The sequence below is a fragment of the Meles meles genome, chromosome 11, assembly GCF_922984935.1.
Source record: "Meles meles chromosome 11, mMelMel3.1 paternal haplotype, whole genome shotgun sequence".
In the NCBI taxonomy this organism is placed as follows: Eukaryota; Metazoa; Chordata; class Mammalia; order Carnivora; family Mustelidae; genus Meles; species Meles meles.
In genome coordinates, this window is record NC_060076.1 from 65,579,485 (window position 1) to 65,689,975 (window position 110,491).

The following is a 110,491-nucleotide window of genomic DNA, read 5'->3' on the forward strand; positions in this document are numbered from 1 at the left end:
GCATGCTCTACTGACTGAGCCAGCCAGGTGGCCCAACTAAGAGTTGAGAACTCTAATTAAAATATATAATTAAGTTAGCTGGGAATAATAAGGGTATAAGGAAACAACTATGTATAAAAGGTAGGTAAGGGGGGCACCTGAGTGGCTCAGTGGGTTAAGCCTCTGTCTTTGGCCCAGGCATGATCTCAGGGTCCTGGGATCAAGTCCCACATCGGGCTCTCTGCTCAGCAGGGAGTCTTCTTCCCCCTCTCTCTGCCTACTTGTGATCTCTCTCTCTCTCTCTAATAAATAAATAAAATCTTTAAAGAAAATTTTAAAAAAAGGTAGGTAAGGAAAGTAAAATGATTTATTATTCTTTAATGAGAAAGAAGAAAAACATAGTACAAAATCTGAAGGGATATTTAAAAAGTTTGTAGAAGGTTTGTGGAAAAGGAACTTTGGAAAAGAATTTTATTTGTGGTCAATTGGCTAAAGTTGGAATTACTTTAAGTTTTTAAAAATGAATGAAATTTAATATCATATGTAAACTGGTACAAAATTAGAATTTAGCTGTTAAAAGAACAAAGTTTTCTTGGACTCTTAGGCTGCTCTTGATAAGATATTGTGAAATGGGGGCACCTGGGTGGCTCAGTGGTTTAAGCCTCTGCCTTTGGCTCAGGTCCTGGGATTGAGCCCCGAATCATCGGGCTCTCTGCTCAGTGGGGAGCCTGCTTCCTCCTCTCTCTCTGCCTGCCTCTCTGCCTACTTGTGATCTCTCTGTCAAATAAATAAATAAAAACCTTTAAAAAAAAAGATATTGTGAAATGTTTTTCCTTATTTTAAAGTAATCTGCCTGGACAGCAATGGGTTTGTGTCTTACCAAAATAATTTTCTGTGTTTATGTTATCCTTATCGTCAGGTCTTTGATGATTTAAGTAAGCCCAATCTTTCCTTAACATCTTCTATTGTCACTCTGGTTAAATGGGTAACTAAGTATTATTCCACAGTGACCTATGATCATATCTAATCAAGGATTTTAAAACCATTTTGATATTTTTTATAGACTTCTCCAAAGTCAAACTCTAAATTTGGTTTTTTTGACCTTGAATAAAGCTTCAGGATTTTCCTGAGAGTCAGTGGGACATATCAAAAACTTTGTTCTCTCTCCTTATGAAAAGACAGATTTAGACCAATTAGGCTTATTTGATATGTTAAAGTATGTGGGAAGCATTGTCAGGTAAGAAATAATACTAAGCCTTCTTTCTGTTGTATTTGTGTTCTGGAAATTGTACAAAATTCCTAGAAATCTGGTATATCCTGATATAATGTTGTCAGTCACATATATACCACATATTAAGATATTACAGAAATATCCAAATTTCCTTGTCTGTTCCATTAAAATGAACTCTCATCAGACCCTTAATCATGATCATTTTTAAGTCTTTTATCATTTACAGACAGTTATGACTGTGATGCTGTTGCAAAAGTGAGACCCATGGAAAGGACCCTAACAAGAACTTCTGATATAGACTCTGCTGCCAAATGCATTAAATTTAAATGTATTAAACCTTGAGTGCATATTTCACAACTGAAGGCTCAACCTGACTTCTGTTCTTAGGCAAACACTGGAGACCCTCCAAATCACATTGACTAAGAAGAGAAATAGCTGACACTGAGGTAGACTGCTTCCACCTAAGACCCTGGGTTAAAATTTAATGATTTACCTAAAACGAAAACTTTTCTTATTCTCTTTTTTCCCTTTACTCTGGCATTGGCCTGGAAAGGTAACCCTATCATTTCTATCAGGCCATTGTAATTGGAAGCAACATTTTGAATGCTGGATTTTTCATCAAAAACTCCAATCAGTCCGTGATGCTAAAGATCCCCTGGTTCTTCCTGTGACCATTTTTTTTTTTTTTTTTGCCTATTTCCAATCTTACCATAAACTACAATCACTTACAGACTTTTATCGCCAGAATATCCAATACCTTGTTTTTACCTTTCTCTGATTATAACTATACTTGCCCAATTTTTTTTTATTTTTTTAGGAAAGAGAGAGAGAGAGAGGAGGGGGAGGGGCAGAAGGAGAGGGAGAGAGAGCATCTTAAGCAGGCCCCATTACCAGCATGGAGCCCAACTTGGGGCTTGATCTCATGATCCTGAGATCATGACCTGAACTGAAATCAAGAGTCAGATGCTTAACTGACTTGAGCCACCCAGGCACCCCTGTTCTTGCCCAATAAGACAGAAATATATTTGTAAATCATAATATATTTGCACCCCCATGTTCTTATGATTATCCAAATCAGATGTGCCCTTAATTGTTGAAACAGCTGATCATCAGCACCCATCCTGGCAATGAATTTAGAACAACTTAAAAAAAAAAAAAGATTTTATTCATTTGAAAGAGAGTGTGTGTGAAAGTGAGAGAGAGAGCACAAGTGGGATGGAGGAGGAGGAGGGGCAGATGGAGAGACAACTCCCAACTCTGGGCTCCATCCAAGGACTCTGAAATCATGACCTGAGCTGAAGGCAGATGCTTAACCAACTGAGTCACCCAGGTGTCCACAGAACAACTTTTTATTTCAAGCTAGGAGATTTACTTCTCAAATTCACTGAAAATGTAATTGGCCCCCTGGCTTGAATGGGCAAATGCAACAATTCCCATGAATGATTCCAATAACAGTCCCACCTTGGTGGAATGGTTTGTGCCCTGACAGGGTTTGTCTTTGTGGTGGTTTTTTTTTTTTTTTTTTTAGATTTTATTTATTTATTTGACAGAGAGAAGATCACAAGTAGGCAGAGAGGCAGGCAGAGAGAGAGGAGGAAGCAGGCTCCCTGCAGAGCAGAGAGCCCGATGTGGGGCTCGATCCCAGGATCCCGAGATCATGACCTGAGCCGAAGGCAGCGGCTTAATCCACTGAGCCACCCAGGCACCCCTTTGTGGTGGTTTTGAGCCTATGAATACTTCTATGGTGGGTGCACAACTGGGGCAATGTGTCTTAGGTTGTCTAATTATTCCTTTAAATGTTCACAAACTAGGACATCTCATTGGTGAGTTCACTTAAATTTACATTGTCAAGTTAGAAAAGACCTACAGGAGGCATTCGCAATTAAAGATTTGCTTATTTTGGCAAGATTTCACTTACTTTACTACTAGGAGTGAGTACAAATGAGGCTATTATCATGGGGAGAGAAGGAGAGGGAGGCAAAAGGAGGACTCTAAGCTGAGTGTAGAGCCCCAAGTGGGATTCAATCTCATGACCCTGAGATCAGGACCTAAGCCAAAATGAAGAGGCAGATGCTTAACCGACTGAGCCAGCCAGGCACCCCTATTTGACTTACTTGATTTTGATTGATTTAGGCAATGGAGACCATGGCTTTGAAGTACAATCCAGATATTGGGAATTATTCTGTTCGTAATAATCAGAATTGTCTCTTTGTGTGCTATATTCTCTCAAAAGTTTTAAATGCATGTTCATGGTTGCAAATCACCATGCAAATAACCTCCCTGAGATTAGATCTTCAGAAAATTAATGGAATAAAGAGAATGACCAACTTAACTAATGTGAACCTGAAGTTGTAATGCGTGAATACCATAGTGATTTGGCAAAAAGACGTCACAACCTATGACTACCACAGAGTGGCAAAAAAGGCCAGAACCTTAGAGTAGTAGCTGCTAGTGGCACCAATGCCTTAAATTTTGGTCACATCTCTCAGGCCGAAAGCCTGATTAAAATGGGGCTATTGTTAAGAAACGAGACCACAGGCCCCAAACGGGTACCAAGCTCCATGTCACCAAACAGACTTAATAATGTAACTTAATTACAATTTCAACCTCTCCTAGGAGGGGAATCTAGAATTACCTGGTCAGCTCCAGTGAGATAACCTTCCTGCGGTCCCCTCAAGGAGGTGACCTTGTTACAAACAATCCAATCCTGGCTAATAACTTCCCCTTCTACCTATAAGTCTTTCATTTTGTATAGCTCTTCAGAATTCCTTTCTGTCTGCTAGATGGGATGCTACCTGAGTCATGAATCACTGAATAAAGCCCATAAGATCTTTAAAATTTACTCAGATGAATCTTTAAAAACAAAATCTCTATCAGAAGAGGTCTACATTTTTAAAAATTGGAAAGCTATAGAAAGTATCCTGAAATGAGTTTTAGTGTTCTTCAGAGTTAACATGCACGGTGGGGTGTTGACTATGCCTGGGGCAGGACAAAGACATCAAGAATGTGACCCACACACTTCGTCTTCCTAGGTGCAGGAAAAGGGAGCCAAACAAGCAGATCTTGCATGACCTCAGCTCTGTTCCTGGAATCACTCTCTGTTCACTTTACACATTCCTGGCATGTCTTTCATTCTCTTGTGGCAGAGAGCAAGTGGAGTTGCCAGGTTACTGTTGATGAGTAGTAGTTTTTAGAAACAGAAAGTCAGTGTCCTGGTTCTGAATAATTTATCTTGCTCGCTGGAGCATGTTAAATAATAACTATTGGTTGGTGATAAGTCTGTAGAATCTCACTCAATCCATAATTTGAGTGTCTATGATGGATATATCACTTTTTCTTTTTACTGTTTTTCAAGTATAAAATGGATGTGCTATATTTCCCTTCGAGTAGTACATGGTATAGTCGTTTGGCATTAAATCATAAAAACAAAATTTATTATTTTATTTTTTTGGCTGTCAATTTTTTTTATTATGTTATGTTAGTTACCATACAGTACATCATTAGTTTTTGATGTAGTGTTCCATGATTATTTGCATATAACACCCAGTGCTCCATGCAATCCGTGCCCTCAATACCCACCACCAGGCTCACCCATTCCCTCAGCCCTCTCCCTTCTAAAACCCTCAGTTTGTTTCCTGGAGTCTATAGTCTCATGGTTCATCTCCCACTCTGATTTCTCCCCCTTCATTTTTCCATACTCCTACTGTCCTCCATGCTATTCTTTGTTCCACAAGTAAGTGATACCATACTATAATTGACTTTGCTTGACTTATTTCACTTAGCATAATCTCTGCTAGTCCCATCCATGTTGATGGAAAAGTTGGGTATTCATCCTTTCTGACAGCTGAGTAATATTCCATTGTGTATATGGACCACATCTTCTTTATCCATTTGTCTGTTGAAGGGCATCTTGGCTCTTTCTACATTTTGGCTATTGTGGACATTGCTGCTATGAACATTGGGTGCATATGGCCTTTCTTTTCACTACATCTGTATCTCTGGGGTAAATAACCAGTAGTGCAATTGCTGGGCCATAGGGTAGCTCTATTTTAAATTTTTTGAGGAACCTCCACAGTTTTCCAAAGTGGCTGCACCAATTTGCATTCCCACCAACAGTGTAAGGGGTTCCCCTTTCTCCACAACTTCTCCAACATTTGTTGTTTCTTGCCTTGTCGAGACCAGTGGGTCAGAATTTGCCATTCTAACTGGCAAAAATGTGGTTTTGACTTGAATTTCTGTGATGACTAATGATGATGAACACTTTTTCATGTGTCTGTTAGCCATTTGTATGTCTTCTTTAGAGAAGTGTCTGCTCATGTCTTATGCTCATTTTTCGACTGGTTATCTGTCTTTTGGGTGTTGGGTTTGAGAAATTCTTTATAGATCTTGGATATCAGCCCATTGTCTGTAGTGTCATTTGCAAAAATTTTCTCCTATTCTTTGGGTTGCCTCTTTGTTTAGTTGACTGTTTCCTTTGCTGTACAGAAGGCTTCTATCTTGATGAAGTCCCAAAAGTTAATTTTCAAAAATTTTGTTTCCCTTGCCTTTGGAGACATGTTTTTAAAGAAGGTTCTGTAGCTGATGTTGAAGAGGATACTGCCCATGTTCTCTTCTAGGATTTTGATGGATTCCTGTCTCACATTGAGGATTTTCATCCATTTAGAGTTTATCTTTGTGTATGGTGTAATAGAATGGCCTGTTTCATTATTCTGTATATAGCTGTCCAATTTTCCCAGCACAATTTATTGAAGAGACTGTCTTTCTTCCATTGGATATTGTTTCCTGCTTTGTCGAAGATTAATTTACCATAGAGCTGAGAGTCCACATCTGGGCTCTCTACTCTGTTCCATTGGTCTATGTGTCTGTTTTTGTGCCAGTACCATGCTGTTTCGGTGATCACAGCTTTGTAACATAGCTTGAAATCAGGCAATGTGATTCCCTCAGGTTTCTTTTTCTTTTTCTTTCTTTCTTTTTTTTTTTTTTAACATTTCCTTGGTGATTCAGGGTCTTTTCTGCTTCCATGCGAATTTTAGGGTTGTTGGCTCCAGCATTTTGAAAAATGCTATTGGTATTTTGATTGGGATGGAGTTGAAGGCTGCTCTGGCAACATCATTTTAATGATAAAACAAAATTTATTAAGTGAATGAGAAAATAACTTTCAGTTTTCTACATCAACTATTAAAATATCAAATTAGATTTGACCGCTAGAGTTGGAAGGTTTTAAATATGAGAAACAGTTCTCAGAAATGTGGGGGTCCCATTTTTCAGTGACTTCTTCCTTTTGTTCAGTAGACTCAAAGTGGTATACTCTACATGGTTTTCAGAGGCCAGAAAACCTGGCCTCTATATTTCAGTTGCATTATGTGACCTCGGACAAACTTCCTCATCTGTAAAATGGGAATAGTAATATCTACATCACAGAATTGCTGAGAGTAGTAGAATGTAAGTAAATCATCCATCCATATTATTATATATGTTTATCAGTAGACATGGGCTATATATTATAGTAGGCCTCCAGGAAATGGTAGCTGTATACAATTTATTGAAAAGATACTTTCACTTGCTTCAAAGTGCAAAAGATACAAAGAGGTACATGTCACTTTTGAAATCTTCTCACTTCTTTTTCTTAGTCACATAATATCCCTTCTTGGAGTCAACTGATGTATCAGTTTCTTATGTATCTTGCCAGAGACATTTGGTATCTCTCCAAGCAAGAATTTATATTCTTTCCCCACCTTTTTTTTTTTATTGCACGAATGAAATTACGCAATTCCATGTTTTCTTTTTTATCATTTGAAATCATCTTAGAAGTTGTTCATATAGGTTAAATATGTTTTTAAACAGTTTGGCTAAATTAATTTAGACATAGCTATGTATTTGTGTCTCTCTCCCACACGCACTACACAGCCATCTATTATATATAGGCATGTTCCAATTTAAATACCAACTGTAACCCTAACTACTGGATATTCATTCATTCATTAATTTATTCGACAAATACTTATTGAAGGCTCACCGTGAGTCAGGGTGGGCCCTGGCAATGCATCAAAGAACAAAACAGACACAGTCACTTCTTTCTCATTCTAGTGAATATGAGGCTGGACATTCCATTTTGCCCCATCCTTTGCTGCATGGTGCTTCTGAGCCCCACCGGCGCTCAGTGGGTCAGACTAACCCAATCTTCTAGCATCCCTCCGGTTGGGGGTGGGATCCCAGAGCGAGAGCGGGCGGGCAGACGGAGGAGTCTGGAATGACTGGAAAACTACCAGGCGCCCGGAGCTCCACGCCCATCCAGACGCGAGAATGAAGGCAGGCTCCGGGATGACGTGAAAACAGCCTCAGAAGAGGGCAGGGGTCCTCGGGGCATCAGTCCCGGGTGTGAGAGCGGAGGCATGCTGCGTTCATGTCCCCTCCGCACTGTGGATAGCACCTGGGGACTCTGGAAACCACTTCTTTATTACGCCATTTACTGAGGGGGAACCGAAGACCGGGAGGGCGAAGGCGAGGGCAAATAAATGCCACCTCAGTCTGGGGTCGGGGGGGAAGCTGCGGGGCGCGGACAGGATCAGGAAGTCAACGGCTGGGCAGATGGAACCGGTTAGGAAACTAGGCACCTTTGGGCGCCTACTAGAGACGCGCAGAAAGCAGGACTGGGTCCCGCATTACCGGTGGCGGGAGCCGGGGGCGGGGCGGGCGGCTGGGGCCCAAGCCCTTTAAACTCCAGGCGCGCGGGAACAGCTGCCCAACAGCCACAGGCGGGCGGGGCTGACGGGCGGGGCCGCCGGGCGCGCGCCCCAGCCGGCCAACGACCTTCTCCCCTTCCCCCACCCACCCGGCCTCGCCCCCTCGCCGACGCCCCTCCAATCAGGGACTCTCTCGCCTCCCGCCCCTGCCTGCACCCCCTACACTGACAACCCGCGCAGAGGGACGGTGGAGGCGGGGCTCCTAGTGGGTGTGTCTGGGCGACTGCCGTTGTCGCGCGCTCCCCCGGAGTTTCGAACGCAGTTGGCCCTCGAGGCAGAAAAAAATATAAGGACGACGACCAATGGCGTGGCAGAAAGGACCCGCGCGCAGGCTCGGCTCCGCCTCCCTCGGCTAGAAAGAAGTCCAGGCCCGGCCATTGGCTCACGCGACCTGTCACTCGCCGCTGCGGCCAGCGGACAGGGGCCTCGCGGTGATTGGTTCCGCCCAGGCGCGAAATGTAACGCGGGAAAAGCCGAAGCAGTGACCCAGGCGGCAGGTTGTTATTTTCGGGGGCTCGGCGCAGCTCGTCCTGCTTTCCTGTCACCGAAAGGCAGGCCGCCCGCAGCTTCCCGCCGCTGCAGTTGCGCTGGGGAGTACAAAGAGCGGAGGGCGGGCCTGACCCAGGGTTGGGGTCTGGCGCTGGCCGCCGAGGGCCGGCCGAGCCGCTCCTTCGCTGGCCGCCGCGCAAGAGGATTCCGGGAAACGTCCGCCAGCCATGAGCCGGCGGGACTGAGCGCCGGCGACTCGGGAGCAGCGCGGCAGAGCGGAGCGAAGGGCCAGACCCGGGCTCGGGGAGTGCGGCTGCCGGAGCTGCTGATCGGGCGATGATCCGGGGCATGGAGGGGCCGATGGCGGACAACCCGCCGCAGCCGCCGCCCGTCATCTTCTGCCACGACTCCCCAAAGCGGGTGCTGGTGTCGGTCATCAGGACGACCCCGATCAAGCCCACGTGCGGCGGCGGGGGGGAGCCGGAGCCGCCGCCGCCGCTCATCCCCACCAGCCCCGGCTTCAGCGACTTCATGGTGTATCCGTGGCGCTGGGGCGAGAACGCGCACAATGTGACGCTCAGCCCCGGGGCCGCGGGGGGCGCCTCCTCGGCCGCCTTGCCCGCCGCCGCCGAGCACCCCGGGCTCCGAGGCCGGGGCGCGCCCCCGCCCGCAGCCTCCGCCGCCGCTTCGGGAGGTGAGGACGAGGAGGAAGCGAGCAGTCCAGACAGCGGCCACCTCAAGGTGAGCGGCGCGGGCGGGCAGGGCGCGGGGCAGCCAGGGCCCGTTAACGGCGCGGCCCGGGAGCCGGCAGCGGACGGGGCGGGTGGGGCGGGGCCGAGTTTAAAACGTGAGGTGGCTCCGGCGGTGGCGGGGGCGGAGGAGGGTGACAGGACGCTTACGTCACTGCCGCGCGCCAAAATCGGGTCCCCGCGGGGGGAGGCGGGGCAGCGGTCACGTGACGCGAGCGGAGGGGAGGCTGGCTGACCGGAGGCCCCTCGGCAGCAGGTGCAGTGAGCTGCTCAGTCTGGGGTCGCGGAGGAGGCAGGTCTTCTGTTGTAGCAACCCTCCGCTGACCGCTGAGTCCTGTCTGGCCGGAGGATTGGAGGGGCTGCGAGCCTTCTGCTGTTCCTCTGGGTGCAGCAAGGGAGGGGTTTGCTCTGATTCGGCTGCATCATCGCAGATACCCTGGCATTACTAAAGATGCCCTGCAGAGATGGCCGAAGGGTTAGGGAAGAAGGGGTTTAGGGGAATCTTCAGCAGAAGTTGGGCATTCTCTGCCGTTCGTTCATCCAGCGTACTGCTTGGCTAGTTGCTGAGAGCACCCAGTGGACTGGGACGCTGTTGTCGTTAACCGGGAATTGCCCGCACTCTCACACTGTTTAGAGCAGGGAAAGATGTGACTACCTGGTTCTGGTTCAAGTCTGTACTTTACGGATCAAGCAACTAAGCCTTACAGGGATTGGTGAAGGGACCTCCCCAAGGTCGTACAGCTAAGTAGTGGGAGAGCTGCGACTATGGTCGAGTGTTTGTGGCTCCTGATCCTGAAGCATGTATTCAAAGTGCTTCTCTGCTGAAATATAGTTATCTCTGTAGCCCGTGAGCTCCTAGAGGGAGGGAATCATTTTCTCTGAAAGACTGTTGAACTTTAATAATGCACACTCTAAATACTGAATAAAAGTGTTTGGTAAATATTTGTGTAATGAATGAATTGTGCAAATATAGGATTAATATTCACGTTCTACTTGTTAAATGGCTGTGTCAGGTAAGTAGTTGACTAAAGATAAATCAGTGGATAAGTGCCTATATTGGTAAATATTGTATCTATAAATTGAAACAAGTTTACCTGCAGTAGCAAAGATCTTGAAACTCCATGTGTTTTGAGCCCTGAGGAAATTGATATACACTTTGTTACTAGTGGCATAATGTTAAAGAACTACAAAGTTATTATTAAACTGTTCTTTGACACCCTTTCAACTCTTTTGAAACAAATTTGAAAGAACAAGCAATGTTCTTTTAGTTCTAACAGAGCTGAGTGATTTTGTGAAATGAACAATCACTGTTGCTGTCACTAGGTAGCAAGATGGCTTAGTAAGATGACAGGGTAGTCTAGATATTTTCCTGTGTTGAGATATTTAGCTTTTAAAAAAATAAGGTTTTATCATTAAGAACCATAAAAGCACACATGCACAAATAATTGTGGAAGATTTTGCATTTACTATTTTACAAATAATAATTAATTTTGGATTATATATAATAGATAAATGAAATTAATAAGTATGTTCTTTTGGCCTAAAAAACTTAATTTCATACACCTTGCATAAAAGTTGCTCACACACTGCATGGGTTTGAATTGTAATTCTTCGTTGTCTGCCTCTTTTCAGAGGTAAAATATACCAGAAATTCAAAAAGTCTGGTTTATATTTCACTTTTTTTCTCCTTACAGTCATATTTCAGAATTACTGGATAAATTGATTTTAACTTGTCCTTTAGTTAATACAAGAAATCCAGCTACATCTCTAAAAATTCATTCATTTAGCTTTCCCATCTTGAAGGGAAAGGTCTGGAATATACCTTTATTTAAGAACGTTAACCAGTTTCATTTGTGATCAGCACACTCTGAAGATAGAGAGTTCCATCCTGCTTTACTTTGTTTTGTTTCTCTAAAGTAGTTGTAGTTCTTTATCTCTACATGCATCATGGGTGAATGGTGCTGTCTGAATCTTTATTTTATGGAAAGATGGGTGACCAGTAACCTGTTTTCACCTAGCCCCTTCTCTCAGTATACAGGTTAGAGGCAATAACAGCTGAGTCTAAGAACAACATTTGTGTTTATTTATTGTCTATTTGTTGCCACTGCTCCCAGGGGAGGTGTTAATATCTGAGACCCTCACAACCAAGTGTGAGCTCTTGCTTGCTCTCTTGTTTGTTCCTGCCCTACACTGCCTCCCCTGCCAGTGGGGAGAACATCTGTCATCCACCAACTTATTTAGGCCCCTCATCAAAAGATTGCTTAGCATGTTGGGGTATAATTATTAGCACTATCTTCTCTTTGTTTGTAGAATTCCAGGAGGGGAGGGAAGGGAGCAAGTTAATTTCTCTCTGCCATAGGTTATTTCCAAGCCTCTGCACCTTGTACCCTCTACTCAGACTATCTACTCAGACTATGTTCAGAAGGTTACTTTTTCACTGTGGGACCTGCGTAGTTTGGCTTCTCTGTGCACAGCCTCAGATACCATTCACTTTTCAGGACTTGACAGCTGCCTATCCCACCAACCCCTTCTGTCCCCTGCAAACTGTACATAGTCTTACAAATAGCAGATTCATACAGATAATTTTGATCAGCACCATGTTAAACATGTTAATATAGTAGCTACCATTTTTTTGCCTGGCATAGCAAACTGCTGGGCTCTGTGTTGAGTGTTTTGAATTCTTTAATTATCTTTTTTACCATATGAACTTGGCGGAGTTAGAGAAGAGAGTCCCCAAGATTAAATTTAGTTAACATCATATGGTAAGTGGCAGAACTGATTGGAACCTTCCAAAGCCCTTGTTCTTAATCCCTATGTGATATTGTTCCTGTATATATCATGCATGAATTGGCTTTAGGAGTTTATTCTTTTTTTTTACTATCAAGCTGATGAAAGCAGACTTAAGAAGTACACACGATTTACACCTATTGTATCTCAACTGAAATGCTTTATAAGGGTACAGAAAATACAGCAGACAAATGAAAATTAAGACTCAGAAAGTGCAGATAGGTCAAGGTGGGGAATAGAACGAGGAAGCAGATATAAAAGTCAAAAGGTATTTGGATCTAAACCTGAATTTGAAAGGGGAAAAGTGATCAATTACATTTTTTTCATTTTCTTGTCAAGGTATATATGCCTTCCTCTGAGACCTATTTTTCTTTTCCTTCTAGGTTGCATTTGTGCATTTTATTTAAATTTTACTTTGCATAAAAATGTGTCAAGGACTTTTAGTTTTTTCCATCATCACATGAATACCCAGTTGGAATATAACTTTTTCTAAAATCTCAGTAAATGTGTATGTTATTCTAAGTGGCTTGAGAAATGACCCAAATTTTATTAAATAACTTTTTAAAGATAGTTACTGACGTTGAAAACTCAAAACATTTATCATGTATTATTTCAGAAAACACTTTGAAAATCACTAATCTACCTTCCAGTGGTACTGAAGTTCTGTCTTAAAAATTAAATTTACCTAAGTATGCCAATATTTTTGGCAATTTAATCATTTTGCTTCTTTATAGTAGCTTATTTCACACGAGTTGCCACATAATAAATAGAATGTGTTGCATTAAAAAAAAAAATTCATGTATTTATTTGTCAGAGAGTGAGAGAGAGAGGGAGAGTGGGCCCAAGCAGGGGGAGCAGCAGGCTGATGCAGGACTCGATCCACGGACTCTGGGATCATGATCTGAGCCGAAGGCGAATGCTTAACCAACTGAGCCACCCAGACGTCCCTGTGTTGCATTTCTTGTTAGCTTTACTTTGTTTTATGAACCATCAAGCAGTCCTGACAAGATTAGTCTATTAGACCATAGGTATACTTGATTGCTGATGAGTTCGTTAACACTCTGTTTATTGTTAAAATGTATGTAGAAACATGGTTTTTTTGCTAAGGCCAAAATGAAAAGGACCTTCTCTAAGTAACACAGCTTATTTTTGTACGTACAGTTAAAAGATGCTCTTTAATATTCATTTGGGGCATCAGATGATACTTGCCTTACTTAATTTTCTCAGCTGAAATGATACACTCAGTGAAGCCTTACCTGTATATGGCTAGGATGTTGTATTATACTGTATTTTCTTTCTTTCTTTTTTTTTTTTAGCTCTCTATTTCTCAATGCAAATACATGATTTGAGCTGGGAAGCAGTCAAATTGTTAACTTTTAAAATACTCAATCCTCCCAGCCCCCCAATTAAACATGCTTGAAAAATTTAACTAGGAACAGAAAACAGTAATGGATAACCTAAAAATTTTGATATTAACCAATCAGTTATTTCAAAGTATAACAGAGGCAACAGTATGTTTTTATGTTTTTAAAAATACTGGAAGGGGTGCCTGGGTAGTTCAGCTGGTTTATCATCAGGCTCTTGGTTTCAGCTCAGGTCATGATCTCACAGTCACGAGATCGAGCCCCAGGTTGGCTCCAAGCTCTGTGAGGAGTCTGCTTAGGATTCTTTCCCTCTTCTCCTCCCTGCTCTTTCTCTCCCCTCTCAAGAAAATAAATAAAATCTTTACAAAAAAATACTGGGAAAAGATCTTTCATAGCACAGGAGTTGTACTACTAAGGTTTTTTAAAAATTAAAGTATAATTCACATACAGTATTATAGTTTCACATGTGCACTATAATGATTCAACAATTATGTACATTTCTCATTGCTCATCAAGATAAGTGCAGTCTTAATCCCTTTTATCTCTTTTCACCCATCCTATCTGCCTCCCCTCTGGCAAGCATGAGTTCGTTCTCTATATTTAAGAATCTGGGTTTTTTTGCCTCTTTTTCTTCTTTGTTATGTTTCATATATTCCACCTATGAGTGAAATCATATGGTATTTGTCTTTCTCTCATTTATTTCATGTAACACTATGCCCTCTGGGTCCATCAATGTTGTTGTAGATGATAAGATTTCATTCTTTTTACTGGCTGAGTAATGTTCCTGTGTGTGTGTGTGTGTGTGTGTGTGTGTGTGTGTGTGTGTACGTGTGTGCATAAACCATCTTTATCCATTCATCTATGGATAGACACTTGAGTTGCTTCCATATCTTGGCTGTTGTAAATAATGCTGCAATACACATGATTGTGTGTATCTTTTTGAATTAGTGTTTTTGTTTTCTTTGGGTAAATATCTTAATAGTGGAATTCTTGGATCAGATAATAATTCTATTTTTAAATTTTTGAGGAACCTCTGTTCTGTTTTCCACAGTAGCTCCACCAGTTTGCGTTCCCACCAGTAGTGTTCCTTTTTTTTTCTTCATCTGTGCCAACACTTGTTATTTCTTGTCTGTTTGATTTTAGCCATTCTGACGAGGGTAAAATGATATCTCGTTGTAGTTTTAATTTGTATTTTCGTGGTGAATAGTAACGTTGAGCGTCTTTTCATTTGTCTGTTGGCCATTTGTATCTCTTTGGAAAAATGTCTGATCAGGTCCTCTGCCCATTTTTAACCAGTTTGTTTTTTTTGGGTGTTGAGTTTAGATAGTAACCACATATTAGATATATCATTTGCCGATATGTGATGTGATGTGATGGCTTTTTAAGGCTTTTACTTATATACATATAATTTCCTCTCACATTTTATTGGCCAAAGGAAGTCATGTGGCCAAGTTGGCCTTATTGGTAACCACACATAGTGAGAGAGGGGCAGTGAATATTTTTATCTGCTGTAGTACCTTTCCACGTTCCTTTTTATTCTTTGGTGGCAAAAAAATAAATAACAAAATTTAGCATCTTAATCATTTTTTGGTGTTAACTATATGCCCATTGTTGTGTAACAGATCTCAGGAACTTACTAATCTTGTAAAACTGAAACTCTGTATCCATTGAATGCCCCTTTTCTTTCTCCCCACAGTCCCTAGCAACCACCATTCTGTTTTCTAAGAGTGATTAATTAGATACCTTATATAAATGGAATCGTATAGAATTTGTGGTGTGTGTGTTTGTAATGACTTCTTTCACTTAGCATGTTTTTAAGGTTCATCAAGTTATAGCGCATTGGCAGGATTCTTTTTTAAACGCCGAATAATTTTCCATTGTTTTGTATATGCTACCTTTTCTTCATCCATCTTCCAATGGACATTTAGATTGCTTCCATCTGTTGACTGCTATGGAGATAGATTTTAATATCCAAGAATTTTTTTAAAATGACTTATCCTATAAGATAACTCATCCATGTTGAGATTGGCCTTTTCTTTCAAAGTGAATATTGATTGAATGGAATTTTTCCTGGAGCTTATTGTTATCCATCAAGGTTTTGGCCTGTTGTTTGTAAGCATTTGGAAGGCTTTAGGTTTTTATATTTCAGGCAGTAAAAGCGTCTTCATTTTGAATGTAGTTGTACATAATCCTTTTATCATTTTTCATATAACTGGTACGTGTAAAATTTAACCTAACCTGGGAAATGAGAAAGATTTTTTTCCAAGTGAATGTTTATTTTATTTTAAGATTTTATTTACTTATTTGTCATACAGAGAACACAAGCAGGAAGAGTGGCAGGCAGAGGCAGAGAGAGAAGCAGGCTTCCTGCTGAACAAGGAGCCTGATGCGGGACTCGATCCCAGGACCCTGGGATCATGACCTGAGCCGAAGGCAGCGGCCCAACTGACTGAGCCACCCAGGTGTTCCGTGAATGTTTATTTTAGATTAGTTATAGATATATGGGAAAGTTAAGATAGTACAGGGTATTCCCATAAATCACATATCCTGTTTTCCCATTGCCAACGTCTTACATTAGCAGAGAATATGTGTTTCAATTAATGATCCAGATTGATACATTGTTATTAACTAATGTCCATAGTATATTCAGATTTCCTTAGTTTTTAAGCAAAATTGAGGTGAAATTCATATAATGTAGAATTAACCACTTTAAGGTGTAATTAAGTGACATTTAGTAATTCACAATATTGTGCAACCACCACCTACATATCATGTTTCAAAACATTTTCATTACCTCAAAAGAAAGCTTTGTACTCATTAAGCAGTTAGTCCCTATTCCCCACCACAGGCAGTCTCTGGAAACCAATCTGTTTTCTGTCTCTATGTACTTAATTATCCTGGATATTTCATTACATGGAATTATACAATATATGGCTTTTTTGGTCTGGCTTCTTTCACTTAGCATATTGTTTTTGAGGTTTAGCTACCCTGTGGCATGTATCATTTCTGTTGAGGAATAATATACCATTGGCTATGTGTATGTATATGACATTGTATCATACTCAATTTTTTTTTCTATAGTGGCTGAACCACTTTACATTCTCACTAGCAGTTTTTGAGGGCTCCAATTCCTCTATCTTTCTGCCAAAAACCACTTTTATTTCCTGTTTCTCTTTTTGAGTATAATCTAGTTGGTGTGAAGTAGTAATCTTAACTGTGCTTTTAAAAAAATTAAAAACCTTTTTTTTTTTTGTCAAGCTTTGTAGAGATATAATTGACCTCATTGATTTTGATTTGTTTTTCCCTAATGATTTTGGGCATCTTTTCATGAACTTGCTGCCCATTTCTATAACTCCTTTGGAGAAATTCCTATTTCAGATCTTTACCCATTTTTAAAAAAGTTTTATTTATTTATTTTGAGGCAGGGAAGGGCTGAGGAAGAAAATCCTAAGCAGCTCCCAGCTGAGTGCGGAGCCCGACATGCGGGTTACTCCCACCACCCTGAGATCAGGACCTGAGCTGAAATCAAGAGTCCAATGGTTAATTGACAGAGGCACCCTGATCTTTACCCGTTTTTAAATTGTTTTTTTTTTTTTGTCTTTTTGTTGTTAAATTTTAAGAGTTCTTTATATATCCTAGGTACTAGACCCTTATAAGATATATAATTTGCAAATATTAATCCCCTGTTCTGTAAGGTTGTCTTCTCACTTTCTGGAGAAAGCCCTTTGATATGCAAATATTTTATAACTTTAAGGCCAGCTTATTTATTCTTTGATGCTTATGTTTTTGATGCCATATTTAAGAATCCATTGCTACATTCAGGCTCATGAACATTAATCCCTGTTTTCTTTGAAGAGTTTTAGAGTTTTAGCACTTACATTGTGGTTCATGATGCCCTTTGACTTAATTATTTTTAAAGATTTATTTATTTTAGAGAGAGAGTGCATGTGAGTGGGGGAAAGGGCAGAGGAAGAGAGACTCTTTAAGCAGGAGCTCAGGACCTGAGCCAAAACCAAGAGCTGACTGTTCAACTGACTGAGCCACCCAGGTGCCCTGAGTTAATTTTTAAAGTTTATTTATTCATTTAATTAAACTCTGTACCAGTGTGGGACTCAAACTCATTATCCCGAGATCAAGAGTTGCATGTTCTTCTGACTGAGCCAGCTGGGCACCCCTTGAGTTAATTTTTTTAATATCATGTGAGGTACGGATACAACTTCATTCTTTTGTATGTAGAAGTGCAGTTATCTCAGAATCATTTGTTGAAGAGACAGTTCTTTACCCATTGAATGTTCCTGGCGCCCTTGTTGAAAATAAGTTTGCCATAGATGAGGGTTTATTTCTTGCCTCTCATTCTCTTTCACTGGTCTATGTGACTTTCCTTCTGCCAGAGCCACACTGTCTTGATTGTTGCTGCTTTGTAGTAAGTTTTGAAATAGGGACATAGGTGTCCTTCTACTTTGCTCTTTTTAAATATTGTTTTGGTTATTTGGAGCCTCTTGTAGTTTTATATGAATTGGAGGATCACTTTCTCCATTTCTGAAAAGGCTTTGGAATTTTAATAGGGATTGCGCTAACTCTGTACATCACTTTGGGTAGGTAGCATTGTTATCATCTATATTAAGCCCTCCGATCCAAGAACTGTATCCCCTAAGTTTTGATATGTTGTGTTTCTGTTTTCATGTGTGTCAAGGTACTTTCTAATTTTCCTTGTGATTTCTTCTTTGACCCACTGGCTATTTAGACTGTGTTTAATTTTTCCTATTAGTGAATTTTCCATTTTTCTTTCAGTTTTTTATTTATAGTTTCATTCCATGTTTGTCCCAGAAGATACTGGATGATTTCAGTCCTTTTAAAATTTATCAGTACTTGTTCTGTGGCATAACAAATGGTCTTTCCTGGGGAACATTCCGTGTGCACTTGAGGAAAAATGCATTTTTTGCTATTTGTGTGTGGAGTGTTCTATATATGTGTTAGGTCTAGTTGGCTTAGGATGTTGTTCACGTCTTCTGTATCTCTGTTGACCTGTCTAGTCATCCTATTTATTATTAAAAGTGAAAGTCTCCAGTTATTTCGAACTCCTTCTCCTTTAGTTTCTATCCATTTTTGCTTCATATTTTGGGGGCTCTGTTGTTAGGTGAGTGAGTGTTCGCAATTGTTATTTTTTATTGTTTATCCATCTTTTCTCTCCCTCTCTCTCTTAAAGTAAGTTCTAGGCCCAAGGTAGGGCTTGAACTCACCACCCTGAGATCTCGAATTGCGTGCTGTACTGAGCCATCTAGGAGCCCCTCCATCCTTTTTCTCTTTGTGTTTTTGGATTTAAAGAAGTTTGTTGTAGGCAGCATATAGTTGGATCATTTTTTAAAAATCAATTGTGCTAACTTCTACCTTTTAATGGGCAAATTTAAGCTATTTACATTTAAGGAGATTACTGTTAAGGAAGAACTTTTGGTATTTTGTTATTTGTTTTCTATATGTCTTATACCTGTTTGGTTTCTCAATTCCTCTCTTACTGCCTTCTTTGTGTTTATTTTATTTTATTCTTTGTAGCATACTATTTTCATTCTTGTTTCCTTTTTTTGATTTTGTAGGTGTGTTTTTTTTTAAGTGATCACCCTGGGAATTTCAATTAATCTTTTAGACTTAAAGCAATCTATTTTGAATTAGTACCACCTCAGCTACAATAGTGTACAAAAACTCTGCTTCTATCCAGCTCTCTCTCTCCCTCTTTGTTATAATTGCAAATTACATCTTCTTATATTATGTTCCCATTAACATGGATTTGTAATTTTTAAAATATGTTTGACATTTGTCTTGTTTTTAAAAGTTTATCTATTTATTTATTTAAGCAATCTCTACCCCAGTGTGGGGCTTGAACTCATGACCCTGAGAATTATGAGCCACACACTCCTCTGACTGAGCTAGTCAGGTGCACCTGGCATTTATTTGTCTTTTAAATTATATAGGAGAAAAAGAGGAGTTATGAGCCAAAAATACCACACTTTTAGTATTTGTGTTTACTTATGTAATTACCCTTACCAGTGTTCTTTATTTCTTTGTATGGCTTTGAGTTTCTCTCTAGTGCCCTTTCGTTTCCGCCTGAAGAACTCCCTTTACATTTATTGTATGGCAGGTCTACTAGCCATGAACACTCTCCACTTATGTTGATCTGATAATGTCTTAATTTCTTTTTCATTTTTGAAGGATAATTTTGTTGGATGTAAGATTATTGGTTGACTTTTTTTTCCTTTCAGTACTTTAAACATGTCATCCTACTGCTTTCTGTAGTTTCTCCTGAGAAATCAGCTGTTAATCTTAGTGAGGACTCCTTGTACCTGATGAATTGCTTCTCCTGTTTTCAAGATTCTCTGCCTTTTGTCTTTTGACATTTTGACCTAATGTGTCTCAGTGGATCTCTTTCTTTGTGTTTGTTCTTGAAGTTCATTGAGCTTCTTGGATGTCAAGACTTAACATCTTACCAAATTTGCGAAGTTTTCATCCGTTATTCCTTCAAATAATTCTTTCTGCCCGTTTTTCTCGTGCCTTCTGGGTCTCCAGTTATGTGTATATTCGTATGCTTGATGCTATGGTCTCAGTGTTTGTGTACCCCAAAATGTGTTTGATAAAATCCCGACTGCCAAAGATGATGATGTTAGGTATTAGAGCATTTGGGAAGTGCTTATGTCATGAGGGTGGAGCCCTCTTGAAGGGGATTAGAACTATTATGAAAAAGGCTCCAGAGAGCTCCAATGTGAACACACAGCTGGAGGGTGCCAGCTACAAGTCAGGAAGAGGGCCCTCACCTGTCCACACCGGTGCCTTGATCCTGGCCTTTCCAGTATCCAGAACTGTGAGAAATACATTTCTGCTGTTATAAGTTCCAGTTACCCAGTCTGTAGTCTTTTGTTTTAGTAGCCCAAATGGACTAAGACACTTGATTTCCTACAGGTGTCTTGGGCTCTTTCCATTTTTTTTCTCTTTCAGCTCCTCAGGCTGGATATTTTCAGTTGACCTGTCTTCAAGTTTGCTAATTCTTCCTGACAGTCAAATCTGCCATTCAGATTCTCTAGTGAATTTTTTCCATTCCATTTGTTATAATTTTTAGCTCCAGGATTTCTGTTTGGTTTCTTTTTATAATTTGTTTCTTTTAAAAAAAAAGTTTTATTTATTTTAGAGAGAGAGCAGGTGAGCAGGGGAAGGGGCAAAGGGAAAGAATCTCAAGCAGACTCCCTGCTAAGTGCAGAACCTGATGTGGGGCTTGATCACAAGATGGTGAGATCATGACCTGAGCCAAAATCAAGAGTTGGATGCTCAACCGATTGAGTCACCAAGGAGCCCCTTTTAATTTGTTTCCTTATTATTATTTTCTGTTTGTTTAAAGTGTTCTCCTGTTTTTCCTTTTCCGTTGTCCATGGTTTTCATGACCTCTTTCAGCATATTTAAGACCATAGTCTTTGTCTAGTAAGACCATTGTCTACTTCCCCATGGTGTGTTCCTATTAATTTCTCCTGTATATGGACCATACTTGTATTTCTTTACATGTTTAGTAACGTTTTGTTGAAAATGGGATGTTTTGACTATTGTAATGTGGTGACTCTGGAAAACAGATTCTTCTCCCTCAAAGTTTGTTTTTGTTGTGTCCTGTGAGTTGTAAATATTTGTTTTGTGAGTTTTCTAAACTATTTTTCTAAACTCTATTCTTTGTTGGGTCTGTTATCTAAATTTCTGTTTCATTAGCTTGTAGTCAGCTTAACATTGCTAGAGATTTTCTTGAATGCTTGGAGCCAAAAATTGAAAGGGAAGAAACTCTTGACTTGCAGAAATGGCTCTGTGTTATAGCTCTCCTTCAGTGCTTAGACTCATTACAACTCTGCCTTAGCCTTCATTTCCTGGTTGTGCCTAGCAGAGAATCAGTCAGAGGTAAAAACTTAGGGTCTTATCAGGTCTTTTCTGAGTATGCTTCCTGCCCTACGTGTGTGGCTTTCTTAATTTTTATCTTTAGGATACCAGGGCAGTTTTCAGTGACCTAATTTCCCAAAGAAACTCTCTCTCCAGCTTTTCCTCCCAGGCTTTTGATGTGTCCTTTTGTCTTAATTGAAATCTTTTGCCCCAGGGGACAGCAAGTTATTATTGACCTTATAAGGTTTTTGTTTTTGTTTTTCTATAGTGCATATTCTTTTTTTTTTTTTTTTAAAGATTTTATTTATTTATTTGACAGGCAGAGATCACAAGCAGGCAGAGGGGCGGGGGGAAACAGTCTCCCTGCTGAGCGGAGAGCCAAATGGAGGGCTCCATCCCAGGACCCTGAGATCATGACCTGAGCTGAAGGCAGAGGCTTTAACCCACTGAGCCACCCAGGCGCCCCAACCTTATAAGGTTTTTGAGCAATGCTTTCTGTTTAACTGCTTTTCTGACCTAAGAGAGTTCTATGTTAGGTAAAGCAAAGACAAAAGACTTTGTGTTGGTTCTTTAAGTAACTGTCAGACACATCAAGACAGACAAACCAAATACTTCTAGAATCAGGTCTGCTTTGCTTTCCCTATAGCCAGGGACTAAGTTCTCATATTGAGAATGAAGGCTCTTTAAGCCCGCTGTGGGCCCCAGGAAGAGGCAAGGGGAAGCAGTAAAAAATGCTGCAAAGTTTTCCTACTGTTTCACGTTGCCTGCTTCTCGATTCAGTGTTGACTGAGTTGCTGTAAATCTCTAACTATTTTCTGGAGTTGTGATAAAGGTGAGTTTGAAGTTTGTTCGATTTTTCAGTGATCTGTGATGGGATGGGGCTTTGGAATTACCTACTCTACCATTTTCACTAATGTCACTCAACAATTTTAAAAATGATTTATTGTGATATTTTACTTTAATGAATAGATCCAGGAAATTACATTAATGTTTATACAAATTGTTAATAGGATGGAATCCGACGTGGCAGACCCAGAGCAGATACTGTCCGGGATCTAATAAATGAAGGAGAGCATTCATCCAGCAGAATCCGTTGTAACATCTGTAATAGGGTGTTTCCACGGGAGAAATCGCTCCAGGCTCACAAAAGGACTCATACAGGTAAGTTGAATAAAAGTAATACTTAAAGCTGATTTGATGTTTGGGCCTATAAATTAGTATTTCAGTTGCCCTGTATTTCCTTATTGTGAAGTTTTTTCAAACAGGCATTGTATAGTCCATTTCTTTTTTGGTAGGAAGAAATGGTTTTCTCAACACTGGTACCATGTGACTTCTAAAGGTATCATGGTAGTTAATCTAGTCATAGGAATGTTACTGCTAAATTTAGTTCTGTCATTCTACCTACCTGAATTTTACTTGATATGCCCTTCAGCTGTCTGTATAATTGTTAAAACTGACTTGTAGGCCAAATACTAAAACACCATGTGTCAAGTGTCTTGCAGAATTTCTAGAATCCTCAGTGTGCCATCAGAATGTTTGGCCTAGCCATCTAATCTAAGGTGAAATATAATTTTTCAGAATTAAATGTGCTGTAGGTAACTATCCCAGGACTATCACATATCTCTCTTTGTGCCGACAAACTGTACTTATATTTTAAATACTGGGTAGGAGTTAGGAAATAACAGAGAGGGCCCTTGTTCTTTCCATAGAGAAAGCTGGCCCCGAGAAGGAAGCTTTTGGTTCTAATAATGGCATTTAATAATTTACAGATGAGGGACACCTGGGTGGCTCAGTGGATTAAGCCGCTGCCTTCGGCTCAGGTCATGATCTCAGGGTCCTGGGATCGAGCCCCGCGTCGGGCTCTCTGCTCCGCAGGGAGCCTGCTTCCTCCTCTCTCTCTGCCTGCCTCTCTGCCTACTTGTGATCTCTCTCTCTGTCAAATAAATAAAATAAAATCTTTAAAAAAAAAAAAATAATTTACAGATGAGTTAATGAGGCACCAAAAAAAGCAATGACCACTGCCTTACAACCTCCCGCACCCTTGGGTCTAGGGTGACAGCTGCCAATGCAGTAGCACATGTGGCTCTTGAGCACTTGAAATTTAGCTAGTCTAATTGAGATGGGCAGCATGTGTAAAATGTGCTTAGTATGAAAAAGAATAAACTTTGATGACTTGGATATTGTTTACATATTGAGATTATAATATTTCAGATATATTGGGTAAATAAAATAAATTATCAGAATTAATTTCACCTGTTCCTTTTTGGTTTTGTAATGTGGTTACTAGAAGTGGTTCACATTATATTTCCATTGGGCAGTACTAGTCTAGAGCTTGGGCTTTTAAGGCTTAGTTGCCTTTTTTTTTTTTTTTTCTCTGTGTTTATGGTCACCACCTGGTTTTGCTTTTTGTTTTTGAAAAGATGCATTTTAATAATATGCTAGAATATAGTTTTCTTAGCCAAATCCCTGAAAAAGGTAAAGTTTTAATTTTGAATCATTTTAAAACCAAGGTGGCCAAGAGGTTTGGACTTTAGGTACCATTCAGTAAAACCATTACTAAATGAAATATCTGGTTTTGAGAATTTGAGAATTTTTCAGATTTTTAAAAAACTAATTAGTCTGAAATATCCCCAAATAACTGGTTCACAGGTCATAAAGTATGTGTTGCCTGTGCAGTTAAGGTTCAGGACCCTGTGGCATAACGACCCCTGAGTCTCAGGCCTGATCTACCACCATCTACCATGTGTCACCCCAGTACTTTCAGGCCTTGGCCTGCTATGCTGTACTTGAGAGAACTGAGCCCAAGATCTGCCTGGTATCGCTAAGCCCCAGTATGTAAACGCTTTGTAAGAGAGTTTTCTCTTACTATTTTAAATAACTCCCTGTATCCTCTGTTTTATTAATTTGTGTTTAATTATCATAATAATTTACTACATTTCTAAATAATGAGAAACTAGGGAGGACTTGTTAGTGTTCTTTGTATCATTTGGGAAGGACCAGTGCATAATTGTTAATCAAAGAAAGATTAAAAGAAGTAAGTTTAATTATGGTTGAACAAGATTTTCAAGCTACTTTCTCAAGCCTAGCACCATGTTCTATGTATGAATTGCGATGAAGTACAAAGTAGTATACGTCTTTGTACAAGAGAGTGCGGGGATACATAAACAACAGTGGATACTAAGTTGGCGAAGGGAAACATAGTTCAGTTATTTGGAGGTGACAGGGAGGTAGGAGGAAAGATACTGAGAGCCTACAGCACTGGGAAGATTTGAATGGGCAGAGAAGATTGGATTTTCAAGTAGATTTGAGATGATGAACAGCCTTATGGAATGAATGAATGTCAGGAGTGAAGTAAAGATAAACTCGGCCCTCTAACCCAGTAGCTATAGTGCAGTTATTAGGGAACCATTGAAAGTTGGCAGATCATTTTCACTTGTTCAAGGGGTACATTAGGGTTTGCAGTGACTTGGGGGTAGTTCATATGACAAAAGCAAGTGTTCCATGGCATCCCCTCCAGAAGTGCCTTGCAAGGAGTAGAGGTCCGCTAGGGTTCCTTCCGGGTGAGAGGGCTAAGCGGGCGTGGGCGACGTAGCAATTTGCATCATGGGGAGAAAAATGACCGGATACCCCGAAGATAACCTCAGGGCTTTCCACGTGGGAACCTAAAATCTCAAGGCCCAAGGACAATCTTTCTGTGCTTCCCCGTGGAAAGATGCTTGGTAGTGTGGAAGTGCTGCTATTAGCATTAACACTTGCAGCTTTGTAGAAGCTGTGACAGGTTTGGTTGTTGTTTGGAGTCATGACCTATACAGAGGTTGATTCTCTGTCTCTTCTTACTTTATTGTCTCAGAAATAATACATGATATTTGTCTACTTAGGTGAGAGACCCTATCTGTGTGACTATCCAGACTGCGGAAAAGCCTTTGTTCAAAGTGGACAGCTTAAAACACATCAGCGTCTTCACACCGGAGAGAAACCTTTTGTTTGTTCAGAAAATGGTATGGTATTGAGTAAGGTTTATGTAATAACTGGTTTTGAGTTAAAAGTGAAATTATCTTGGCCCTTTCTGTCTTCTCGGCCCTGGGAGCAGCTCTCCTGCCACAGCCCCTCATCCCCTGAAAATGTACGCCTGTGCAAATTTCGTCTCCACCCGGTTCTTGGTCAGGAGCACCTCCCAGCTGTTGAGCCGATCACTGTCTGCTGTGGTGCTAAAACCACCTGAGACACTGACAGATGAGGCACCTTATAAGGGCCTCAGCATCTTGGCAGCCCCACGTCTCCTGACCTCACTTATTCCTAGCCGCAGCTTCCAAACCAGCACCATTTCAAGGGACATCAATACAGCAGCCAAGTTCATTGGGGCTGGGGCTGCCACGGTAGGGGTGGCTGGCTCTGGGGCTGGAATTGGGACTGTGTTTGGGAGCCTCATCATTGGTATGCCAGGAATCCCTCTCTGAAGCAACAGCTCTTCTCCTACGCCATTCTGGGCTTTGCCCTCTCGGAGGCCATGGGGCTCTTTTGCCTGATGGTGGCCTTTCTCATCCTCTTCGCCATGTGAAGGAGCCATCTCCACCTCCCATAGGTCTTTCTCCCGTGTCTCATCTGCCCTGTATATTCCTTTTCCTATACCTCCCCAGGCAGCCTGGGAAAAGTGGTTGGCTCAGGGTTTGACAGAGGGAAGACAAATAAATACTGTATTAATAAGAAAAAAAAAAAAAGTGAAATTATCTTTTACTTGAGGTTTTTTTAGGAGGAGAGATTTTGATGTAAATTTTATAAAACATCATAAGCTCTCTTTCTAAATTGTGTTCCATGCTCATTTTCTGGGAAATGATTGATTTGTAAATAAAATACTCTTTTTAGATGAAAATCTTCAAGGCCAGTTAAAAACAGTATATTCAGAGGGCACCTGGCTGGCTCAGTCAACAGAGCATGTGACTCTTGATCTTAGCTTTGGGAGTTTGAGCCCCATGATGGGCAGAGAGATTACTTAAAAAAATAATATTATATTCAGATAGAGGTGGTAGAAAGATCTATAAAAGTAAATATAACCTTTATGGTAGGGTTTTATTTTGGTTTTAAACTTTGTAACTATTAAATTGAAGGAAACACATCATTGTCTAAATTTTCAATTAAAGGGGAGGTTTTACCACCTTAGTACCACTGTTAGTAATTTCTTATCACTTTTCATAAGTGATTTTCTAAATCACATCACAATTTCTTTTTTTTTTTTTTTTAAAGATTTTTATTTATTTATTTGACAGAGAGATAGATAGTACAAGTAGACAGAGTGGCAGGCAGAAGGGGAGGGAGAAGCAGGCTCCTCACAGAGCAGGGAACCGAATGCGGGGCTCAATCCCAGGACCCTGGGATCATGACCTGAGCCGAAGGTGGCTGCTCAACTGACTGAGCCATCCAGGCACCCCTCACATCACAATTTCTTGAGATGTTTTCCTTATGCATGTTTTTACATAGTTATTCCTGAAATTCAGTATAGTTTTGTGCTGTGGTTCTGTGGTTCTCTTGATTGTTGTCGGTTGTTACAAATGTCTACACTCTTCTCCAGAAACCAGTATTGCACTGTATGTTAACTAACTAAAATTTAAATTAAAAGGAAAAAAAACCCAAAACTGGGGTTTACACACTTCCATTTACTTACGCACATACACAATGATGGCCTCAATGTTGGATATTGAGTGTTTTTTTGTTTTTTAAAGATTTTATTTATTTATTTGACAAACAGATCACAAGTAGGCAGGGAAGCAGGCTCCCTGCTGAGCAGAGTCTGATGCGGGGATCGATCCCAGGACCCCGAGATCATGACCTGAGCCGAAGGCAGAGGCTTTAACCCACTGAGCCACCCAGGTGCCCTTGAGTGTTTGTTTTCAAAATTTGTTTATTGCCAACAAAGCTGAGAGGCATGGCTTCCTCAGCTAAAATAAAGCTCAGTACAGCTTTGTTCATCTTATGGGATGTTTCCTTACAGTAGATTCCAAGAATGGAATTCTTAAGTCAGAGGTTTTGACCATTTTTGTTAATAAATCACTTTCTGGTAGGGTTGATGCATTTATGTTGCATCCCCTTAGGGTGGTTTTTCCTTTTGTTTTCCCCTCCTCCAAGTTATAGAATGCTAAATCCCATGGTCTTAATTTGCTTTTCTTGGATACCAGGGAAACTGAACATTTTCCATGTCTGCTGGATGTCCAGATTCTGATTAGTGTTTCCTTCTATGTTTTGAAGGCTGCCTGAGCAGATTCACCCATGCAAACCGCCACTGTCCGAAGCACCCTTATGCCAGGCTGAAACGGGAGGAGCCCACAGATGCTCTCAGTAAGCACCAGGCTGTGGACAACCAGGCTGCCGCCGAGTGGTTGGCCAAGTAAGGTTCTCTCTGCACTCCACTGCAGAATACCACCCAGCACATGGGTTGATGTGGGGAGCTTCAACAATTCTCTCATTTTAAATAAGTTGCTTTTGTACACATTTTATAAAATAATGTGAAATAGTGCTTTATTTCCTTAAATTGCAGAATTGCTAGGAGGGGCACGAGGATCTGGTGTGTGATAGACAACAAATACATGATACTAATTAGTCTGAGTGCCCAGCCCACAATTATTATAAAAATAAGAATTTTCTTCATTTTCTAAGAATGTTTTATGTGTATTGTATTCCACAGTGCAGCCTGTCTTCCTTTTCTTTGTATCACATATGTGCTGATTATTACTGGATACACAGGCTAGAGGATCTTCTAAAGTAAAGTACTACGAAGCGCCCAGCTTAATATTTTTTTGAATGGCAACAAGAGGCCAGTATAAAAAAAAATTTCTCCAAAGGTATTTTGATTTGAGAAGTCGTTTTTTGTGTGTACAAACCAGCATGAGTTGTTTGGGACCCTCCTACTTCTTTGGATTCCTCTGCACTTAGGATAAAGTCTGTAATCCCTCTGCTGTAGCTCTGCCTTCCCCTGGCAACGCACCTGTCCTCAGCTACTTCAGCCTCCTTTGTGTCCGCACCACTCACACTGTGGCTCCCAGGCCTCTGCTCCCTGCTCCCTCTGCTCAGAATGTCGCTTTCCTGTTCATTTAGCCACTCTGCTCTTTCTTCTTTTCTTACTGTGGTCAAACATCGCTTCAGGAAGTTCTTCCCTAACCCGCTCACTAATCACGAGAACAAACAAGGTTAGACCAACTTAATAGACGCTTTTACAACACACTGTGTTTTCTCTTTCAACACCTTCATCACACATTTATTTGTTCAGTGTCTATCCTCCCTGCTGGACCGGAAGCTCCACTTGGGGAAGCATTACCTTTGTCTTATTTACTGCATCACTTCCTCCCTTCTTCCTCCTGCCTGGCCTCTGCTGCCCCGTTAACTCTAATTTTGTCCAAGTCAGAAACCTCCTGGTCATTTTGCCTTTATCCTTCTCCCATCTACTCAGTGACAGACTGATGGATTCTACTCAGTGTAAAGTCTAAACCCTTTATTATGGCATTTGAAGTCCTTGATTACCTGGTCCCTGCCGACCTTGCTAAGCTTCTTTGCCATTCTCTGCTCCTAGTTGTCCTTCAAGTCATACTGAACTGTTTGCATGTCTTTTTTTATGCCTTTGAGTATTGACCACATTTTTCCAGTTTGAGATATCTGGATTTCCTGAAATCTAGTAGTTGTATTAATTTTGTGTGTATGATTTTAAAAACAGTTTTACTGAGGTACAATTGACACATGATAGATTGTATACATTTAAAGTGTACAATTTGATATGTTTTGACATATGTGTACACCTGCAAAACTATCATCACAGTCAAGATAGTGAACATATCTGTCACTTCCAAAAGTTTCCTCATGCCTCTTTGTAATTCATCACTCCTGCTCTTCTCTGCTTTCTTGCTCCCCAGACAACAGTGATCTGCTTTCTGTTACTGTATTCTAGTTTGCATTTTCTAAATTTTTATACATATGGAGTCATACAGTATGTACTTCTGTTGTCTGGCTTCTTTTACTCAATGTAATTATTTTGGAATTCATCCACGTTGTGGACTCTATCAGTAGTTTATTTTTTTTTTTCAGTTTAATTCTTTCTTGAAGTATAGTTGGCACTCTAGTTTCAGGTTACATTAGTTTCAAGTGTACAACATAGTGATTCGACAAGGCTATGCATTATCTTTGCTCTCCTCAAGTGTACTACCATCTGTCACTCTACAACTTGAGGTTCATTCCTTCTTACTGTTGAGTAGTAATCCATTGTGTGAATACACCTCAACTTATTTATTCATTCACCTGTTGCTGGGCATTTGGGTTGTTTTTGTCTATTACAAATAAAGCTATGTAAATATACAGGTCTTCGTATGGGAAATTTTTATATGGAGTGCTACTGTTCTTTAAATATACCTTTCTTCAGTTACTTCAAGGTGGAACATTTTTCTAGGGAATTATCAGTCGGCTATGTAACAGAAAAATGGTGATGTCTCTTAAATTTTTGAATTAGTTCTATGTGTTACAGATACTAATCTATCATATTCTGTGGGTTTCAAGTTTCTCATATTTATCTCTGTCAGAAGTCACTATCCCTCTGTGAATAGGATAAATAGGTTTCTAATGATTAGTCTACTTTTTTTTTAAAGTTTCTTTCTTTTTTGAGGTGTAAGTGACAAATAACATTTCTTCTACTATTGTGTATTTTACTGTAGTCCACTTCACATATGATCTTAAAGGGAGCTATCCTTTATTGGCAAAAACCCGTGACTAGGGAATGGAGTAGAAGACCCAGAACTGCCCATTTTTGATTTTTGGAAATCTGAGCAAGTCCCTCAGTTTCTGGACCCTGAACTTTTCCCTTTATAATGGGAAATACATGTAGTACGTGGGAAATTCCTTTATAGCCTTATAAACTAGAAACACAGAAATGATAAACACAGAAAATAATACTGTGGTAAAGAATCTGTTTTCAAAAGAAAAATAAACATTTGGAAAGGTCGTGTAGACATACAGCTAATGTGCACGCGTTTCATATAGGTATTGGGAAACGAGAGAACAGCGTGCCCCCACCCTGAAAGGAAAGCTCGTTCAGAAGGCCGATCAGGAGCAGCAGGACCCTCTGGAGTACCTTCAATCTGATGAGGAGGACGACGAGAAGCGTGGTGCCCAGCGCCGGCTGCAGGAGCAGCGGGAGCGCCTGCACGGTGCCCTTGCTCTCATAGAGCTTGCCAACCTGACTGGAGCGCCACTCCGCCAGTAGCCTGAACACTGACTCTTCCACTGTACAAAAGTACTGCCCAGCGTACTTAAAAAGTAGATCCTTGGGCATAAGCTAAGCACCTTATTTGCTTATCATAGGCTGCTATTCTGTAGAAATTTATGAAGAATGTCATCGCCCCATAATATGGGGTGAGAGAGAATTGCACTTTTTTTATATGGTAATGGATTTGTTGTAAAGTTTAAAATATTTTGTAAATATGGGACTTCTAGTACAGGGTAGAAAAGGACATATTGTGGGAAGCTAGATTTTGCAAGTTTAATGCATTCATTGGAAGCAGTTCTCACAGGAAGCACTTTCTGAGTAAGACACTTGTATGAAAAAACAGAATGGTACATGTAGCCAAAGAACGTTGAAATAGATTATTTATAAGATCATTTTTAACGATGTATTTTAGTATGTTTAACAATACTGTAAACACTGAAGCAAGCCAGAAAGTATAAGATATGTGTAAGATATGTATTTTTCAATTGCAAAATAGTGTGCCTAATGAGAAGTGGAAAACTGACTATTTTGGAAGACGTTCTAAGTTATGGACTTTGGAAGAAAAGAGATTTTTGAGGATCTTGGTAAGATGCACAGTAGTTAAGAATTTTCAGAATTGGAGTCCTATCAGTCTTATTCTATCTTTCTGAGGCTTTACAATTCACTATGATATTTAGGTTTGAAAAGCACTTGGCATCCCTATTATGTTAACTTGGGAACTTTTGCACATTGCATATTTCTCATTTGCTGAAATTGAGTGATTAATCTTGCAAAGTCTAGATAACTTGGTAATTTTTTTTTTTTAATATTATGGGCCCTGTAATGAGATTTGGCACTTGGATTTTATTAATAAAAGGGACATCTACAGGGTGGTTCTGTAGTGAACTGTTTTAGAACTTTTGTTAGCAAACACTAAATTTTAATTGTACTGCTTGTTTAGAATTATTAGCAAATGGAAGCCTCCTATTTATATTTTCAGTGCATAAAGCCACCTTCTTGCTTTACTTCAGAATAACATGCCAAGCTATTTTGTGTTCACTAAATTTAGTTATCAGTTAAACACTGCAGAAAATAGTAGCTACTCAAATAAGTAGGTTTCTGGAATAGTTTCAACTGCAAGTGTGTTAACTTGTGTGGTGGTTTTAAGCCATTTTTCCAAATGGATGAAGTTTTTAAATACCACTTTATGTACTGAAGCATAAACAGAAAAATTAAGACCTGAGCAGTTCACCTCCTTTATGTATAGGCATAAACCTCCATCATTTAAACTTTTGTTTAAGCAGAAACTGAATGACATGCATAGCATGGTAATTTGATAGATTGCTTAATTGGAGTAAACCTCAGAGTAATAGAGGGAAATATGGGCTCTCTAGCGCCTTTTTTTTTTCTTTTTTGAAGTAGTAGCCTATGGATATAGTTTAAAATTACCTAAAATGTAGGCTTCTTTATCCAAAAATTCCAGTGTGTTGCAGTACACAGGTAGTTTAAAATACGTAGCCATGGGGAAGGGGTGGTATGTAAATGTCTTAGAAGGAAGCAAAAGTGTGAAAGATGATAGTAACAAATAATGTGTATGAATGAGGACATACTTTAAAAATGTAATTCCTCTGTACAGTAAATTACAAATCTTGAGGGATTTTTTTTTTGTAATAAGAGAATTTATATTTGTAATGGTCTCAGAATTTTGTTTGTAATCTGGTATATAGAATTTTAACTTGGAGCACTTACAAGCACAGTAAGAGAGACTGTAGCATCAGAATTTTCATGGGTTAGGTTTCAACATTTTCTCTAGAATTTTTTCTCTCAAATATAACTTAAATGAACTATGAAAAGCAAAACATCAGTCTTGGGAAATTTAAAATTTGATGAACTTACCTAAGAAGAAAGGGCAGTAAAACTGTATTAAAAAATACAAATACTTCCCAATTCATGAATAATAAAATTTAAGGCCTTCAAAAGTAAAGGGTTTTGTTTGTTTGTTTTTCTGGTCAGCTTTTGTCAACTATAATAGTTATATTCACAAACATTTTTTACTTGTATAATTGGAAGTTTAAGAAATTATAACTACTTACTATAGAAATATTTAAAATGTTCTTTTTGATATAAGCTATATACTTGGACAAAATACATTGGCATCTAAAATTTGAGGTGTGTTAAGACTGCTTTTTGTTTTAAAAATGGTTTATATTCAAATTTTTGAAGTGTTTTATGCTTCATATGGCTCAATTGTAGTTTGGCAGAGATAACAGCATAAGAATAAACATGCTGTAATTTTAAAAGATGCTTTGAATAAAAATTTATTTTAATTTACAGTTTAAAGTACATTTTCATTCTTGAACCCTTTATACTTTGTCTTTCTATCAACAGTATGATGACCGTAATATAAAAAAGTTTAAAAAGTAGAAATGTCATCTACAATCCTGTATCCTCCCGTATTGTTATTTGGTGTATTTTTTTTTTTTTAAAGATTTTATTTATTTATTTGACAGAGAGAAATCACAAGTAGACAGAGAGGCAGGCAGAGAGAGAGAGAGGGAAGCAGGCTCGCTGCTGAGCAGAGAGCCCGATGCGGGACTCGATCCCAGGACCCTGAGATCATGACCTGAGCCGAAGGCAGCGGCTTAACCCACTGAGCCACCCAGGCGCCCCTTATTTGGTGTATTTTATATTTCATTTCCAGTCTCCTTTTAGGCATCTGCTTAGCATAGTGAAATCATAGTATGAATTGCTTTTTCCTACTTTAAAATTATAGCCTTTTAGAGTGTACATATTAATTTAACTTCCTCATTTGGTTCATTTTTACAGTGTTAAAAATACACTGGTAGGGATAAGTATTGCCAGTTCCATTCTAGGCCTTACGGTAAGGGTGATCAGGGTCTGGGATTTTATTTCACTTATATTTGGGATGTGCTGAATGTGGTCACCTCCCTGAGAAGCCACTCGGGGGCCTGTTTACTTTCTAAAGAGTCAAGCAAGTTGATTTAATTTTGTCTTAAGTTATCTTTAGTCATATACTTGGAATAGGCAAGGTTCAGCCTGTCTAGGCTTTAAGCAAAAGAATTTCATACGCAACTCTTCAGTGTGAGTTGTGATTTAAACAGAGTTAGGATGAGATTTTGACAGTCACTTCAGATCCTGGAAGTATGTATGTTGTAGAAGCAAATTAAATGGAAATATGATTAAGGCTGTTACTAGAAGTGAGTTTACTGTTTTGCAGCCAAAACTTATTTGGAGACTCACTGGAAACTAAATTGATCTTTTTAAAGGAAATTATCCAAAATGATGTTAAGTTCAGAGATTTTATTTCAGCTGGAATATGATTTTATTTTCTATTTGATTTCATCCATTTATTTATTTTTAAGGAGGCCCCATGCTTGGCAGGGCTTGAACTCAAGACTGAGATCAAGACCTGAGCTGAGATTAAGAATCACCTGCTGAGCCAACGGAGACACCCAGGCGCCCCGTTTTTTTTTGTTGTTGTTGTTGTTGTTGTTTGTTTGTTTTAAGATTTTATTTATGTATTTGACAGATAGAGATCACAAGTAGGCAGAGAGGCAAGCAGAGAGAGAGAGGAGGAAGCAGGCTCCCTGTCGAGCAGATAGCCGGATGTGGCGCTCCATCCCAGGACTCTGGGTTCATGACCCTACCTGAAGGCAGAGGCTTTAACCCACTGAACCACCCAGGCCTCCCTCAGGTGCCCCGTTTTATATTTTAAAATGGTCTCAAAGTGTGTTTGCTTTTTTTATCTTGGGTAATGTGGACTCTTACTTCCTGCCTTTCTTAGAGCTAGTTATTTGTTACAAGTTGTTTTAGTTCTTGTAAGTGCTGAAAATGTTCATGGTTGTTCAGTGCCCACAACAGAAAAACAATTGTATGGCATCAACAGTTGGTGCAAACATTTCTTTCATTTGAAATTTTTAGCTTTTCTAAAATCTAAAGTTTCAGATTTTTTAAAAAGATTTTATTTATTTATTTGACAGAGAGATCACAAGTAGACAGAGAGGCAGGCAGAGAGAGAGAGAGAGGGACAGGCTCCCTGCTCAGCAGGGAGCCTGATATGGGACTCAATCCCACGACCCTGAGATCATGACCTGAGCCAAAGGCAGTGGCTTAACCCACTGAGCCACCCAGGCGCCCCTAAAATTTAAGATTTTTAAAGTTGATTATTGAGAATGAAAATATCGGACACTTACTTGAAAAAATGCTACATCAGGTAGAGTGTGGTCCAAGTAGGCAGCTTTGGGAGGCTCTCCTTGAAGGAACAATAAACACTGAAACAGGTTGCTATTCGCTTAGGAAAGCAGTGAGCCCTGGAGTTAAGGAGGGAACCAAGCATACAGCAGCTAGAGGCAAGAAAAGACTCGAGATTTTGCACCCGCCTCAACCCGTTACTCCTGCATATTTACTGGAGAGAAATGAACACAGACATTCACACAAGAACTTGTACATTAACGTTCATGGAAATATTTTGTAAAAAAAGCCCTAAATAAGAACAACCAACATGCCCATCAACTGGTGGATGGATAAACTGTGGTCCTACTCTACAATTTAAAGAAACTACAAGGGCGGTGGCAAAAGACATAAATGAAGCCTTGAAAGTACTTACTAATATGAAATGTAAATGAAATTCTAGAAGAGGCCAACCTAACTCGGCAACGGAAATCTGAATGAGATGGGATTGCCTTCAGTGGGCACGAAGGGCACTATTTGAGGTGATTGGAAAGGTGTTGATTTGGGTAGTTACAAGGGTATACACACCAAACAACGAACGGTGGGCTAGTGAAACCTGCATTTTCCTTTACGTAAACTATACGTTAAAAAGTGTAGGGGGAAGACAAAAGGCAAAACAAACGCTCAGGCTAAACGGAAGCCTTGCTTCCCAGGAGGGCAGCTGGGGACGGGGAAGGGCGGCTCAACTCTCCCAAGCCCATTCCTGCAGTCCGTCGGTGGGAAGGAGGTCCGCGCCACAGCCGCGGGGCGCTCTCCGGGGACGCGCACTTGGGGTGGCCGCGGCCCTTCCTGTTTCGGCCGCGCCCTCTGGCGGGCCGGCCGCAGGCGGGGACGGAACTGGGGCGGAGCGGGCCGGAGCGCCGCGGAGGGCTGCGGAGGGCGGCGGAGGGCTGCTGGCTCCCGGCTGCGGGCTCCCGGCTGTGGGCGGCGGGCGGGCGGCCGCGGGACATGACGGCCGGCCGCCAGGCCGAGGGCGCGGACCTGGACTCCGCCTCGGCGCGGCTGCCCTCCCGGCTGGCCAAGCTGCTGTCGGCGCTTTTCTACGGGACTTGCTCCTTCCTCATCGTGCTGGTCAACAAGGCACTGCTGACCACCTACCGGTGAGGAGGACCTCAGGGGGCCGGGCGGGGGCCGCGGGGCGCCCGGTCCCGGGACCTTCCGGCTCCCGGTGCCGCGCGAGGTCCCGGGGTGAGGGCGCGGCGGGGCTGCCCCTGCCCTCCCAGCGCTTCGGCCGCGCCCGGCTCCGCGAGCTGGCCGGGACGGAGAGCGCGGAGTCTTCCTGCTGACCCCAGTGCCAACGGCGTCAGCTGGGACCTTCGCAGGTTTCTAAAATCCAAACCCCAACCTAACAGTCATTTGCCCCCGTCTCCACTGCTTACCGCTGCTGTAAGTCACTGCATAGCTGCGCTTGCCGAGCTACACCCCAAAGCTTTCCAAGGTACCGGGGAGTTGGAACAAGTGATCTGAATGCGAACCTTGAAGGAGAATAGTCCTCTACGCAGATCTAGATGTTCCACCATCAGACGAGTCCTGAGCCGGGACGTGCCTTGTTTGGTCTTTCATTCTCAAATTACCAGTGCGTTGGGGGAAAACAATGAGAAGTTCACATGATGTACTTTTTTGGATTAGTGTGCCCTAAGCCAGATTTGTGGTTCCTTGAGCCTATTTATAAGGACTAGAAATTCCTGTTTAATTCTGCTATCCTTATAGCAGCACTGAAAGCCCTGTGGATTTAGATGCAACTAAACCATCGAATAGCTGTGCCTCTTGGGCTACACTCATAGTCAGCAGTTTTCTTAGAAGCCAAAGCTGGATAATTACAAGCCTGTTAATTACCTCCCAGAGCTTTGCAGGAGCTGCCATAAGTGAGAGAGGGCCTTTGTAAATCATACTGTGCTGCAAAACTGTGAAATCATAGTTTTATAAAGAGCTTAAAAGAGACCTCAGAGAATATCTTCAGCTTTCTTCTTTTATACTTGAGACAGCTGAGACCCACAGGAGCTTGGCTGGTTACACCTCCAACAGTTGGCTCCTGAGCACTTACTATGTGCCAAGCCCATTGCAGGCACCACGGAAGCAGCTGTGATCAGCACAGAAACCCCACCCCCTACCCCCTGCGGGAGATTCTGTACTAGTGGTAGAGATAGGAAAGAAGTGGGTTCATGAATAATCAGGGTGAGTTCAGGTGTGGTATGAGAGTGCCTGGAGTGGAGTGGTTGGCACGAGAGCCTTCCAAGCTGAAGGGAATGTGAGGAAGGGGGCATGAGTTTGGTCTGCTGGAGGAAATGAGTGAGCACATGGAAGAAGGTGAGAGAGAAATGGGCGGGGAGGGAGGCAGGGAAGGCAGGATCAGATCCTTCCTTCATTCAATAATAATTATTAAGCAACCGTTATGGGCCAGGCACTGTTCTAGGCACCTGGGATATAGGAGTGAATAAAGCAGATCAAAATCCCAAATGTGATGGAGCAAATATCCATCCTCCTAGAGTTTACATGGAGCTTTTTAGTGAATCAGTAAATAAACTGGTAGAATTTATGTTACGTCAGATGCAGTTGTGTGGTCAGGAGAAAAAAGTAAGGCAGGAAAGGGAGTTAGGGAGTGTGGGCATGGGAAAGAGTTTGCCCTCTCATGTGATCAGTGAAGCTTTGCTGAGGAGGTGACATGCCCGCCAAGAGTTGAGTGAGGTGAGGGAAATGAGAGAAGAACATTGCAAACATGAAAGAGAAAGGCATTTGGGTGGGGATGGTACTAGGTGAGGTCCCAGGCTAACGAACTGCTATATCGTATAGGGCCTATGAAGCAGCCGTGCGAGCCACTAGAAGTTGCTGATTGGAGGAGTAACATGAACTAAATCCCTCTGGCTGCTGTGTTGGGAGGAAATATTGGGGGACCAGGGAGGAAGCAAGGAAACTAGGATAAATCATTTTAATTTTAGTGTAAATGCATTTGGGAGTCCCTTAGAGGGTTTTAGCATGAGGAGTGACATGACATAATTTGTGGGATTAAAAAGATTTCTTTGGTTGGTGGGTGGCTGGAGAACTGATGGCATTGGAATCGGGGAGAGGAGCTAGGAAGAAATTGCCATTTTCTAGGTAATTCTAAGAGATGGCTTGGGAAGTGGGGTGAGGGGTAGTGGCAGATATGGAGGAAGAGAGAGATTTGGGATATTTTTTTTGGTGATCCTACAGACCTACTAGGTCTCGACCACTGTGTTGCAAGTATGCTTGCTGGTGTCCATAGAAAACCCAAATGCTGCCTCAAAGAAATTAGAATGAACATATACCTAAACCTGTATCATTTAACACATAACAATGCAAGCTAAGCAAAGAAAAAGAAAAGTTAAGACATCTATGATAAGAAAAACAAGAGGATAGTATTAAGAGGGTTGTTTGGGAGTGGTTGATAATTATGTTGGATGAAGTTTGAAGGTCAGTCTCAATTTTCTGCCCTTGAATGAGCTGTGTGCTCTCTGGCCATGGCTGTTCACTGCCTCCAAAAACGTGTCTTGTTGGAAGCAGGGACCAGTAAACACTGGTTAAGTGCTTTGAAGATGAAGGCCAGTATCCAACTGGGAAGAATTATTATTATATGAGACATCTCATGCTCTAGTCTTTCCATCTTTAAAATTTTGAGTTCCAAGATTGAAGGAGGAAATGGAGTTTTTGTCTCTGCAAGGCGAAACTCTTTCAATCCTTAGAAGTAAACTTTTCATATTTCCGTAACATAATATACAATCGGAGAACCCTGTTCCAATCACATTGTTTGTTCTCTCATCTCAAAATGCTTTAGGAGCACATTTTTGAGGGGAAGAGGGTTGGGTTAATTTTGTTACAACAATAAACCATAGAAATCTGATCCAAACATTAGCTGTTTGAAGATAGAATGTTGTGTTGTGGAATAGAAGGAAAGACATTTCAATAATTACCTAATCCACAGGGTCATGAGAATGTAGCTCAAGGGATGTTTTTTCTTTTCCATTTTGAACAGATTGTTTCTGTTTGGGGTATAAGACTGATGGGTGGTCTTTGTTCTTTGTTTTGTTAGACTTCTTTGGTTCATTGTAATACTAGATTTATCTGATTGCACAGAGAGATCTTTGAAGGATGTGAACTCTCAGACCCTGTTAAGGTGAGATGGGAAAAGCAAGGTCATCTAAGGGTCTGTGGCCAGTTGGTTACACCAGTGGGTCTTTGGAATCAGATTCATGAGGGTTGTGCAAGTGGTCTGGAGCCGGCTTTTTTGGTTGTCATTGTAATATACTATTCTCTATGACACGCAAGAATTTATAAAGGGAGTTTAATAAAAATATAGAGCTTAGTTGTATTTAGTTCGACAAACATTTGCTGTATGTCTACTTCTTTATGCATCCCAGGACTTTGGGGATCATTTAATACAGTGGTTTCCAAACCTGCCTGGGAGTGTGAATTACTTGGAGAGGTTTTTATAAAAGCTATTGAATTGAGTCTCCAGCGGTAGGAACAAGGAAATTCATATTAAAAACAAAAACAACTTGAAATTTTCTCTTACTCTGATGAAAACCTGCTCTCTCCTGAAGATGCAGCTCCATTGGCCCCTGGAAGCAGCTGGATCTTGGTCTCACCCTGGGTCTGGCCAGGAGGTGAGGTTAGGTCCTCATGCTTTCCCGCTGGCCAGGCTCCATGTTCTCCAGAAAGTAGAGGGACCACTCCTTGTGGTCCTCTACAGTGGCTCTTGAGCTCCTGTCACTCATGTAACAAAGTGTCCTGGTCTTCCTCTCCCCCTGGACTGGCGTCAACCTTGGGGACTTCAGGATGCACAGGCGAACCCTCTCAGCCTGTGTGGCCCCATTTCCTGCAGTCACTCCCATGGCCATGTGGTTGGTGTGACCTGACAGGTGTCCACACCCCACTCCGCCTCCAGCTCGTAGACACGAGCTGCACATCCCACCCTGCGAGTCCTTCTTCAGGCCCACTGGGACAGCGCCTACCACCTGCCTCTCTCCTTCAGCATGGAGCAGTGCAGACTGTTGTGGGAGGAAAACCACTTCTGGGTTGACTTTAAAATGATGATCATGAAGCTCAACTGGCTCTCCTTCCTACCCCGTCGTTTCTTATGGGGGCTTGCTTTCCTCATCTCAGAAGTGACTCCTTCATGCTTTCTCCTTCATCCTAAAACTTCCCACACACCTCACACTCCAATCCCCATCTCTGCTACTCTTGAGAAAATAGAGGCCATCAAAGAGGCCCCCACCTTGCCCTTGCTGGTAGGATGTAGGGACTCTTTTGTCCCTGTGGAAGGTCCAGCACTCCTCTTCTGCAGGTCTGCTCCTCTGGCTCCTTCTGTCTCCTCCTCTGTTCTGCTTCAGTAACCTCTAGCCCTTGGAAGCATGTTCGTGTTTCTCAAGAGAAAATAACCCATACTTGATCCCTCATGGACCTTCATTTCTCTGTTCCTTTTAGAATCTGACTCTTGAGAAGTTGTGTACCCATGGTCTTCACTTCCTCACATTCACTAGGAGAAGAATTCATTAAAAAAATTGGAGGTTTTTGGGGTGCCTGGGTAGCTCAGTCCTTAAGCGACTGCCTTCGTCTCAGATCATGATCCCAGAATCCTGGGATCAAGCCCTGCATCGGGCTCCCTCTTCCACGGGAAGCCTGCTTCTCCCTCTCCCACTCCCCCTGCTTGTGTTCCCTCTTTCACTGTGTCTCTGTCAAATAAATAAATAAAATCTTTAAAAATTTAAATATAGAAATGTACAAAGAAGATAATAATAATTATATTCCCACCTACCTAGAATCAATGTCTTGAAATATCTACTAAAAACAATTTTCCTGAAAGTAAACTCTGTGGCCAGTGTGGGGCTTGAACTCATGAACCTGAGATCAAGAGTCACATCATCCACTGACTGAGCTAGCTATGTGCCTCTCTCTCTCCTTTTTTTTTTTTTTCTAAGAAAAGTCATTCTGGCATGATCTTTACAAAGAATTCAAACAAAAGAAAAATATTGAAATTTTAAAAAATACTACTAAATACTTAGTATTTTAGAAATACTAAGAAATATATACTAATATTAAGGTGGCTCAGTCATTAAGCATCTGCCTTTCACTCAGGCCATGATCCCAGGTTCCTAGGATCCAGCCCTTCATGGGGCTCCCTGCTCAGCGGGAAGCCTGCTTCTCCCTCTCCCGCTCCCCCTGCTTGTGTTCCCTCTCTCACTGCTCTCTCTGTCAAAGAAATAAATAAAATATTTTTTTTAAAAGAAATACTATGAAGATGTATAGATTACTTTTTAAATATATATATATATCTTATATATATATATAGGCATATATTTTTATATATATACTATATATATATATTCATCTGTCAGTGGACATCTAGGCTCTTTCCATATTTTGGCTATTATGGACATTGGAAAGAAGGGCTTTAATTTAATTATTTTTTCAAGTATCACCTAGGTGCCCCCCCCCAGCACTTTTCACGGTGAAAAGTTTCAAGCATACAAAAAAATGGAAAGCAGACATCACTGACATGCAGTAATGAACATTTTATTATATTCGCTTCCCCCCAGCCATTGAAAGTAAGTTGGAAACATCATGATTCTGCACTCCAGTTTTTGGGGTGCATATATTTTAACATGTCTCTCCTGAAATAGTCTCCTGCATAGTATCATTTTTGCTTTTAACAAATTTTAATGATTTCCTAAAGTAATCTAATACCAAATATATAATCATCCCAGTTGTCCCAAGATATTTTTATGGTCGTTTTAAACATTTAAATCAAGATCCAATCAGGGTTCATGAAATGCATTGAGTTATGTCTTTATAGTTTATTTTAATCTAGAAAAGCTCCTCATCCCATTTCTTCCCCATGATACTGACTTTTTGAAAAGCCTGGGCCAAGTATTTTATAAAACGTCCCATATTATGGATTGTCTGATTTATGTTTTGAAGGCTTGCTTAGCTTATTTCCCAACTGAACTTTAGATCTAAGAGCTTGATTACATCCAGATTAAACCTTTTTGGCAAGGCTGCTGCATTGCTGACCCTGTGAACTCTTATTGTATCATTTCGGGGCTGTGCCACTATTTGTCATGTTGGCTGCTTTTGAAGGCTTATTTAAGTGGGGATTGCAAGTTGCACATATGCATGAAATTTAGTTATTTTTTTAAAAGATTTAAAAAATTTATTTATCTGACAGAGATCACAAGTAGCCACAGAGGCAGGCAGAGAGAGAGAGGGGGAAACAGGCTCCCTGTTGAGCAGGGAGCCCAGTGCAAGGCTCGAACTTAGGACCCTGGGATCATGACCTGAGCCGAAGGCAGAGGCTTTAACCCACTGAGCCACCCAGGCGCCCCATGAAATTTAGTTTTAACTGAATTTCAGATATAGATTTCTTCACTACAAGTGTTAGTATTTCTTAAAAGGTCCCTCTGAGATGAAGAGGTCATGGAAAACATTAAGAAGTTGATCTCATCATCACATCTGGGTGGCTCACTTGGTTCAGTATCTGCCTCCAGCTCCAGTCATGATGGGCTGGGGCCCCACATCAGCTTCCCACTCAACGGGGAGTCTGCTTGTCTCTCTCCTGCCACCCCTCCCTCTGCCTCTGCTCTTTCTCTCTCTCTCAAATAAATAAATAAAATCTTAAAAAAAAAAGTTGAGGGACGCCTGGGTGGCTCAGTGGGTTAAAGTCTCTGCCTTTGGCTCAGGTCATGATCTCAGGGTCCTGGGATCGAGCCCCACATCAGGCTTTCTGCTCAGTGGGGAGCCTGCTTCCCCCTCTCTCTCTGCCTGCCTCTCTGCCTCCTTGTGATCTCTCTCTCTGTCAAATAAATAAAATCGTAAAAAAAAAAAAAATTGATCTCACCATGTAAACACGTTCAGTTTAAGACTTCCCTGCTATGAAGGATGAAGATACTCCCGTGGTTCTTCCTGTCTCCCCTCCTCCCCTCCACATCTTGTTTTATATGAAGCAAACTGTTGTGTAATTATAACCCCACAGCTGTTTGAATCTGTTCTATATTTAAATGGAGATAGTAATCAGCAACAGTCTTTTTACCACAATGTCTCCATTCCTAAATTTATTGTTTTGATTTCATTCCTAATTGGTGGATTCCATTGTCAGGTAGGGTTTTTTGGTTTTTTTTTTTTTCATTTTATTTTATTTATTTTTTCAGCATAACAGTATTCATTGTTTTTGCACAACACCCAGTGCTCCATGCAAAACGTGCCCTCCCCATTACCCACCACCTGTTCCCCCAACCTCCCACCCCCGACTCTTCAAAACCCTCAGGTTGTTTTTCAGAGTCCATAGTCACTTATGGTTTGCCTCCCCTTCCAAATTTTTTTTTTTAATAAACATATAATGTATTTTTATCCCCAGGGGTACAGGTCTGTGAATCGCCAGATTTACACACTTCACAGCACTCACGATAGCACATACCCTCCCCAATGTCCATAGCCCCCTCCCCCTCTCCCAATCCCACCTCCCCCCATGAAACAAGATGGGATTGGGAGGGAGACAAACCATAAATGACTCTTAATCTCTCTCTCTCTTTTTTTTAATGGATTTCATGGTTGCTGCTTTACTTAGGTCGAACAGTCTTTATTTATTTATTTATTTATTTATTTAATTTTATTATTATTATTTTTAAAATTGATTTGACAGAGAGACAGGGAGAGAGGGAATACAAGCGGGGAGTGGGAGAGGGAGACGCAGGCTTCCGGCAGAGCATGGAGCCCGATGTGGGGCTTGATCCCAGGACCCTGGGATCATGACCTGACCTGAAGGCAGCTGTGGAACATTGTTTAACAGTGTGTTTTTAGATCTGAAGATTCAGTCTATTTATTTTCCTCACGTCAACAAATTTTCTTTGAATCATTTTCTTTCTTTCTTGAATTCCTTCTTTTCCATATTATATTTTCCTCTAACCTGATCTCTTTATTTGTCTTCTGTAAGCCTGTTCTTGTCGTTTCACCGTTTATGTTGCTGTCTTGTGGCCTCATTTGCAGCGACAGGTTGTGTTCTCTGGCAAGCAGACTCTGAGAGGCGGAGGAAGTATACTGAGGAGAGCTCTTAGGATCCACTCCTGAGGAAGAGTGAGGGAAGTAGGATTTGGCTGTAGTGCAAGCATAGCAAAGCCTGATCCCAGGGGCTCTGGAGCTGGGATGGCCCAATAGACCAGTCCTGAATTGGGGTGGGGACCCCAGCCTGTTACACTTTTTGTACAGACCAGAGATCGGAATGCAGGAGACTCACAGGGAGGGCGTTTGCTAGTTGACAAGGTAACTTTCCTCAGCTGAGGATGTTCTTGGGCAACTGGGGGAATGAATGCTCAGTCCAGACAGGGTCTGGATGGCAAAAATGGCATCCAGCCCTTGGAATTAGTTTTATTCTCCTGGTGGTACTGTCCATTCATTCCATTTCTTATGATAAGTTAAGTCCATTCTTTACTCTCTTCTTGCCCTAGCTGAAATCGGTGACATACAGATTGGCGGTGTATGTGTGTGGGAGGTGGTATTTCCCTCTATTGTAGTAGCCCGAGGAATGGCTGGGAGACAGCGCAGTGCTGCCTTGTTAAAAATGGTGTGAAGCAGGGGTCAGGATTGTGTATCTAAATTACCAGTGCCATTTGTTGAAAGACCGTCTTTCCCACACTGCTCTACACTGTCTTCTTTGTCACGTATGTGTGTATCTGTCCTCGTCTCTGTTCTCAAACCTTTTAGAATCTCTAAAAGTAAGAAAGAGAGTTTTATTCAAGTCCGAGTTAGGATAGCTGTCTGAGAAACATGCTCTTCACAGGAAGAAAGAGCTCCAGAGAATGAACAGTTTTACAGGGTTATATATTGTTTTTATGTCTTGTAAAAGCTCAAAAGATTATATATGAACATACAGGCAAGAATCACAAGTTTTTTCTTCTCGTCAATTTTAATCTTTAATTAGCCTTTTATTAGATTTGTTCCTGGGTATATTATTATTATTATTATTATTAAAAGATTTTATTTATTTGAGAATGAGAGAAAACATGAGTCAGGGGGAGGGAGGGGAGCAGAGGGAGAGGGAGAAGCAGGCTCTCTGCTCAGCAGGGAGCTGGATGTGGAACTTAATCCTAGGATCCCAGGATCATGGTTGGTCTAAGATTTTTTAATAACTCCTGACATTATATATTATAGACAGTCTGTAAACTTTTGTCAGTTGTTAAAATTGTTATTCTGTGTTTTTAAACAGATTCCCATCACCAATTTTTCTTGGAATTGGGCAGGTAAGTGGAAAAGAAAAATTAACTGCTTAATTAGTTGTCATCATACATGATGAAATTTTAGTGCTTTTGCTTAAGACCATGGTTTACAGATGCATTCAGCTGGCAGAGAGCCAGAGGATCATGGTACTTTTGGTGAAACAGCATAAAATTTTTTTTTTTTAAGATTTTATTTATTTGGCAGAGATCAGAAATAGGCAGAGAGGCAGGCAGAGACGGGGGGGCGAGGAAGCAGTCTCCTTGCTGAGCAGAAAGCCTCTTGGGGCTCCGTCCCAGGACCCTGAGATCATGACCCAAGCTGAAGGCAGAGGCTTTAACCCACTGAGCCACCAGGCACCGTGAAACAGCATGAAATATTGACACATCTTATGTCTTTCTATAATTTAGGAAATGTTGTATTTGCTGAAAAAAAAAACCAAACAACTACTTGTTTCAACTTCCTTAATTGGATTTAATTACCCTAAAACTAGGGACCAGAAGACTGAAAGCTTCCAAGGCCTGGTGGGCAAAAAATGAATGGGTTTGAAGCCTGGGATAGGACTAGGAGCACAGTTGCTCCAGTTGAAGTGTGCTATCGATACTCAGTTTAAGCCACTGTGCTGAGAGGAAAAGGGTTGGGGAGATGAGACTGGGTTTACTACACCCTTATTATCAAAACCCTGGAGGTGTTTCAAGAGGCAGGGGTTTTGAATTTTACGTCAAAGTTGTAAATGCTGGCAACTTGTTCCAATTTTCACAAAACTCTCTATGGGCCTAACTAGACATGCTTCCATTTTGCTTCCTGCAGTTTGAGATTTTTTCATTCTCAGTATAAAGATGAGGTTGGAGGGGCACCTGGGTGGCTCAGGGGTTAAGCCTCTGCCTTCAGCTCAGGTCATGATCTCAGGGACCTGGGATGGAGCCCTGCCTCAGGCTCTCTGCTCAGCAGGGAGCCTGCTTCCCTCCTTTTTCTCTGCCTGCCTCTCTGCCTACTTGTGATTTCTCTCTGTCAAAATAAATGAATAAAATCTTAAAAAAAAAAAAAAAAGATGAGGTTGGATAAGCTTTCAGACTAACCTCATTTGGCTCCTTCTGAAATTTCCCATTAATATTAATTCATAGCTTGTTTACTCTCTTGATCCTATGCGGTGATTTCTAGTAGACAAGTGGAAACAGGCACCAAGGCACATTTTTTGTGTGTTTGTTTGGTTTTGCTTTAATTTACAGGGAGAAAAATGTAAAATTAGGAAAATTATATCTGTTAACTAAATTTTTAATTGTGAGTCTTGGAAAGGATGTCATTTATATGGTTAAACATTATTCTGGTTAAATGTTTTGCTGATAAGTCACTCTTTACAACATCATTTTAGGGAAAAAGTAATAAGAAATCAATATTTTCCTTAAGGTCAAAAATAGATTGTCTTAATGTTTCAATGTGAAACAGGTAGAAAAAAGTACTTTAAAAGATCAGTGAATATGTGATAATGTGCCCTTAGTAATCCCCAAGGCAAATAAACTCACTGACTTACTCAAAGTAAAGCCTTTCTGATATGCAATTTGTGGGGAAAGAGAGTAGCAGAACTAATTTAAAAAGTCTGAGTTGCAGAATATTTTAAATAAGGGTTAGTATATTTCTGTAAGAATTACAAAGTAAGTTATAAATATAAACTATAATTATAATTCAAGATGGGCTCATGTTATATTAATCTATCATAAGTATTACATTTGTAAACTCATTAAGCTCAAGGTTTAGGATGTTAATCATGTTGAAGGAGTTCTTAAATTTTTGCATCGTAATATGGAGAAAATTGAGTAAGTTCTAAAATTTGCATAGGAAGATGATATTAAAATTTTTTATTATGAAATTAAAATTTTGTATTCATAATGATAATTTGGAGTATTTCTAATATACTTGATATACTCCAGGTTAATAGGGTTTGAATGAGACATTTTTGCAGGACTGGCTAGATTGAAGAGAAAAATAAATCCCTTTAAAAACTGTTTTTCTCTTAATTTGTCTTCTATGTTATAGGAATATTGGACATCACAGAAAGTATGTTTATATGTAGAGTTTGCCCCCTCAAGGGAGCCCCAGTCTCTATGTGGAAAGGTGACCATATGCTCTACACAGGAAATATGGTCCAGAATCAAGGAGTGGCTTTTCTGACTGTGGTCACTCTGGCCAGTTTTGGGGACACCATTTCTTTTTTCCCCTCTGTCACTATTCCTTGAGCCCCTTGAGACAGGATACGTGTATATACTTTTTGCCTATAGTTCTGGTGGAATTTATACATTGACAAGAAAAATAATTTTTAATACTCTAAGAAACAGTTATTATTTAGAACCTAGAAAATGAATTTTTCTGGATAATATTTTCTTTTTGATGAATCTTTTCTTCTGATGATGTCTTTGTACCTCAGTCTTTCCAGGTATTTTGCTAAAGTTTCTCCCTCCCCCTCATTTTTTTTTAGATGGCAGTGACCATAATGATACTGTATGTATCCAAACTAAATAAACTAATTCATTTCCCTGATTTTGACAAGAAAATTCCTGTGAAGGTATGTGATGAAAAGTACATATAGCTTTGAAGGAAGATGTGAAAATGCTATAGAATTTAAATGAATCTAAGAATACATGTCAATTTCCACACACAGTGTGCTTCCTGCTTACACTGGGTAGAGACGACTTCTTCTTCTTCTTAAAGATTTTATTTATTTGACAGAGAGAGACACCGCGAGAGAGGGAACACAAGCAGGGGGAAGGGGAGAGGAAGAAGGAGGCCTCCTGCTGAGCAAGGAGCCTGATGGGGCTCTATTCCAGGACACTGGGATCATGACCTGAGCAGAAGGCAGCTGCCTAGGACCAAGCCACCCAGGCATCCCTGGGTAGAGACTTCTTAATAGAGATATTATATTACTCATTCAGTTGTTCATTAACATAGTGTAATAATAGTGAAAGTGCATGCTTAACAACTGACATTAAATAAATACTTATGTCTTCTGAAAAGGCAAAGCCCTATCAGGAATTGGTGAGTTTTTTTTGCTAAAATAAAACAGATAGTAAATATTTAGTCTTTGTGGGCTAGACCATCTCTGTTGGAACTATTCAGCTCTGCCACTGTATCATGATATATAAATGAATTGCTGTGATTATGTGCTAATAAAACTTGATTTACATAGACAAAAGATGGGCCAGATTTGACTCTTTGGCCCTACTTTTCTGATCTTGTTTAAGTTTTCATTTTTTTTTAAGATTTTATTTATTTATTTGACAGGGAGAGATCACAAGTAGATAGAGAGGCAGGCAGAGAGAGAGAGAGAGACAGGGAAGCAGGCTCCCTGCTGAGAGAGAGCCCGATGCGGGACTCAATCCCAGGACCCTGAGATCATGACCTGAGCTGAAGGCAGTGGCTTAACCCACTGAGCCACCCAGGTGCCCTAAGTTTTCATTTTTAACTTGGATTGATAAAGTATAAAACCTGCCTTTCCTTCCTGGAATGTGGAACAGAACTACCTTTCTTGAACAGTTGCTGGTTCAATAAACAGTTGTTTTAAGCCAGGCATTTAATTCTTTTTTTTTTTTTTTAAGATTTTTAAAATTTATTTGACGGAGAGAGAGATCACAAGTAGGCAGAGAGGCAGGCAGAGAGAGGAGGAAGCAGGCTCCCTGCGGAGCAGAGAGCCTGATGCGGGGCTCGATCCCAGGACCCTGAGACCCATGACCTGAGCCGAAGGCATAGGCTTAATCCACTGAGCCACCCAGGCGCCCCCAGGCATTTAATTCTTAGAGCAATCCTATACAACAGGTGGTACTAATTGGATTGTGATGGCATTTTTTTGATTTAGGGGTGTTAAATCAGCCTGTCAGTTCATTGAGGATGAGGACCTCACATGGCTTCTTCACTACCACATTTCTAAGGCCTGGAAAGACACTGGCATCTATCACTAGGTTATTCATTAGACTGACCAAGCACATGGGTAGAGCATCAATAATCAGAGACATTCACAAAAAGGGAAAAACAAAATATTGAAGTGTAATGAAAGCTATAAACACAATCATAATTGGAAAAATCAGAATATCGTTGGGTTTGCTTATACTTAGTTTATGACATATTATAATTTTAAACATTTTAAAGTTGTGAAAAATGATCTATAGGTAGGGAAAAAGGAATCATTCATGAATGTGTAGTTGCGTGAATAAGCTGTGCAGTCATTACCTAGGTCATGAAATGGGATCACAATTCTCCTTACCCACTGTTCTGGCTTCTGTGATAATACTTTTCTTGCTTTCTTTGAAATTATTCTAATATGCATTCCTGAATTATGTTTTGCTGAGTTAGTTTTGCCATTCATGAATGTTCTAGGAAGAGAATAGTGTTCTGAACATCCTTGGGGTTGGATCTCAGTGCACATGTATTAGTCAGCCAGGGCTCCCATAACAGAATACCACAGACTGGGGGGCTTAAACAATAGGAACGAGTTTTCTCACAGTTCTGGCGGCAAAAAGGTCCAAGATCAAGGTGTCAGTAGAGTTGGTTTCTGAAAGTTCTTTCCTTGGTGTGTAGACTGCTGCCGTCTCTCTGTGTCCTGATGTGGCCTTTACTTTGTATGTGCACACTCCTGGTATCTCCTCTTCTTAGAAGGACCTCGGACCTTGGATTAGGCCCAATCCTTATGCTATAACCTTAATTACCTCTTAAAAACCCTATCTCCAAATATAGTCCCATGAGGTTAGGGCTTCAGAATATGATTTTTAAAGACAGTTTAGTCTGAAATGATACTTGTGGCATGAATTTGTTTTGGAGGCATATTGGGAAGTGGAATGGTTGACTCCTATCCTGTGCACACCTGCACCTTGAGTAATTAATGTCGAAGTGCCCTCCAAAGTGGTGGTACCGGCTCACACTGCTGAGGGAAGTGCATGAAAGTCCCTGTTGCTCCATATTCTTGCCAATCCTTGATAGGTCAGTCATTTTATTTATTTTTTTACTTTTTTAAACTTTATGCTCTTTTAATTACTGTGTGTCAATATGTCAATCATTTTAAATTGTGCTAATCTGGTGGGTGTATAATGACTTCTTGGCTTTTATTTGCGTTTTCTTGGTTATCAGTGAGGTTTTTCTTTTTCTTTTTCTTTTTTTTATGTTATGTTATTCTTTCCTTTCTGCATCCCCGTTTTCCACTTTCCTCCTGATTAAAGTACCTCCTTTAGAATGTATTAATGGTCAGCTTAAATTCCCTTAGTTTTTGTCTGTAAAAGATGATGGTTTTCCTTTGCTTTTGAAAGATACCCTTGCCTTCTAACTTAATAGATCTTGGAGCATGCAATTCTGCTGTCTTCTGGCTTCCATTGTTTCTCTCTGGGTTTCTGTTCTCACTTAAGTTTTGGCCTGGGGGCTCACTATCTCCCTACATACTTTTATGAAGGTTTTAAATTATTTTATGTAGCATTTTTAATTGTTTTCAGTGGGGAGATTAACACAAATAATCTCGCCCACTGTTTCTAAAAACTGGAAGTCAGTATTGTTTTTATTTTGAATTATATATGGAAAGGGGGGCAACTGATTCTTTTCAGTGCCTAAGAACTTCCAAAGTTGTAATATCCAAGCAGTCTCTTGTTGAGCCAGGGGTAGGCTGCCAACCAGAATGCTGTTAATGAAGAGGGGAAGGTCCCGGATCTGAGGTCCTCTCTTCTTTGTGTCTTCTTTCTTGAGCAAATCTCCTAATAATAAAATTTTATAATTCTTTTGGGGATAGATGACACTTACTATTTCAAAATCCTTCAAAGAATATCTTATCTGAGTTACTGCTTAATGTCTGTTTAGTGGAAGAAGAAATGGTGGACTCACCAGGATAGCTATGGATTATCACATCAGTTAAAAAGTTCTCAGTTATTGTGTGACCTTATGAAAGGGTATATGTTTTTTTTTTTCATTTGTGAAAGACTAGGTCTTCCATTTTGTGTGTTTGTTCAGTATGTTTTGAACAATATTTCTCTTGACAATCAGAAAACAGTTCAGGAACTCGGAGCTCAGAAAACCCAATTCAAGTACTGCTGGTACGTTTTTTAACCTTTGGTAGATATGTAATCATTTTAGACCTTGAAAACAAATAAAGTAACTCCACGGTAATGTGGCTGGTAGACACAACTTTTTGAAAGGGTCACCAGCTTTGTGACATTCCAGTGAGATATGAACCTTTGCTGTCATCCAAAAAAGTGCATAATGCATAGATAACAAGTTTGTACACCTTCTCAAGGGGCCATCTGAACCTGAGGCATGAACTATAAATACCCCTCCTCAACTCAGCAATGCAGCCAGGGGTCTCCACTTAAGAGAGGTGCTAGTTCAGAGCCTCCCTTTAGGGAGATAGTCTGCCAGTCTTGATAAGGTCAACATTTCCATTTCAACGCAGATCCACTCCACGCCACCATGATTATAGATATCATTGCCCACCTAACTATTTTGATCACATGGAGAAACTTATGATGTGTTTTAGATGGTGGGAAATTCACAGCTGTTACAGGGAAATAGACTCGAATGATTTGCTTACTGACAGGAAGTGTCACCATTATGTGAAAGAAAATCGTTATTGGAGTTCTAATCAGATATTCTTTCTTTTTTTTTTCATGGAAGCTATTTCCTCTGCCTCTCCTCTACGTTGGAAACCACATAAGTGGATTATCAAGCACAAGTAAATTAAGGTAGAGTGCAGGAGAATGGTTGATGGGAGGTTTTTGACTCATTTATTTCCAGTGGTACAAAGACCAAGTTTGATTTTGAATATACTGCCTGGGCTACATACAGAAGACAATAATATTTACTAATTTAAGAGAACTAAGTGGAGTTTTGAGTTTAATTTGCTTATATTTTTAGGAAACTTAAAAAGTTTTTCCTTTTTATTCAAGTCTGAACATAGAATGTGAGATCTGTGGGCATCAAGACAGAGAATGTCTGACTTATCCAGGTGGATTTATTTATATTGTATATCCAATATCCAATACATTTATATGAATGGTTCTGTGAAACTGGTTTCATCATGGTTTTGTAAAATCAGGAACATCCTGTCAGATTTAGTAGGTCAGGTTTGGTCCAGAGAAAAATAAAGGACAGATGTTATATTTAAGTGTGTTATATACTTCTGAAATTTGCATTTCCATGTGTTTTAGGGTCCTTTGATTAACTACTTTTGTTAAAAGTCACTGTAAAAATGGAAATGGAAGTAGAAAGACCACGCCACTCTTTATACTGGAAAACTTGGATGCGAGCTGTGTAGCCTAACTAATGAATGCATATGAATGCAGGTGTAAATAACGAGAAAATGAAGTTTGTGCAAAGGATGACAGAGATTGAGGAAAACCTTGTTAGTTCAGTGAGAGTAACAGGGGCCAGGTAGAAAGTAGACCAGAAGGAGAAGTTCAGATAAAACAGACAACTGAAATCAGACCTGTCATCTTTCCTCTTGTTTGGAAACGACAGGTTGTGATTATGGAAAACAAAATGTGAAATGTTGGTTGTAGTTATACATTTTAGTTGTTTTTTTCCTTGTTTTTTTGTTTGTTTATTTGTTTCTTTCACTCAGGACAATCAGTTTTCCTTATTTGTCTCAAATTTGTGTTAAAGTGTCTTGTGGTAGGTGCAAGCCCTGTGTTACCATGTATCCTGTTGGCCTGTCTCTGAGTGAGTGCACCTGCTGCTGCCCCTCATGCTGAAGGGCTTTGGGGGTCTCTGCTTCCTAGATGAGAGCTGCTTCTTCTTCTTTTTTTTTTTTTAAGATTTTTTTAGTTATTTATTTGACAGACAGAGATCACAAGTAGGCAGGCAGAGAGAGAGAGAGGAGGAAGCAGACTCCCTGCTGAGCAGAGAGCCCGACGTGGGGCTCAATCCCAGGACCCTGGGATCACGACTCGAGCCAAAAACAGAGGCCTTAACCTGCTGAGCCACCCAGGTGCCACTGCTTCTTCTTTTTTAAAAAGTGATTTTAGAAACGGCCTTATTACAAGTGTTCTAAACTGCTCTACATGCATTGCAGAATGGGTATAACTTCTCTTCACCAATACAGCACTCTTCTCGAGTAGCAAGCAAGTAGCAGCGTTAGAAATATCTTTACCACATGTGTTCTTAAACACTTTCTACGTGCATCTGAAAGAGGGAAGAGGGGGCATTCCTTGGGTGCCGTGGGGCTTTCTGGAAGAGAGAAGGAACCAGAAAATGAGACTGAGTAGGAAGAAAGATTGTTTATGCAGGGTATCATGTAATGCATTCCCCTGTGCCTCATATTTTCCATAAATGGGTGGTTGGTTCTACTGGTTTGATCATCTGCAGGTTCAGTTTTTCGGACAAGATCAATCTATTGGTATGTTGGGTGCTTCCTACTGTATCATGGGACCACAAAATGTTTTAGCCCATTTTTTTAAAGATTATTTATTTATTTATTTGACACAGAGAGAGAAAGAGAGACACACAGCGAGAGGGAACACAAGCAGAAGGAGTGGGAGAGGGAGAAGCAGGATTTCCGCTAAGCAGGGAGCCCAACACAGGGCTCTATCCCAGAACCTTGGGATTGTGACCTGAGCCAAAGGCAGATGATTAACAATTGAACCACCCAGGTGCCACACCCACTTTTTAAGAAAATAGCTTTTTAAGGTGTAATTGGCATAAAGTAAAGTACACATAATTAAACGCACATTATGATAAATTTTGACCTATGTATATATCTGTGAAATCCATCACCACAATATCCAACACCCACAAAAATTTCCTCAAGTGTCCTACTTATAATGATATTAAATTGATCAATTCCCCTTTTAATAATTTTAAGGGATCAGTCTGGTCCCTTCATTAGAAAGTGCCCCATCCGTCTTTCACCTAATGGTTTTAGGATTCATTGATGATAATTTCCTCGATCCATTATTTCATTACAAGTTACAATATGGTGATTTTCTAACTATATCACCCCATCTGCATGTGTTGTCTAAACTTTGATAAATACACCCTTTCACCATGTCACACAAGAAAGGCAGGATTAAGCTTTATTTATACATGTTCAGAATAATTAATTAGTGTCCTGTCACCTTCAGTGGTGACCAGTGAGTTTTTGTTTATTTTTATTTTTTGTTATCATTATAAACTCATGAATTTTCATTTATTTGATAGAAATTTTTTGTCAGATATGTGTTTTGCAAATATTTTCTCTCAGGCAGTAGTTGGTCTTTTCATTCTCTTAATACTGTCTTTCAGAGGAGAAGTTTTAAATTTTAATGAAATTTTAAATTTAATGAAATTTCCATATCAATTTTTTCTCTCATGGATCATGTTTTGGTATTGTTTTTGTTTGTTTGCTTTAAGGTTTTATTTATTTATTCAACAGAGAGAGGGAGAGAGAGAGCACCTGCACAAGCAGGGGGAGTGGCAGGCTGAAGGAGATGCAGACTTCCTGCTGAGCAGGGAGCCTGATGTGAGACTCCATCCCAGGACCCTGGGATCATGACCCAAGCCGAAGGCAGAGGCTTAACCAACTGAGCCACCCGGGTTCCCTGTGCTTTTGGTATTGTTTTTAAGAACTTGTTGCCAAGCGGTGCCTGGGTGGCTCACTCAGTTAAGTGTCTGACTCTTGATTTCTGCTTAGGTCAGGATCTCAGGGTTTTGAGATTGAGCCCTATGTCAGGCTCCATACTCAAAGGAGTGTCTGCTTGGGATTCTCTCTCTTCCTCTGCCTCTCCCCACTTCCCTCTATTAAAAGAAAAAGTTATATATATATATACATATATATAAATCTTACAAAAAATAAAAATAAAAACTCATTGCTGAAACCAACATCACCTAGATTTTCTCCTATGCTATGCTATCTTCCAGGAATTTAATAGTTTGCATTTTACATTTAAATGTATGGCCTGTTTTGATTTTATTTGTGAAAGGTATAAGGTCTATCTGGATTCTGTTTTTTTGCATGTAGGTGTCCAGTTGTTTGAACATCATTTGTTGAAAAGATCTTCCTTTCTCCGTTGAATTATGTTTGCTCCTTTGTCAAAGATGAGTTGATTATATTTGTGTAGGCTTATTTCTTGGCTCTCTAGTCTGTTCACTTCATCTATTTCATTACTTGATATTTCAAGTCATTTTATAAATAATTCTTTTGATATTCATATTATCCCATCTCAGGCCAATGGGAGGCCCTTTGAGTAGGCTTTTATATTCTAGGCCCCCAGTAATCTGACTATTTCCTTGCTGTTTGGCACATGATGTCCCAAGCTTACCTTGGAGTTTTCCTGCCATTTCTTCAAGGATCCCCTGGTTAATTTAATGTTAAAGGTTATGTTGAGGCCACAATCTGGGTGCTATATATATTCTGAAGGACCAGCCAACACAGTTTCCTGATGATTGATATGTGGAATGTCCGACAAAGGTGACTTCATGGTTTTTGGAAGAATGGGATTACCATTGATTGGATATATACCTAGGAGGATTTCTGGTAATTAGGCAGTTCTCTGTTTAAATATTTTCAGGAATTGTCAAACTGTTTCCCAAGGTGGGTACACCATTTACAGTCCCACCAGCAGTGTAAGAAGGCTACAACTTCTCTACATTCTTGCCAAATATGTTATTATCTATCTTTTGGGTTATGGTTGTTCTAATAGTTGTAAAGTAGTATCTTGTTGTGGTTTTGATTACATTTCTCTGATGGCTAATGATGTGAAGCATCTTTTCATGTACTTATTGGAGATATATACATATAGATATATATATATATATATCTGTATCTATCTATATATCTATATATATCTATTCAAATCTTCTGCCTATTTTAATAGGATTATTCATCTTTTTAAGTATTAAGTCTTCTTTATATTTTATATACATAGGTGCCTTATTATCTGTATGATTGCAAAATTTTCTCTTATTGTGTGGGCTTTTACTCTCTAAATGTATACTTTGAAACAAAAGTTTTAAGTTTTTTAAAATTTAACAAAGTAAAATATACATAATATAAAATATCATTTTAACCAATTTTTTAAAAAGATTTTATTTTTTTTATTATTTGACAGAGAGAGAGGGATCACAAGTAGGCAGAGAGACAGGCAGAGAGAGAGGGAGATGCAGGCTCCCCGCCGAGCAGAGAACCCGATGTGGGGCCCAATCCCAGGACCCTGAGATCATGACCTGAACTGAAGGCAGAGGCTTAACCCACTGAGCCACCCAGCAGCTCCTGTTTTAACCATTTTTATGTGTACATTTCATTGGCATTCATTATATTACGTGTTGGGCAACCATCTCCACTATATCTAGAACTTTTACGTCATCTTAAACTGAAGCTCTGTACCCATTAAATAGTAACTCCCCATTTTCCCAGGCCCCCAGCCACTGGTAACCTCTATTTTACATTCTTTCTCTATGAATTTGCCTACTGCAGATATTTCATGCAGTGAAATCATACAATCTTTGTTCTTTTAAATTATGAATTTTTTTAATGAGCATAATGTTATCAAGGTTCATCCATGTTGTAACATGTGTCAGAATTTTATTCCCTTTTCTTTTAAAGTAAACTTTAAGTCCAGTGTGGGACTCAAACTCAGAACCCCAGATCAAGAGTGCTCTACTGACTGATCCAGCCAGGCACCTCTGTTCCTTTTTTGTTGTTGTTGTTGTTGTTGTTGTTAAAGCTAAATAATATTCTATTGTTTGTATGTACCCATTGATTATCCACTTATAAACTGAAAATTTTTATGGAGCTAATTTTTCAATTTTTCTTTTGCTGCTTGTGCTTTTGGTATTGTATCTTAGAAGACCTTGCCTAATCCAAGGTCATGAAGATTTACCCCTACGTTTTCTTCTAAGATTTTAATAATTTTAGTTCCTATTGGAAGTCTCCTACAAAGGCTTTAGGTCTTTGATACATTGTGAGATCAATTCCTGTATGTGGTTTGAGGAAGGGGTCCATGTTCCTTCTTTTGCATGTGGGTGGATAGTCAGTTGTTCCAGTACCATTTTTTTTTTGAAAAGATATTTCTTTCTCCATTGTATTGTCTTGGCACCCTTCTTGAAAATGAATTGACCATAATTGTATGGATTTATTTCTTGATTTTTTTTAAATTTCTTGATTCTTAATCCTATTCATTTGATTATATTTCTATACTGATTATGGTAGCTTTGTAGTAAGTTTTAAAATTGGGTCCACAAACTTTGTTCTTCTTTTTCAAGATTGTTTTGGCTTTCTGGTTTCCTTGTATTACCATATTAACTTTAGAATCAGCTTGTCAGTTTCTGGGGGGAAAAGCCAACTGAGATTTTGACAAGATTTTTGATTCTGTTGGCTCTATAGATCTATTTCGGGGAGTACTTCCATTTTAATAATATTAAGCCTATTGATCCAGAAACATGAAGTGTCTTTCCATTCATGCTTCTTTAATATTCTAACAATATTTTGTAGTTTTTAGTATACAGGTCTTATACTTCTTTTCTTAAATTTATTCCTAAGAATTGTGTTCTTTTTCATGTTATCATTAACAGAATTTTTTTAATTCCCTTTTTGGATTGCTCATTGCTAGTGTATAGAAGTATAATGATATGGGACGCCTGGGTGGCTCAGTCGGTTAAGTGGCTGCCTTTGGCTCAGGTCATGATCCCAGGGTCCTGGGATTGAGTCCCGCACTGGGCTTCTTGCTCAGGGGAGAGCCTGCTTCTCTCTCTCCCTCTGCCTGCTCCTCTGCCTACTTGTGTTCTCTCTCTCTCTCTCTGTGTCAAAAAATAAAGAAAATCTTAAAAAAAAAAAAAAAGTATAACTGATGTTTATATATTCAATTTTTTCCCCACACTCTTGCTTAACTATTAGCCCAGATAACTTTTTAGTGGAATACTCAGGGTTTTCTATATGTGTCATCTGCAAATAAAGATAACTTTATTTCTTCCTTTCCAAACAGTATGCCTTTTTTTTCCCCCTCCAGCTTAATTCCCCCTTTTAGAATCTCAAGTACTTGTTAAATTGATGTGGGGTTGAGAGCAAGCATTATGGTCTTATTACTGATCTTAGGGGGGAAACATTCAGTTTTTCATCAGTAAATATACCTTACTTGCTTTTTTTTGAATTAATTGACTTTTGGCTTACTTTGAAAAAGGCAGTTCTAACCGGTCTCATAAGTTACAAAGTTCCTGAAAATTCTTTCTGTACCTGCTCTCTTTTTGTGGGATTATTGATCACATACAACCCCTCCTCAGGTCTGGTCAGGAGGAGCTGGCCACTAACCTTGTGGCTCTGGTTCTGACTTTCCTTCTCTAGGTCGCCATCTTCTCAGAATCATATCTGGAAGCAGATGAAAGTGGGCTGTTTCAGCCCAGGCAGTTTGTTGGCTGTGCACTGAGCTGTGCTTAGAAGCTGGGTTTTGACAGTCAGTGAAATGTTTTTAAGTCTTTTTAAAACGTAGTGAATATATCTTCATTACCTAGAGTTTTTTGGGAAAAATAACCCATAATTTTATTCTCTAACATACTATTTACTTTATTTTTTAAAAAAGATTTTATTTATTTATTTGAGGAGGGGGAAAGGCACAGAGGGAGAGTGGGAGAGAGAAGCAGACTCCCTGTTCAGTGGAGAGCCTGATGTGGGGCTTGACCCCAGGACCCCAGGATCACGACCTGAGTGGAAGGCAGATGCTTAACTGACTAAGCCACCCAGGCACCCTTAACATACTATTTTATTTTATTATCATTTTTAAAGATTTTATTTATTTATTTGACAGAGAGAGAGAGATCACAAGCAGGCAGAAAGCAGGCAGAGAAAGAGGGGGAAGCAGGCTCCCTGCTGAGCAGAGAGCCCGATGCGGGCCTTGATCCCAGGACTCTGAGACCATGACCTGAGCCAAAGGCAGAGGCTCAACCACTGAGCCACCCAGGCACCCAACATACTATTTTAAACATCGATTTCAGTCTTTTCCCATATGGTGGACTGCATCTTGTTTTAGTAGTAGACTCTATGTAGTTTTGTGCCTTCTTTATTTAATATTAATTTTCTAATAGTTACATAAAGTTTTACATTATAGAGTTAACATATAATGTTCCCTCAGGTAGATTTATCATATTTTTTTTATCATTGCCTTGTATGACTTTTAAGTTGTTTCTGATGTTTTTCCCAAAGACATTATTGCAGTGAACACATTTGTGCACATGGTTTTTTTCTTTCTTTTGTATTATTACTTCAGGGTAAGTGTCCCAACAAGAAATAATTAGGTCCAAGGTTAGCAGAACTTAATGACAATTGATACATTGTTCCAACTCAGTTTGCTGAAGGGTGTGTTGGTTTACATTACATACAATCTTTTAGCATGGTCTTTGTAGTTTTAGCACAATCTTTTCAGTAGTTGGGTTACATGAATTTTGAAAAATTGTTAATAAGTGAAAATAATTGTTAACAAGTGAAAGTGGCATGAAACTATTAAATCTCCGTTTCTTTTTATTATTTAATGTGATTTGTTAATGGTATAGGTGAGAATTAAGGTTAATTTCTATGTTTAATTTGGAAAGTAAGTGAGCTTAATTAAAAATGTAAAACATGTTAAAAAAAATACTTGGCATCTGATGTTATTATATTTGAATCTTTTCCCAACAGCTTGCCGATGTTCACTGTGCTCAGAAAATTTACCATTCCATTCACTTTACTCCTGGAAACCATCATACTTGGGTAATTCTTGTTTTTCTTCTATTCCTCTTATGTCCTTTCCCCTCATCCTACATTATTTTTATGTAGCAAATTCTCAACATCTAGTTATTTTTCCAAAGAGTTGTTTTGAATTGCTAGTAGCAATAACTTAGGGCCCTGGGCCCCGTGGTTGATTCACTTAAAAGCATCTCCTGTTTCCATGATTCCTTAAGAACATAATGTGTGATTTTTTTAAATTGTAATTTTATATTAGACTAATAATATGTGTTTATGATAGAAAATTCTTTTAAAAATGCAAGAGCCTCAAAACAGATGTAAATATGTTTCCTGAATCCGATGGAATGTACACTGATTTTGGAATACAGAGGAAAAATTGTCCGTGTGTACCACAGGATAGAAATGCAGGAAATCACAGAAATCCATTTTGATATAGTGATTGTGATGTAACATAGGAATAAATTAATTTTTATAATGTTGGTTTAAAAATCTCTCATAAAGACACTCAGGCTGGACTCTAAAAATGTGAGTCCTAGTTTTGCTGGGAAGACCATTTAGCAATGAAATTTGGATGATGGCCCAGTTCTAAGTCCTACTGTTGAATTTTATCCTAATCTTTGGATGCTTGATAGAAGACCAACTAGAACTTCCAGCAGGACTCTTCTGCATTTTGTCACAGCATCTTTCCAATGAGAACAGAGAAATACATTTATAATTAGATTAGATATCTGCTTAAGAAATACATTTGATCTAATTTATTAATCCACTTACAGGTGCTTACAGTGCTTTCTCTAGGTAAAGTGATGTCCATTAGATTTTAGCCATAAGACTGTGAACAATGTCTGTTTTCAGTTTAAGAGTCATAATCCCTGTTTTTTCCTGCCTTGCTCCTTCCCTTCTCTATCCATCCAGGAAACAGTATTCCTTGAGCATCATCGTCAGTGTTTTTACCATTGTGCTTGGTGCTTTCATAGCAGCTGGGTAAGACTTTGGACTGTTTCTGCTCAATAACTTCTTTGTGCCTTTGACAATAGGCCCGGCCCCACCCTCATTTTCCATTCTCCATCTGGCTGCAGTTGAATTGAGCAGCCAAGAGACAAGTCTGTTGATGTTAGTGGGTTCCCCATGTGTTCCTGTGAAAGTCAGAGTGGGTTCCAACTTGGCCAGAACATTTCTGAGAACATGTAAAGGGAACATTAGAAGATATGAATACAGCTTTTCTCCCTAAAAAGGAGTAAACTATTTCCTATTATTACTGAATGTTTGTCTTCAATACAGAAATTCACTAGAAAAGTTCTTGGGCATCTGGTCAAGAATAACAGCTTTATAAAGCCCTTGCAGGCTGATTTGTTTTGTCACCTGTGATGCCTTAGCAGTCTGTTTCCAAGGCTGGCATGCTCTCATTAAATGTATTTGTATATTTGGGACATGAGCCAATACCAGTGTATGACTAAGTGGATCCTTGAACAACACGGCGATTAAGGGCACCAACATCCTCTCCCCCCGTACATAGTGGAAAATCCGAGTATAACTATTTGCTCCCTAAGAACTTCAGTACTGATAGCCTATTGTTGACTGGAAGCCTTATTGATAACATAAATAGTTGATTAACACATATTTTGTATGTTCTATGTATTATATACTGTATTCCTAAAATAAAGGAAGCTGGGGAAAAGTGTTAAGAAAATCATATGGAAGAGAAAATACATTTACTCTACTGTACTGTATTTAGTGAAAGAAATCCACAGATAAATGGATCAGCACAGTTCAAACCTGTGTTGTCCAGGGTCAGCTAGAGTGTCTTACTCATTAAAATGCAAGAGCAGGAATGTGGACTTCCAGGTTTGCAGTTGCAAGCAGACACTCAGACTCCTGACTTTTACAGCCTAGTGGTTAAAGCTTGTGTGCAGTTATATTCTGTGGGTCCAGAACTTAGCCTGGCCCTTGTCAGCTGTTTCTCAGCCTCTCTCTGCCTCAATTTTACTCATCTGTAAGGTAAAGAATGTAATAGAAAAGAAAAACCTGCCTGAGTGAAGGGAAGAATGCAAAGATTGGATGAATTTCAGTTAAAGTAGTTTTCTTAACTGATTTATTTGGATGATACTTATTGTCTGGGGACACCTGGGCACCTGGGCAGCTCAGTCGGTTAAGCATCCAACTCTTGATTTTGGCTTAGGTCATGATCTCAGGGTCCTTAGATTGAGACCCGCATCTGACTCCATGCTCAGCATAGAGTCTGCTTGTCCCTCTCCATACCCCTGCTCTCTCTCTCTCTCTCTCTCAAATAAATAATTAAATAAAATCTTAAAAAAAAGTTCTGGAACACTAATTGCAAAATAAATAAGGATGTGGATATTCTCTTCTAGTCTCTTCACTTACTAGGTGTATAAGCAGGGAGCTATTTAACTTCCCTGCACCCCAGTTATTTCAACTATAAAATAGAGATTAGAATGGACCCACCTGAATGCAAGCTGGTGTGGCCACTCTGGAGAACAGTATGGAGGTTCCTCAAAAAGCTGAAAATAGAGCTACTATATGACCTTGCAATTGCACTACAGGGTATTTACCCTTAAGATACAAATGTAGTGATCTGAAGGGGCACCTGCACCCCTGTGCTTATAGCAGCAATGTCCACAATAGACAAACTATGGAAAGAACCCAGATGTCCATCAACAGATGAATGGCTAAAGAAGATGTGTTTCATATACACAATGGAATACTATGCAGCCATCAAGAGAAATGAAATCTTGCCATTTGCAGTGATGTGGATGGAACTAGAGGGTGTTAGGCTAAGCAAAATAAGTCAGTCAGAGAAAGACAATTATGATATGATCTCACGGATGAGGAATTTGAGAAACAAGACAGAGGATCATAGGGGAAGGGAGGGAAAAATGAAACAAGATGAGAAACCAGGGAGGGAGACAAACCATGAGAGACTCTTATCTCAGGAAACAAACTGAAGGTGGCTGGGGAATGGAGGGGGAGGGATGGGGCGGCTGGGGGATGGACATTGGGGAGGGTATGTGCTATGTGAGTGCAGTGAATTGTGTAAGACTGATGAATCACAGACCCGTACCCCTGAAACAAATAATACATTAGATGTTAATTTAAAAAAAATAGACCCACTTAATAGGATCTTTGTGTGAATCAAATGGGATAACAATAAATTGGGGTTTATACACTAGTATGTGGCCCAAACCATGTTGAGTGTTTACTGTCAGGTGTCGGCTTAGGTGTGGCAGGGGGAATCCAGAGTTAACAAAACAGACAGGAATCCTTGCTTTCGAGGAGCTTCCTTTCTAGTTGGTGGGGACAGACAGTAAGCAAAAGAAACAGATTAGAAAACAGGGCATGCCAGATGGTGACAGATAATGATGATGTATTTTTTTTTTTTAATTTTACATGTGTTAATTTCTTGCCTAGACCACAGTTTGTTATTTATGGTTTCATTGGTAATGTCCTCCTTCTCAGTCCTGGCGGTGGCTGAGTTGAGCCCCCCTGCGAGCTGGCCCCTGGTTTGAGCACTATTTCCGGCCTCTGGTTGGAGCCAGCATGGACAGGAAAGGGCAGCACTGAGAGCCTATTGTAGTCTTGAAGTTTTGTTCCAAGAAACTCCTAGGAGCAAAGGAGCTAAAAGAGGGAGGTGCTCTGTTGAAAGCACCCTCCTCCCACAGTGCCTTGGGGTGTCCCCTGGGCAGCCTCTCTTTAATTAAGTTCCTTTGAGCTCAATTTGGAAACTACTGACTTTGAGGCAGTTGTACACATTTCCAAAAGAATGATTTATAGAAATGTCTGGAAGACTTTGGTGAGAAATGGCACTTCAGATGCTGTCTCTGGAGGCATATTTCCAGCCCCACTGAGTGGAAATTCAGCTCATAGTTACCACATATGATATTCTAATGAGATGAAAGGGTAAATAGTGTTTTCAGAGCATTGCATTTCCCCCCAAGAGCTAGCTTGGAGCAGCACTTCTCGACGTTTTCCTTCTTTAGCATCCAGAGAATGGGTACTCTCTGGGTGGGTGACAAGCGCCCTTCGCTGAAGGCTGGCCATCACCCCACCCTTCTCTCCTCTCATTAAGATCTTCTTATCCAAATGCAAATTACTATAGAGCTGATTCAGTCAGATGGGCCAGTTTATGCTGCTGTAACAAACAGCTCCCACATTTACACACCAAATATATTCTGCTCACACTGCATACTCAGACCAAAATTAGTTACATGGGATGGGGTGGGGGGTGCTGTGCTCATGGTAGCTACTTAGGGACTGAGGATGATGAAACCCCTGCCTCAGAAGGGACTTCCTTCCTCACCCAGGAGGGAAGAAGGCATGTGGGGAATCATGTGTTGGCTTTTCAGACTTTTGCTTGGAACTGCCATGGGTTACCTCCTCTTACATTTTACTTGCCAGACAAGTCACATAGCCAGAAAAAGTCAAATATTATGTCTGAAAACAGCCCTAAATGACAACTACAATGGTTAACCATGAATCTGCTCTCATGTATTAAAGCAAGCAAATTGTTTTCAAACTTCTGTGCTTTTACCAATGGCCTGAATGAGTGGTGTTGGGGACATGTAACCCCTGGAGTAGAAGACCTGAGAAATCTGGGAATTTCCCTCAGGCTCTCTGAGCTCCCCTAGGAACCTGTTTTTTTTTTTTTAATCCATTCAACTCTTTGCCATTTTATGCAACAGCAGACTCTTCTTAACACAGAGCCAAATGTGGGTAGGCGTGAGATTTGGAAGACCCTTATTTTGAGAGATTCTATTTTTTGTGATTGAGCCAGAGAATTCTGATTTATGATGATCTAAAATTAATTTGCATTCTCGCAAATATATTTGTAGTTAATGGTACCAGCAGAAGCCTTGAATAAATCTGGTTTAATTTGGATTCAGATTTTGATGAAATTTTTGCCACTTTTTCCCCTTCTCTTTGGTTAGAAATAGTCTTTAAAAAATTTATTTTTTTTTAATTTTGCAGGGATCAGGATATGCCACTCCAAAATAGGCCACTTAGGCATAAACATTATTTTGAGCTGAAGGCAATTAATTAAGAATCAACAGATGTAGAAAGAATTCTCTGTCTTCCCCTTTCCTGGCTAAAAGTAGACCATAAATTTCCTTTTGTAAGAGTGGTTCCCCCTACTCCCTCTACCCTGAACCCTCCACCAGGAATAGGAAAGCAGTCCTTATTACTGGTGATGGAGAGTTAGTACCAAGAGGAGTCTGCATAAATAACCCTTACTACAATAAACCTTCTCTTCCATTAGTTTCCCCTATAAATTTCCTAGTCTTTATTCCATAATTTATTTGTTCCTTGGAATCCAAACTTCTTCATTTTTAAAATGATATATAAGCCCCAGAGTCTAACTACTTATTTGAGATTCATTTTTTTGTGAACTCCTTTACATGTAAAATATTTAATAGAAGTTGTATTCCTTTTCTCTTGTTACCCTACTGTCAAATTTGCAGGCTCCAGTGACTGAACCTAAGAGTGTAGAGGAAGCCCCTTTGATGCTAAGTATTTCTGAATTATGACATGGCTCTCATACTGTCTGTAAGATCAAGTGTGGTAGATTAATCACCTCAGGGCTCAGCTGTTCTCTCTGTCCTCCCTGAGCCATTTTTATACTAGTCCTCCCTGAACATTTTTATACTAGTATTATTTATATAAAATGGAAATTGAAGGTGGTGATGGGGATGGGGAGAAAGGAGTCTTAGAGGAGTTGTGGAGAAGGAATGGATCCTTGCCTTGTTTTATCGTTGGACCGGGTGTGATGGGTACCCAGACATCACGGTGGGTGATGTGACCAGCCGGGTACCAGATGGAGGTGTCAGTTCCTCATTTGACCCCTCTTGCCCCAGTAACTGCCCAGCTGTCCCCACAGGGCTGTACCCGGAGATGGCCCTGGTTATTACAATAAGCAAATCCACTGGGTGGGTTGGACAAATCACTCCCTTTAGAAAAGAAGGGCATCACCAATGATTATGCCAGTTGATTGTTAGTGAAAGAAAGGCCTTTGCCGTTGAAGGAAGATGGTTAATGTCCCTTTGGTGTTAAGCCATTCATGATTAAATTGAAGCCACCTGATGGCCTGGTTTTGTTTTGTCTGGAGGCAGAGCAGAGGAATTAACCACAGAGGGGGAAAATATGCCAGAGGGAAAAAAAAAAGGTAGTTACGGGCATCACAAGTGGATTTGATTAGGGAAAGATAAAACAGGCAGGCTTTGAAGGCCAAGCTGTGTGAGTTTCTGAATAATCATCCTCCTTTTTGTGTTCTCCCTTCCAGTTCTGACCTCGCCTTTAACTTGGAAGGCTATATTTTTGTATTCCTGAATGATATCTTCACAGCAGCAAATGGAGTTTATACCAAACAGAAAATGGACCCTAAGGTACCAGGCCTTCGCTCCTGTGGTTTTTAGGCTTTGTCATCTTGTCGTTGAAATTGCATGAAAAAAGAAATGAATTTGTAAAGTTGGCATGTAATTTAATTTACATGGTATGCTTTATAAATCACTGATTTCTTTTCAGTTATCCTCTCTGTATGGGTTCTTGTTACCCCGACCTTGCAAAGTTTTGGGAGAAAATCAGATAGGGAGGGAAAAGACACCACTATTTTCCAGGCAGAGTCAGAATACGTAAAGAGGAGATTATTTGGAAAGGCAAAATAAACTTAAAAGTTTTTTGCAGTCCTGCTCAGTGAGCAAGGCAAAGTAGGGGGTATTCTGAAGCAACCCTAGTTTGGGAGCCTGAAGACGTGGGTGACGCAAGTTTTGCGGCTTCCTGGTCTCTGTGACTTGGACCCTTAACTCCTCCAGACCTCAGATCCTTCTTCTGTGGCATGGCCATTGTATCTGCTCCTGGCCAGCGAGAAGTGCCTCTCCTGATCAGCCGTTGAGCAGTCCCCCAGAGACCCTTGGGCAGACGAGCCTGCTTGCACAGGGCTGCCCCCCTGCCAAGGCCCCTCGTGCTTCCCCTGCCCCAGCTGTTCCAGGAGCCCTGGAGGATGAGCCAGGCATATGTTGCCTTGTTTCAAGTTCTTTGTGTTGAGTGAGGGAGTTTGCTCAGAAGGACAGACTTATTTCTATGAGCTGTTTTTTTTTTCTGCACGGCCCTTTGTTTTTTTTTAACCGGTGGCAGTTTTACAAAACCAGGTTTCTTGCCTTTTGAGGGTCCCAATAGGTCACCCTTTATGAGAAATGGTGGAAAATGGGTGTAGCCACTTTGATGAAAAGTAAATTTATGCAAGTTTAGAAAAGGAGATACCTGGTGTTTTAACACTGCTGCTCCTTGACAGAAAGAGCAGATGTTTTTAAGGAGTTCTGTTTATATTAACACTTTCAATGTTCTTTATTTTGTTCCAGATTTCCCATTCTGAATACAATACTTAGAAAAAAGAAACAAAACCGAATCGGAATGGTAGAGATGGGTGGGACCTCGGAGTCCCTCCATTTTTATCTGTCATTTTTGTCTAAAATAAATGTTTATTTTGCTATCATGATGTACTTGAAGTGAAGCTTTTTACATTAGGAATTTGCTAAAAAAAAAAAAAAAAAGGAATTTGCTGAAAATATTCCAACACAGAGTTGGTCGGAATAGATTTTTAACTCTGCATAAATACACAATTGTGTAAATGGCTCCAGGAAATTTGGTGCTTTGTATTTCTAAAATTGAGTGTTTTCTTTGTTTTTGTAGGAGTTGGGGAAATATGGAGTGCTTTTCTACAATGCCTGCTTCATGATTATACCGACTCTTATCATTAGTGTCTCTACTGGAGACCTTCAACAGGTAAGCTGAGGAAGGTCATTGCAGTCTGACTGAGCAGTCTCTTAAAGTCTTAATAGTTAACTTCTGGCACTCACTGCAGGGAAGTGTGTAACGGTAAGTAGGATGAGCAGGAGGGTCCCTCAAAGCGAGGTCTGTGACATCCCCAGCTGCACCTTTGGCACAATCGTTTCCTTTGTGTTTATCTTCAGACACATGGGAAAGTAGTCACAAGAACTCTGGACTTGAAGTTTTTTTGAATACAATGACAGTAAAAATCTGAATTTGAGTCTTAATATCCCTATTTGCTGATGTGGGGATCCTGGGAAAACTAACTTAGAAGAGGATTTTGATCGTTTAAAAAATGGGTTTATTTATCTCCTGCCTTTATAATGGACATTTTGAAACATATGCAAAATAGAATAATTCAATGAATCTCATGTACCCACCACCCTGTGTCAACACTTTTTGGCATTTTGCCATTCTTATTTCATCTATTCCCATCTGCTTTCATTCTTTTTTCCCTCCTGGAATATTTTTAAGCAAATTCCAGAGATCATGGAGATTTGCATCTAAGTATTCTGGGAGGTACATTTGGAATTTTGAGAATGTGTTGCTTGGTATTTGCCCTGCTCACCTGTTTGCTGCACACACCTGAGAGACAAAGAAAATGGTCTAGGAATAGAGGAGGCCCAGCTGGAGGGAGTGAAGACCATCTCTCAGGAAGGGTAAAGATTCAGCTCACAGCATCCTTACTGTCCTCTTTGAAGCGTGCCAGCCCATGTCAAGCTCTGTTTTTTCAGAAAGCTGCTAACTGTAACACTTCTAAGAAGTTTGCCTGTATCTTAAGGGAGATGCTTAAGTTCATTAGAGAAAATTTGCTGGGCAGCACTTACCATCCAGCCTTGCATCTGCCCACAGAGCCAAGCCCCAGACACTAAGTCTCTGGGTGCGGGACCCAGGTTCAGGGTTCAGAGGGGCCCTGTGCAGTGGCTGCTCACCCACCACAGGACACTGTTGCTGTGTGTACTGATCAGCAGGTGTCTGTGGGGCACTCAGGTTGAGTGGATCCCATCTGTAGCCTTTCTGGGGTTTGAATACTTCGAGAAGTTTGCAGCCTCTTGTGGGCTCCTTGGGTGGATGTTGGGGCTTCTCATTCTTTCTTAAAACTACACTTTCTTATTGGTACAATCCCTTTCCAAAAGAGGGGACAGGAGAACTTGGCAGCAATGCTATGAATGGCATGGTAACCAGAAACTGAATTTTAGGTACCTTATGAGTTAAATCTCCTGGATGTATCATGTTAATAATTTGTAACATGTTCCCATAGGAATGTGTGTTCCCACATCCAAACCTTTGCTTTATGAACTTATAACAGGTACTCTTAGAAGTTTCACCTGCTTGTGGGACGCCTGGGTGGGGCCCCTTGGTGAGTCGTGGGAACGTCTGACTCTTGGTTTTGGCTCTGGTCATGATCTCATGGGTTCGTGGGATGGGCCCCACAATGGGCTCTGCCCTCAGTGGAGAGTCTGCTTCAAGTTTCTCTCCCTCTGCCCCTCCTCCCACTCCCTCTCTCTCTAAGATAAATAAGCCTTTTAAAAAGTTTTACCTCATGGGGTGCCTGAGTGGCTCAGTGTGTTAAAGCCTCTGCGTTTGGCTCAGGTCATGATCCCAGGGTACTGGGATCGAGCCCCACATGGGGCTCTCTGCTTGGCAGGGAGCCTGCTTCCCCTCCTCCACCCTCTGCCTGCCTCTCTGCCTAGTTATGATCTCTCTCTCTGTCAAATAAATAAATTAAAAAAAAAAAGTTTCACCTCCTTGTAATGCTTACCATTGCAGAATTATACTTTCTCAGTTAATAATAAAAATAATAGCTAATAATTATTGAGGACTTATCAGACTTTGTTCAAAGCATTGCACATGAACTATTTCACTGCTTTCCACAACAGCCCTCTGAGGAGAGGGTACTGCTGTTATGCTCATCTTTTAGATGAACCCAGTGTTTAAATAACTTCCAGGGATACAGGGGATCCATCTAGGCAGTCTGACCGAGGAACACATCTTCCACTGTCCTCCCAGTTACTTCATTGTATATGAAAAGTGCTTTTTTCCTTCATGCATGAAAAACCAGAACCTAGTGCTTATATCTTTAGAAAGTATAAGAGGCTGAACATATACTCTAACCTATTAAACAGTGGTGTTCTAGGAGAATATTATGCTCCTGTTCTGGCTTTTGGTGTTAAACTCTCTCAATATTTACCCTTGGCTAGCCTCTTCTGTTTGACCAGGCTCCTAAGATTTCAAACAGAAGGTACCTTCGAGCCCCAGTTGTGGTTACTAGCCACTGTAATTCCAGAGCTAAATATAGAGATTTAAAAAAAAAATCTATATGAAAATTATAATTTAGAAAAAATAGAATGTGTTTAAAGCTGTAAGAAAGGACTACTATAAAAATGAAAAAATACAAGGTCATGAAATTAAAACTTTGACTCTTTTTAAATTTACAAGTATTGTATGATAAGAGTGCCAAAAGATATGGGACAGTTTCTGTAATCAGTCATTTTTAAATCCCCGTAGAAAATATTTGATATTTTCACTAGTAAGATTGTTCTGCTCTGTTGCAAGTTTCTTTCAGTTGGTTATTTTTAACTATGGTTGAATCCATTTTAGATTGTGAAGCAAATAAAATAAAGGAGAGAACTTATGTAATTAGGTCTGTTAGTCTATAAAATTGCATTTTATTTGCAGTTTGGGGTGATTGTACCAAAAGTTGATTGATGAATTAGGGTAAAATGCTAACTTATTAACAGAAGAAGTACTTTGATGAGTCATTTTTCCTGGTTGACTGGAGAAAATCAGAGATTGTGGTAAGACTTGTATGACTAACTGCACTAGAGTTCACTCCTGGACCTTGGACTTATACAGTCAACAAATCTGGTAACAGCACCTTGATTCTGTCTCTGGTTAGCAAAGTCAGCAATGCCAGCTCCTCTTGTCAACAGTATAGGCCTTTGGAGAATACTGATTGGGTGACCTTTCTTTAGTGATTCGAATTGCTGCAATAAGTTCAGAGTACATGGTTTATTATAGTTGATGAATAGGGATAAATAATAAGATTTATTTTTCTGATTAAAAAACCCACATAAATGCAAAATAAAAAGATTCATACTCTACCATACTTTTACAACAACAGTTAGTCTAAAGGAAGCACTACTATATTGTTATTCATCTTTAATTTCTATTTTTTAAAAAATATTTTATTTATTTACTTGCGTGTGTGTGAGAGAGTGAGCAAGAAAGGGAGCATGAGCAGGGACAAGGAGAAGCAGACACCCGCTGAGCAGGGAACACAACACGGGGCTCTATCCTAGGACCCCTAGATCATGACCTGAGCCAAAGTCAGATGCTTAACTGACTGAGCCACCCAGGCGCCCCACTGTTTTAAATAAATGTCATACTACATCATTTTTTAAAATGTCACCAGCATAGCTTTATCATTATTAAAAGAGCAAAATAAAGCTAAAATCTACCAAAATTTAGAGTGGCAAAGAATCCAGATATTTTTATGAAAATGACTACATGGCCCTCAAGTGGTTCAGGAGTATATAGTTTTAATTTACTGTTTGCAGAAATACTTCCAACTTGTTGAATCAATATATGTTTTGCTACCCTTGGTTTGAAGTTCAGAGCATATGGTTTTCTATTATTTCCAGTTCTATTTTAATTTTAGATATAGATTGTTTTCTGTGTTTTTTTTTTGTTTTTTTTTTTGTTTTGCTTAGTTTTGGTCTTTGACTGCCTTGGATGTTTTCTGCACCTTCGATTGGCTTGGGCTTGCCAGTAAGATGGATTCATGTTTATTATTATTTTTCTTTCACAAGTAAGCTTTTAAAGAAAATAATTTTTTTAAATTTATTTGATAGAGATATCAAGTAGGCAGAGAAGCAGGCAGAGAGAGAGGAGGAAGCAGGCTCCCTGCTGAGCAGAGAGTCCGATGCGGGGCTCGATCCCAGAACCCTGGGATCATGACCTGAGCCGAAGGCAGAGGCCCTAACCCACTGAGCCACCCAGGTGCCCCAAAGAAAATAATTTTATGATGGAACTTTCAAACCTATGTATATAAGGAGAACAAATAGTAATAACAAACCCCATGGACCCATAGACCAGGTTCAACAATTATCAACATTTAATGTGTTTCTTTTGTTAAGAGAGGTGGACAAAGTCTCCCTAGTGAAACAATGTCAAGTATTGCAAAAATGTATTAATTGGAGAAGAATCCATTCTAATTGGCCTAAAATTTCTGAACTATAAACTTGATAAAGATTTAAATAGCTTTAAATCTATAAAATTACTAAAACTTGGCTAATAAAGTTTTGCCTAGGAAAAAGTGAATAGAACTGATATTCAATTATGTTATTCAGTCCAAACATAATGTATAGTCTTGAGTCACCTTAAAATCATTTTTGGGTGCAGGCAAAGGACAAAGAACAAATAAAATGCTCCTTTTTATTGTTGCCTGTCATTCCAAGAGGGTTAATTTCATTTTCTCAGCTAAGAGACTAAGACCAAAGTCTTGGAGAGTTGAACCTCCCTCGTAAAATTTTCTGTCCCAGCTCCTCTACCCGATTACTTGCTTGCTTTGTAAATACACAAAGTAGTTTATTTGTTCATAATGCTTACTAGGCATTTGTAAATTATTTTTTAAAAAGAGCTTGTTTATTTATTTTAGAGAGGGAGACAGTGCGTGTGAGCAAGCAGTGGGAGGAGCAGAGGGGGAGGGAGAGAATCTCAAGCCAACTCTGTGCTGAGCCCAGAACTTGACACTGGGCTCAATTCTATGACCTTGAGATCATAACCTGAGCCAAAACCAAGAGTTAGACGCTTAACTGACTGAGCCACTGAGGCACCCCAAGCATTTATAAATTCTTGAAAACAGTTCATGGACTTAGTTTTCTGAACTTGCCAACATTATTAATTTTATCATAAGCTTTCTTCTAAGATTATTTATACAAAGTAAACCCAACCATGATTTTGTGAACACAGATTAGTAGAGAGATAGTCACAGCAACAATAGCTATGTTGTGTATGTGCAACCTGCCAGGTTCTAAACAATTTCATTAAATCCTCATGTTGACCTTTTGAGGATGTTTTAAAAAAAGATCCTTGTTTTGTAAAGTGAATCTGAGATTCGGGAAATAAAAGTAATATGCCCAACATTACAAACTGGTATTGCCTAGGGTTTTTTAAAGTTGTATTTTCTGTTTGGGAAAGTGTTTCCTGTACTAAAACACACAATTTGTTAAAAGCCATAGGTTTAAACTGCAATTAATAGTCTAACCATTAGTTTTCTTTTTTTTTTTTTTTTTCATAATAGGCTACTGAATTCAATGAATGGAAGAATGTTCTCTTTATCATACAGTTTCTTCTTTCCTGTTTTTTGGGGTAAGAAACCATCCATAAGTAGAAGCTTGATCTGTGATATTTCTTGACAAATCAAGTCAAAATATACGTTCTGTCTCTCTGTCAAAAGCCCTTTGTCTTTGCTTTTCCACCTTTCTCTGGAAAGCAGCCTTGCAGCAAGGAGTGGGATGGGACCCAGGATCCCTGGGAACACAGCCTGAAAGACCAGGAGCAAGCATGAAACAGTTTTATTTTTGAAAGTCATGCCTGATATCACATTCTACTCCAAAACGTGATGTTTCCTATTAATTTCTGAAAGCATAAGTTAAGTGAAATAGTTGTAGTTTTCTCAGTTGTTGTCTCCCATTTGACCTTGAAAAAAATCTAAGCTGTGTTTGTGAGTCACCCTTTGTCAAACCATCTTTTCTTTTCTCTCTGATTTAAAAAAAAAATTCAATCCATATCACATAAACTTAGACAATACCTTTCTCTAACAAACCCCAGATTCACCTATGAGCAACAGAGCAGAGTTTCAAAGTATTTTCTCATTTTGCTATAAACTTGATGAGATGCTGTTCCTGTTTTTGTTTGCTTGTTTGTTTTACTTGCACTACTGAAGGAACTCAAGAACTAACCCCAGCAAAGTCTTTGTCCTCAGTGGTGATGTGGTAAGTGGTGCCTAGATAGGAGCCTCCATTCTCTGGGGCTTGCCTGTCAGAGGTTTAACCTGATCTGTGTATAATTCTGTACATTTCCCCCCCACTTAATAATGTGCTTCTTAGAAAACGAATACTCTTGATAAAAGTTCTTAATGTATTATGTCATCAGTAGTCCCTTTGCAAATGAAAATGCCATAAAGGCATTCCAATTATAAATAAATCAGTAAAAAATGATAAAGTCTTTAAGATTTAGGTTTCACCCACATTTAAAGATGAAAATTAGGTAGGTCTGTTTTTAAAGTGGGTCTTTTGAGGACACTAAAATCATGGCACCATTCCAACAGCGAGGTGTCCGAATTCTGGCATCAGATGCCTTGGGTTTGCCACTTACTAGTTCTGAGTCCTTGGACAAGTTACCTAACCACTCTGAGCCTCAATTTCCTTACTTTTAAAATGGGATCTTTAACAATGAGATAAAGTATGTGATTCATAGAATGGGGTTAGGTGGATTAAATGAGCTAGAGTGATGAGCCCTCAGCATGTGCCAGACACACAGAAAATGCTCAGGAATGTTAAGTGTGGTTGTTATTGTTAATATTTCTATTTCTTGAGGTCAGTGTGTTTTCACCCCAGCCAGAATTGGTTCTACCAACAGTACATGGCTTCAACACTTTTTTGCTATTACATGCATAGTTGACCCTTGAACGATACATATTTGAACTGTGTGGGTCCAATTTTGTGTGGATTTTTTTCAAAGAATACATACATCTCTGTAAGTGCATTTTCTCTTATGATTTTCTCAATAACATTTTCTTTAGCTTACTTTATTATTAGAATATAGTGTATAATGGATATAATATACAAAATACTTGTTAATTACCTATGCTCTCAGTAAGGCTTCTGGTCTAACAGTAGACTATTAGCCATTAGGTTTTTGGGAAGTCAAAAGTTATCTACAGATTTTTTACTGGGCAAGGGGTCAGCACCCCTAGCTCCTGTGTCATTCAAGGGTCAACTGTACTTTACTTTCATTGGTTAAATTTGAATGCTGAAACTGCTCTGGAAGGAAGTTTCAATTTTGGTATGGTGGATTTTTCAGAATCCTTTCTTGAAGTTTCTCTTTAAAGGATTGGGATATTTACTTCTTCATAGTAAGAGAAGCCATTGTAAGCTTCTGAGCACGTTCTCCGTTTTGAGGACAACTGGTACATGGCTTGCCCCTTTTCTTTGGTCCCTGCTCAAGAAATGACTCAGGGCTCACACATAGGTGTCCCAACCCTTGATTCCAGAGGACCGTGATGCTCAGCTTCTTACTTTCTTCAACTCTTTCAAGTTTGCATTTCAAACTTGGGTTTTCTAACCACCAAACCCCTGTCCCATGTTGAATATACAATTACAAAATTATAACACTTTAAAAATGTATGAAAAGTGAATGGAATGGTGAAAAGGGCAGACTTTTAATTTTCTTTTGAGTTAGTATGGACTCAGCTTTCAGAAATGCAATTTGTAATCAGGAGTTTGTAGATAAAGGATATGATGGAGTTTAATTATGTCAGGAATGTAAACTAGATTGTGGGTGCTAAGATAGTTTAATGCAGGCAGAAGTAAAATTTAGACTGAAATTTAAGCTGACAAACTAGATTTTAAAAAGTTAACTCGGGGGCATCTCGGTGACTCAGTCAGTTAAGTGTTTGGCTCTTGATTTCTGGTCAAGTCATGATCTCAGGGTGTGAGATGGATCCCTGTGGAGCTCGGTGCTCAGCGGGGAGTCTGCTTGAGGATTCTTTCCCTCTGGCCCTCCCTCCACTTGTAGACACACATACTCTCTCTCTAAAATAAATGAATCTTAAAAAAAAAAAAAAAGCTAACTCTGCAGGTAATTTTAATCTTGCAGAAAAATTATGTGTTCTGGTTTATTCATACCAGCAACTGAGACCAGCCCTCGGGCTTTGGAAGTGATTATCCTAATCTGTTTCTGCCCCAGTAGCAGACCCTTTGGTACCACTGAAGCCGTAATATATTTCTCAGTAAACACACAAAAGTACCAAGTATTTTTTAATCACAGGATAATAAATATTCTATTCCTTGAACTTTCACTAATAACTGCTGTAATGTGCACATAAAATAAAACAGGATTCTGAGGATAGCTGGGGCACAGGAGCGATATTCCCACATTCCCAGTAAACCAAATCTTAATGTAAAATTGGTGCTCTGGGAAGATGGACCATATAAACCCCATAACTTTGGCGTCCTTGGCACACCACTGAGGTCTTGGGTAGGAGTGTATTCTTACAAGAGGTGGGTGAGATGAGATTACTTGAAATTCTTTGAAATCTGAAATTAGATTTTTGTGCTAGGGTGCCACTGTGGTTGATGGGAGGAGTGTAAACATGGCCTGTTATTATTTGAACATTTGTGATGAGTTTATGTAAATGCCCTTTCACAGAATGATAACCAGGACACATTGTAAAGGAGGTCATTTAAGTACTATTTATGACTGCCATGAATGTGCTGTACAACTTGGGTAAATCAGTTGGTTTCTTTTCAGAAACAGTAAGTAACTTGGAGCAGGAGTTGTGTTCCAGGGGTTTCTCCATGAGCATGTCCATCTCTTGGGGACCTATAAACCCAAGCATACTGCTGGCATCTATTGTCTGAATGTGAATCACATCTATTTGCTATTCTTTTTCAAGTAGACATAGATGATATATGATTTAGAAATACAGAACGGCAGGAAGCTGTTTTTAAATATCTGTGCATTTTATAAATCCACAGATGCTAAAATTAAAACTACTGTCAGGCAGAAGTTGACATTTTTAGCATTAAAAGTGGTCTGGTTTTCTTTGTACTGAGTTAATGGAGGTTCTTTTAGTTTAGAACCTTGGTCGTTTTAGCCAAAGGACTACATAGGTGACTATTTGCATATAGAAATAGATTGTTTCTTAGAAAATTGGAATAGACTACTTTGATCCTTGCTGTTTTATTTTAGCCTCTCTGGTGACACCTACTGGTTATACTGAGAAATGCAGCCTTTTGTCTAGAGGCCCCCCTTTTACTTAAGACATGGCTATTTCAGACACCCTCAGGCCTCAGAGAAGGGGTAGGGGGCTCCTCCTGTGCTCAGCCCAGCTGATGAGTGTGTGTCCTACTTGCCCACACTCATAGTGGGTGGATCCAAGGTATCAGCCAATTCTGAATTCAGGTGGAAGTGGTTTCACTAAAAGGTAGGATGGAGAAAACATTGCATGATTGGAACGCCAGAGTAGGAATTTTTAAGCAAAAATAAAAATAATATCCATGATAGCCTTGGGTTTAAGGCTGCAGTCATAAGCCCGCAGGAAACTTTTCTGTGTCGCTAGGTTGGGTTATACCGCTCCCTTGTGCTATAATCTCTAGTATTTTATTAGACTCCCTCCTCCAGGGCAGATGCTGTGGGTTATCTACTCTTACTGTCTGGGCTGAACAGAGTAGGCATTCAGTAACATCACAATGAGTTTTTTAATCTTTTTATTTTATGCATGAATAGGATTATTCTGGGGTTCAGGATTCATGTTGAATTTATTAAAATTATAAACATTAAAAAACTTTGATTTTTTTAAGGCTTTAGGTTCAATTTATAAATACTGTTGCTTTATTTATGAGGCTAGAAATTTTTGTATTAACATAAGGACATTTAACTGTTTGATTAATGGCTTATTAACTCAAGTTTAGCTGATGAAAATCTCCTAAACAATTTACTGTAAGTTGGTCTTTTTTACCACTCAGTGAATTAAAAAAAAAAAGTAAGAATTTTAAACTACATTCACCTGATTTTTTCTCCAGCTACTCCAAGCCCTAATGAGGTCCTCTGCAAAGCTTATGAGCCAGGTCGCTTCACAAACCTAAGCAATTCTTTGAAATCTAGTAAACCCAACTTAGAAATGTGGTAAATCAGCTTCTTTTAAATGTCAAATACTGTGTTCAGATTGACACAGGTTTTCTTACTTCTTTTTTTTTTTTAAAGATTTTTATTTATTTATTTAACAGAGAGAGATCACAAGTAGGCAGAGAGGCAGGCAGAGAGAGAGGGGGAAGCAGGCTCCCTGCCGAGCAGAGAGCCCGATGTGGGGCTCCATCCCAGGACTCTGGGATCATGACCTGAGCCGAAGGCAGAGGCTTAACCCACTGAGCCACCCAGGCGCCCCAGGTTTTCTTACTTCTTTCCAATGAAAACTGCAAGTTTAATCCCATTGTACATTTCAGTTTCAAACCACAGAGGCCAAGATGTTGGGTCCTGTAACTTGTCAAATTATTATAATTACTTTCATCACAGAGACATATAGTAATTCTGAAGATTACAGAATTTAAGTTTATAATGGAATTTCTTCCTTAACATAAAAGCTTGGTGTGCTTTAGCTCTTAAGGTTTTTTTTTTCTTTACCATCCCTGGTAAGAAACACACTCAGGCTGAAAGTCGTTACTGTGTTAATCTGCGATCTGGATTCTGTTATTAATAGAGATTCTGGCCTGAACTGGGAACTGGGCACTAAATTTTTTCAGGAAGAGACTACCTAACACATAGGGGCATAGGCTGAGCCCTTTCCTAAGAGTCTGATTCCCTCTGTTCTGCCAGTGGGGATTCAGGCTTATGCCTCCTAACTGGGATTTAATTTTAAAATCCAACACACCTTATGATCTCTTTGTATCTTTTTTGGGTGGAGTGAATTTGTACCCCACTTAGGTTGCAGCTAATTTTCTTTACTTCTTGATTGGAATGAACATATTTTATCTGATTGGATTCTGTATTCATATATATGTGTGTGTATATATATATACATATATATATATATATTTTTTTTGATTGGTGCTTGGTCACAATTCCGAGTCATTTTCTTAGCAGTAAGTGTCAATATAGAGATCAATGTTGAATGCCTGGTGAATTAACGTTGGACATAGGGCACAGGAGTGTTATTGGCACGTGGAATCCATTAATTTCTTTCTCCTTTTCCTTTCTTTTCTCTTCAATCCCCATCAGCTGTTTCACCCATCCCTACACCCACCTCCCCTCTCGTAACCATAGGTTTGTTCTCTATTGTTAAGAGGCTGTTTCTTGGTTTGGTTCCCCCTTCTCCCCCTTTTGCTCACTTACTTTGTTTTTTTAAATCCCACATATGAGTGAGATAATATGGTATTTGTCTTTGTCTAACAAAACTAAAAGGCAGCCTTTTGAATGAAAGATGGTATTTGCAAATGATAGATCTGATAAAGGGGTAGTCTCCAAAATCTATAAAAACTTAATAATAAAAAACCTTACAGTTTTGCTTTGCAGAAGCTCTTTATTTTGATGTAGTCCCAATAGTTCATTTTTGCTTTTATTTCCCTTGTCTCAGGAGACCTATCTGGAAAGACGTTGTTATGGCCAATGTCAAAGCAATTACTACCTGTATTCTCTTCTAGGATTTTTATGGTTTCAAGTCTCACATTTAGGTCCTTCATCCATCTTGAATATTACCATGGTGAAAGAAAGTGGACCAGTTTCATTCTTTTGCACATTGCTGTCTAGTTTTCCCAGCACTGTTTGTTGAAGAGACTGTTTTTCCCTTGAATATTCTTGCTTCCTTTGTCGACAATTAATTGACCATATAATTGTGGGTTTCTTTATGGGTTTTCTATTCTGTTCTATTGGTCTATATGTCTGTTTTTGTGCCAGTACCATACCGTTTTGATTGCTACAACTTTGTAATATAACTTGAAGTCTAGAATTGTGATATCTCCAGCTTTATGGGATTGCTTTGGCTACTTAGGGTCTCTGGTGGTTCCATACAAATTTTAGGATTGTTTGTTCCAGTTCTGTGAAAAATGCTATGTGTATTTTTATAGGGATTGCATTAAATGTGTAGATTGCTTTGTATGGACATTTTAGCCACATTTGTTCTTCCAGTCCATGAATGTGGAGTGTCTTTCCATTTCTTTGTGCCATCTTCAATTTCTTTCACCAATTTTTTTTTTTTATTCAGCAAGCATAGTTTTATTATTAATTTTATGCATTATTTTTTTTTCCATTTTATTTATTTTTTTCAGCGTAACAGTATTCATTCTTTTTGCACAACACCCAGTGCTCCATGCAAAACGTGCCCTCCCCATTACCCACCACCTGTTCCCCCAACCTCCCACCCCTGACCCTTCAAAACCCTCAGGTTCTTTTTCAGAGTCCATAGTCTCTTATGGTTCGCCTCCCCTCCCCAATGTCCATAGCCCGCTCCCCCTCTCCCAATCCCACCTCCCCCCAGCAACCCCAGTTTGTTTTGTGAGATTAAGAGTCATTTATGGTTTGTCTCCCTCCCAATCCCATCTTGTTTCATTTATTCTTCTCCTATCCCCCTACCCCCCCATGTTGCTTCTCCATGTCCTCATATCAGGGAGATCATATCTGGTCCAACCACTCTGGAAAACAGCATGGAGGTTCCTCAAAATGTTGAAAATAGAACTACCCTATGACCCAGCAATCACCAATGTTTTATAGTTTTCTGAGTATAGGTCTTTCACTTCTTTGGTTAAGTTTATTCTTAGGTTTCATATTATTTTTGGTGCATTTATAAATAGGGTTGTTGTAATTTCTCTTTCTGCTGCTTCATTATTAGTGCATTGGAATGCAACAGATTTCTGTACATTGATTTTGTATCCTGCTGCTTTACTGAATTTGGTTATCAGTTCTCGCTGTTTTTTGGTGAAGTCTTTCAGGTCTTCTGTATATAGTACCATGTCATCTTCAAACAGTGGAAGTTTGACTTCTTCCTTACCAGACTGGATGCCTTTTCTTTTTGTGGTCTGATTGCTGTGGAATCTATCAATTTCAGTCTCTTTCGTCCAAAGCCAGCAATCCCTTGCTGATTTTCCCTTCTAAACACCAGTGGTTCTCAGTGGCTGCACATTCGTATTACCTGTTGGAGCTTCGATGCTGTGCCCAGCCAAGGGACCTCAAACCAGCTGAAGGAGAACTGCCCTCAGGCATCGTTGTGTGTTACAAAGTGTGCCAGGCGATTCTGATGCATCCTGAGGATTAAAGACCACTGCGGTGACATAGCTGTTAAAAGATTTCAGACCATTTAAAGAAACTCCCCATTCTTCCCGCCTTTACATGGAAACATAATGGGAAATGCACAGACAGAATGAAAAGAAGTCCTAAGGCAGAAAATCTGGCCAGTGCCCAACTGGGCCATTTTCCTGCAAAAAGTTAGAATTATAATGGGGGTGTTTGAAGATGTAGGTTATAAACTCTTCATGGTATGTTTGTCTCCTTTGTTTGAAGTACTTGTGGGTCGGTGATATGTAGACTTTTCTTAATCTGTTCTGCCCCACGAGTCAGGCACGCATCCAAGCGTTTCCTCCTTGCCCCAGGTTTCTGTTGATGTACTCCACAGTTCTGTGCAGCTTTTACAATTCGGCCCTCACAACAGCAGTGGTTGGAGCCATCAAGGTAAGCAGGTGAAGCCTTGGGAAATGGGGAACTGGCCGTGAATCCAGTCTTCAAGAGGAGCAGTGTTCGATTTTATTGTTGTAAGGGGGGCGGGTGTGGGTGGGTGGGTAGAGAAAGCATGGAGACTTGTGACCTTCACAGCTGTACCTGGGTCACCTCTTCTTAGATCTTCTCCTCCCTAATCCATGAAACAGAGGGAGGGCTTGCTAATTTAAAAAGGAGAGACAAATTACGACCTTTAATTCAAGGGTGGTCTCAGAGGGGAGGGTCTGAGAAAATGAAGTAAACAAAGCAGAAAAGAATTTCCAAATCTCTGTATTCACCAAGATGCCTTGTTAGGTGCCTTGTTTGTAAACCTGGTTCTGGGAGAACCTGTTGACGAAGAAAGGGAAGCCTTGTGAAGACCTGTTTTTAATGTAGATATATGCACAATGTATAAGGTACTAAACTCATGGACTGTGTGTAGGTGTGTCTGTGCATATGAATACACACAGCAGTGAAGAGGAGGGCGGGGTGTTCTGTGCTCTGTCCCACAGTTGCTTTGATTTTCCAATCACACCAATAGAGCGAGTGAGAAAGACTGTCTGCTCTAGCAATAGACTGTTGGCTGCCCGGACCCTCCTAGAATACACAGGGCAGGGCACTGCTAGGAATTTGCTGGATGTCTAATCCATGCAAGTTTAGGGTCCAGTATGATTAAAATTTACCAGCCAGTGATGCTGAAGGGATGGGATCTGGATAGCTGATTACAGCTCAATGCTTATATCTTTTTTTTTTTTTTTCTTTTCCTGTGTATTAACTGTAAGGGGCATGAATGATGCAGTGTTCTGTAATTATCATGCCACGGAAAGCCATATGTAATGGTTTTTTCTTCATTCATTCAACATTCTGTGAGCAGCTACTGTGTATAAGTCTCTGGGCAAAGCAACTAAAATATTTAGTCTCAGGTTTTACCATCTATATGTATTTTCCCCCTAAGTCCTTCCCTTTTAAAATGACTAATTCTCTCTCTTTTTCTGCAGAATGTATCCATTGCCTACATTGGAATGTTAGTTGGTGGAGACTATATTTTCTCTATGTTAAACTTTGTAGGGTTAAATATTTGGTGAGTGGGATTTCTAAATGAACTCATTTTAGTGAAATATGAATTTTAAAAAGTGTGATTAATCTGTTACAAGTGAAAGAAGGGGAGGTGTTTTGACATTTTAGTTTCTAAGATAATTTTACTTAAATCACTCCGTTCATCTGTTTTTATGACATGCTTCTTCATGTAGATCGTGATGTGTGTGGTGAAAATTCAGGGGGCTGAGATCCGAATTTAAGTCATAGGTCTTTCTCAGAAAAAAAAAAAAAAAAAAAAAAAAAAAAAAGTCTAAGTTGTCTGCCTCCCTTTTGTGAGGTGGGCCTTCCTGAAGTCCTGCTCCGTCAAAGCACCATACATTATGTATTGGGAGGAGGGACTGAGACACTTTTGAAAGGCATTTTGGGGTTCTATGGAATACTGTCTTAGGATAACAGTATAGTTTATTCAGTAAAAAACAAATATTTATTTTCTCTCCAAAGTTTTGTAAGGGATTGATCTCTTCTTTTTCTGCCTCCAAAGATTTCTAACTAAGAGGGGGTAATTCTCATCAAGCAAGCCACAAGCTAGGAGAAAAACAGGGGTCTCTATCACTCCCTTCTGGCTAGATCTATGAAGAGGTATATTTTGTACAGACCTGGGGATACTACCTGTGAGCTTTATTTATTCGCACTTTTTTTCTCCTTTCAGCATGGCAGGGGGCTTGAGATACTCCTTTTTAACTCTGAGTGGCCACTTGAACCCTAAACAACCCGTGGACGAAGAAAACATTCCTCAGGATTTGAAGAGTTAGAATCTGAGTCAGGATTGCAGACCGGGACCACGGGTGGGGCGGGGCGAGGGGCGGGGCATCCCCGCTGTAGGAACCGGAAGCCAGAGGTTCTGGTCGCGGACAACACTCAGCCCCCTGGTGAAAGCACGGCAGGAGCGTCTGCTAGCTGCGAAGAGAATCTACCTCACGTGCTGCCGCACAGCGAGCCATCGCCAACCCTGAGAAGCGTATTTGGGCAAAGCCTTACCACTGAAAGCGAATCTTTCAGAGGAAACCATTGAGGAAAGGGACCGCAACCAAGGATTTTGGGCGGGCAGAGAACTGATTGGTCGGCCAGCCGCTTCTCTGAGCTGCTGTCCCCCCAGGACCATGTGCGTTTAAGAGGACGGGAATGGCCGACGGCGTGAGAGTCATTATTATCAGCACCTCGGCCTTAATTTCAAGGATCCCAGCCAAAGCAGAGTGCCAGTGAGAAGAGTTTTCTTTTTAGTTTAAACAAACATGTCCTTATTTTAATAAAATTAGCCCATCAACTACAAGTTAGTTGTTAGCTCTGATTTCATCATATATGTTGATATCTTTTCCCGATCATCAAAGTAAAATAAAAAATAATTTATAGGCAGGTGTCATACTGTGGCATTACTTTAGATAGGCAGAAAGACTCTGCCTGAAGGGTGATGTTCCTTTTAAGGCTCATGCTGGAAACTATTACAAAATAACTCAATGGGAAAAAACAAACAAACAAACAAACAAAAAACCAAACCTGTCCATGTGCCCTGCTCACATTTAAGTAGCCCCTATTTCTCTCCCCATCTCCCCAGGTTTGTTCAGGGGCCTTTGAAATTCCGATCACTTCAATTTTAACCAAAGGTACATTTCATCGTAGGCTCATCTGACCTCCCAGACCAGTGGTGTGTGGGAAGAAGCCCTGAATGGACAAGCATTATTATTTTCATTTCCATCAAGGAATGGACTGGAGTGCCTGGCTGGCTCAGTTGGAAGAGTGTATGACTCTCGATCTCAGGGTCAGGAGTTTAAGCCCCACGCTGGGTATGAAGCTGATGTAAAATAAAGCAATGGGCTATCCTTGTTGGGGTTGTGGTGTAGGGTGAGGCTCCAGTCTGGGCCACAGGAGACTTGTAATCCCATCTCCACCACTAACCACTTGATACCGTCTCAGGTTACCTTGCCATTGTGACCTCCATTGTTTTAATCTGTAAAGTTGAACTGGATCTCTAAACCCTTGCTAGCTTTCACTTTTTAAGTTCTAGAAGCTGAGCCAGATGTGGGGCAGAGCAGCAAATGAAGGAGGAGTGATTGTATTGATGCATTATTTCCAATTATCTTTCAAAAAAATTTAGTTTTAATTGTAAAACACACAGAACATAAAATTTACTATCTTAACCATTGCTAAGTGTATAGTTCGGCAGTGTTAAGTATATTCATATTGTTGTGTAAACAATCTCGAGAATATTTCCATTTTGCAAAACAAACTCTGCACCCATGAAACAGTAACTCACCACAGCCCCTGGCAACCATCATTCTACTTTCTGTCTCTATGAATATGACTACTCTAGATATCTACATGGAATTGCACAGTGTTTGTCCCTCTGTGCCTAGCTTATTTTACTTAGGGTAATGTCCTCAAGGTTCATCCTTGTAGCAGATGTCAGAATTTTCTTCCTTTTGAAAGCTGGATAATATTCCATCATATGGTTGTATATACCACATTTGAGTTACCCATTCACCTATCAATGGACACTTGGCTATTTATGAATAACTCTGCTAAAAGCATGAGTGTACTCATGTGTCTTTGAGACCCTGCTTTCAATTCTTTTGGATATTAAAATTTGTTTCCTTTATATACAGAACACTTTTGACATCAAATGTGTGGAGTTTTTCCCTCCTATCAAGGAATTCTCCTACTCTCTGGACTCCAACTACATGTCCAACAATTCCATTCAATTCTAACTGCCTGGAACTAGGGCAGACCCTGCAGGTGAAGGGTTCAGTCCCATAAAACTGCCCCCACTTCAGATGCCAATCCCAAGTCCCAGGTTGTGACCTATGCTTCTAACCAATTGGCCATGAATCAGGGGTTTGCACACTCCCTCCCCCAGGTTGGATAATTTGCTGGAATGGGTCACAGAACTCAGGGAGAGTACTTAACTCTCCATTACTGGTTTCTTACAAAGAATGCAGCTCTGCAACAGCCAGAAAGAAGAGATGCATAGGACGAGGTGTGTGGGAAGGAGCTTGGAGCTTCCATGCCATCTCTGGGCCCACCACCCTCCCACACACTGATGAGCTTGCCAGCCCCATGCTCTCTAAACCCCACGGTCCGGGCATCTTTGCCATTTCCTATAGCAGCAGCATCATTTTACATTTGTGCAAGGGTTCCAATTTCTCCACATCTTGTCTGACTTGTTATTTTCTGGGGGCTCTTTGTTTGTTTTGCTTTTATGGTAGCCATTCTGATGGGTGTGAGGTGATTGTGTCATTGGAGTTTTGATTTGTATTTCCCTAATTCTTGGTGATGTTGGACATTTTTTATGTGCTTGTTGGCCATTCATATGTCTTTAGAGACATGGCTTTCTAAATCCTTTGCCCATTTTTGAATTGTGTTGTGTGTTTTGTTGTTGAGTTCTAGGATTCCTTCATTGGTTAACCTTACTTTGGAAAGACTTCTAGAGTGTGACCGTGGGGCCCCTGAGCTGTTGTGTCCACCTCCTCCTGCGTCTTGAGCATCAGTCCTGAAGCCCAGAGGCCAAAAATGTTAAGATTTGAAAACTGTGAACACCCACTTCTCATTTTCTCAGTGACAAAACAAAATGGCAGCACATTTTTGCTTTCTTTCAACATTTTTTTTCTGGTTTTTATTTTCCGAATCCTTGAAGATGATTTTGTGTTTTTCTACTCTTAATATGGCCAATCCTTTGTTTGTTTTCATAGCCAGGATGCCTCATTAGGGATTCTTATTTAATTTTTTTTTCTTCTGCAATCACCCTGAATCTTTTTCTCGGCCTTTTCTTACATGATCCTTTCTTTTTACCTTTCTGTGGAGACTTCTCCTGCTTCCGTGTGTGGCCAGCAGAGGGCACACGAAGAGCATCCTGGCAGCATTTGCAGTTTCTAGAAGATCCCTAAAAACCCAGCTTGGACATTGGGGAGGGGAGGCGAACCATAAGAGACTATGGACTCTGAAAAACAACCTGAGGGTTTTGAAGGGTCAGGGGTGGGAGGTTGGGGGAACAGGTGGTGGGTAATGGGGAGGGCACGTTTTGCATGGAGCACTGGGTGTTGTGCAAAAAGAATGAATACTGTTACGCTGAAAAAATAAATAAAATGGAAAACAAAAAAAACCCAGCTTCCTGAGCTGTGATGGTGGTGGTGGGAGCTCCAATCTGGTTTTTGAATTAAGATTAGTTGAGGAAGCTCGGTGTGGAGAGGTGGTATGAAAGGGATTCATGAGATCAAGGAGGCTAATGAGGAAATGTAGCCTCATGCCTCAGGTCTCCAGATTTCCTTTTTTTCTTACTAAAAGATATTGTAAAAGCCATCCTGGATAGGACAAAGAAAATTAGTTTAATATCGTTGATATCTGGCTTACTTCTGGTTATTGTGTTGTAAATAACAGTGACATCATTTGTTAAGTTGGACTTTTTCCTGATGTTTTAATATTTTCCCTGCATATTAAATGTATCTCAAATACAGGGACACTGGGGTTTTGGACAGCTGAGTTTCCTTAAAGAATAGAACTTAGTTTAGAGAAGAGTTATATATTTTATATATATAATGTATATATATACATATACACAGTTATATTTATAGTATGTGTCTCTCAGGAAAATGGTGAAGTCAATAATATGTCTATAATTCCAGAGTGTTAAGTCAGTTCTTTTTTTTTTCTCCACAGTCGTTTGAATTCAGTTTTCTCCTTTTCTTTTCAACTTCATTGTTTTTCAGCTACAAAATAAGCTTAAAACCACAGGTTTGGGTTACCCTCCATGAGAGCACGAGTGTTTGTCTCGGCTCAGGGATAACATCTAGTCGCAAAGCACACTCCGATGCTGGAGACCCTGGACAGCGTATCATCTGCTGGGAGTAACTGGGCAGAGCCCGCTACAGACGCAGACGTTGCCTGGACAAGCTGTCCTAAGGATTGAGGAAGAGCAAGATCGAGGAGAGGGAGCAGATCGCTGGGGAGAAGAGCGCTCACACTCAGAAGCCACTCATCACCACCCTCCTTCATATCCTCAGTTACTTCTACAACTAACTGGTGAATGCCATCAGTCTCAGCTTCTTGTTGTAAAACCTTCTCTGTGACGAGAGTCTGGAAATTTCAACCTCTTTTCCTTTGATTTGCCCCACTTCATCAGGCTGTTGATTTCACCGATTAGGCACTGATTTTCTTTTCCAAAAATTTGTATTTCTTCTGGGTATAATTCATTTCCCCTCGGCTGTCTCTCGGCTGTCTCTCTGGTTGCGCTTTGCTCAGAGTCTTGTTTGGATATTCCTCAGGGACAGGATTTTCCTTCAGAGAATTTTGAAGGTTTCTGTGAACTTTCTCAGAAGACGTGGATTCTCTCGGCTTTGTATTTGGTTGTGGTTCCAACTTAGATAATTTTTTCTCATCACCACTTGCTTAAATCTGGTGGCTCTTGGTCCTGAGTAAAGTTTGTATATGGTTTTAAAGTAATCTTCTGTGAAATCCGAAACAGCGCTCCTGTGCTTGCTGGAAATTATCTGCTGTGGGCTTGTGTGCTTCGTTGCTGAATTAGCTCTGATTAGATCCTCACCAATGTCTGAGCGTCGTGGTCTATCTGATCTTCTGCATATGTCATCCTTCCACATTCAGGCATGAGGTGTCCATAAGCATTAATATAATCTGTCCTGTGTTCCAAAAGATAACTTCTCAGCTTGCCAGTGTGCAAAATCTTGTGTGGGACACATGGAAGTACATGGATGGTGACCGCTTGGGTGTGTGGCAAGTGCTAGGACAGAGCAGGCGTGCAAGGCACAGAGATGGAGGCCATAGGCCTTTTCTTCCCTCAGCCTACAGCCATGCAACCCATCAGATGAAGACAGCACCTTCCTCCAAGTGTTACTGTAAGAATTAAATGAGATAACGCATGGAGAGTGTTTGGCATTGCTTGACCCCTAGTGACCAGTAAAAGTTAGTTACTGTTGTTAATAATAATATTATTGTTATCACTCTTGTTTCTAATTATTGTAGGGAAGAACTCTAAAGACAGCATTGCTCTATAGAGAAGGCATGTTGAAAGGCTGACTAGGAATTTACCAGGTGGGGACAAGGGAGGAAGACCACTTCAACTTGAAAGTCTTGGTTACTTGGCCTTGTGGATCATTTTTGTTTTTGGCAAATGGATATGTGTACTTGGGGATATACTTTGAATGCTGGGACTTGGCAAGGGTCAACAACCTAGCTGACCAGGAGTTGCTGCTCTGTGGCAGCTTTCAGGAAACTGAGGGTCCCGGCAGCTCAGAATCTCTGTTTCCTTTCTGTCATCAGACACGGAAACATGTGGGCAAAGAAAGCACGCCACTTAGGAAAAAGCCAGAAAATCCCAAGCCCTTCTCAGGGATGCTCAGGTTCAGGACACACTGTCCATGTGCCTTCTGACTCTTCCCTCCACTCCTCCCATGAAGAGCCTCAGAGTCTTTTCCCATGATGTGTGTCCACAGTCTGGACCAGAATATCAGCATTACCTAGGGGACTTGTGAGAGAGGCAGACTATCATGGTGCACACAAACAGAATCTATATTTTCACCCAGATGGCTTGAGAAGCATTCCCCCTGCCCCTGCCCCACCAGATGACTGGTCCAGATCACACTCCTAGTACTGGGTCTTAGTCAGGCATTCATAGGCTTTAGGGGTCAGGGGAATGGTGTTAAGGGAAAGAATATATCTTGATTTTCTCTAACCAAATTTAGCATTTTTCACTAGAAAATGTAGACAAAACCATGTATTAGCTGTATTTCTGATTTTGTTGTCAGGATATTGAGATAAATATTGAATATTGAGAAAATATTGAGATATTTTCATATCACTGTAGAGTTTCTGCAGAAAAATCATTTATGTCCCATTGAGGATTCTAAATTACAAGACCTTCCACTAGTTCTTGCTATTTAATATGTTCCCAAAGACGCAGATGTTTAGTATATCATATTTAGAAACTATTGTGATAGCTTTTTTTTGGTTTCCTTTATTTTTTTATGTATTTTTAAGAAAAGGTTTTATTTATTTGTCAGAGAGAGAGAGAGAGAGAGATCACAAGTAGGCAGAGAGGCAGAGAGGCAGGCAGGCTACCTGCCAAGCAGAGAGCCCGATGTGGGGCTCTATCCCCGGACCCTGAGATCATGACCTGAGCTGAAGGCAGAGGCTCAACCCACTGAGCCACTGAGTGAACCCAGGCTCCCCTATTTTTATGTATTTTATTTTAGGCATTTAAAACCATTACTTAGGGAAGGAAGTTGTAACCATCTGCAGGGGTCCATGGCATGAAAAAAGGGAAGGAACCCTGAATTAGAGGGAAAGAGAAATTTCCAGATTGTTTTCCTCAGGAAGTTGTTCCATTATTGGCCTTTCTACTTGTGGAGATATGTTGCCTGAATGGGTGTGGATGCACCCGGAGCATTTTTTGCATCTACCCCCTGGGGGGAGGGGTCGTCCTTCAGCCAGTGGTGCCCAGCTGTCTGCAGGGCCAGAAAGAGGGAGAGCAAGAGAGAGCCATGAGGGAGATTGGCAACAGGCAGCTGGCTTCCCTGCCATAACTTCCTCATTCGAAGATCAGAACAGAGATGTGGATCCTTAACTGCGTCACAATACAGAACCTTATTCTTCAACTTCTGTGACTGCTTGCCTGGAATGTAATGTTAAAATTCTGTGCAGAGGGGGTAGGGGGATAGGAGAAGAATAAATGAAACAAGATGGGATTGGGAGGGAGACAAACCATAAATGACTCTTAATCTCACAAAACAAACAGGGGGTTGCTGGGGGGAGGTGGGATTGGGAGAGGGGGAGCGGGCTATGGACATTGGGGAGGGGAGGCGAACCATAAGAGACTATGGACTCTGAAAAAGAACCTGAGGGTTTTGAAGGGTCAGGGGTGGGAGGTTGGGGGAACAGGTGGTGGGTGATGGGGAGGGCACGTTTTGCATGGAGCACTGGGTGTTGTGCAAAAAGAATGAATACTGTTACGCTGAAAAAAAATAAATAAATAAATATTATTAGTAAAAAAAAAAAAAAAAAAAAAATTCTGTGCAGAGGTGGGATGGCAGTGGGAGGAGCTTTGCAGACCCACTCTCCAGTGAAACATACAAAACTAGAGAAAATTACACAAAACAACCATTTAAGATCTCTGGAAATTATCATAGGGGCATGTAGCAAATGAAGAAACATTGATTCAAGAACATCTAATAAACTTGGGAGACTTGACCCACCTCCATCCTCTTCCCTCCCTCAGCTCAGCTTGATGGAAGCTCCATCCCCAAGTTGGTGTGGCCGAGAAGATGCGGCTCCTCCTGGCAGCTCCTAGTCAAGAATTATCTGATTAGGAGGTGTAGGCCACCAATGTTTCCCATCTTCTCCAAGTCAGAGAGGCTCAATTCCCAGTGAGTGCTGCGGAAGAATAGGGCCTCCATCTACAAATCCCCACCCATAGGACATTGGCTTTACCTAGGTGTGCTAAGTCAAGAATCCTGGGTTCCCAGTCAAACTTGCCCCAACTTGATTTTAGAGCAAAGGTTTGACTGAAGCTGACAAGACCAGAGGCTAATGCCCTGGCTCACATTCAGAGTAGTGGCTCAGAGAGTGTGCCCAGAAGAGGCAGTCTGTGCAGTAAAGAATGTGACCTTACACAAACAGATGTCTGGCCTTTGCTTTGGGCTTCTATGCACTTCTATGCCCTTTGAGTATTATGTCTGATAGAAAGGTTATTGTTTGCCTGGTGTCTTCAGGTCATACTGGATGCCTGACAGTGTGATTTAGGATGGAGGCTAGCCACAGTGGGAAGACCAATAAGGTGGTTTAGGGTGGGGACTGTGGGTGAGGCCTGGGGAGGCTGGTGACTGAGATCAGCCATCTTGGCAATCAATCATACCTATGTAATGGAGTCCCAATAAAACTCAACACTGGGTGGTCGGAGTCAAGATGGCGGAGAAGTAGCAGACTGAAACTACATCAGGTAGCAGGAGATCAGCTCAATAGCTTATCTAAACATTGCAAACACCTACAAATCCAACGGGAGATTGAAGAGAAGAAGAACAGCAATTCTAGAAACAGAAAATCAACCACTTTCTGAAAGGTAGGACAGGTGGAGAAGTAAATCTAAAACGACGGGAAGATAGACCGCGGGGGGAGGGGCTGGCTCCCGGCAAGAGGCGGAGCAAGGGAGCACAAAATCAGGACTTTTAAAAGTCTGTTCCACTGAGGGACGTTGCTCCAGAGGCTAAACCGGGGTGAAGCCCACGTGGGGTCAGCATGGCCCCAGGTCCCGCAGGATCACAGAAGGATCAGGGGTGTCGGAGTGTCGCAGAGCTCGCAGGTATTAGAACAGAGAAGCCGGCTACAAAGACAGAGCCGAGGACTGAACTCTCAGCTCGGGGTTACCTTGAACTGGTTGCGGGCTGGGTGAGCTCGGAGCGAGGCTAGAGGCTGGGGATACGGGAGTGATTGGGTGCTGTCCTCTGGGGGCGCACTGAGGAGTGGGGCCCCGGGCTCTCGGCTCCTCCGGGCCGGAGACTAGGAGGCCGCCATTTTCATTCCCGTCCTCCAGAACTCTACGGAAAGCGTTCAGGGAACAGAAGCTCCCAAAAGCGAACCCGAGTCGATTACTTAATCCGGTCCCCGGTAACGGCGGTGCAATCCTGCCTCGGGCAAAGACACTTGAGAGTCACTACAACAGGTCCCTCCCCCAGAACATCAACAAAATATCCAGCCAGGACGAAGTTCATCTATCAAGGAAAGCAGGTTCAATTCCTAAGACAGCAGCGGAATTCCAGAGGAGGAGAAAGCAAAGCACGGAACTCATGGCTTTCTCCCCATGATTCTTTAGTCTTGCAGTTAATTCAATTTTTTTTTCTTTTTTCAATTTTTTTTCTTTCTTTTTTCTTCTTCTGCTAAATTTTTTAAAACTTTTACCCTTTTCTTTTTTAACGTTTTTTGACTAGTTTATCTAAAATATATATTTTTTCTTTCTTTTTTATATTTTTTCTTTATTTTTCTTTTTTAAATTTTTTCTTTTTTTTTCTGAACCTCTTTTTATCCCCGTTCTCCCCCCACACACACACAATTTGGGGTCTCTTCTGATTTGGTTACAGCGCATTTTTCTGGGGTCTTTGCCACCCTTTTAGTATTTTATTTGATCCTTCATATCCTCTTATCTGGACAAAATGACAAGGCAGAAAAAATCACCACAAGCAAAAGAACAAGAGGCAGTACCGAAGGTTAGGGACCTAATCAACACAGACATTGGTAATATGTCAGATCAAGAGTTCAGAATGACGATTCTGAACGTTCTAGCCGGACTCGAAAAAGGCATGGAAGATATTAGAGAAACCCTCTCTGGATATAAAAGCCCTTTCTGGAGAAATTAAAGAACTAAAATCTAACCAAGTTGAAATCAAAAAAGCTATTAATGAGGTGCAATCAAAAATGGAGGCTCTCACTGCTAGGATAAATGAGGCAGAAGAAAGAATTAGTGATCTAGAAGACCAAATGACAAAGAATAAAGAAGCCGAACAAAAGAGGGAAAAACAGCTACTGGACCATGAGGGGAGAATTCAAGAGATAAGTGACACCATAAGATGAAACAACATTAGAATAATTGGGATTCCAGAAGAAGAAGAAAGAGAGAGGGGAGCAGAAGTTCTATTGGAGAGAATTATTGGAGAGAATTTCCCTAATATGGCAAAGGGAACAAGCATCAAAATCCAGGAGATGCAGAGAACCCCCCTCAAAGTCAACAAGAATAGGTCCACACCCCGTCACCTAATAGTAAAATTGACAAGTCTTAGTGACAAAGAGAAAATCCTGAAAGCAGCCGGGGAAAAGAAGTCTATAAAATACAATGATAAAAATATTAGATTGGCAGCAGACTTATCCACAGGGACCTGGCAGGCCAGAGAGAGCTGGCATGATATATTCAGAGCACTAAACGAGAAAAACATGCAGCCAAGAATACTCTATCCAGCTAGGCTATCATTGAAAATAGAAGGAGAGATAAAAACCTTCCAGGACAAACAAAAACTGAAAGAATTTGTAAACACCAAACCAGCTCTACAGGAAATATTGAAAGGGGTCCTCTAAGCAAAGAGAGAGCCTAAAAGTAGTAGATCAGAAAGGTACAGAGACAATATACAGTAACAGTCACCTTACAGGTCACTAATAATAATGTCACTAAATTCATATCTCTCAATAGTTACCCTGAATGTTAATGGGCTAAATGCCCTAATCAAAAGACGCAGGGTATCAGAATGGATAAAAAAACAAAACCCATCAGTATGTTGCCTACGAGAAACTCATTTTAGACGCAAAGACACCTCCAGATTGAAAGTGAGGGGGTGGAAAACAATTTACCATGCTAATGGGCATCAGAAGAAAGCTGGGGTGGCAATCCTTATATCAGATCAATTAGACTTTAGGCCAAAGACTATAATAAGGAATGAGGATATAATAAGGATGAGGAAGGACACTATATCCTACTCAAAGGGTCTGTCCAACAAGAAGATCTAACAATTTTAAATATCTATGCCCCTAACATGGGAGCAGCCAACTATATAAACCAATTAATAACAAAATCAAAGAAACACATCAATAATAATACAATAATAGTAGGGGACTTTAACACTCCCCTCACTGAAATGGACAGATCATCCAAGCAAAAGATCAACAAGGAAATAAAGGCCTTAAATGACACACTGGACCAGATGGACATCACAGATATATTCAGAACATTTCATCCCGAAGCAGCAGAATACACATTCTTCTCTAGTGCACATGGAACCTTCTCCAGAATAGATCACATCCTGGGTCACAAATCAGGTCTCAACCGGTATCAAAAGATTAGGATCATTCCCTGCATATTTTCAGACCATAATGCTCTGAAGCTAGAACTCAATCACAAGAGGAAAGCTGGAAAGAACCCAAATACATGGAGACTAAACAGCATCCTTCTAAAGAATGAATGGGTCAACCAGGAAATTAAAGAAGAATTGAAAAAATTCATGGAAACAAATGATAATGAAAACACAAGGGTTCAAAATCTGTGGGACACAGCAAAGGCAGTCCTGAGAGGAAAATATATAGTGGCACAAGCCTTTCTCAAGAAACAAGAAAGGTCTCAAGTACACAACCTAACCCTACACGTAAAGGAGCTGGAGAAAGAACAAGAAAGAAACCCTAAACCCAGCAGGAGAAGAGAAATCATAAAGATCAGAGCAGAAATCAATGAAATAGAAACAAACAAAAAAAAACATAGAAAAAATCAATGAAACTAGGAACTGGTTCTTTGAAAGAATCAATACGATTGATAAACCCCTGGCCAGACTCATCAAAAAGAAAAGAGAAAGGACTCAAATAAATAAAATCATGAATGAAAGAGGAGAGATCACAACTAACATCAAAGAAATACAGACAATTATAAGAACATACTATGAGCAACTCTACGCCAACAAATTGGACAATCTGGAAGAAATGGATGCATTCCTAGGGACATATAAACTACCACAACTGAACCAGGAAGAAATAGAAAACCTGAACAGGCCCATAACCAGTAAGGAGATTGAAACAGTCATCAAAAATCTCCAGACAAACAAAAGAACAGGGCCAGACGGCTTCCCAGGGGAATTCTACCAAACATTTAAAGAAGAACTAATTCCTATTCTCCTGAAACTGTTCCAAAAAATAGAAATGGAAGGAAAACTTCCAAACTCATTTTCTGAGGCCAGCATCACCTTGATCCCAAAACCAGACAAGGATCCCACCAAAAAAGAGAACTACAGACCAATATCCTTGATGAACACAGACGCAAAAATTCTCATCAAAATACTAGCCAATAGGATTCAACAGTACATTAAAAGGATTATTCACCACGATCAAGTGGGATTTATTCCAGGGCTGCAGGGTTGGTTCAACATCCGCAAATCAATCAATGTGATAGAACACATTAACAAAAGAAAGAGCAAGAACCGTATGATACTCTCAATAGATGCTGGAAAAGTATTTGACAAAGTACAGCAACCCTTCCTGATCAAAACTCTTCAAAGTGTAGGGATAGAGGGCACATACCTCAATATTATCAAAGCCATCTATGGAAAATCCCACCGCAAATATCATTCTCAATTGAGAAAAACTGAAAGCTTTTTCGCTAAGGTCAGGAACACGGCAGGGATGTCCATTATCACCACTGCTATTCAACATAGTACTAGAAGTCCTAGCCTCAGCAATCAAACAACAAAAAGAAATTAAAGGCATCCAAATCGGCAAAGAAGAAGTCAAGCTATCACTCTTCGCAGATGATATGATACTATATGTGGAAAACCTAAAAGACTCCACTCCAAAACTGCTAGAACTTGTACAGGAATTCAGTAAAGTGTCAGGATATAAAATCAATGCACAGAAATCAGTTGCATTTCTGTACACCAACAACAAGACAGAAGAAAGAGAAATTAAGGAGTCAATCCCATTTACAATTGCACCCAAAACTATAAGATACCTAGGAATAAACCTAACCAAAGAGGCTAAGAATCTCTACGCAGAAAACTATAAAGTACTCATGAAAGAAATTGAGGAAGACCCAAAGAAATGGAAAAATGTTCCATGCTCCTGGATTGGAAGAATAAATATTGTGAAAATGTCCATGCTGCCTAAAGCAATCTACACATTTAATGCAATCCCTATCAAAATACCACCCATTTTTTTCAAAGAAATGGAACAAATAATCCTAAAATTTATATGGAACCAGAAAAGACCTCGAATAGCCAAAGGAATATTGAAGAACAAAGCCAAAGTTGGTGGCATCACAATTCCGGACTTCAAGCTCTATTACAAAGCTGTCATCATCAAGACAGCATGGTACTGGCACAAAAACAGACACATAGATCAGTGGAACAGAATAGAGAGCCCAGAAATAGACCCTCAACTCTATGGTCAACTAATCTTTGACAAAGCAGGAAAGAATGTCCAATGGAAAAAAGACAGCCTCTTCAATAAATGGTGCTGGGAAAATTGGACAGCCACATGCAGAAAAATGAAATTGGACCACTTCCTTACACCACACACGGAAATAGACTCAAAATGGATGAAGGACCTCAATGTGAGAAAGGAATCCATCAAAATCCTTGAGGAGAACGCAGGCAGCAACCTCTTCAACCTCAGCCGCAGCAACATCTTCCTAGGAACATCAGCAAAGGCGAGGGAAGCAAGGGCAAAAATGAACTATTGGGATTTCATCAAGATCAAAAGCTTTTGCACAGCAAAGGAAACAGTTAACAAAACCAAGAGACAACTGCCAGAATGGGAGAAGGTATTTGCAAACGACATATCAGATAAAGGGCTAGTATCCAAAATTTATAAGGAACTTAGCAAACTCAACACCCAAAGTACAAACAATCCAATCAAGAAATGGGCAGAGGACATGAACAGACATTTCTGCAAAGAAGACATCCAGATGGCCAACAGAAACATGAAAAAGTGCTCCACGTCACTCAGCATCAGGGAAATACAAATCAAAACCACAATGAGATATCACCTCACACCAGTCAGAATGGCTAAAATTAACAAGTCAGGAAATGAGAGATGCTGGCGAGGATGCGGAGAAAGGGGAACCCTCCTCCACTGTTGGTGGGAATGCAAGCTGGTGCAACCACTCTGGAAAACAGCATGGAGGTTCCTCAAAATGTTGAAAATAGAACTCCCCTATGACCCAGCAATTGCACTACTGGGTATTTACCCTAAAGATACAAATGCAGTGATCCGAAGGGGCATGTGTACCCGAATGTTTATAGTAGCAATGTCCACAATAGCCAAACTATGGAAAGAACCTAGATGTCCATCAACAGATGAATGGATAAAGAAGATGTGGTATATATACACACAATGGAATACTATGCAGCCATCAAAAGAAATGAAATCTTGCCATTTGCAACAATGTGGATGGAACTAGAGGGTATCATGCTTAGTGAAATAAGTCAATCGGAGAAAGACAACTATCATATGATCTCCCTGATATGAGGACATGGAGATGCAACATGGGGGTTAGGGGGATAGGAGAAGAATAAATGAAACAAGATGGGATTGGGAGGGAGATAAACCATAAATGACTCTTAATCTCACAAAACAAACTGGGGGTTGCTGGGGGTGGGAGGGGGGAGGGGGTTATGGACATTGGGGAAGGTATGTGCTATGGTGAGTGTTGTGAAGTGTGTAAACCTGGCGATTCACAGACCTGTACCCCTGGGGATAAAAATACATTATATGTTTATAAAAAAAAATTGGAAGGGAGACGAACCATAAGAGACTATGGACTCTGAAAATCAACCTGAGGGTTTTGAAATGTCGGGGGTAGGAGGTTGGGGGAACAGGTGGTGGGTAATAGGGAGGGCACGTATTGCATGGAGCACTGGGTGTTGTGCAAAAACAATGAATACTGTTACGCTGAAAAAAAATAAAAAAAAAAAATAAAAAAAACCCAACTCAACACTGAGGCTTGATTTGGCAAAATTCCATGCATATTATCACACACTGACGCTAGGAAAGTCAAGTGTCCTGACTCCATGGAGAGAGAACAATGGAAATCCCACATTTGGTAGACTCTACTCTATGCTCTCTCTTAGTGCTTGTGACTTTGGGATGGAATGCTATTGTGCAGTCTGGCTTTTTTAGGGTTACTGACAATTACTTGAGGGTGGCAGTTTCTTTTTCAGAAACTTTCCAGGGGATTGGGGACTTCTGTTTTGGGCAACTCTTCTAGACTGAGTTGTTCATGCCTTCTGGTCTCAAACTTACAGTATTGGCTTGAGAGCAGGGGGCAGATAGTGTTACCATGTGTACAGTTTTGAACAGAATGGTCCAGTACTGTGTATTTTATCTAGGAAGCCAAATGAGGAAACTAGTGACATGTAGATGACTTGCGTTTTCCAACTGTGATTTATTCTCCTGTTGTGAAGGCAACAATTGTGTAAGGGCAGCTTCTGGAATCAGATGGTCTGGATTTATGTCCTAGCTCTGTCAATTTAAAAAACAGATTTATTAGGGCACCTGTGTGGCTCAGTTGGTTAAGCAGCAACCTTTGGCTCAGGTTATAATTCTGAGGTCCTGGGATCCATCCCTGCATTGGGATCCTTGCTCAGCCAGGAGCCTGCTTCTCCTTCTCCCTCTGCCACTGTCCCCCAGTTCATGCTCTCTTTCTCAAATAAATAAAAAAAAATCTTTAAAAGAGATTCTAGTGAGGTATTATTTAAATGCCATAAAATTCACCAATTGCAAGTGTATAATTTAATTTTTTTTGTAAATGTACAGTTGTGCCAACATCACCAAATCCAGTTTGAGAATGTATCCTTCACCCCCAAAAGAGCCCTCATCCCATTTCTAATCAATTTCCAGTCCCACCCCCAGCCCTAGGCAACCACTAACCTGCTTTTTTCAGGATGCATGCCAAGAAAAGTTGCCAGTGATTCCAGGACACCACTAGGGCATGAAGGGAGAGTGTGAGGTTTACTGAACCCTCAGGAGTACTGAGTAACAGCTTCAAGTTCAATTTACTTATTTACATGTATGTAGTATTTTATTCACTTAATTTTCATTTCTAATGATGCAGGGGGTTAAATATTATTCCACACATTTGCATATTCATTGTGTTTCCTCTGTATTTAATTCTTTGCTTAAGTCTTTCACCTCAAAATGTTTTTTGACCTTTGGCCTCGACCTTGTGTCCTGAATCTGAGGCCTCCTTTGGGCCCAGATCTGGGCCAGGCCTTAAGCTTTTGCGTTTTTGATCCCAGTTTCAGAAGCCACTTCTCAAACTATTTGTCACCATACTATATGGAGTTGCTAGACATGTATGGCAGGGAAATTTTTCATTATTATTTATTGAGCCTTAAGAATATTGTATACAGAACAGATGGGTTGTTATCAGAGGGGTGGGGGGCATGGGTGAAATGGTTGAAGGGGGTCAAAAGGTACAAACTTCCAGCTATAAAATAAATAAGTCCTAGGATATAATGTACAGCACGGTGACTAGTTAGCAATAATGTATTGCATTTTGTAAAGTTGTTAAGTGTATAGGTCCTAAAAGCCCTTATCATGTGAAAAAAAAAAAGAAAAACATTTTGTAACTATATATGGTGATGGATTAACTAAACTTATTGTGGTGATCATTTTGGGTTGTATACAAATATCAAACCATTATGTTGTACACCTAAAACTACATAATATTATATGCAAATTATATCTCAATAAAAAGTAAACATTTAAAAATTTGCTGATTTAAGTATGCTTATGATAGCTTTCCAGCTTAAACAGTTGTTTTTTGTTTTTTTAAAGATTTATTTATTTTAGAGAGAGAGAAAGAGAGAGACAGTAGGGTGAGGAGGAGCAGAGGGAGAGGGCCAATGAGAATCCCAAGCAGACGCCTCACTGAGCACAGAGCCCAGCATGGGGCTCGACATCATGACCCATGAAATCACAACATGAGCCAAAATCAGGAGTTAAATGCTTAACTGACTGAGCTACCCAGGCTCCCCTATACGATTGTTTAAAAAAAAAAAAAAAAAATATATATATATATATATATATATATAATTTTTAAAAGACTACAAAATGTGTTTAAAAGTTTTACACTGTATTTAATGTTTATTGCTATTGCAATAACATCACTCATTTAGTTGTATTTCTTGAATGGGGGTGATAACAACAGCAAATGTAGACGAGTAAAAACATTTCTACAACTGAAGAACTTGATTTTCAAATGCATGGAGGTACTCATATGAGTGGTAAAAGACAAATTAATTTAAAAGTTTTTCTGAATCCACTGTCAGATATTGGCATGTAATTCTTTAACTTATTAAATGGAGTTGAATATATAAATGTATGTGTGTGTGTATGAAATATTTATTTATTTAAAAGAGAGAGAGCAAGCAAGCAGGATCAGGGGGAAGGGCAGAGGGAGAGAGAGAAAGTATCCTCAAGCAGACTCCTCGCTGAGCATGGAACCTGATGTAGGGCTCCAGCCCAGGACCCTGAGATCCTGACCTGAACCAAAATCAAGAGCTGACCACTTAACCAACTGAGACACCCAGGCACCCCTGAATATATTTTGTAATATTGAGAGGTAAAGGTGTGAACTTTGGTCTAAAATCAAGCACACAAGTGAGGTGCCACTTCCATTTTTTGGTAATATGGAAGGTTAATTTATCTACATCCACTAATTGTAGAATAAAATTCATTTGAAACTGAAGTATAATTTACATGCAGTAAATCACACAGACTTTAAGTGTACAGTACAATGAGTTTTAATAATAGTGTACCCCCATGAAACACACATACTTATCAAAATACAGAATATCTTCATCAACCCAGAGAAGTTCCATATGACCCTAACCAGTTAATCCTACATTTCTACTGAGAAACCAGTATTCTGATTTATTTTACTGATGATTAGATATGCCTGTTCTTGAACTTCATGTAATTGGTATCATTTATATGAAGATAGCTTTCCAAGTAGATCTCAATAATCCCCACCTCCTTATAGTCACATCCTTGTGTAATCTCCCTTTGCACGGGGCTGGAATGCAGGTTTGCTTCTCAGGCATAGAACACAGCAGAAGAAATGTGATGTTCCTTCCAAGACTCCATCACAAAAGAGAGTGGATTCTTTCTCTCTCTGACTCTTCTCACTTGCCCAATCTGATGAAGCAAGCTGCCATGTTGTTGCAGAGGCCCATAGGCTAAGGAACAGCTGTGGATGTGAGTGTGTGAAAATAATTCTGGCAACAAAAAAGAGTGAACTTGGAATGCATTTTTCTCAGCTGAGCCTCGATATGACTGCAATCATGGCTTCACTCCGATGGCAGCCTGTGAAAGATCTTCAGTCAGAGACAACCAGACAATCCATGCTTGCATTCCTAGCCCAAAGAGCTGACTATGTCTGGCTCCTTTTTGTCAACAAAATGTCTGATTTTGGTCTTGTGTTTTGGGGGGTAGAGGAAGATATATTCTTAAAAATCTCGTGAAAGCATCAAAAGCTATCAAGACAGCAAGATATTCTAGTGTAGGAGTAAGATCCAGTCTAGAGAAGAATATTGCTCACTAAAAACACATTAGCCCTACATTTGCTAAATGGGCTGACTCATAAAGATGAGCTCCCAAAAGACTTTTATACTCAGGATATAAGTGATCTGGAAGACTAGGGAAAATAGTCAATACTATTGTAATAACTTTGTATGGCAACATGGTAACTACACTTACCAAGCACTGAGTAATGTATAAGTTGTTGAATCACTATATCATATACCCGAAACTAATATGACATTGCAGGTAAACCATAGTTCAATTAAAAAAGAAAGATAGGGGTGCCTGGGTGGCTCAGTTGTTTAAGTGTCCAACTCTTGATGTTGGCTCAAATCATAATCTTAGGGTCTTGAGGTACCTGGGTGTCTCATTCGGTTAAGCATCTGCCTTTGGCTTGGGTCATGATTCCAGGGTCCTGGGACAGAGCCCTACACTGGGCTCTCTGCTTAGCATGGAGCCTGCTTCTCCCTCTCCCTCTGCCTGCTGCTCTGCTTGCTTGTGCTCTATCAAATAAATAAATAAATTCTTTAAAAAAATAATAATCTCAGGGTCTCGAGATCAACCCCCTGCTGGGCTCAGCATGGAGTCTGTTTGAGCTTCTCTCTCTCTCTCTCAAACAAAAAAACACATAAATAGATAGATAGATTCAAGACTTTCCTGAATGAACTTTTTATTGCAAATTTGACTCTGAAGCCATGTAAATGTTTTATACATTTATAGAACAAAGTTAAACCACAAAGAATTTAAAAAGATGCAATCTCTGAAAAAAAAATGAAGGTAAAAGAAGCAAATATGTTTACACTTCAGAGGATAAAGCCAATGTCTTCAGAATCAAGATATTCAGTATCAGAGAAAAAATGCTCATCATCACTAGCCATCAGGGAGATTCAAATCAAAACCACATTGAGATATCACCTTACACCAGTTAGAATGGCCAAAATTAGCAAGACAGAAAACAACGTGTGTTGGAGAGGATGTGGAGAAAGGGGAACGCTCTTACACTGTTGGTGGGAATGCAAGTTAGTGCAGCCACTTTGGAGAACAGTGTGGAGATTCCTGAAGAAATTAAGAATAGAGCTTCCCTATGACCCTGCAATTGCACTGCTGGGTATTTACCCCAAAGATACAGATGTAGTGAAAAGAAGAGCCATCTGTACCCTAATATTTCTTGCAGCAATGGCCACGGTCACCAAACTGTGGAAAGAACCAAGATGCCCTTCAACGGATGAATGGATAAGGAAGATGTGGTCCATATACACGATGGAGTATTATGCCTCCATCAGAAAGGATGAATACCCAACTTTTGTAGCAACATGGACGGGACTGGAAGAGATTTTGCTGAGTGAAATAAGTCAAGCAGAGAGAGTCAAGTATCATATGGTTTCACTTATTTGTGGAGCATAACAAAGAACATGGAGGACATGGGGAGATGGAGAGGAGAAGGGAGTTGAGGGAAATCGGAATGGGAGATGAACTATGGAAGACTATGGACTCTGAAAAACAACCTGAGGGTTTTGAAGGGGCGGGGGGGGTGGGAGGTTGGGGAACCAGGTGGTGGGTAATAGGGAGGGTGCATGGAGCACTGGGTGTGGTGCAAAAACAATGAATACTGTTACGCTGAAAATTAAAAAAAAAAAGTGCATTTGTCAAGTACTATCTTCTTATAGTCCAGATATTGATATATATATATGTGTGTGTGTGTGTGTGTGTGTATATATACCTACATATATATAGAGAGAGAGATAGAATATTATATAGAGGATATATATAATATATATCAATATATAATATATAAAATATATTTATGTATAATATATTATATATACATAATACTGTATATATATTTTAAATTTAAAGTTTTTAGTCTTCATTTTTTTAATTTTTAAAAATTTTTATTTATTTATTTTTTAAATTAATTAATTAATTTGACGGAGAGACATCACAAGTAGGCAGAGAAGCAGGCAGAGAGAGAGAGAGGAGGAAGAAGGCTCCCCGCTGAGCAGAGAGCCCGATGCAGGGCTCGATCCCAGGACCCCAGGATCATTACCCCAGTGGAAGGCAGAGCCTTCAACCCACTGAGCCATCCAAGTGCCCCCATTTTATTTTTTAAAAGATTTTATTTATTTATTTATTGAGAGGGAGAGCTTGAGTGGGGGAAGGGCCAGAAGGAGAGGAAGAATCTCAAGCAGACTCCGCTCCAAGTGTGGAGCTAGAGGTGAGGATTGATCTCATGACCCCAAGATCTTGAAATGACTGAGTCACCCAGGCACCTAGTCCTCATTTTATAGGCGAGCAAGCTAGGTCTCGGAGTGATTCTGTAACTTGCTCAGAGAAGGATCTCTGCCAATGGGAAGATCTGGAAAGTTTTAATAAAAGGAGTATCAACTCAGCTGGTTCTTAAAGGTTTGATGGAATTTTAATTCAAATTTGTGATTTTTAGTTACAAAAGTAATACATGTTCATTTTGGAAATTTAAAAGGTATAAAAAAGCACAAAGATGCAATGAAAAAAACAAACCCTTAAATCCACCATCTCAATATAAAAACATTATGAACATTTTGGTGAATATCCCTATATCTCTTTTTTGCTAATTGTCACATCTAAATGTACAATTGGGACTACCCTGTTTAGTTACCTGCACTTCTATAGATGTTATTTCATTTAAACTTCACATTAGCTCTTTAAAGTAAGAAGTATTAATCCCATTTTATAAGAATAACTTGAGGGGCAGAAAGTTTAGCCTGTCCAAGTCACATGACAACGCCAAAATGCACATCAGGAATGCCTTTCTCAGAGTCCATGCTTTCCTCCTACCTGCTTCCCAGACCATGAGCTGTGCCATGGAGATGGCAGGGCATGGAAAGGAAAAGAATCACTGGGTGGGATTGGTTCTAATGTTGGATTCGGTGACCGCTTCTATCTATAAAGGAGAGAGAGAAATTTTCAGAGGACTTTAACACTTCCAGCCTGGATAGCTGGGAGAAAGTTGATCTCATAAATGATACTGATTTCATAATCTGTTTAATGATACATGTAATCTCTACTAGGTAAAAAGACTTTCCTCGGGGCACCCGGGTGACTCAGTGCGTTGAAGTCTCTGCCTTCGGCTTGGGTCATGATTCCAGTGTCCTGGGATGGAGCCCCGCATTGGGCTCCCTGCTCAGCAGAGAGCCTGCTTCTCTCTCTCTGCCTCTCCCTGCCGCTCTGCTTACTTGTGCTCTCTTTCTAGCACTCTGTAAAATAAATAAGTAAAATATTTAAAAAAAAAAAAGTATTTCCTCAACCCAGATTCATTTCTAACTCAGGGTTCTAGTAATCATGTGATCCAGTGAAGTTTTATAAAATCTGTAATCACCAGTCATTCTGCTCTCAGGAGACCTGGCCCTGTCTGAAAATTTTGGGAGAGTCAGCATAGAGGCTGGAAGACCTCGTTTGTGCAAGCCAAGATTTACCCACACTGTGCTTTTCCATCATGGCTATTCTGTACTCCGGGAACCATCCTGGAGCAGCTGTCCTTGGTCTGTTCTCTACAAGACAAAGGAGGAGGAGTGGGCACATGTTTCCGGGGACACTTACGATCCCCAAACCCTTTGGAGGTCTGACAAATTCATCTTTGACCAAGAAAACAAGTGATTCACTGGTCAAACAGCTCCACTTCAACTACTGGCTGGATCCCTAACACCCAACTCCACCCTCCACAACCCCCAAGCCCAAGAGAATTTGTTTTGTTCCTTTTTCCTCTCAGATTTTCTAGATCTTACTACTTTCAGGAAATTCACCCTCAGGGAGCTAAGTTTTACATAATTGTTTGTTTGTTGTGTTTTCTCTGAGAACAAGGAAACAAGGAGAACAAGGAAAGCTTGTTCTCCATTTCTCCATAATGCTCACCTCATGAGGATTAAACAAGACATGTAATCCTTATAAAGTACATAATGCAGCATCTGATATACAAAGCTCACTAAATATAGGGTGGCCTGAAAAAAAGGTAAGGAACGGGATGTGCTATCAGCAAAGGCCATCTTATATGCTCTAACTTTGGTTTACTCTCCATGCTATTTGTGCTTTCTTGGGGCAGCTCACAGCTTTATGAACAATTGACCCTTGAACTGAGGAGCTGCTCCTAATAAAGATCTTAGCTGAAAGCGATATGATCAACAAATGGCAGTGTAGGGAGGAATGTTGGCTGAACTTGACAGTAGCTGGCATGTCTTACTTTCCTCCCTGGGGCTCCTCTTCACCCACAGAAACTCACTAGTCATCTGACATATAGGCAAACCTGGAATTGAGGGAGGGAATAGTCCATGGACAACCTCGATTAATGGGCATGAGGGCAAATGCGCAAACACACTTGACTTCTGTACTTAGGGCAGAAGAGGTTGCTGTGAATGCTACGGTTTCTGAGAGCCTTCCCCAGGACGGAACCTCAGCAGTGACCAGCCCAAGGACACGTCTGTGTCTTTCCTCTTTCCCTGTTCAATCTCCTGTTCCCAACCTAAGTCCTCACTGGAATCACTTTCCAATATAAGTGTCTGCACAAGGCCTTCATATCAAGAAAAATGCAGGCTAAGACAATCTTGCTATTTATGTGTTGGTCTTTCCTTTCAGATTCTTTCAGTATTTATATATATGTTATATATATATACACACATATATATATTTATTCATATATATGTGAAATTATCCATGGTGTTTTCTCTTCTTCATAGCTCCTTCAAATTAGAAAGTTTCTCTCTCTCTCTCTTTCTTTCTCTATTTCTTTCCCTTTCTCCTTCCTTCTTCCTTCCTTCCTTCCATCTCGAGTACAGTTGACATACAGCGTTACACTAGTTTCAAGTGTACAACATAGTAATTCAACAACTCTATACTGTATGCTATGCTCACAAGTGTAGCTACCATCCACACTATTACAGTACCCTTGACTATATTCCCCATGTTGTGCCTTTTATCCTCATGACTTATTCATTCCATAACTGGAAGTCTGTATCTCCCACTCTCCTTCACCCGTTTTGGCTATCCCCCCCTTCCTCTCCCCCTGGCAATCATCAGTTTGTTGTCTGTATTTATGGGTTTGTTTCTGTTTTTTGTTTGTTTATTCATTTTGTTTTTTTAGATTCCACATATAAGTGAAATAATACAGTATTTGTCTTTCTTTGTCTGACTCATTTCACTTAACATAATAACCTCTAGGTCTATCCATATTGTCCCAAATGGTAATTTTATGACTGTGTATTATTCTATTGTGTGTGCGTGTGCATGTGTGTGTATCCCACATCTTCCTTGTCTCACATCTTCCTTATCCATTCATCTATTGATGAATACAGGTTGCTTCCATATTTTGGCTATTGTAAATAATGCTGCAGTAAATATTGGGGTACATGCATCTTTTTGAATTAGTGTTTTTGTGGGTTTTTTTGGGGTAAATATCCAGTAGTGAAATTATTGGATCATATGGTGATTCAATATTTAATTTTTTGAGGCTCTTCCATACTGTCCTCCATAGAAGCTGGACCAATATATATTCCCACCAACAGAGCAAGAGGGTTCCTTTTTCTCCATGTCCTCACCAACGCTTGTTAGTTCTTGTCTTTTTGATTTTAGACGTTCTGACATTTGTGAGCTCATATCTCATTGTGGCTTTGATTTGCATGTCCCTGATGATTAATGACGTTGAACATCTTTTCATTGTCTGTTAGCCATCTGTATGTCTTCCTTGAAAAAATGTTTATTTGGATCCTCTGCCCATTTTTAAATTGGATTATTTGGGGTTTTTTCATTTTGGGTTGTATAAATTCTTTATATATTTTGGATATTAACCTCATTTGCAAATATCTTCTCCCATTCAGTAGGCTGCCTTTTTGTTTTTTTGATGGTTTCTTTTACTGTGCAAAACCATTTTATTTGGTGTAATCCAAATAGTTTATTTTTGCTTTTATTTCCCTGTGGGAGGAGACATATCCAGAAAAATGTTACTAAAGTCACCATCCAAGAGGTTACTACCTATGTTTTCTTCTAGGAATTTTATGGTTTCAGGTTTCACATTTAGGTCTCTAATTCAGTTGGAGTGTATTTTTGTATGTGGTATAGGAAAGTGGTCCAGTGTTATTCTTTAGCATGTAATTGTTCAGTTTTACTGACACCATTTGTTGAAGGGACTGCCTTTTCCCCATTGTATATTATTGCCTCCTTTGTCATAGACTAATTGACCGTATAACTCCTTTCTTGACCACTAATTGTCAAGACTGATGACCACAAGACTAATTGACCCAGAACACTAGTTCTGGGCTCTCTATTCTCTTCCATTGATCCTGTGTCTATTTTCTGCCAGTATCATATTGTTTTGATTACTACAGCTTTGTAGTATAGTTTGAAATCTGGAATTGTGACATGTTCAGCTGTGTTTTTCTCTCTCAGGATTGCTTTGGCTATTCAGGGTCTTTTGTGATTCTGTACACATTTTAGTTTTATTTGTTCTAGTTCTGTAAAAATTGCTGTTGGTATTTTGATAGGGATTGCATTGAATCTACAGGTTGCTTTGGGTAGTATGGCCATTTGAACCCAAGATAGGAAGTTTCAATCATCAGATTATCCCACGGTTTCTCTACCAAGGACCTCTTAGATTGCTCTTTCAGTATATACGTAGCTCTAGCTTGGCCATGCTGATTATAACTGTTTCTATATATGTAAGCAAAATCCAGAAATCAAATCACTTGTTACAGAATTTCTCTTTGATTCACAAAGTTTACATGGACTCCTCTATAGCTGATGGACACAAAACCTTAAGTTTTTTTGAGCTGGAAAACTGTCATTTGGAGGGTTACAATGAACTGTCATTTTGAAATATTTTTAGAGTGCAGACTGTATTTTAATTCTGGAAGTAACATTTTGATGAAACTTTTGGTAACACTAATGCATCCATCACTCACTGGTTCCCATTTTATTCATATATATGTGTATATATATATATACACGTATCTATGCAAATGCTTCAGACTGAGATTTTTTATGTTTGTTTGTTTTGTTTTGTTTTGTTTTTCCAGACTGAGATGTTACATGGTCTGTTTTGGGATAAAAATTATTGACCTGCAACATTAATTTTTCCCCCTAAATGTGGAATTAAGTTGTTTTATAACTAAATATTTTTATTTGTCTTTGTGAAGGAGCAGAAATACAACAGATTAGAGAAGCAACAAGATGGCAGAGTGACCAGCAGAAGAGGAGAATTGTTCCAGAACCAGATAATATAAAATTGCCTGGATAGATGGGGAGAATTTGGGGAATGGTTTTTTTAGGAGTTCCCAAGAATTTCTTGAGGGAGGAAACCTAATGAATACTGAACTCCTTGAGGGCAGTAAAAGAGAGACTTAAACTATTGTTATTTGGGCATTAATAACTTCTGAAGGCTGGAGAAGATGGGAACATTTTTTTAAAATTTAAATTCAATTAGCCAATGTATTTCACAGAGGATGATGCCCTCCATTTCCACCCATGTCAATGTAAATGGTAGGTATTCATCTTTCTGATGGCTAGTAGTATTCCACTGTATATATACACCACATCTTTTTTATCTATTCATCTGTCAGGAGACATCTTGGCTCTTTCCACAGTTTGGCTATTGTGGACATTGCTGCTATGAATATTGGGGTGCAGGTGTCCCTTCAGATCACTATGTTTGTAGAAGATGCGAACATTTTAATCACACGTTATTCCTGGCACTTTTGCACATCTCTCTCCTCACCCCTTTTTTACTTTCTTTTAAAAAAGATTTAATTTATTTAAACTAAACAAAAACAAAAACATTTTACCCTTTTCTTCTATCCCTCAACCCCCACTTCTGGGAGGTTATAAATACATATATTTATATTCCACATAGAAGAGAGATCTTACAGTATTTGTCTTTTTTTGTCTAACTTATTTCATTTAGCATAATTCCCTTGAGGCCCATCTATTCTATCGTATTTAAGACTAAGTACTTATGACTGCTTTTGCATTACAATGGTCAGGGGCCTTGCAACAGAGCCCACAGGGCCCACTAAGTCTAAAATCTTTACTATCTGGCTCCTGAAGGAAAAAGTTTGCTGCCCTTGCTTTAGATCTAATAGTTTAGAAGAAATATAGGAGATAGAAGAACATTTTGAGTGACACCATGGCGATGTAATCAGCAGAATTCAAAATGTGGGAAACTCTATAAGGTAAACAACTTAATTTCTTTAACAAATAAATGCTAGTAAAAGAATTTTTTTAAAAGAGAGGGAAATTTTAAGAGATACATCAACTTAATACAATGTGCAGGCCTTTAAGAAAAATCCTGATTCAAAAGTCAACTTAAAAATATATATGAATGGTGGGGCACCTGGGTGGCTCAGTGGGTTAAGCCTCTGCCTTCGGCTCAGGTCATGATCCCAGGGTCCTGGGATGGAGCCCCACATTGGGCTCTCTGCTCAGCGGGGAGCCTGCTTCCCCCTCTCTCTCTGCCTGCTTCTCTGCCTACTCGTGATCTCTCTCTCTCTGTCAAATAAATAAATAAAATCTTAAAAAATAAAAAATAATTCTCTATTAAGTCTAAATCTTAATATATATATATATATATATGTATATATATATATATATATATGAATGGGGCATCTGGTGGCTCATTTGGTTAAGTGTCCAGCACTTGATTTCAGTTCAGGTCATGATCTCAGGGTTGTGAGATAGATCCCCATGTCAGGCTCAGTATGAAGCCTGCTTAAGATTCTTTCCTCTCTCTCTGCCCCTCCTCTGCTCATACTCCTCTCTCTCTAACAAACAAAGCTTAAAAATATGTATGAACAATCAGAGATGCTTAAATATTGACTGAATTTTGAAAGTATTAGAGAATTACTATTAATGGTTTGTTTATAATAACAGCACTGTTTTTATGTTATTCTTTTAAAGAGTCCTTGCTGTTATGGAGTGGGGAGGGTAAGAAAAGTGGGTATATGCAAAGTAACAATGGCCAGTGAAAGGACAGTTAATTTCCAGTACACAAAGCACACCAAATAAAGGGGATTTATTTAGTATGTTGTAGTTACTTATATAATGTTATGGTTATCTATAACATATGGGTAAACAGGAGTTCATCAACTTAGTCTCCTATTTTTGAACGTTTTTGATATTTTTCTTAATATAAACTTTTACAAGCACAAACATTTTAGGAGAAATTATAAAAATGTATTGAGAGAAATTAGGAAAGAGATTAAGAAGACCTAAAAGAAGACGTAGACTATGTATATAGTTAAAAGACTCAATATTGCAAAAATGTCAATTCTCTCCAAATTGGGTCCCAGTAGGGTTCACCTCAGGTTTGTCAGCATCCCAGTGGGGGTTTCCTGCCCCAGGCAGCAATTCTCTGCTAATCAGTCTTATCCTCCTAACTCAGGCAACCCAGAGAACCTCTTCACCACCAGTTGGCTGCAATCCCACACTTTCCAGTGAGGTCTGAAACCCAGCCTTGGAT

General features: G+C 40.1%; 2 protein-coding genes and 2 pseudogenes across 6 annotated transcripts; 3 read left to right on the top strand and 1 right to left on the bottom strand.

Moving 5' to 3' along the window:
- The first annotated feature begins 8,632 nt into the window (after nt 1-8,632).
- On the top strand, nt 8,633-32,763 carry ZNF367 (zinc finger protein 367). Its single transcript, XM_046023892.1, has 5 exons — nt 8,633-9,183; nt 22,252-22,402; nt 25,120-25,239; nt 27,482-27,620; nt 30,254-32,763. The coding sequence occupies exons 1-5, from the start codon at nt 8,779-8,781 to the stop codon at nt 30,474-30,476; spliced, it is 1,038 nt and encodes a 345-aa protein (XP_045879848.1). The 5' UTR covers nt 8,633-8,778; the 3' UTR covers nt 30,477-32,763.
- On the top strand, nt 25,306-25,959 carry LOC123953542 (annotated as a pseudogene).
- Nucleotides 32,764-35,566: 2,803 nt separating the features above from the next.
- Nucleotides 35,567-86,950, top strand: SLC35D2 (solute carrier family 35 member D2). 5 transcript variants are annotated; one of them, XM_046023012.1, is made up of 12 exons: nt 35,567-35,809; nt 44,920-44,953; nt 47,401-47,487; nt 51,564-51,631; nt 59,527-59,598; nt 60,487-60,555; nt 65,864-65,966; nt 67,270-67,362; nt 72,713-72,780; nt 80,775-80,853; nt 81,876-81,958; nt 82,625-83,245. In XM_046023012.1, exons 1-12 carry the CDS (start codon nt 35,658-35,660, stop codon nt 82,725-82,727), a joined length of 1,011 nt encoding a protein of 336 aa, XP_045878968.1. In that variant the 5' UTR covers nt 35,567-35,657; the 3' UTR covers nt 82,728-83,245. The 5 variants fall into 5 exon arrangements, with proteins under 5 accessions (XP_045878968.1, XP_045878969.1, XP_045878970.1 ...); XM_046023013.1 differs by lacking the exon at nt 60,487-60,555; XM_046023014.1 differs by lacking the exon at nt 47,401-47,487.
- On the bottom strand, nt 86,824-87,855 carry LOC123952594 (annotated as a pseudogene).
- Nucleotides 87,856-110,491: the final 22,636 nt, after the last annotated feature.

What these genes read in the sequence shown, in the direction of transcription:
- SLC35D2 (XM_046023012.1), top strand. Translation starts at nt 35,658, where the DNA reads ATGACGGCCGGCCGCCAGGCCGAGGGCGCGGACCTGGACTCCGCCTCG. An exon ending in CTGGAAACCATCATACTTGG is followed by an intron (nt 59,599 to 60,486) that starts GTAATTCTTGTT and finishes CTATCCATCCAG; the next exon opens with GAAACAGTATTCCTTGAGCA. An exon ending in GGTGCTTTCATAGCAGCTGG is followed by an intron (nt 60,556 to 65,863) that starts GTAAGACTTTGG and finishes TCTCCCTTCCAG; the next exon opens with TTCTGACCTCGCCTTTAACT.
- ZNF367 (XM_046023892.1), top strand. Translation starts at nt 8,779, where the DNA reads ATGATCCGGGGCATGGAGGGGCCGATGGCGGACAACCCGCCGCAGCCG. An exon ending in CAGACAGCGGCCACCTCAAG is followed by an intron (nt 9,184 to 22,251) that starts GTGAGCGGCGCG and finishes AATTGTTAATAG; the next exon opens with GATGGAATCCGACGTGGCAG. An exon ending in TTTTGTTTGTTCAGAAAATG is followed by an intron (nt 25,240 to 27,481) that starts GTATGGTATTGA and finishes TATGTTTTGAAG; the next exon opens with GCTGCCTGAGCAGATTCACC.